General features: G+C 43.4%; 1 long non-coding RNA gene across 5 annotated transcripts; it reads right to left on the bottom strand.

Annotated features, from left to right (window-relative positions):
- Positions 1-58,625: 58,625 nt before the first annotated feature.
- On the bottom strand, positions 58,626-107,377 carry LOC132646389 (uncharacterized). 5 transcript variants are annotated; one of them, XR_009584628.1, is made up of 3 exons: positions 107,262-107,377; positions 71,110-71,267; positions 58,626-60,109 (listed from the first exon to the last, which is right to left on the bottom strand). It is a non-coding gene; the product is annotated as an uncharacterized LOC132646389 (long non-coding RNA). The 5 variants fall into 5 exon arrangements; XR_009584626.1 differs by lacking the exon at positions 107,262-107,377 and adding an exon at positions 97,623-97,892; XR_009584627.1 differs by lacking the exon at positions 107,262-107,377 and adding an exon at positions 97,474-97,576.
- Positions 107,378-144,179: the final 36,802 nt, after the last annotated feature.

A 144,179-nucleotide genomic window follows, 5' to 3' on the forward strand; every position in this document is an offset into this window, starting at 1 on the left:
GATACTATGAACAGAGAGCTCACAGGAAGAAGAAAGCACAGGTAGCAACATCCACCTAACATCTTGTGAAGCGGGTTTCATTAGAACCCAATGGTGCACATTTGCTTGAGCATCTGCTCTGGCTGCGCACGCTACAGTGGCGGTGTTGAATAATTGCATGGTTCTTGAAGCCTAAAATATTGCTGACACCTGATTCAATACGAAAAAAATTGTTTTCTAACTTCTGTAGACTTGCATTTTTATTATACACAACCATGTGTAACAAGATTTCAGCTCTGTGGGATACGTGGGGAAAAAAGGAAAAAGCTAGGGAAACACAGCCATTCACAATGGAGTGCTCCGGAAGTTTGTGGTTGGACAAGGGAGGCGAACGAGAAATTCAGCAAGAGCCAGCTGCTCACATTTCAAGCCTTTTAACTAGCACTTATTTATTTGTATATCTGTTGCCATTTTGTTTGCTTGTCATTAGTGGATAGATATGATATTAACATGCAGCTACTAGCTCATCAAATGGGTTCATGTTCACCTTGATTTCTTGATAAAAGACAAACAGCCATCAAAACCAAAGTCAGATTTCTGAAGTTATAGCGCAGTTATGAAGATACTAAGACACTGTTCTGCCCTGTATAGGCATGAATTGCTCAGCACCGGGCATCAGCAATTTCAGGAGAACAGAGGAAATACTGCGAGCCCACTACCACACAGAAACTGCCTAGGGCAGTGTTGGTTACATTGTCACTTGTTCATGGGTCAATAGAGTCTGGACAGAAATAGTTGCAAATATAATAAATTTATTAAGTCCACAGGGAAAATTGGGTTTGGAGGAAGAAAGGCAGCTTGTCTGTATCATGTTAAGACAACCATGTGCCAAGAAATGATGATGATGATGATGATGATGATGATGATGATGATGATGATGATGATGCAGACAAGTGGGGCTACTTTTAGATTTGTTTTTCTTTTGGGGGGTGTGCTCTTTTTTATTAATTTTTTATTTTTTATATTAATTACAGTTTATTTACTTTGTATCCCAGCTGTAGCCCCATCCCTCATTCCCTCCCAATCCCACACTCCTTCCCTCATCTCCTCCCTGCCTCTCTCTAAGTCCACTGATAGGGGAGGTCCTCCTCCCCTTCCACCTGACCCTAGCTTATCAGGTCTCACCAGGACTGGCTGCAATGTCCTCCTCTGTGGCCTAGCTAACTGCTCCTCTCACAGGGTGTGGGGAGGTCAAAGAGCCACAGAGTTCATGCCAGAGATAGTCCCTGTTCCCCTTACTAGGGAACCCACTTGGATACTGAGCTGCCATGGGCTATGTCCAAGCAGGGGTTCTAGGTTACATCTATGCATGGTCCTTGTTTGGAGAATCAGTCTCAGACAAGCCCCTGTGCCCAAACTTTCAAGGCAGGGTTTTCCTGTGTAGCCCTAGCTGTCCTGGAACTCTCACTGTTAGATCAGACTGGCCTCAAACTTGCAGATATCTGCCTGCTTTTCCTTCCCAAGTGCTGGGATTAAAGGCATGCACCACCACTGCCTGGGCTCCTTATTTATTTTTAATAATGTGTATATCTGTTTTTGTGTGTACAGTTGCCCATGGAGACCAGAAGTATAAGGTCCCCCTGGAACTGAAGTTATACAGTCTGGCCACCAGATATAGCTGCTTGGAACCACAGGTCCTCTGAAAAGGCATTATGTGGTCTTAACAACTGGGCCATCTCTCCAGCCTCTAGATTTTCTTTTATTTGATGCATAAAATGTCTTATACATAAAATCTATCGTGGTACATAATTAAAGGTATTCCTGTATTTCCTAATCTGGTATCAAACAGACTCAGCATGTCTGTGAAACAAAAGTGCTCCAGCCGGGACCTGAAGCCGGCATTGTTGGTTAATACCACGGTATGCTCAATATCCTCTTTGCTTGAGAAGCCATGCTGTCTCGGGACTCATGAGCTATGAAAGCAGAGGTCTGCATTCTTCTTCAGGCTCAGCTACCAAAAGTGGAACCTGGAAGAGTATCAAAATTATCCAGCCTCATAGCTGTCACAGTTAGGAACAGAACATGCCATATGTCTCACTTCTAGGAGGGTTCACTAAACAGCAGTGATTAAAACCAAGAGACAGACACTGAAGCCATCAGACTCCAAAAACAGGGACTTCAGTGACAAGGGAGAGGCATATAGCTTTCACTTGAGGCTGTTCTATTTTATTGAATAATAATGATTGACGCTTTGATCTCAGCCAGCCCTATGATTTTCTAATTACCCATACATGACTTCCTGCCCATATATGAACTAGTAGTAGGACGAAGCATGCATGTCAATCACTGGACTCTTTGGACTTCACGCTGGGGGATAGCTTCTTCTTCTCAGTGAAAGGATCAGTCACAAAGACAAGTAGAATAAGGAGGCCATGAAATATCACAAAGTACCCAATTTCCAGATTAATTAAATGGCTTTCATCTATATCTTTATAGAAATTTCAGAATCTTTTTTCACTAGGACGTAATAAAAACATTAATCACTGATGACAGCTGTTTTCTTAGTTGGCCCTGAGGCCAATAACCTATTATAAAGAGCTTAGGATTCTAAGAGCACATATATTGACTTAAAGGGTACATGACACAGGAATGAATTTGAACAGGGCCCCAAGATAATTCCGTCCAAAGCCCATCCTCCCAGCACCTCATGGAACTATAGCCGTTGTGCCATTCCCAAGGTTTCTTAGTGCTTTGTTGTAACTCACAGATCTTACTATCCTCACCTGATAGGTTTTAACCTGTGTTCTGTATGTTTTTGTTTTCTCACTACACAAATTTGAAGCCTATGAGAAGCCAGACGTTATTCATTACTAAATCCTTGCATTCTTCATGTGTAGGAGCATTGTACATATTGACTGAATAGATGCAAGTAAACCGAATTTCTTGTCTTTTTCTCCTTTCTCCTAAGAACGGACAAAGAAGCACCTGTTCAAAATACTGTGCAGTTTAACTGGCTGGTAATTTACACACACTTTCCAAAGGCTATAAGGGGAGAAAGGGGAAAGAACATACGAGCTACAACAGACCTTGAAGTTACCCATATAATTCACTGTCCTTAATGAATGGGTCAACAAACAGTTGTGGCCAATGTCCTAAAACAAAGTCTGTCCTGTCACATCCATCAGCAGGGCTCAGTGCAAGTCAGGAAACAAGCCACCACCACCAAACATGTGATCTCTAGGAAACAAGAATATTAATACCTCTGTTCTCTGTCCCCTCACACCAGCCTAAGAAGACAGAACCCAATCTTAAAAGGGGGGAGTAAAAAAAAAAAATCAATGGACAAGAAGGATCTGTTTACCCCAGCCCCTTCAGACTCCTTGATAGCATGAAGACTGCTTGTTCAGCATGCAGAAAGTCTTAGATTTGGTCGCTACAAAAACCAACTGAATTACATTTAAAATGAAAGAAAACCTCTTCAGTTTCCTTTTGTCTAGTTGTCCCCATACTTCAATGCACTTGGCCAGCGCAGACCTCAAAGTCAAATGACAATATTCAGTGCAGCCTGGGAAAGCCAGCATTATCTACTCCCTGACAACTGTAAATGACATCGTGGGAGTAGCTTTTTAAATATTCAAAGTGTTGGTCACCATATTCCTTTTAAGAATTGTGTTTAATTACCATAATTTATTGTAAGGTATTTAATGTTGCTCATTACAGGCCATGAATGTAGAATTGTAGTCAAGACCTGTTAAGAGTTTTATAATCCTCTTAGCTGCTCAGGATTCACAAATTCCACCCCCATGTATGTTTATAGATATATTTTATATATGCAACAACTTATTTCAGGTAAAATAGTGTCCTTGGATTTAATCCATGCTGTTCTGACATATGACATATATCATATTGAGTATATATGATATGCTTTATAGTACATGTATACATATGTTATCATGTGCTATGCAGTATATATTATATACTTTGTATAATAATATATAATATGTCATTTTTAAGGGTGGTGAAATGGCTTAATATGAGATCTTCCCTCGCAATCAAACAGAGTGCATAAACAACATTATTAAATATAGATGTTATATTTTAAAATAATACATACACTTTATTCATCTTATATATTTTCCACCCACCCACCCCCAATTACCCTTGGTAACCATCTACCTTCTGTCTCCGCGAGTCACCTTTATTTTCTGTATTGTTTGTGTGGGATGTGTGGGGTGCTTGCCATGGGGCATACAGAAATCAGAGGGGAGCTATGTGAAGTTAGTCCTCTCATTCTACCTTTACATGGGCTCCAGTGCTGTGCTCAGGACATCAGAATGGCATCATCAGGTAGCATCTTTACTCACTGAGCAAGCCCAGACCCTCTATAAGTCTATCTTAGATGCTGCATACAAGTGCAATCATATAATATTTATCCTTCTGTGATGGGTACAATTTCCAACAGGTCCTACCATATTGCCCCTTTTTGCAGGGTTTCCTTCTTTTCAAGGCTGAGTAATTACCGCTGTGTATAAAATATTCTCACCATTTGTTCACAAGCTAGTGAACTTTTAAGTTGTTCCAGTATCTTAAAAATCATAACTAGTGCTAAATAAGCCTGAGAATACAGAAACACCTCAAAACCCTCACTTTGGCTCTTAGGAATATGTTCTCCAAGTGAAATCACCTGACCATATGGTGTTCTTTTCCAGGTTATTGTTGTTATGGTGTTTCTTTTTTTGAGACTCCTTCTTTCTGTTTGTCACAGTGATAATATCATTGTACATCATCACTCTTGCTGCCTTTTGGGTTTTGATAATAGGTAACCTATGTGGTTAGAAGTGGTACTTCTTTGAGGTTTTCACTTACATTTCTTGGATGTGTAGTAACCTTGAGCATCTTTTTATAGATCTGTTTGTCCTCTGTATGTCATCTTTGAGAAAGTGTTCAAGTTCTTTACTCATTTTTAACTAGCTCTTTGGGAGTCTCTTGATTTTGCTATTTATTCTCCTCTTATTCATAATGTGTTCCCTTGGGTCTGAATCAATATTATGTCGTAATGCCCCACAGCTGTATCAATTTTACTATCCCAAAGTCCTTTCTAGTCTTCTTTCATGGGTGATGTTTTTGGTATCATCTGCAAAGTCATCTCCAAACCCAGATCACCTTGATTCCTGTTTTCCCCTAGGAGCCTGGCAATTTCACTTCACATGCTTCTATGCTCTGTTTTGAGTTAATTTCTATAAAAGGTGTCCTGTTTGTTTGTTTGTTTGTTTGTTTGTTTTTTGCCATTTCCATGTGTCCTCCAGTGAATATATTCATGTTAGTCAAAGATCAGTCTAAACCTTGGGTAAGGCTACATCTGGACTCCCTAGTTTGTTCTCCTGTATTTGTCTATTATTTCGCTGTCCTAATTACAAGGATTGTATGAAAGCATCCGTGATAAGAGTCCTAGGTAATATGGATTGATTTCCACAGTCAGCCTGCAACAGGCTTTCTATGAGACTTTGTAAGAGTGCTCAGTCGTTTGTTATAGAGTCCAAATGGTAATGAAAAAGAGAATGGGAGCTAAACTCAATCAACCTGAGCCCAGAGATGGTTTTCCTAATGGCTTGAACTGTTTAATTAAAAAAAAAAAAACACTCCCTAGTCTATATTTTTTTTCCTGAAAATGATAATAAATTTTGTCTCATGGAGTTATCTTGGAGAACAAAATAATAATAATAAAAATAATAATAATAATCACGGACAGCAGGATGCCTTCAACTGATTCTTCAACTAATGTTTTTATGTTTATTATCTATCAAATATGGAATACTATTTTAAGGCTCTGCATTTGATGTGTTCATCAGCATACAAACAATGGTTATAATTGAGAAAATAAATGCCTTTAAGTTAATATCAGAATTTTTTAACAGTAACAGGTTCATGGTTTAATAATAGCTAGATATTGGTATCACATTCAATCAAAAGAGGCATCTATGTATACTTAAACTTGAGTGGGTACCTATAATTTACAAACTTAATCTATATGTTAATGAAAAAAAATATATTTATTCTAATAAATTGATGATGGCTTTATGATAGAAGTGTTATTTTAAGAAACAAATACATAGTGTGTGATCTACTTATTTAGTGATATTAAAATAATTTTAATTATTTTACATGAGCAGTTTATGCCTATTGGTTATAGAAAATGATTTAAAAACAGCCAGGTAAAAAAATGGAGTTAAAGTCATCTGCAATGTTATCTCTCAAAGATAATCATTCCCAGAATATTTCTGTGCTTGAGCTATAACTCAATGGTAGAACCCTTGCTTAGAATGTGTGAAGCCCTAGATTCAGTTTCTCAGTGCTACAAAAATGGACGTGTGGATACACGCCCAAAATGAGGCTACATCATATATTTTTGTTCCTTGGCCTGTTTTCTTTTTCACCTAAGACCAGTGTGTTCATATGTCAGGTCTGAAAATACACAACTTTCTATTGTAATGGTTACAGGGAACTCCGTTAAAAGCATTTAATGCAAGTTATTTCTCCCATGCTAATGGACATTTTGGTCATTCACACGGAGAAAAGTGTTACTAAGACTGCAGTGGACACTTCCACATATTTCTGAGCATTTATATAATCATTCTTTTGAGCAAACTCATGGAAGCACACAACTGCTGGGTGAAATAAATGATATCTCTTGCTTTGTGAATAAAAGAATTATTATGCTCCCAGAATTCACCTCAGTGAAAAGGAAGAATAAGTCTTAGATTGATTTTTTGTTGCATCTATGTATGTATGTATGTATATATATATATGTCTATCGTCTATCTATATGGGGATGGAGAACATACAGCACACACATGAAGATCAGAGGACAACTTGTGCAAGTTGGTTCAATTCTCCCACCTACGGATCCTAAAGCTCAAACTCGGATATCACCGGGCTTTACAGAAAATACTTTTTTGTCTGTTGAGCCATCTCACCAGCCCTGAGGTTGTTTTTTTATAAGGCAGCATAAAATCTATCATAAAAAAATGGTAGAAGTGACCATACTATGAGCACTGTCAGTGTTGCTGAAGGCTTGTTCATCCTGAGAGTGGCACAAAACCCCACGGATAGCACAGAGGCAACTCATACCACTTTTGTGTATCAGTTTCAGATTCCTGGCTTTCTGGTTCTTTGTCTATCCATCTCTCTGTGTGTCTCTGTGTGTGTGTGTTTCTCTGTGTCTCTATCTCTATCTCTCTGTCTTTCTCTCACACACAGAGAACAAGAAAGAGAAAGAAAAAGAGAGAAATATGTACAGCCTCTGTTAAGAGTCTTGCTGATACACACTGTCATGAGAGTTAACCAAATCACATCAGTGGAATCCACAGTGTGTCTGTGTGGTTTATTGAAAGTAACCGAAGCTGCAGTGAAATGTTGTCTCCATTTGCTCTTAACTCAGACCTTCCACAGAAGCAAAACTTAGTCACATGTGCCAAATTTTCTCCAGCCACCTTCTGTCTCTACCGTCCGTGGTCAATAGAGCCAGATTTCTTGTCTTCATGTCCCCGTTGCCTCCATTTATTTCATGAGTACTCATATAGCTTGACACCAGGTTATATGAATTAAAACAACCTATTCACATACAAAGCTTTACTCTTGAATGGGGAATTTGAAAGTATTCAAGAGTATACTTTCATTTAGCTTGGAATCAGCAAGTAAGGAAAAACAATTAATTTTCATAATAAAATCCTTACACTTAAATCTTCAACAACAAAAAGTAGTAGGTCATTTTTTTAACCTTTTACTGCCAACATTAGTATTTCAGAGCAGTGTATATAGAATCAAACAGAAAGTTACAGGATTTCTCCATTCCAAAGACCCACCCGAGGAAGCTTTCTTGCTGCCGTCCTGTAAAATACTCTATTTTTTTTTTCAACTGCACATGAGCTGAAGTTTTACAACGGGAAATTTCCACAGGTAGGTGTATGTCCAGGGAGATGACTTCCACACACAGAACTCAAAGATGGTGAAAATATTCCCGAGAGCCAGAGGGCTGGGTGGGGAGAAGGGAAAGATTAGGACGAAAGCAGTGACCGAGTTTAATCTCCCCGTGCTGGGAAGGGGTTACCCATCATTTACACACATCACTAGATCAGCTTAGGGTGAGTGAAAGAAAGTGACAGCAATCAGCCTAGAAGCCTGATCTATCCACTTCCTAGACGTACGAAATAGAAAGTAACAGGGTTAATGTAAAAAAGACTTGATGTGAAGTCATTCAATCAAACAGTTAAAACCAAGAAGATCTGTTCAACTGTAAAACCAAATGTGGTTTCAGGCCCCAGAACACCCAGGTTACGCTACTGTTTATTTAGTGATTTAGTGCTATGTCACTTATTTGTGGACTACCTGTCTCTAGGAGGTGGCCTGCTCTAGTGGCTAAGAGCCCAGGTTCCACTACAAGACGGTGATGTCCGTGTCTGGTTTGGTCATTTCATAGCTGCGTGGCCTTCCGTGAGTCACCTAGTGCCTTTAATCTCTGTGTCTCAGTTTCTCTCTGTGTGCCAGATACAACTGATAGTGCTAAATATACTACTGCAAGAATTAAGTGAGGTGGCACATACAAAACACTTAAAATAGGTCTTGGTGTGTATTCAGCCCTCAGTCTACACTGGTTCATGTTATTTTATAATTTTTATTTTATTTTACTTGTGGGGTCACATGTGCTTCTACCATGTGTGTTGAGGACAGAGGGCAACGTTCAGGAGTCAGTTGTCTCCTTCATACATGTGGGTCCCGGGAATCAAATTCAGGTTGTCAAGCAAGTGTCCTTATCTACCAAGCCATCCCTCCCTGGTGTTAGAATGATGCAAAATCATGACGTATCTGACAATGAAAGCTCTTGGAAAAAAAAAAAAAACTTTCTAGAAAGAACCATGCTATGTGAGGAAAATCACCAGCTTCACTCACCAAAGGGAGGCCAACACACTGCTTTTCTTAAATAGCTGAACAACATAGCAGTTCACCCTGATTTCCCAGCCTTCTTTCCTAGTGTTTGCTAGAATTAACATCAAAGTACAGAAACAAGCTAGACAAAGATACCCACCATTTCTCTCCCAACCATACAGATTCAAGGCAGATTTCATCAAGTGGCAGCTTCTTCCTAAAATTCTAAACTTACTGGAAATGAAAGCATGGTCTGGGACAGTTAGGATGAAGAATGGCTACTGTTCTTAGTCATTCTGATGGGTGTAAGGGGAAATCTCAGAGTCGTTTTGATTTGCATTTCCCTAATAGCTAAGGACATTGAACATTTCTTTAAGTGTTTCTCTGCCATCCGATATTCCTCTATTGAGAAATCTCTGTTTAGCTCTGTGCCCCATTTTTAAATTGGATTACTTGGTTTGTTGCTGTTTAACTTCTTGAGTTCTTTATATATTCTGGATATTAGTCCTCTGTAAGATATAGGGTTGGTGAAGATCCTTTCCCAATCTAGGCTGGCATTTTGTTCTGATGACAGTGTCCTTTGCTTTACAGAAGCTTTTCAGTTTCATTGTTGCTCTTAGAGCCTGTGCTGTTGGTATATAACTTTCTGTTCAGAAAGTTGTCTCCTGTGCCAATAAGTTCTAGACTCTTCTCCACTTTTTCTTCTGATGGGTTTAGTGTGTCTGGTTTTATGTTGAGGTCTTCGATCCACTTGGATTTTAGTTTTGTGCAGGGTGTTAAGTATGGATCTATTTGCATTTTTCTACATGTAGACTTCCAGTTAAACGATGCTATTTTATTTCCATTATATGGTTTTGGCTTCTTTGTCAAAAATCAAGTATCTGTAAGTGTGTGGATTTGTTTCTGGGTCTTCTATTCGAGTCCATTTATCTACCACTCTGTTTCTATGCTAGTACCATGCAGTTTTTATTACTATTGCTCTATAGTACAGCTTAAGATCAGGTATGGAGATGCCTCCAGAAAATCTGTTATTGTACATGATTGTTTTAGCAATTCTGGGTTTTTGGTTTTTCTATATGAAATTGAGAATTGTTATTTCAACTTCTATAAAGAATTGTATTGGTATTTTGATGGGAACTGCATTGGATCTGTAGATTGCTTTTGGTAGGATGGCTATTTTCACTATGTTAATCCTACTGATCCATGAGCATGGGAGATCTTTCCATCTTCTGATATCTCCCTCCTCCTGGGGGTGTGGGGGAGGGAGGTGGTGCAGCTTTGCCAGGTCACAGAGGAAGACAATGCAGCCAGCCCTGATGAGACCTGATAGGCTAGGGTCAGAGAGAAGGAGAGGAGGTCCTTCCCTATCAGTGGACTAGGGAAGAGGCATAGGGGGAGAAAAGGGAGGTACGGTGGGATTGGGAGGAGACAGGGGAGGGGTACAAATGAATAAATTATAATAAATAATAATAATTAAAATTTTTAAAAATTAAAAAAATGGCTACTGTGTGCTCTTTAGACATTGAGGCAGCTGTTGCTGGGGGATGGTGACATTCAGCATTGATAGACGAGTGCTCAGAGGTGGCTTTCTGAGAGTCATTCTCCAGACCTTCTGGCAATGCAGTGAATTATTCAAAAGAATTCTTTTCCTTCGTTATCCACAACTTCTTCCTTTCTTCTTTCCTCCTTCCTTTCCTTTTTTCCCTCTTTCTGTCCTTGAAGAGAACAGTTACCAAGCTGTTGTCCTTTGTACTAAAACAACTCATTTCCAAGCCATGCCTGCTATTCTGACTCTGTCCTTCCTGACGCTCTTGGCAAATCCCCCGCTATTGGAAGAAGTTCTAAGTAGAGCCTAATTTCTCCTGGATATGATGTGAAACAGTTTTGGTTTCCAAAGTACATCTGAGACCCCATGACACTCTTCTAGGCCATTCTGTTTGGGTGCAGTAACTGAAACATAATTGAATTTGTGCCGTATTGTAAATATGGGACCACCCAGCCCATTGAAACTTGAACATCTCATTTCTTCTTTCTCACATGTCTTTACCTTTGGGATGCCTCAAGAACACTCGTCCCTTAGATGGGCTATTCATGCCCCTACATGAATCTAAATATGCTCTAAACAGTCACAGAAAGCCAATGGAAAGCACTGAATAGTGCTTCCACTTTCAAATATAAAGGCATGGTAGGCTCCAGAACAGAAAACGAGCTATTCATAAATGTTTAGAAAAATGAGCTCTGATTAGTGTAAATAGATTGGATTCACTAAAAAATGTCACATCAACCTAATTATACACTTCAAAGAGTTTCACTATAATACATGAACATGGTTTTCAAAATGTCAACTAGCCCTCAAAAGCAAGAGTTTATAATGAAAATAGGAATGTTCGAGTGATCTATTTTTAAATATTTTTCATATCAAAATTCTTTATTATTTATTTATTTTTAATTAATTAATTATTACAATTTATTCACTTTGTATGCCCACTGCAGTCACTTTCCTCTCACCCTCCCTCTTCTCCCCCCATGCCCTTTCCCTAGTCCCCTGATAGGGGAGAACCTACTCCCCTTCTCTCTGACCCTACCTTATCTGGTCTCATCAGGACTGGCTGCATCATCTTCCTCTGTGGCCTGGCAAGGCTGCACCACCCAGGGGGAGGTGATCAAAGAGCCAGCCATTGAGTTCATATCAGAGACAGCCCCTGCCCCTCTTACTAGGGAACCTGCTTGGAAACTGAGCAGCCTATGGGCTTCCTCTGAATAGGGGTCTTGGTCTTCTCCATGAATGGTCCTTAGTTTGAGTATTAGTTTCTGCAGGCCCCCCTGGGTCCAGGTGTTTTGGCTCTGCTGTTCTCCTTGTGTAGCTTCTGTCCCTCCAGGTCTTTCTATCTCCCTCTTCTTCCATAAGGTTTACAGCACTCTGCCCAAAGTTCAGCTATGAGTCTCAGTATCTCCTTCGATACCCTAGTGGGTATATGGCATATATTCACTTATAAGTGGATATTAGCCACATAATATAGGATAAACATACTAAAATCTGTAGTCCTAAAGAAGCTAAACAACAAGGAGGACCCTAGGGAAGATGCTTAATCCTCATTCAGAAGGACAAACAGGATAGACACTGGAAGTAGGAGAAGACAAGGAACAATACAGGAGCCTTCCACAGAGGACCTCTGATTCATCTACTTTTTGTTGTTGTTACACTGTTATGTTGCTGGGATAAAACAACCTGACAAAAGGAATTTAAGGGGCAAAGTTTTCATTTTGTATCATAGTTTCAGGGTACAGTTTCTCCCTGGAGGGGCATCATGGCGGTAGCAGCTTGAAGAAGCAGCTGTCAGCACATCTACAGTCCAGAAGCAGAGAGAGCAATGAATGTACAGCTCACTTTATTCTGTTTAGACAGCCCAGGATCTGAGGGAATGCTGCCACCCACAGTGGACGGGTCTTCCCATTTCAGTTAATCTAGTCTCTCACAGGAAAGCCCAGAAGCCCGTCTTCCAGGTAATTCTAGATCTCATCAAGTTGAAAACTGAGAGCAATTATCATACTGGTCCCAGCTCCAAAGAAAGCACTGCATTCAACTCTCTGGGCTATTTATTCTGTCATTATAATTACCTCTCCTTTTCTTTCATGCTCTTATATTAATACTGTTGTTTACCAATTTTAACAAATTTAAACACATCTATTGGCTTGATTTATAATTTTCTTTCCTTTTATTTTTCCCCATAATTTTTCCACAGGTACTTCATCCTTTTATCACAGAAAGGCAGACTGATTTGATAATTGCTTATGTTATCATGAGTGTAAGCATTGTTAATGGAAAGAGAGTCAAGTAATGTTGCAGTTCTTTGGCTTTTATTTTGCTCATATTTGCCTTGTTAGATTGTATTTTTTGCTTTTGTTTTTCCTCTGGAGACAGCATCTCACTATGTAACCCCAGTTGTCCTTGAACTTGCAACCATCCTTCCTCAGCCTCCCAGATGCTAGGATAACAGATATGCACCCCCATACACAGCAACTCGGAGTGGCCTTTTGTCATTTGAGATATATCATTTGGCCTAAAACCTTATTATGCTTTTCTTTTTTATTAAGAATTTCACCATCATGTAAACTATCTTGACCCCACCATTCTGATTTCTCCCCTAACCCTCTGCCACTTCCCAACTTCAAGTGCTCTCTCAAAAAAAAAAAATTCAAGTCCACTTAGTGCTGCCTGTGCGCATGGGTGTAGAATCGCCTATTGGTGTTTCTAATTGAATTAGTTAATTAATTAAATAACTTGTGTGCGCCTTAATCCTTTACAGCAAATGTTCTACTTGGCAGGCATCTGCTGTGTGGAAGGTCCCTGAAGGCTTTACAGCTGGCAGGAAAAATGATCCAGCTGAGAGAAGAATGAAACTCAGTCAGCCCAAATTTGGTACCAGTGCTGGGCCAGGACTTCTAGAGCCAGACACCGATGATCTACTTTAGCCATATTTACGCACAAAACAATTTGGGGGTGGGGGGGGACAAACATTTTCTGATGACAATTAAGTCAGTGAGTACAGCAAAGCTTACGTCATGTTTACATTGAAACTCTTCATAAAGCGCACCTGGCTTCTTTCACGAAGGTGGCTACTGTTGACTCAGAGATGGTGCCCAAGATTTAGGCTCTGTGGAGATAGACTGAGGTAAACGTAATGCCAGTGAGAGTCAGGGTGGGCCTGGCTCTAAGATAACACGGAAGTGACATCGCTCTTCACTTTCCTGGCTTTCCAGTGCTTGTGTGTGTGCTCAAGGACTTTCTGTCCTCTGTGTACTGAATTGCTCTTATTCTGAGAGTCCTCTTCCTGGGTTATTTTAGGGTTTCTGCTGCTGTTGTCTAGAGTTAAACCCATTATTTCTTGGGGCCCACTTCTTCCTCTTTCTTAATTTATCTCCTTTTTTTGTTGGAACTTATCATCAAAAAGATCTGTAAGAAAAGATTCATGAGGAGGAGGATGAAAAAAGATGTGCAGTAGTTAATTCCGAGTTCTTTTCATAGAGCATCTCTGGACTAGTGATGTAATAATTACACAGTCGGTAGCCACGCTCTGTGTGAAAACAATGGGGAAAAATGTGAAGAGCTGTTTGTCCCTTAAACAATCTATTACCACAGGGCCACCATTCTAAGGTGCCTACTTCTCACAATTTTTAGCATTTCTAAAATTGGAGTCCGTTTTATATTCACACTGGATGGAGGGGCATATTTTATCTCTTAAAACATCCTATTAAATAGATGCCATGCCATCGGTTTTAGTTCAGAACAGAACAAAGGTGGTGTTTTAATCAAGCCTTTGGACACCTTGACATGTAAAAGGGCTCTGGGACTCTCTCTCCAGATCCTCCCATCACGCATGTTTCTCAAGCTGCCCAGAGTAATGCAAACGAAAACTGAGCTAGAAGTGAGGGGAGGGAGGGAAGAATGGAAGAAAGAAGGAAGAAAAGAAGTGAGGGAGGAAGAGAGGGAAGAAGGAAGGAAGAAAACAAAACAGTTTGCTGGGGGAGAAAAGCGGGCTGAGGGCAAGGGAGTCCACAGTCAACATTGATGAGGCAGCAGTAATGGAAAACCTTGTAGAACTTAAAAATACTGGATTTTCACTAGTGGATAATGTTTGCTCATCTACACCAGGCTTGAAGCAATTTAGTGAGTCAGGCATTTTCTCCCTTCATCATCCTTTCTCTTGCAGAAGAATTGCAGTGGCATCCCTCGCCTCACGAAGGAAGGACCACATAGTGTATCAGTTTCCATTTTCACCTACTGAAACCCTAGCCAGATTAGACATGAATTTCTTGGGTCCACTCAGAAGTTCCCAGGAGAGGGAAAGGGAGAGAGTCCCTAACCAAATGCCCATTTCTGAACTAATCTGCTGCTGCCCTCGGATGAAAATCCATCTCTTGAGTGTTTCTTTCCTGTGTCACCAGTGAAATGAGACTCTACTCAACTGCTTCTCTCCAGTTCTTTGCTACTATCAAATGTCCCTTATAATGACCAGTTCATTATTCCAAAGTTTGTGGCTCGCTACAAGAGGCAGCTGAGCATGCCTGCCATTTCTCTCATTCCTTACCAATAAAATAATATAATCATGATGGTGGTGGTGGTGGTGGTAATATAGTTCCTCTCAATTCCTCTTACTACCTAGCACCTGGGTTCTTTCTGGAGAAATAACCTAGTCCCTTTCTCTCATTTGGTGTTATTTTCAGAAGTTCTGGGTAACCACTAGTGGCAGGTTCAGAAGTAGAGGGCACACATTGCTTTCTACACTCAAAGATCCCCCAGCCAATCCTCCGGTATATTGAAGCCTCTGTCCCTCCATTCCATTCAGGTGCACGAGGAGCAGTGTGTTGCTTTCAGAGACCACATCCACCTCATCTCTTCTTCATGTTGGCCAGCGAAAGAGTAGAAAAAAGAGTTGAAGAGATGTGTTAAGAACCCTTGGCTGCTCTTCCAGAGGGCCTGGGTTCAATTTCCAGCACCCATATGGTGGCTTACAGTTGCCTGTAACCCCAGTCCCAGGGGATCCACGGGCATCAAGAACACCAATGCAGGCAAAATAGCCACATGCAATCGATAGATAGATAGATAGATAGATAGATAGATAGATAGATAGATAGATACATACATACATACATACATAGATACATAGATACATAGATACATAGATAGATAGATAGATACATACATACATACATAGATACATAGATAGATAGATACATACATACATACATACATAGATACATACATACATACATACATACATACATAGATACATAGATACATAGATACATAGATAGATAGATAGATAGATACATACATACATACATACATACATACATAGATACATAGATACATAGATAGATAGATAGATAGATAGATAGATAGATAGATACATACATACATACATACATACATAGATACATAGATACATAGATAGATTTTTAAAAGGTCAAAGCAGCACTTTTGTTGGTCTTTCTAGACTACGATTTCCTGAGGTGAACATTCAGCCTGACAGGAGGAATTGGTGACTCCCCCACTGTCAGTCAGAAGTGTTTGTGGTAGACCACCTTAAAGCTGAGGTTGGAGGCAGGGAGCAGGGTGGAAAGAGTTTCTATTTTGAGCAGAGGAGAGCTAAAAGAAGAAGGAGGAAAACTCTGACCTGCTCCTTGGCCCCCGAGTTTCTCAAGCCTCTACCGCTCACTGACTTAGCGTTACTCATTACACTTTCCATGGTGGACGGAAGGGTTCTCAAGACCCTGTGGAACTGGATGTTCCCCCCGGGGTGTGAGGTGACTGGCACAGTCACTTAACTCAAAGGCTGGGGACGGGACATCTGATTAGGGTGGGCTGTTGGAGAGAGACTAGGGGTCCCAGTGGAAAAGCTGATCTTTGTTCCACTCGCCTCCACACAGGGGTCACGACACAAACCTCCCTTCATAAAGCTTCGTGATGTTCTGGTGGGCTACAACGCCCTGATTCAATCTGTTTTCTAGGTATGTATTCTGTTGAGTGTGCAAAAAGAAACTCTTTCCTCTGCTACTCATATGACTTCCTGATAGCTACTTTTTTATTTTTATTATTTTTTATTATTTATTATTTTATTATTATTTCTATTATTTTTATTCTTTGAAATTAAAATATAATTTCATCATTTCCCCTTCCCTTTCCTCTCTCCAACCATATAACCCTTTCTTCTCTCCTTCTTCCTCCTTTCCTTTCTCTCTCTCTTTTATCTATGGCCTCTTATTTTAATTATATATGTTCATAAATATCCTAAATATATATTCATAAATAGATAAATATAACCTGCTTGCTCTGTGAAATCTTACTTGTATGCAGATGGTTTCAGGACTGGCCACTTGGTTTGGGATAACCAACGGGGTGGGGGCATGTTTCCTCTCTGGGAAAGGCTGTTTCTCCCACTCTCAGAATCCCTTAGTTGTCTCTAGTTATTTATTTAGGGTTGGGACTCCATGGGATCTCCCCCTCCCGTGTTAGCATGCCTATTGGCATCCTCTTGTTCAGGGCTTGTTTAGGCAGCCATGTTTTTGAGACTCCTCTGTCATTTCTAGATGACACATCTCACAGGAGCTTCCTGTTCCTCTGCCACTTAACATACCATCCTGTTTCCCTTCTGTGGTGTTCCCTGAGCCTTAGGTGCACCAGCTGTGTTGTGGATGGGTAGCAGTGGGGGCCTAATACCGCACCATCACTTATTCTCTGCATTTTGATCCTTTGTGGGGTTCTCTAATGGTCTCCATCTGTCACACTTACAAAGAAGAGTTTCTTTGATGAGGGGTGAGGGCTGCATTTGTCTGCATGTATAATGATAAATATTTAGAATGCAGTTAGGTATTGTGCTGGCTTGGTAAAGCTACAGTATAGCTTCTCCTCCAGAATCCATGCTTTCCAGAACCAGGCCTGATTTCCCCTTGATGAGCAGGCCTTAAGTCTAATTAGAGACCTGTGGATACCACAATAGCTGCTTCTATGTGTCCCTGAAACTGTTGTTAAAGCCCCATGGAGCTGCTCTCTGAGAATATTCTTGGCACTCTCTTGGCATCAGATATCCCTTAAACCATTCAAACCACCCTGTCCATCCCAAGTGCTCAAGGGCTTGCAGGCCAATGGGAGAGTTGGGGCTGTGTTTTTGAAGCTTCTGGGTAGTCTTTGTATGTTTAGTTCTACCTTTCACGCCCCAGACTGCATACACAATTAAAAGTGCCATGCCAACCACTGTCTCACACTACAATTCACTCAGTCCTTGGAATCAATGTTTCATTAACCATGTAACAATTTTAAGTCCTGAGATATCCCTCCCAACAATGGATGAATCAAACAGAACAATTCAGAAACAGCAAAAAGCAATGAGTTTGGAGTGCTGACAGTGAAGAGACATCACCCCTTGTGAGGATAGGATGGGGGGAAAAAAGATCTTGAAGGACTGATCACTCGGAATAGTCTCAAAGGGTGAGGCAGGATTATCCAGAAAAGGAATGAAAGGGCGTTCCAAGGCTCCAAAGATCCAATGGCATCGGGAGGATGGGGAGGTAACAGATGTGGATATTGGTAGAAACAAACTAAGAGAACAGAGGTGGGAAGGGCTTGGGTGGAAAAGTGCTTCACCTTTTAAAGGAAGGCACAGGAAGCCTGGACTGGTAATATCTTGACTATAATCCAAGAACTCAGTAAACTGAGGCAGAAACATCTTGAGTTGACAGCTAATCTGGGCTACACAGTAAGATCCTGACTCAAAGAAACAAAACAGAAAGGAAGAGAGGGAGGGAGGAAGATAAAAACTAACACATGTGTGTTTTGACCTCAGAGGGTTTAGAAGCCACAGCTGAAGCCTGTAAACAGTGGCAGTGAAAGCATTGTCCTAGGCAAGTGAAAGCGTCCCCCAAGGCAAGAGAATTCTGGTGACGCTGAAGGTCATCTTACTGAAGCCGGGGCTCGTTCTAGCTTTCTTGTAGTCCCCTGAGCACCAAGCACATGACAGAACCCTTGGGATGGCTTGCTGACTTAACTGATGCCTATCTGAAGGTTCAGCTTCTTGGGCTACACGCAAAGCTTGAGCATCTTGGTCACCTCACTGTGTTATAAGAGACTTTAGAAAGAGCCCAGACATCTCTGTGATTCTCGGCCTGCCCTCTAAAAGCTCAAAGAAGAATGCCAGTGCTGCCCCCCAAACGTGATTTCAAAGAGAGGTGCTGCTTGAGAAAGTGCTGCGTGTGCAATAAGAGATTATGAAAGGCAGATTATGACTGTAGCTGTTGGTCGCTCTGCATCTGTAGAGTTGATTAAAACTGTCCGTGCATGTTTAAATCATATTCTTCCCTCCACAGCTTCTTTCCGTCCCACCCCTCCAAGCAGTGGGTAAATACTCAAAACTGGCAAAAGCACAGAAACTGCTGTTAATACCACCAAAGCTCTTCTTCCTAGTGAAATTGTTTTCTCCCTGTCATGGTGTCAAAATGTATGCATCTACTGAATTTCACACAGGCTCCAACAATTTAGAGATATATGTGACTCGCTCCTTTAGCAGGAGACGCTGGAGACCAGAGAGGTTTTGTGACTAGCAGAGTCACACGGCTTGCTAAGTCAGAACTATTTATCACCAAGTCTATATTCAGTGACTAATGAAATGGCCATTTAGAAAATGGTTAAAATAGACAACTATGATTACTGCTGTTATTTATGACAATTGAAAACTCTGTGCGCTAAAGATTACAATGGTTCTGTGGCTATTGAAAGAACTCTGACCAGCTCTTGAGTGTGGCAAGCATGATTCTGACAGGCCTTGCCCTTCTCCCCAACTCCCTCTGCCTTGCTAAAAACTTCCTAAAACTAGCCACCAAAGTCTATTCCCTTATTTGGCCACTTCCTCCTCACGAGGCTGACTACCACGGTCCAGCTATCCAAGCAAGCAATGAAGTCTAGAAATTAAAAGTCCCCTTTGGCTCACCTAATTAACATGCCCAATTAAAATTAGACACCTCATGCTAACATGGGTTTCCCTCTTTAACTTTATAAACCACCATTTTTTCTACAGGCCATGTCTGTCTCCTGTCTATCCAGAGGTAGTCCTTTGTCCATCTAGGACAAATACGCCTGCCCCCTTTCCCTGTTCCCTTCCCCTTCTCTGCCATCCTCTATCTCCTGTCTTTGTCTTATTTCCTGCTATTAATGGCAAATTTTATTCACCTTAATAGAATAGAATGCCTGTAAATGTATATCTTTGGAAATAACAGGGTGGGCTAGAGTTCTCAGAAATGGTTTGTCTTTAGCTATAACTTAGTTCCATTCAGTTCCACCACAAATATTAATAGAGGCCTACACCATATCATCTGTTGTTTTTAAGAACAAAATGGCTACATATCCTAATTTTTAAAAAAAATGCTACTTTGCAGAGCAAGCATTCTAGTGGGAAGGAAAGAGAACAGGCAAACCTGCCTATTAAATACAGTGGATGCCATAAAATAGCTAAGTATTAAAGAGAAAACATGAAGAATGGAAGGGAGAACACAATATTGTGGAAGGAGTGAGTATTTAGGTGGGCTACCTTGGAAAATTAGCCTCTGCTGGAGAGAGGGCTCTGTGGTTCTTTGAAAGAACAGCCAGATTTGATTTCCAGTGCCCATATGGCAGCTCACAACTGTCACTAACTCCAGTTATGGGAGATCTGACACCCGCTTCTGGCTTCTGTGGGCACCTCAGACATATAAAGAAGAGAGGCCTCATGAAGAGTTTGACTTTTCAGGGAAAGACAACTGGAGAAATGGCAGCACTATGCAGGGAGACAGGCTGGAGAAGAACAGTCTAGGATGACAAAGGAAAAAAAAAAGTGCGAGGGCCCTCTAGCTGGAGTACACCCAGCACACTGAAGTCCTGAGTGTCTTGTTTGAGAAATCAAAGGAGAGAGCGGTAGAAAATAAACTCAGAGTGGTGACAAGGAACAAAACCTGCCTGGGTCTTAGAGACCAAGGGCAACACACTGGCCCCTCCTCTGAGAAAGAATCATGGTCAGATCATGGGAAGAATGTGACCTGATCCGACCTAGGCTTCAACAGGTCACTCTGGCTGCTCTGCAGCTCATGGATCGCAAGGTGACCAAAGTGACAGAGAAGACTACCAGCACAGGAGGCCACTGCAATAATCCATGCGGGAGACGACAACAGATTGGACCAGAATGGTACCGGCGCAGGGGTGGTAGGAAAGAATCAAGAGTTAGTTCTCTCTTAAACATAGAGCAGACAACGTGTGGGAAAACTGGGTGCAAAGTGACATATATGAGGAGAAGAGAGGATACCATCCATGCTCTGTTTAGAGACCCCAAAACAGTATTGCTGTTAACTGAGGTAGACAGGGAAATTGTCGGAGTTTCTGTCTGGGGAGGTGTTGGAAACTCAAGTTAGGACACGTTAAGTTTGAGGTGCTTAGTAGACACCCAAATGGGAGTGTCAGGTAGCTAGCTGCCTATAGATCAAGAGTCTGGGTTAGAAACACTCATCTCAGATTCTTTGGAATATGGACAGCACTTAAAGCCATGACATTGGGCAAAACACATAGGTAATGAGAGGTGATAGAAAAGAGAATCCCAAAGAGAGGTCTCGGGGTCCTCTGAGTCCTCGGGTTGGAAGATGAGGAAGTAGTGGCATGTGAACGGAGAAGTAGGAGGAGGGAGGAGAGAGACCAGACTGTGTGGTGCCCTGGAGCCTGAGCTAGGAAAAGCAGGACTAGAGAGAGCAACTCTATCATAGATGTGGGATGTCCGAAGGCAGGGACTAGGAGATGGCCGCTGACCTGAGCAAGGTGGGGCTCACAGATGACACAAGTGGAGAGGTCACAGAGGGTTACAGGGGGCAGAAAGCTTAGTAAAGGGGGTTCAGACAGGCCTGGGAGGCTTAGTGACAGCATGCACAACTCTTTGGAGAGAACATTCTAGATGATTCTCATCTCTTTAAAATTTATTTACTTTTTATCAATTACAGTTTATTCATTTTGAATCCCAACTGTAGCCCCCTCCCTCATCCCCTTCGAACCCCACCCTCCCTCCCCCTTCTTCTCCCATGCACCTCCCCAAGTCCACTGACAGGGGAGGTCCTCCTACCCTTCCCTCTGACCCCACTCTATCAGGTCTCATCAGGAGTGGCTGCATTGTCTTCCTCTGTGGCCTGGTAAGGCTGCTCCTCCCTCAGGAGGAGGTGTTCAAAGAGCAGGCCAATCAGTTCATGTCAGAGACAGTCCCTGTTCCCATTACTATGGAACACACTTGGACACTGAGTCTATGGGCTACATCTGAGCAGGGGTTCTAGGTTATCTCCATGCATGGTCCTTGGTTGGAGTATCAGTCTCAGAAAAGACCCCTGTGCCCAGATTTTTTGATTCTGTTGTTCTCCTTGTGGAGCTCCTTCCCCTCCAGGTCTTTCTATCTCGTCCTTCTTTCATAAGATTCCCTGCATTCTGCCCAAAGTTTGGCTATGAGTCTCAGCATCTGCTTTGATACCCTGCTGGGTAGAGTCTTTCAGAGGCCCTCTGTGGTAGGCTCCTGTCCTGTTCTCTGTTTTCTCCCTCTTCCGATGTCCATCCCATTTGCCTTTCTGAGTGAGGACTGAACATCTTACCTATTGTGTCACTGAAAGAGATAAAGGACTATAGCAGAAGGTGAAAATGGGGTCAAAGAGAGGTATTTCATGTGGATTTTTAGGTAGTGGAAGTAGCATCCAGTGTGTGCCCTTGTAGGATGGGTTCAGTGGGAAGTTTAACAGTGGCTCTCACACCCAGCCCATCACTCACACCCACTGATTTTCTTTCCGATTATCTGTACTCACAAATGAATGTCCCTCAGAAAACTGTTACGTGTTCCTGGCTCTTAATGTTCCCAATCACATTCCTTCCTCCTAACTACTCACGCCAGCAATGTGACTTATGATTGAATCATTTCCTTGTCTGAACAAGGAAAAGAAACGATAAATAATACCTTGGTAGCCTTCAAAACAGTTGCTACTTCTTCAGTTAGAGTGTGACTTCACTCAAGGTGCCTCACAAACAGACAATGACAAGAACTATCCACTCCTGTATTTTAACAACTAGAGAAACTTTTCATTGTTGATTCCCAAGCCAAAAGGAAACTCATCCCCGGGATCAGACTGAGTCTTCTCTACCCAGCTTCAGCAGCTTCTGGTTGGTATCTGAATTGTTCCTGGGTGGTGGAACTGAGTTCTCAAAGACACGTGCGGACTGCATCTCCTAATTGGAGAGGAGCTGGTGCTCTCTGAGGCGATTCGACCAGCAGTCACTTTCACCTGCGTTAGCAATGCTGCTTTCTCACCGCGCTTGCTCACCTTAACCGACTCCTGCAAGGAAACGCTGTCTTCAAAGTTGTGGTTTCCTGCCCCTTTGCAACACACACACAATAAACCACTCCTCAACTCTTTCTTGCTATTTCTTCTGCCTTTGCTCCAAGTCAAAAGTAGTCATAACTCTGCCAAGCGTTTGTTAACAAGTTTCTCTCCCAAGTCATGAGCCCTGCTTTTTCTCCAAGTGTCATTACGTAGGTCTCAAAGGTGATTCTCACTGAAAAGCTCCTGATTTCTTCTCTAACTAAGTACTTAACACCATGACAGTTTCATCTTCATTCCACTGCCTCAGTTGTATCCACTTATAGCCATTTATAGCCATTTCAGTTCCTTTTCCATGATTCTATCTACCCTCCTCTCATTTTTCTTTAAAAATATATATATAATTATGCATTTTGAACAGAAAGTAAAATGAATACTCTGAACTGCAGTTGCCTCAGAAGGATGAGGTGCTTTCTAACAAAGAAAAATTTCCTCTCTGCCTTTCACTTACAAGTATCTAAACTTGCATACTCATTTCTGTGAGTTAAACTATAACAAACACAGCTTAAAAGTATCCCTAACAGGAGCTCCTTTTCTGAGTGCTCACAGTGTGTCTGGCAGTCAGTTAGCATTTGATGGGAGTTGCCTTACTTAATTCCTCATCATATTACAGACAATCAGAATGCAGAGAGGTTAAGGCACCTGCCCAAGATTACACAGCTAAGAAAAGAGTGCCTGGGGGATCTGAACCCAAATGACTTGACTTCTGTGCTTCCAGAAATGACTACTCAGACAAGAGAGAGCCATCTCGGAGGAAAAACATGTAAGAGCAACACTCCCCAAACTTATCTAACCCAGCATCAAGGGCAAAGAAAGGCGAGATCTTGATGGGAGAGAGTTAGAATATGTCGGCGTGCAATTCTTTAAAGTCTCACAAATTACCTTAAAATTCATGACAATTTTGCATCTGTTCCATAATATATCCATATTGCTTTCTATAAACGGAATAGTTAACTCTCCCAAAGGATACAAAAGGCATTTACGAAACAGATGACTTACATTATAAGGAATCTACTTTCCTTCAAATGATTATAATTTCTACGAAAAATCTCCAAAGACTTTTCAGAGGAAATTTTCCACCTCTTTCCTCCTGCCAGGAATATGCACAGAAGCAGTATGATGAAGGGCAGTGGTGAACACTGGACTGTTTTAACTTTTGTTGTTAAAGAAAGCTTGTACAGTAAAGGAAGTGGTATGCAGGGGCTGATTTGTGGGACACGGTGAGGTGCATATGTCCGTTCTCCATCCTACACATCCACGCCCATCTCCACTAAGACCCCACCCAAAGGCTGAAGGACCAGAGAAGACTAAGGCAGAAAGCCCATCTCCTGTACACTTTGGTGGAGAGGCTCCTCCTTGCACATGCAGACATTAAGGGTTTTGCTCTAGTTCCCCCTTCCCACCCGGAGACAGAAAGCTAGCCCCTGTTGCTTTCCCATTTTATATTTATTTGTTTTTAATAGTGACCCTATGAGAGAGACATTAGCATTAAGAGGATAGTCTGAGTGCAGAGGTGTGGTGCTTGGGAGTGACATTCTTGCAGTATTAAAAACTGGCAGAAGACACAAAAAAGTGCCTCTCCAGCTGGCAGGAGCCCCTCAACCCTGTCCCTCTGTGCTACCCCCACTCTGGCCAGCTGTCTGGTGATGGCTTTACCATAGAGCCCTTTGCCACCACAACCCCTCCACTTATGTGATAATTCCCCAGGATCTTGTCATGGAGGATAAAGTGGATATGTGTCCATTTTGTTTATGAAGAGACTGGGATAGAACCAGGAGGAAGCAACTTGCCTGAATGAGTCACTCTGTGACTAAAGCTAGGCCTCCAGGCAGGCTAACCATCTCCCTGATCCCCCCACCGTGATCACCACCACCCAAAACAAAACAAAACCTAGGTCCTATCAGGTTGCCAGGAGTGCTTCTGTCCATGCTAGACTGAGCAACACTAAGAGGGTGGGTCACGCCTGGCTCATTAGCTTTGGAAGAACGGCAGCACCGCAGAGTTCTTCTAAACGCTGAAGGAATGAGAACATCAGGCCTGGTGCGGTTGATGTAACTCCTGACACATTTTATACCACTTAAATCCTATCAGAGGTCAGAGGTCAGAGTCTCACTTCACCACTAGCCACAAGGAAATCAATACAGCAAAACATAAAGGACAGGGATCTGAAGTCTGAAAACCTAGGAAGATATGTCAAAGCTAATGTCACCTCCCCGGGAGCTGCTATCTTCACCTACAAGATAAGGAAGGAAACCAGAATAATCTTGAGTTTTCCATGAAGATCTGAAATGCAAAGCCCTGTTTTACACATGGAAAATTAGATGGCTAAACATTGTGCTTTCTAAAATCCTTTCTTGTCTTAACATTTCAAAGTTTCATAAACATATTTTCTGAGTCACTTCTCTCTTAGGCTAAACATATGGTCCCTGGTTTTCCAGGAGGTCCTGTGCAGTAAACATAAGCCCTGTGGGTTGCACTGAATTGGGAGAGTGTTGGGGTCAGCAGTGCCATCTGCCAGTTTCTGTCACCTCCATGTAAAATGTAAGCAGCATCCCCTCTGGACAAATTGGAGAAAGATGCCATTCCAAAGTCCTGTAAATAGAGGGCCAAAATAGGAACTCTCAAATGCCAACTTCCATTTCCCTCCTCAGCTGGATGCAGCTATTGAGCACACAAGCTGACCTCTGAAACACAACAGCCCTGGAGAAGAAGAAGAAGAAGAAGAAGAAGAAGAAGAAGAAGAAGAAGAAGAAGAAGAAGAAGAAGAAGAAGAAGAAGAAAGAATTTGCTTTGAGTGAAAGCCACACTTTTCAAGGAAAATGCTTAAAGGTTGATTCTGATCACACAATTTCTAGGCTACCTGAGCTGGACAAAGATTATGCAAGGAACTGAAGGAATTCATGCTTCCAAAAAGTACCTGCTACTATGCACTAAAGGATAACACAACAACATCAGCCGCCAGTCTGCTCCGCACAGCTCTAAAATGCAATCTCCATGGTCCATGGTGCAAACAGTAATCTGGCTAATTGACCCACAGAGGAAATGTTGTCCAGGACAGTAAGTTCACCTTTAAAAGACTATGAACTCATCCAGAGAGCTGATGGACATCTTCATTTTTTGTGGCTCTAGAATTGACCACTGCTTGGTGCAAATGAGTGGAAAATCCTTGACTGAAGTTTATCTGATTCATACACCCCAAGGCATAGATAGCCTGGTGAAGTTAGAGCAGGATTAGGGAAAGTCATCCTACAGCCCTGGTTCTTGACCTGCAGCTCCACTTTTCAGACATTGATGGTTTGTCTCATCTCTCCCTAACCTACGCCTTATTGCTGTCACATGAGGCACTTCAAATGGTTGAAATTCTCTAAGCATTACTTCTGAAGGTCTTCCTTCAGCTTACACAAACCCACATGGTCCTCAACCGGACAGGGGAACCTGTCAGAATTGTGCCTCCACAACCACCACTACTCTGGTTGTGAATTTGGATTACAATTAGTAAGAACAAGACCCTGGGCGATTTGCATTCTGGCCAATGGCTATTTAGTACCATGTCTTCAGTTGAAAAAAATATCAAGTAAGTGGGAAAATTTTGTATTTCTTTATGTATCATTTCTCTAAAACTTAGGAAACATTTTCAATGTAAAGAAAAGCATGGAGGGGATAGGGAAAGGAGCAGGGCTGGGGATTAGGAGTAGGGAAAACAGAGAGAGGGGATCGTGAGAAAATGGAAATTAGAGGTGGGGAGCAGCTCTGGGACATGCCAGAGATCTGGAAGAGGGGGGGTCCCAAGAAGTCTACAGGGTTCACCTTAGCTGAGACTCCTAGCAGGGGGGATATGGAGCCTGAAGTGGCCCCCTCCTGTGGCCAAGCAGAACTTCCAGTGGAGGGATAAGGACACCAATCCACCCACAAAACCTTCAACCCAACATTTGCCCTGCCTACATAAGGTTCAGGGACAAAGATGGAGCAAAGATTGAAGGAAGGAATGGCCAACCAAAGACTGTCCCTACTTGAGACCCATCCCATGGGAGAGAACCAATCGCTGACACTATTAATATTACTCTGTTATGCTTGTAGACAGGAGCCTAGCATAACTCTTCCAAGAGGCTCCACCCAGCAGCTGATGGAAACAGATACAGAGACACACAGCCAAACATTAGGCAGAGCTCGAGGAGCCATATAGAAGAGTAGGGGGAATGACTGAGGGAGCTGGTCAAGGACTCCAGAAAAAGACCTACAGAGTCAACTAACCTGGGGGATCACAGAGACTGAACCACCAACCAAAGAGCATGCATAGACTGGTCCTAGGCCTCCTGCACATATGGAACAGGAGTGCAGCTTGGTCTTCATGTGGGTCCATCAGCAACTGGAGCGGGGGTCCTCTCTGACTCTGAGGCCTTTGGATCCCATTCCCCTAACTGGGCTGCCTGGCATGGTGGGAGAGGATACGCCTAGTCCTGTCATGACTTAATGTGGCAGGGTAGATCAGTACCCATGGGGACCCCCCCCCTCCTCTAAGGAGAAGAGGGCAGAATGGGGAGAGGGGTCTATGAGGGGGGACTGGAAGGACTGGGGATGTGATCAAGATATAAAGTGAATAAATAAAATTTTTAAAAGCATGGAGATTAAAGTAACCTAAGTGTGTTTACTACTCAGAATTTAAAGATAATACAGCTATATTTGATTTATTCAATAAGTAAAAGAAATACAGCAGTCAATTTTCCATCACTGTAACAAAATGCATGGTATAGGCTACTTATGAAGTGGAGAGTTTACTTACAAATTACTGTCAGTCTAAGATCATGGAACTTCATAACCTTGAACCTCTAGCATACTTGAACCCACTGACCATGGAAAGGAGATGTTGGAGCAAACTGCTTGATATCTTGGGCAAGGAAGCAGAAGAGACTGAGAGACTAGGCTCCCACAATCCCCTTAAAGAGCATACCTCCCAGGACCCAAAAACTTCTCAGTAGAACACACCTCTTAGTAGAACACACACATCACTTCCAAATGTCACTATTCTTGGTACCATGCCTTTAATAGACAGACCTTCAGAGGACATCGTCTTCATAAACTACATCAAGATGGTGATGAGTAGCGGCCTAACCCCGGGAGTTATGAAAAGGTCTGTATTTTCACAGAGAAAATGTCAAACATCTCCCAGCAACCATGTAACTCTCCTGATGTGGCCTTCAAGTCACTAGAGTATCATCTGGGCCTCTGAGGCCTCAAACGCCAGAGCTCTGTGATTTCAAAACCCTTACTGTATCGCTTAGAAGCTTTTTATTTTTTGTAGTGTCTCCTGCCTCTGGTTCCTGCCTGTACATACATGCCTTCTGTGTCAACTCCACACTAATGCTCACACGATGCTCAGCTCCTCAGATTTCAGGAAAGGTTCTCCCCTCAAGATTTTAATTGATCAGAGGCTAGGCTAATGGAACAGACCTGTAATCCCAGCTATTACCCCAAAGGAGACTAAAGCAAGATGATGACAAGATCAAGGCCTATCGGTGCCTCAGGATGAGTTCAAGTCCAGCCCGTGTAATTTAGGGACACCTTGCCTGTAAATTTAAAAGTTAAAGGAAAAAAAGAAGTCTGGGAATATAGATACGTCATAGATAACTTGCCTAGCAAGCTGAAGGCCCTGGGTTCAATTCTTCCCACGCCCCTCAAAATTATGAGATTAGTAACCTTACACCCCAACCCCACAGTCTACCATGAGTCACTCTTGCTCCCTTTTTTCTCTTCCTCATTCTATTCTTTATTGTGGAACCTAGAAATTAGGGAGAATATTTTATTGCTTGAGCATGTCCTAAAGCCATACCCTCCAATCCAGGCAACTGGTCAAAGTTGTATCTTTCAAATACAGCTCTCTCTAAAAGAAAATCTGATGAATGAAGTCTTTTTCTTCAGTTCTTTGTATCCATGTATATGATTGATGAGGAGACAGAGCCTGAATATCAGTGGGAGAGTCTCTGGTAGGTGATGAACTCAGCCACTAGTGCTCAGCTGGGTGATATTTCCTTCCCTTTCATATCAATATGAAAGATGGTAGAAAAGAGGGAGAATGCCTGCATAGTTATATATGGAAAATCACGAAGTAGAGTGCTTTGTGAAGAAGGGGATCAGGGTTTTGTTGTTGTTGTCGTTGTTGTTTTTCAAGACAGGGTTTCTCTGTGTAGCCTTGGCTGTCCTGGACTCACTTTGTAGACCAGGCTAGCTTCAAATTCACATCGATCCACCTTCTGGGATTAAAGGCGTGTGCCACCACACCTGGCTGAATGTGTTGGTTTTAAGCAAATCAACCTGGTTTCCAACCATACCAGCCCCCAGAGTGGAAGGGGTTCATTTCCTGCATCACTCTACCCCACTAAACAAAAGCCCTGCCCATAAGATGCCCTAGAAGGTGAACGGAAGAGAATGAGGGGGAGGCACGAGAGAGCCTGGTGACATTTACAAGTGGCCCAAAGGCTGGGACAGTGTAAAATTAGAAGAGGTTAGGTAGCGCGAGAGGGAAACCCACCACAGCGTTAGTGGTATGTCACTGTTCTCGCCCCCATTCCACTGAGATGGCACACCCCGACACAGGAGCACCCATTCACTTGGTCACACGCACAGCTGCATGTGAAGCCGCAGAGCCTTTCAGTGCAGCACGCCCGGACTTCTGACATGGGCCTCCTAGGTGACGAAAGACCAGCGGGAGCTGTGACGTGAGTCTGCTGCTAGGCCAGCACAGAGGGGGAGAGCACAGGAGACAGTGTGAGACGCCAGGGAAGGGTCACCATGCAAGACCATGTCTGTTGCCTGCCTTTCCCACAAGATTTTCATTTCTTTCGTTCCCCAGGCTTCCTGAATGGTCACCTGATCTGCTTTACCCAAGAAGCAGATAATGAAACTGTGCAGCCACAGGAAATTACACCTGTACAGCGTGTTCCTGTGTGACAGTTGCAGCCTGGAGGCCTGGAACTCATTTAACAGATAAGCTCAGATTTTACGTATGTCGAGATAACACACTCGAAGAAAGTTAAGCCTAACAAGTAAGTAGAAGGGTGGTAAATTAGGGACATTCGTTTGTCCCTTACTGTTTTCTTTCCTCTAGTACCCCTCCTATTCTTTGTGTCTTATGTGATTTTTCAGACCCTGTAAGACTAGGAGTCACTGGGGAAAGGGAGACGGGGCACATTTATCTTTGGTTGCATGGCCAGAAGTCGCTTAAAACACCTTTCTAATTAGAAACATAGCTAGTGAGCTAGAAATCTGAAGATGAGAAGGGTGTCCATAAACTAGAACACACGGCTAGCTCTTGGCTTCTGGGAATGTAAGATAATGTGGCTTTGAGGGAAAGGACAGAAGGGCCTAGAAACAGTGGGTGACCCTCCAACCAACAAGGTGCTGCTGACCAGCGGAGAAAGACAGCACACAATGCCGTGCATGATTCTGGCATGGCTCTTGCTACCCTGCCAAACCCTTCGGGCTCCAAAATAGGAGCTTATAACAGACAACCTTTTAAAAACTAAATCTCATTCCAAAAACACTGAGTGGGGGAGAGAGAAATACATGAAATGTTCACAATATCTTTACCTAAGGTTCTCATGAGTTTCATCTCAATGTCTGCATCATAGAATCAGAAAACAAAGGAGAACAGAACCCAAGTTTTTAATTTTGACTTAATGGATCTAAGAGTTACTTTGAGTTCTGACTTGTAGATTTTTGAATAAAGTTGATCCATATGATATTTGGTCAGCATGGACTGTATGATAAACTAAATTTTCAAAAACACTTCCAGGACTCTCACGAATATGGTTCATAGTTGAAATATTATTTCTAGTCACTAAAAGAAAGAAGCAAATGGAGGATCTAAAATGAGCATCGTTTCACAAGGCAGAGAGGCAACTTACTGGTATGTTATTAATCCTCACATAGATTAAGAATAGTTTTATCCCTGCACCTCACCTGGGCAGCACAGTAGAGCTTGACCCTAGGTATGGGGCCTTGAAGACTTGCATGCAAGAGAGCCTAGGCAATGCATCTTATCTGCTGAGGGAGAGATGGCCTCCTCCCCTTCCTCCTTTCTCGATACCTAGGGCTGGAGGGAGAACAGGCCTCAAAGGCTGGAGACTGGGACTCCAGAGCAGAGTGGTCCTGCACCTCAACTGGGCAGCAGGGGAGGCTGGCCCTGGGGCTTGTGGGGCTTGCAGAGTTTGGGGAGAACTTTGCTGGTGAGTGGCCCTGAAGGCATGTAAGTGGGAGATCCAGCAGGCTGACCAACTCAGATACCTCTCAGGCCCAGATCCAAGGCTTTGATTTGGCCCACCCCAACACCTACCCCATCAATGAGCTGCTGGAGTGCAAGAAGCGGCTGGTCCCACAGACCCAAAACTATAGGGTCTCCATGACACAGGGTAACAACAGGATATCCAAGAGGATTCCCAGTGAGGTTCTAGCATTGATAGTGTAGCAGAAGCCAGAGGCCTTGTACCAGACCAATAGTCACTGCAATGAACATTTGCAAGCAAAGAAGTGTGGACCAAAAGATATACTGTGGGATACACTGTGACACAATATGGTTTTCATAACTAAATTCTTTTCTCTGTTGTGAGTGGGGTAGGTGGCATGGGAGGAGGAGGGAGATGAGTGGGACTGGGATGCATGATGTGAAATCCACAAAGAACCAATAAAAAAAAATTAAGAAAAAAAGAATAATTTTATACATAGCCTATAACCCACTGTACTCAAAACTCCACTGTGTTCCATAATGTGTTAATTGTCATATAAAGACAAACACGGTGTTATAACACCCTCAACAGAATTGATTTGAAGTCAGGATAATCTTGCTGTAGGAACTTTGAAAGAGTATTCTTTGGCTGTGACTCCTCAGTCTCAGCCAGGTGACTTGAAACCCCGAAGCTCCTTATCCTTTTTCATTTATTGTTGGCTTTATATAGTAAGCGCTTTCCTATACTATTGAATATTCTTCAAAAATCACCTTTGTTACTGTAAATTCTCTGTGTCATGACTATAATATTCTCCATAGAAAGGTAGGTAGAAAGATAGAAAAAACAGGGGGACATTCAAAAGGTTTGGAGTCCATCACTTCCCTGGATCTGGCTTAGGTCTCTCAATGGCTGAAAATCTCACAAACAAAACTCTCATGAATCATGTTTAGTGTCAAATTATGTCTTGACTTTGTGGGACCTGTGCATAAAAATAATTCCTTTGTTCTATATTTTCCTGTGTTCTTATTTTATCAATTCTCCTTTCCTATCTGTACAATGACTATAATATTTTAAACTCAGATACATATTGCATCCTTTGAACAATATAACTTCAAAAGCTACAACATCATATACGTGTGTGTATGATACTTTAAGCACTCTCTCCATCTCCCTCTCCTTTTCCCTTCCCCTCTCCTCTCGCTCTCTTGAGAAGCTACACCCACTCTTTGAGTGTGAACCGGCTGTCCTTTACATAATACACCAACATTTCGCTTCACACTGACCTACCTTGAAGCTCTTTTCTGCAGCATAAGTCAGGGTCCTGGCTACACCTAAATACAGGTCCTTGGGAAGAATTCCTCAAGCTGTAAGCTAGCTGTCCGTTTGCCTCTCCTGCTGTGAGTGACTCAAATAGTGTGATTTAACAAACGTTGCTCCATGTGGAAACATTTTGATGGTTTTTTTTTTTTTCTGTCATCTTTCCATATCAAAGAAAGCCTTCATCATTTGTCTTTCTTTTATCTCTTGTGATTGATGATAGACATCAGGACATTTTAAAAATTACATCATTGACATAGCTGATAAGGCTAGCAATTAATTCACCAAATTCATTCACCAAATAACTAATATGTAACTATAATATAACTGTTTGGGTGTTAAAGATAAAGCCTTAAAGTAGATGAAACAGAAAACAAGGAGATATATGGTGTTAAAGAACAAAGAACAACAGACTCAGGTGAGCAAAGAGGGCTTATAAGGGCTAATAGCAGTGGTGGTGGTGGTGGTGGGCTTAGGAAAAGCTATCGGGAAATATCCTAAAGTGAAGTTTGAACAGAGATATCATAAAGTGACACCACAGGGAAACCCAAGAAAAGAAAATCCCAGGAGGGTATACCATATGCAAAGACACTGAAGTAGAACAGCAACCTCTACGGTGTACTTAGAAAACGAGCAGTCCACTGTGGCTAAGTGGCACCGAATGGCATGCTAGTCAATGACATGAGAGGAGAAACCAGACTGGGTCCTGGATGGCCCAACAGGCCATCACAAGAATAGCTGTGGCTGTTGCATAATCAATGTGAGGAGCAAGGTAGGAAGAGGAAGCCAAGCCAGGAGGTGGCCAAAATGGAGTGCATGAAGTCTTAGGGTATCACCTACTACAGAAATGTCAGAGAAGGTAGAACAGACAAAGTCACTGGGAGCACATCTGTAGAGAGGACTGCCACAGATCCGAGGCCTGGCTGAGCCTCACAGTGAGACTCTGCTGAAAAGAAATAAAAAGTCAAGACGAGAAAGTGATGGCATCTTTAGACCTGAAAATAAATAGCAACACTGAAGAGGTGAAAGAGAGATGAGAGAGAGAGAGAGAAGCTACCTCCCTCTCATTACGGGAAAGAAAATGGTGCCCCGGAGGCTGGAGAAGGCAGCAACACTAGATGAAGAGGGAGATTCACTGTACTGAATGTGCCTGATTAAGGGAAATAAAATTGAGAGTTGACCATAGGGTTTGGAACGCGGTAAGTGGTTGAGAGCGTGATGATGTTATTACCCAAATCAACAGATATTTTTAGTGAAGCCTAAAGCTCTTGATTAAAATATGGCAGAGTGATGGGTCCAAAAAAAGCTTTGACTAATCTGAGCAAAGAGAGAAAATCCTCACCCTAGTGACTTCTGACCTTGACAAAGGCAAGTCTACTTTTCTTTTTGTTTTGTTTTCTGAGTTATGAAGGGAAAAGAAACTCCGTAGCAATACATTCAGGAGACAGGGTGATAAAAGGAAGTAACGATAGTGAGAGATAAGACCTTTGAAGAACCTATTTGCAAAGGAGAGCAGAGAAGTGGAGCTACAGTTCCGGGAACATGGGAGTTCAAACAAGACTTCTTTCAGATAGGTTCATACTTAGAACCTAAATGCAGAAAATGCAGAAGAGGAAAAGATGCCCAGGAGGCAGAAACCAAGCTAGAATGGCATTCTTGGTGGTGTTAGGGATGAGTTGTTCTTTCTCCAAGTTCCTGCCCGTCACAGCCATGGTAGTCTTAGCTCCTGTGCTCTCAAAGGAGAAGAACTCGCATTAGGCCTGGTATGATGGGCCAGTAACCAAACTTCTTCAGCAGCCAAGAAAGCAAAAGCAGAAAGTACATTTACTCTCAGTGGTGGAAGGCACACAGCTCTGAACAGCAAAAATCAAGGGCTGCCTCTACTATCTGGACTTGTAAGTCTTGGACAACCATTCCTCTGACCTTTGCCTACTCCTGGGTGGTCTGTGGTGCTCTCCTTCCTGGAATTGGCAAAGGCTTTTCTAGAAGCTGTCCTTACCCACAATTAGATCTGTCACAATTAGATGCATTAGATACAAAACTTTGAGTGTACTAGGTAAGAAGACAGTGGTGTTTCCTGTGTGCTTGGGAGGGGCCCTTCTTATCTAGTAGCCTGGCCTTCTCATACATACTCAGCCACGAGCCCCTAATATTCTGGACCTGCCATTTTAGCTTTAACATTCATTTTAAGCCTAACACTCATAACATGATGGTGCAATGGGAAGCATGGGAATGAGAAGCTTGCTTGGTTAGGAGTAGGCTTTCGTCCATGAAGGGAGGGGTTGATGGAGAGAAGCAGCAGTGAAACAGCTGGACATTCTCCTTTGGTTGTTTTTATTTCCTTGATGGCTCCAGAAAGCCAAGTCAAGAACTCAGCCAAGTTGAAAGTATCCTGACTAGTGCAATACAGACTCAGGCAACCCAAGTTAAATTGCTTTTTCCACTCCAGCTGGTTCAACTCCTGCAGGGCAAGCACTCACATTACCTCATCACAACAGAAGTCATGAGACTGAAGGGTAGGGAGACCACTCTGAGTGGTCTCTCTTTCAACTGGATATGACTAAAGAAATTCACAGGAGATTAACGAAGCTCTCCCCCTTCCTCTCTCCCTCCCTCCCTCCCTCTCTATATGTGTATGGTATGTGTGTGTGTGTGTGTGTGTGTGTGTGTGTGTGTGTGTGATAATTTCCAGTGATAACTGGACCATAAGGGCTCTTACTTAATCAGTGGATTAATTCCTCTCAATGTATTTCACAGCATGAAGGCATTATTCACTATGAAGGGTTGGTAAGTGGTAGGCAGTAGGGTCTAGTTAGAGGAAGTATGTTCATTGAGAGCATGTTTTTTACAGACTGTTTACCTTGGCTCTTCTTGCATTCCCTTCTCTCTCTGCTTCCTGGTCCATCATGTTCTAAACTGTTCTGCCAAAATGGACTGACACCCTTTAAACTGTAAGCCAAATAACCCCCCCTCTTAAGTTGCTTATGTGAGGGTCTATGTCCCAGTCATAAATAAGTTACTAATTAACGGTCCCTCTAGTCAGGCCATTGTGAGAACAATAGAAGGCATTTGAGTGGCCCCTGTCATGACTCCTGAAAGGACAAACTCTGTAGACATGGTGTGATTTTTCTGTGTTGAAAAGAGAAGAAACAGTGGGGAGTGATACCTGTGACCTGACAAGAAGAAGCTGGATACAGAGTAGAGAAGAGCTCTCTACCCACAAGGCTTTCGAGAGTCCTGTGCTGTGTTGCATCTGGAAATGCCAAGGGAGAGACCCAGCCGCCCTGCTCTCCACGAGGAGAGAAACAGAAAGGAACTGGAGAGTCAACTATTTGGTGGAGATGAGGATGCAATCAGGTGAGATTTAGATAAATGTGAGTTGGGAGAAGAACTTCGAAGCAAAGGAAAAACCAGGCTGGGGTTGGGGTCCTGTGGCACCCTTTTACATTAAGGAGTGAATCCCACAACACCCTCTCCTTTCCCTGCTCACAGCACACTCAGCCTCTGTGCTGCACACCCTCAGTGCTCACGCCCTATCTAAACTCGCTAAGCCATGACCGGAAACAACTCCCCACAAGTACACTCCATTTTTGTGTGACTCTGGAGTCACAAAGCGTTTGACAGTACTTTAATTTTAAAGTAAGAACACAACCATCTGTTTGCATCAGCTACCACAAAAACCTGTTTCCCCTTGCCTGAGTGCCAGACCCACTTGGATGCCCATCCCATGGGCATTACCTGTGGTAGACAAACGCTGACCTCTGTGACTTGAATTTGGTGTGTAGCTCATGTTGAAATTTCTCATAATGAGGTATTAAGAGATGGGACCAGTGAAAGCCTTTAGAAGGTAATTAGGGCTCTGCTCTCGTGACTAAACCAATACACTCATCTGATAAATGGACAGAGGGGTTGATGGGTTATCTCAGGAGAAGCTGTGCATGACATAAAAGCCACTTTGGCTAGTCTATCATGTTCCAGGCTAGTTTCTTGCCATGGAGACCCTGAAAGCATGAAGACCCATCACTGGGTGAACCACACAGCCCTTTTTTATTTATAAATTAGCCAGCCTGTGGCACTGTGTTATTAGCAACAGAAGACATAGGAAAATGCCGCTGGCATTCAAATGTCACAGCTATTGTATGATACTGAAAATCCTTCAGCAGCTAGAGAGTGATTGATGGTGCTGGGAGCCTTTATCCCAGGGCTTTGACATTATTGTCACTGGTGCCTTTAGTTTTTTTTCCTTGACACTTAAGCTTTCATGAAAATTTCCTTTCCTATTCTTTTTGCTTTCTGGTGCTTCAATATACCACTTAAAAGCTTTCTTAAGAAATTTACCTTTCCTTCCTTTTTTCTTTCTGATACGATCTACCACACCTCAGACAGAAGAAGTGACTACTATAAGGAGCTGAGACAGGGGTGTGTTTGTGTTTACCCTAGTAAAATGCAAATCCATCAAATGGCATCCCTTCCTAGAAGCCCTCAGACAGTTCACTGCAAACAAAAGCCCAGAGGTCAACAACTCTGTCCGTGTAATATCTGACAGGAGGTGACTTTTTCACTAAGATGGCAACTGGAAGAACTGGCTAAACCTAAGGGTAAGTGGCAAGAGGGTTTGCAAGCGTCTGAGATAGTGACAGCATTTCCCACGCTTCTCTAAATCTCTAAACCAGATCAAGAAAACTCTCAGAAATAAAAATCATGCCGCAGCTTACCATACCCCAGGTAACTAAAACATGCTAACCTATGTCTCTCCCACTTCTTAACAGAGACCCTGCAGATTCACTTCATTAATATTTCCATGGCTCAGCCTGAGCTCTAGACTTATAGCTGGCTAAGACTGCCCACATGGGGTCCATCACTTATTAGTTTTTTGACATTGACCAATATTCTCAGCTCTTTCTACTTCTAGTTCCCCACCTATAACATGGAAATAAAAGCAGGACATACTCTATACAAGGGTGGAAAGAGCCTACACAGTGATATGTGCGCAGGCTGGGCCTGACTGGTTATAGCATGGGGTATATGTTAGCTGATGTTATCATTGCTCATATGTACAGACGATCACACTCAGTGTGCTAAGCTGACAAAAGTAGATTCACAACGGAATGAGTTGTCTCCACTCGGAGTGATATGTAAGCATTCCCTTGGCATTTTTTAAAAATATTTCGATTAAAATAAATAAATAAACAAATAAAAGTTTATTCAGGTCAACAGAATTCCTGATGTTAACTTCACAGTGTGACAGAAAAGCACCTCCCTGCCTTGCGATTCTAAATCACAGAACAAAAACCTCCAGTTCCTCGTCTGGCTTCTGTACTGTGATCCTTACCCTGTGTTTCCTGGCAATAGCTTTCAAGACCTCTGTGAAAGAGCTGGAAAGAACATAACAGAAAGCAGTAAAGAGCTGGTGCTTTAAATCATCAAAATCCCAGGATTAAACCCCACCTCATCCCATCAGACACAGTGTAAATTCAAATGAATTTCCTGCCCTTCAAAGGCTCACTTTCCCTGACTGCTGATAATCATAGAACCCATTTCATGGGGTGCTCTGTCATGGTGTTCTCAGAAACAGCATAGTCTAAGAAATCCCTCCAGCCTCAGTCAGCTGTATGGCTGCCAACATGGTAGCTATATCTCCAACAACCCCAGTGCTCTTATATATGAATATATACACTCAAGAATAAGATGGTCCACATTCTCTCTGGCCCTGATATACCCCAAACTGTGATCCCACTTTCTGGGGTGTTCAGTGGCTATGATTTTATTAACATCATTCTCTCCTCCTTACATGTTCTTCATTCCCTCCATCAGTTTCTGGCTCTTGATAGCCTCTCAGTCTGTAAGAGAAAGAAAGAATTCTCATTCTTCAAGATTTGTTCTGAAAGGATTTTTTAAAATCTATATTCTAGCAGGAAAGAATGACAATACCACTCTAAGTAGATCTCAGACCATCTCTGATATTGGTTTCCACTCCATAAACAAAAGAAAGAATAGCCTTCACTCACATGCTCCAGACTCCCTCCTGCTAAACTGATGAATTATTTCGTTTACAGTCCTTGTCACTGAGAGATGGAAACCAGGTCTACCATCACCACCTCTTGGTGAGCATCTTGGTTGCTCTACAGGCTCATTATGCATTGTGTCTTACTTTTTTCTACACTATTCTACTACTGCTGTAAGTCACTTTGAAGGAAGAGTCTGTGTATATCTTGCCACGCCATCCCTCTATTATTATCTCAGCCCCTGCTCAGTGTCAGGGAATATCTACCTTTTTTTCAAGGTAGGATCTCACTGTGTATACCTTGGCTGTTCTGGAATTAGCTCAGTAGACCAGGCTAGCCTTGAACTCAGAGATCCACCTGCTTCTGCCTCCAGCTGAGTGCTGGGATTAAAGGTGTGTATCAGCCTTTAAGCTTGGGGGATGTTTATTTAATATGTACGTTAATTCATTCAACAAAGACCTAGTAAGCCATGTCAGGTCATGAGATAGGACAGAGAATGGAACAGATACCATCCCTATCTTCGTGGAACACATTAGTGTAGATCAGTGAGACCAGTTAGACAAATGTAGAATGGGTTAACTATAGTAATACACACTAAGAAGGAAAGCCGCAGCTTGAGCAATGTCTGAGATACCTTATTTAATATGAAGGAAACTAAAACATAGAGGAAAATCTGAGTACATTCAATATGTCCCTCTGTGGCCCAAGTCAAATTCCGCATGTGTGGCTACTCTGCGACACTGCCCCCTCTCTCAGATCTTGACAATGATAAGCAACTCTGCAGCCACATATCAAATCACACAGCCCTGCTTTCTCCTCTGCCCATCACCCCTCAACAAACTGCACAGAGGTGAAGTCACCTCACTCCCAGAGATCCTATCACCACCAATGGGTCCTGTTTCCTCTGCCCACGTTTCCTTCCTTCCCTTTCTGCAACTATCTGCTCCAAGACCTCACACCTCACTCACCTCCTCCTTGATGGTGAGTTTGGATCCTTGTCCTCCTGCTCCTATTCAGCACTACCACCATTGTCCTTAATTTTATTCCCAACCCACATAGCCACCTGATAAGAGAAATGGCTTCACAGTAGCTTCCCTGTGTGACATGTGCTAATCAATGGGTAATTCCAAGACTCTGCCAACTCACTCTTATTTCATACAAATTTTAGAAATTTCCTTCCTCGTCTTCAGAATCCAAGGCAGGAGTGAGGTCAAGGACTCAGAAGGCTGTAAAAGTCAAACACACCTGGTGATGCTGTGGAGCCCTATTCTTTTATAGCTCTGCAGAGAACATGCAGACCCCTGAGATTCTAGTGCTTTCTGAAAGGGTTTGTGGCATTCACGCCTTTTGTAACCATAATAGCACCTGAGAAGTGGACTTTCCCTTGCAGTGACTCAACGCCACTGTACAATGCTTGGGGGAGGATGTGGGTTATCTTAAGGCGCCACTTTGTTCCACACTGGACTCTGCATAATTTGAAAACTAATAATGTAACTAATAGTGTAAAGACTACTGATATTGGGGATGAGTATCTGGAAACCCTGTATAGTATCACATAGCAGAAATGAATACTTAAGTTATACTGTCTTAAACCATGTGGTCCTGATTAGATAAGGTGTAAATGAGCGATAAAAAAAAAAGTGTCATTAAAACTTCAGTATTGGGGATGAATATAACTAGAGCAGCTAACATTTGCTTACAGAGATGTAGTAGATTCTCAATAAAGTCTATTCATTGGTGAGTTGAAGAAAAAAATTGTTATGGAAAAAAATACACACTCAGGAATACCTCTCTGAAAAAAGATAGACACAGGGAAATGTTGATTGACTGGCCTGTCTACGATGAGGAGCACACACATCTTCCTCAAATCCCTCTGCTACTATAGAGCCCAACAAAGGTCAGGTGATAGCATCAGGGGTCAGCATCGACATCACCTAAGTGAAAGTGAGAATGATGAAACAAGGGGTGGGGAGCTGCTGAGCTCCACTCTTGGGGATAAAAACAGAGAGAAGAATTTCAGAAGAGTTCCCTACCATTTCGCAGAGGAGTAAGCAGACATTGGCTGAAAAAGCAGAGAGAATGCAGAGGTCATGCAGAAACTACCCACTCCCACCATGAGTGAGCATACATACTCTTCGCTGATCACTGCCTCACTGCCTCACTCAGTGCCATTCGGGTTCTGTAGTTGATGGGTAAGGCGTTCGCACTATCTGAATGTCTGCTACCAAAGTCTGATTCAAAGTGGAATCGTCTGTAGGGAATCAAGAGTCAAGCAGATGAAACCTCAAAGGCATGAACAGTGAGAATAGATGAATCAAAAATTAAATAAACAGGAAGCAGAAAAAGATATTTCTGGACTGTCCAAAAGACCTTATTATACAGGAATGTTATAATGAATTTCAAGTTACTTTTATTTCTTGAAGTAAATCCTATACTTATTTTTTCACTGCTAGCCTTTGGTCCTTCAGTAATATCTGCTAGATCCTCAGGGAGTATGTATGTGCATATGTGTATGAGTGTGTGTGTGTGTGTGTGTGTGTGTGTGTGTGTGTGTGCATGTACATGCATGAAATCAAATAGGACTAACCACACTGGTCAGTATGGAATAGCAAATGAGTCTGAAGAATGATCTAGAAACTAAATTGTTTACAGAGAGCAGAAGCTCATTACTGGAGATTATTATGAAACATAAACCCCTTTATAAAATCACAGAAATCTTAAGAAAGGCCACATAGAATTGTTCTTAAGTGATTCAACTCTAAGCCAGCAAGGTGGTTTAGGCCTATAATCCCAGCACTTACAAAGCTGAGGCAGGAGGTTTGACACAAGTTGAGACCACTCTGAAAACACAATGAGTTCCAGAACAACCTGAGCTATTCTGTCAGACTTCTGTGTATGTTAAAACACACACACACACACACACACACACAGAAAGAGAGGGAGAGAAAAATAATCAAGCGGTCAGAGCAAACATTTGAGGCACATTGAAAAGGCACACATTCAAAACATTAGGACAGCCGCCTCAATTTGCTGAATCAAATGTAATCAAAGTTGAGAAGAGCCTCAGCCCGGACTTCCAGCTCTGACTGAAACACTAAGCCTTCCTCTGAACTCAAGTTGGCTTCTTTCTTGAGCCAAAAACACTGAATGGAAACAAAAAAAAAACCCTGCAGCTTTGAGTCTGGAAAGAATCTAAGCTAAGCTTATGAATCCTTTTGCTTTACAGATTAGGGATCTGGGGTAAAGAGCTCCTATTAGATGAAGTGCCCAGAGTTTTAGCCTAGTAAAGACAGAACCTGAGCTACTTGCCAGGTCTCTGGGTTCAAGACTAAAAACTTGAATTGGATCCACAACCTTAGACTCCAGCAACGCTGCAAAGCTGAGGACTCTCCACAATTCCAAACAACACATTTAACAAGAAACTGCGTTTCAAATGAACATGTGTTTCCTCAGCCTAGAAGAGAATTCCCTTGCCTGTGTGTCCATCAGTTACGGCCAGCTAACATCTGTGAGCACTTCTTCAATAAGCCAGGCATTTCACCTCCATCATTTCATTCAGCCCTTCTGATAGTCTGGTTAACTGGGTACCCAAATTACCACCCTCACTTTACTGAAAAGGAATCTGAGACATCAAAATATAATTTTCCCTTGACCTTGTAGCAAGAGAAATAATAAGATACAAACATAGGCCATCTACCTTCCTGACCCAGCACAGAGTCAGCGCTTTGCTGATAAAAGACTAACAAAAGGAGTCCAAATTTAACCCAGATGAATAAGGAGAGTGGACCTCTCCTTTCTTTATTCACAATTGCTTTGTTCCCCTGGGCTACTCAACATCTAAAATTCCAACCTCTAAACTATATCTGTCACCACAGGAGAAGGTTCTATGGTCTTCTCCTCCACTAGCAATCCTCTCAAGCCATGGAGTCAAGATTGGGAAATCCTAGTGTCTTGAAACCTCGGTCAAGGTGTGGCTTCTGCTTGGGACCCGGGGCACATCACGTCTCTAGGATGAAGTTAGCATGTGCTCTCCTCCCCGTACTCTGCTCTCCTATACTCTGCAAATGAGAGCTTCAGGACATGTAAGTAATCCTAAATATTCTCTTAAGAAGGGGGGTGGTGAACATAAATCAAGCCTGGCCAAGCCTCGGGATTGAAGGTACAAAGGTAATGTGTGTACATTGCTGGGATTAAAGCATATGGGTTTATATTAGTCTGTTATGGATATTATCTTCAAGATGCTGTATGTTGTAGGAGGACCTCTTGCAGCCAGTAATATAACTGCCCTTCTGGGGATCTCTGGTTCTGCCTTGGAAAGAATAAAACCTCTGTGGCCAGAAAATGAGTCTATGTTTCCCAATCATCTCCCATGTGTATTAACATGCAATGTGTGTTAATATATGTGTATTAGCGTGCATTGCGTGTTAACATACATGTGTTAATATATACATCAACTCTCTATGAGAAGAGACCTGTTAGTCCACCACTAAAAGATGATGCTTCTACTGCTGAGATCAACTCCTTTCCAAAAACAAACTTATCTGGGAGAAGGAGGAGGAGAAAGGCCCTTGAAGTGAGGATGGGGCAGGGGACCCAGAAAGACGCAGGAAGTGCTTCAGTAACGACTCTGTGTCATCTATGATGCTCTATCGTGTGAGCGAAAGAACCTGGAATAAGGAGAAGCGGGTGCTGGTGATAAAGCAAGAGGAAGAGTAGATGTGCAGTGTGAGTAGCGTGGTATTATTTTCATATCAGGCACAAAAGCAAATTGGGTTCTTCCCACACACCTCCCATAGAGCCTCACGCCAGCCCTGTCAAGAAGGGCGGCCTGGGATGATCTCTACAGGATGTGTATCTGAGGGAGCCAGTGGAGGTTCAAATCAAGCCGACGTTGAGCTTGCCAGACTACAATCCCATGGGCCAAAGGTATTAAGTTTCTAACTCACACACAAAAGTGCTGTATGAGCTAGCTAGCTGAAGCTCTGGATGTTGTGTTATTACTGATGGAAAACTAAGACTGTGTCTGGACAGCCATGTGCCCAGGGTTACCACCGTACATTTTCTGGTGACAAATCAAAGTCTATCTCTTCCCTTGTTTTGTTCTTTCTGCTGGAGTGTCTCCACGTTTGGTGAAATGGGAGAAAAGGAAAGTCAAGAAAGCTCCGAGCCGACGAGCCAAACGTCACTTTCAGTGTCTAGGGAAGTATCTCTGAAATAAACAGAAAGTTCTGAAACAACATTAATTACAAGAAAGCACAGTGGCAGGCAGACATGCACACTCCCTTCTGTGGTCATCTGTTACCATCAATCAGCCACGAAACAATCAAAGACCTTGGTCTTCAGCAACGACAGGAAGAAGGCTGCAGCCCCGAGCTCACAGAGCTTGTGACCAACTGCCACAACAGCCAGGTGAAAAACTGAAAATCAAGCAGCACAAAGTGAAGTCAATCAGATCTGTCTGTGTTAGCGAGGGACAGGGAAACTCCACAGAGATACCCTAGAACTTGAACTTGGCCTTTAGAGTTAAAAAAAACAAAACAAAACAAAACAAAAAAACTCTCTTTGTGGAATTTTCTTAAGAAGTACCTCCAGCCTTGGCCCTGTAAACGCCATCATTGTCTGAGCAGTGAAGTGAGCTGAGCAGAGATGACTGTGTCTCTCGCCTTGGTCTACGCTGGGCTTTCCAGCTGAAAAGACCCGGGTCACTGTCTTCGCCTATAATCTCTCTGCTGCTGAAGGTGTCGCAGGACAAACAGAAAGGAAAATGGATGTCGGGAGTTAAAATGTACTATGACTTAACACGTTGGATTTCCCAGGTACTGAGGCACCTTCTCTTTTTACTTTTTTCTGGAGCCAGGGTTTCTCTGCGTAGCCCTGGTTATCCTGGAATTCACTATGTAGACCAGGCTGGCCTCAAAATCAGAGATCTCCATTCCTTTGAAGTGACTTAGGCATAGCTGTGGTGCTGTGGTAAGGAGCCGGGGCCAGTTCTTTGCTGGGTACATTTGAGGAGGTCATTTCTGCTGGGGTCACTGTCTAGAAGATAATAATTGGATGGCACTCCTGAAGCTAACACTGGACCTCACAGGGACTGTGGCAAGCCTTCTAAAGTCCTCTCTTATCCTGTCCTGTGGTAAAGGGAGATCAGCAGCAAGCACAGTACAATACATACATTTCTCCTTCCATCCTTCTAGAACGATGTTCAGGAAGGATTTGCCTGACTTGCTTAAAAGAAAATAAATGGAAGCTCAGGCAGTTTACACTTCACCAAGGTCACATGAGCCCTAAGGAACAAAGCCAAAAGTTTAACCCAGCTGTCAAAGCTGATGTCCTTTCTGTTCAATAAGACAGCTTATGGAGTTGGTAAAGCACACAGAGGCAGGTGTCTGGATGCCAGGGTTTAAGGTCTGCTCCTTCTGGCTGAAATACTCTGAGAAGTTCTTTAAATAAATCATTACCTCGGTTTCTTCTAAAGGAATGTGCAGATACATGATAAATAGTAAGGATTATGTGTGTTACTGGAGACTTGTACCTGACATACAGAAAGTGTTATATGAAAAAAAAAATGTCTCCTATTTTAATCTGAAAACTGGGAAAGAAGAGAAAAGGGAGGCTGGGGGCTAGAGAGATGGATCAGTCAGTAAACTGCTGGCCATGCATGCATGAGGACCAGAGTTTGATCCCCATCACCCACAATGCCCTGGGTAGTTTTTGTTGTCGACACGGTGCAGCCTGGAGCCACCTGGGAAGAAGAGACCCTAAAGACCTCAGTCAAACCGACTGTGGACACGGCTGTGAGGTATCGTCTCAGCTGCTCATTGTTGGAGGAGAGCACAGCCCACTTTGGGTGCCATCAACACTAGACCTGGGTGATTCTGGGCTATATATGAAAGGTAGCTGAGCATATGACAGAGAGCAGTGTTCATCTGTATTTTCTGCTTCGGGTCTGTGACCTGGAAGTGTAAGCTCAATAAACCCTTTTCTCTCCTAAGCCACTTTTGACCAGTGTTTCATCACAGCAACAGAAAAGAAAGTGGAGCACAATGTTCTGCCCTCCACACATTCAAATACACGCATGCACATACAATAAACATATGCACACACATACATATTAAAAAAAATGATAAAAGAAGCCACACCAGAAAAAATCATTCACTTATCTTTCAGCCATGCCTAGACCATTGAACCTTACCTATATGAATGTCACTATAGGAAACAGGCCTCAGCCAACCCAGTCCTTGAAATAGCCAGAGGCTTCTCAGTGGATGATGGGCAAATAGCACACATGGGCAGATAAGATGGACTTATGAAGAAATGATATCAAGGTAAACAGACTTCTAAAAAATTGCTCTGATCCTGAGTAGAAATTCCCCTACTAACAAAAAAGCCGCTGAAGTTGGGCATTCATGCCTCCTTTTTTCTGCTCTTCCCTAGAGTTCAACAAATATGGCATCATCGGCTTGCAATTCACAGTCAAAGCCTGCAAAGATGTGAGTGCCTGTCATAGAATGGGAATCCTCCTCACTGGGCTGCCAGTTTCCGACTCAGCAACAAGCTCCTCCCCCAGGAGGAGGGGCAACTGACAGCCAGTAGGAAACAGTAAGTAGTCATGGTTCATGGTCACAGCGAGCTCCTAACTCAGCTACTGAGAGGCACTTAAAGGTTACAGTGACAGGGATGGCAGGACATTACCCTGCCTGTTGGGGATTCATCCTTGGGCACTGGAAAGAAATAGAAGCTAGAGGTCAGAGATCAGGGGCTGGAGCTCTGGAACATGTGACTTACACAACTCACTGCACCACCTTCAGTATCACCTACAAAATGAGGATAATACTTTTATTTCCCACCATTGTTTAAATATACAGTTTACCCGATCTCCGCCCACTGGTTGCTGGGAACAAGGCTAATAAACCCTTAGAACTGCCTACAGGCAGGCCAAGGTTTCCTAGTAGGCCCCTGAACCACACCCAAGCCCATGCTGAAGAGATGACTCAGGAGGGGAGCATTCGTACCAAAAAGGCCAACCACGTTATGAACTTTGAACTACTGTTATCATTTTGAACTTATGACCTCTAGAAGTCACATTCAGCCGTGTGGCCAACGAGTCAGCCATCCATCCCTATCCAGTGAAAGCTCAGTAAAAGCCTTAAACTGAGGCTCCTGATGAGAAGCGTTCACCGACTCCGTGGGGCGGAAACGCTGCAAGCCGTGTGTCTTGACCCCCACCCAAGACTAAGAAAGAAAGAAAAAAAAAAACAAAAAACAAAAAAACAAACCTCCAAGCTGAGGGAACAGTGACGCAAAGACACAAACGCAGATGCTCAGGGGCATCCGTGGAGGGAGCACGCATACAAACGTGCCTCACGGCCAGTCAGAAAGATGCCTCGGAGCCGAGTTACCCAGGTATCAAACTTGGAGTGATCCAATGTACAAGCTAACGAATACATGGTGCGTTAGCGTTCTAAGAAAGGAAGTCTGGTTGAAAGGTTGAGATCACTGCGCAGCTCCCCCATTTTAGAGATCCAAATAAAGACCCAGAGCCATGTGCCTCAGTTCACACAACGCCGACTCCATACGTCCCACAGACTCTTTCTCTCACTTGAAGCAACAGCTTCAAATCTGAGTGAGTAAGAAGTTAATGGCCTGTCTTTCGGACAAACCGGATGTCCCTAGTTTCTCCTCTGGTTATTTACAACAACAATATAGAAGACAACAGCCCGAGATGAGAAAGGACAAAAGAGGACTGGAGGGCCCTGCTCACGGAGAAGGGATCCATGCAAAGCGGTTCACCAAAACTGAGTCTCCTATACAGGCCCCACTGACACCAGCAGAGTTGAATAATGTCTGCAAAGAGATCCAGTGTCTGCACAGTGTCAACTGAAAATAGCAACAGGACTGTTCAACAAAAACACAGATCCTCCTGAAACAGCTGGATAGTGTGACAGGTGAAGCCAAACACTGCCTTCCTCTGTGGCTGAGGAGGGACTGAGGCTGAACTGTTTGAACTGTTTGCTAAAATATCCAAGGGTACACAGAACCGAAACCTCTTTCCCTCTGTGTGTGTGTGTGTGTCTGTTTGTCTCTGTGTATGTATGTGTGTCTCCCTCTCCCTCTCTCATTCCCTTACTCCTCCTTTCCTTTCCCCCTCCTTCCCCTCCTCTTCTCTTCCTCTCTCCCTCCCCCTACCCTCTGCTGGGCTGAACCTCAAACCCAAGCTTTCACTCCTGCTAAGCAAGCTCTTCACTATGAACTACAACCCAGGCCCTTCTCTGCATTGTCTCTATGCTGCATCTCTACTGCACTCTCTCCTAAATTTCTGTGGGCTTTCTACGGCACCTCAATTTATTAATCCTGTACCCTGGGAAATTCCTGAAGTGCCGTTGACTTATAAAGGACCCAGGGAGCCAAGAGCTCCTCACCACATCCTTTACCAACACACGAGACTCCCCAGATGAATGGGGAAAGCCATGCTGGCTGCAGTGAGATATTGGTGTGCTGATGTCTGCGTTTTACTACCGGCATCACATGACCCTTTAAAGTCCATAAATAACAGGCCAGTGCATAATTTCATGAAAATAAAGGACTGTGTTCAGAGTACAGCAATGCAGCCTCAGGATGCAGAGTCACTAAAGGATCCCCCTTGGTTTGGGAGAAAGGGTGTCTTGGCCTGTGGTGAATGTTACAAGCCAGTAAGGGCTGGGGAGCATTCAAGTTCACAGGTTTCAGATTCACGACTTGATACTTGGCCTAAAGGAGTCTCCCACAGTCCCCTCTCCACCACAACTTGTTTTGTAGTTTATTTTTATTTTTCTTACATAGTTCTAAACCTATATGGTCAGGTTGTCCGATCTACAGGGACACATCACTTAATAACAGGGATCACCAACATAACATGGGACACTGTTTTAGGGTAAAGTAGCTTTTCGGTGAGTAGAAGAAGCACCGTAAAATTAATGATAAAAGCAAATGCATGATCCAAAATCAAGTATCTCATACTGCACAATAATTGCCTGTATTATCCATAGGACTGCCAGCGCAGCATCGCCATGGATGATTGAGTGACAGGCTGCAAGCCCCCACCTGACTTTCTAATAAGATCATTACAGTCTTTGGAGCACCCTCCTGCGTGCAGTCATATCACTGACCAAATGTCACTGTGTGGCATGTTGCCAGGTCACAGCTAGCTATTGCAGATTAAGAGGAGTAGTGTCTTTCCTCGTGAGACTCTCATGGAGAAAACTAAATTGTCATTTGGAAGTGGTTATCGATTGGAGACAGCTTCCGGGTTAGAGAAGGGAGTATGTGTCTACTTCTCCTTTCAGCCCTAGGACGCTAACTGGTGTAGACGCAGGCAGGCTCTGCGCATGCTGCCTCGGTCTCTGCAAGTTCATATGCGCATCGGTCCTGCTGTATCTAGAAGACCTTGTTTCCGTGGTGTCCTGTATCCCCTCTGGCCCTTATACTTTTTCCACAAAGTTCCCTGAGCCCCCTAAGGATAGGGATTTGATGGAGACATTCCATTTAGGGCTGAGTATTCCCATGTCTCTCACTCTGTACATTTTCTGGCTGTGGGTTCCCATCTGATGCAGGAGGAAGCTTCTCTAATGATGGTTGAGCTAGGCACTGATCTATGAATGCGATTAGGTGGCAGAGGTGGCGGCTGTAGTATGGGCCTCCCAGGTCTGTGGTGGCAGCTAGCCAAAGCAGGATCCTCCTTGTTTGGTGACTGAGATGGCAGAGGCAGCTGCCCCAAGGACAGGCCTCCCTGCCCGGTGGCCAAACAGTGAACACCACTGAGCTGACAGATCTCCTACACTCTCATTTGCCACTATGGGCCCAAATCTGAGAATAGAGAATAGGAAGCACCCCATTCTTTCTGATTAGGCCTGCAAGCGAGCGAGTGCGCCTTCAAGTGAGTGCTTGCAGAGCCCCAGATCAGCATCCCTCTACTCCAGCAGCCAGACATCTGATCCCTCCCACCCACACCCCCCGGTGGGCAACACAGGGATCCTTGAGACAGTCTTCTCAACATTAAAGCACCTGTTCTGTGGGTCTACCACTGTAGGCCAGGCAAACCATTCCTGGAGCCCAGGCAGATCTGAGTACCAGGAGCACAGTATGACAGGCCTGTAGGCCACTGAGGTAGTCAGGGAACCTGCACATGTGCATTGCCCCCAAGAACAGTGCCAGCACCTGCACCCATCCTGCACTTAAGCTCCACCCTTCCAGGCATCTACACGCTCTAGCACCCTGTCCCTCAAGGCACGCTTCCACGCACACACCTGTGCTTGCGCACATGCATCTGCGGCCCTCCTCCCTTAGCTAAAGCTGAAACACCAACATACACTCTCAAACTGGTGGGCCTCTCCCATCTTCCTGAAGAATACTCCAGACACCAGAGACAGATGGACCAAGTCTGAAGAACAGACTCCAGGAACAAACAGCAAAAGTTTATGGATAAGCTGATGACTAGAGGTTGGCCTAAGAACACATTGAACAAAAATCAGGACATCATGGCTTCACCAGCAACCCCCAAAATTAGTGGATATGTTAATTCATCAGAAACACAGAAAAATGTCCTCAAATCTATGCTTATGCAGTTCTTAGAGGCACATAAACAAACAAAGATTTCAAAGAAATAGAGGCAAATAGAGCCAAAGATAGAGGCACAAGAAGAGGCATATACAGAGGAAACAAACAAAAATCTCAAAGAAATACAGGTAAATACAGCCAAACAAACAGAGGCACATGTAGAGGCACAAGTAATGGCTTATAGAGAGGAAATGAAGAAAAAAAATAGAGGCCATCAGGAATCCATCTTCAAACAGATGAAGGAAATGGTGCAAGACATGAAAATAGAATTAGAATCAATAAAGAAATCACAAACAGAGAAAACCCCACAGCTGGAGAACTTTGAGTAAAGATCAGAAACCACAAAGGTAAACATCACCAACAGAATATGAGAGATGAAAGAAAGAATCTCAGACACTGAAGATACAATTGCAGAAACTGACACAGATCTCAAATAAAAAGTAAAATTGGAAAAGTTCCAAACACAAAACATCCAAGAAATCAAGGATGCCATGAAAAGACAAAATCTAAGAATAATAGGAATAGCTGAAAAAAAGATTCCAGGCTCCATGGTCCAGAAAATATTTTCAAGAAAATCATAAAAGAAAATTTTCCCAACTTAAATTAAGAGATGTCCATAAACATACAAGAAACCTACAGAACACCAAATAGACTAGACCAGAAAAGAAACTCCTCAAGTCATATAATAGTTAAAACACCAAATCTGCAGAACAAAGAAAAAATATTAAAAGCAGCAAGGGAAAAAGGCAAAGTAACATATAAAGGTAGATCTATAAGAATCACACTGATTTCTCAACAGAAACTATGAAAGCCAGAAGGCCCTGGGCAGAGGTCATGCAGGGACCACAGATGCCAACCCAGACTACTATACCCAACAAAGCTTTCAGTCAACATAGACAGAGAAAACAAAATATTCCATGACAAAACTAAACTTAAACAATATCTACCCAACAACCCAGCCCTACAGAAGACACTAGAAGGAAAACTCCAATCCAATGAAATCAACTACACCCAAGAAAACACAGGATATAGATAACTTCACAACAAAAAATTAAAAGAAATAAAGCATAGAAATACAGTAACACCACCAATTCCACAATAAAAGGAAGTAATATTAATTGGTCACTATTGTCGATCAACATCAATGGACTCAACTCTCCAATAAAAAGGCACAGACTAACAAAATGGTTGCTGAAACAGTATCCAATATTCTGCTGCATCCAAAAACCACAACCCTGCAACAGAGATAAACACTACCCCAGAGTAAAGGGCTGAAAAAAATGTTTTTTTCAAGCAAACAGACCCAGAAAACAAGCTGAGGTAGCTATTCTAATATCTAATAAAATAGACTTTCAATCAAAATTAATTGAAAAAAGATGAGGAGGGGCACTGCATTCTCATCAAAGGAAAAATCCACCAGGAGAACATCACAATCCTGAACATTTATGGCCCAACTACAAGAGCACCTGCATTCCTAAATGAAGCATTATTAAAGCTTAAATCACACATCAATCCCAACACCTTAATAGTGGGAGACTTCAACATTCCACTCTCACCAAGAGACAGATCATCTAGACAGAAGCTAAATAGGGAACTAATGACATTTACAGAGGTCCTAAATCAAACTTTTCACCCAAACTCAACAGAGTATACCTTCTTTTCAGCACCTCATAGAACCTTCTCAAAAACTGACCATATAGTCAGGCACAAAACAAGCCTCAACAGATACAAGAAGATTGAAATAATACCTTGTATCCTATCAGAACACCATGACCTAAAACTAGACCTCAACCAAAAAGGAAAAAAAAAAAAAAAGCCTACTTACACACGGAAACTAAACAACTCTCTACTCAATGACAATTTGGTCAGGGAAGAAATGAAAAAAGAAATTAGAGACTTCCGAAAATTTAATGAAAATGAAGACACAACTTACCCAAACTTATGGGACACAATGAAAACAGTGCTAAGAGGAAAGTTCATAGCACTAAGTGCCTCCAGAAAGAAGTTTGAGACATCTCATACAAGCAACTTAACAGCACACCTAAAAGCCCTAGGAAGGAGGTGGGGGGAAGCAGACACACCCAAGAGGAGTAGATGACTGTAAATAATCAAACTCAGAGCTGAAATCAATGAATTAGAAACAAAGAAAACAATTCAAAGAATCAATGAGACCAAGAGCTGGTTCTTTGAGAAAATCAACAAGATAGACAACCTTTTGGCTAAACTAAAAGGCAGAGAGAAACTATCCAAATCAGCAAAACCATGAACAAAAAGGGGAATATAATGACAGACACTGAGGAAATCCAAACAATCATTAGGTCTTACTACAAAAGCCTATATGCCACAAAATTTGAAAATCTAAAAGAAATTAACAATTTTCTTGATAGATTCCATTTACCAAAATCAAATCAAGATTAGGTAAATAGATTAAATAGTCCTATATCAAAAGACTCCCTTCCAAAAACGCCCAGGACCAGATGGTTTCAGCGCAGAATTCTACCAGACCTTCAAAGAAGTGCTAATTCTAATTGTCTTCAAATGATTCTGCAAAATAGAAACAGAAAGCACATTACCAAACTCATTCTATGAAGCCACAGTTACCTTGATACCTAAACCACACAAAGACCCAACAAAAAAAGAACTTCAGATCTATCTCTCTTATTAACATTGATGCAAAAATACTCAATAAAATACTTGCAAACCAAATCCAAGAACACATAAAAGATATCATCCACCATGACCAAGTTGGCTTCATCCCAGGCATGCAGGGGTGGTTCAATATACGGAAATCCATCAATGTAATCCACCACATTAACAAAATGAAGGAGAAAAACCACATGATCATCTCCTTAGATGCTAAAAAAGTATTGGATTGACAAAATCCAATACCCATTCATGTTTAAAGCCTTGGAGAGATCAAGGATACAAGGCACATACCTAAACATAGTAAAGACAATATACAGCAAACCTATAGCCAACATCAAACTAAATGGAGAGAAACATAAATCAATTCCACTGAAATCAGGGACAAGGCAAGGTTGCCCACTCTCTCCATATCTCTTCAACATAGTACTTGAAGTCCTAGCTAGAGCAATAAGACAACTGAAGGAGATCAAGGGAATACAAATTAGAAAGGAAGAAATGAAAGTATCACCATTTGCAAGTGATATGATAGTATACATGAGTCACCCCAAAAATTCAATCTGAGAACTCCTTCAGCTGATAAACACCTTCAGCAAAGTGGCTGGATAAAAAATTAACTCAAAAAAATCAGTAGCTCTCCTGTATCCAAAAGACAAAAGGGCTGAGAAAGAAATTAGGGAAACAACATCCTTCACAATAGCCACAAATAACTGGTGTGACTCTAACCAAGCAAATAAAAGACCTGTTTGGAAAAAAAAAAAAAAAAAAACTTAAAGTCTCTGAGAAAGAAATTGAAGAAGGTATCAGAAGGTGGAAAGATCTCCCATGCTCATGGATCAGTAGGATTAACAGTAAAAATGGCCGTCCTACCAAAAGCAATCTACAGATTCAATGCAAGTCCCATCAAAGTACCAACACAATTCTTTACAGAACTTGAAAGAACAATTCACAATTTCATATGGAAAAACAAAAAACCCAGAATTGCTAAAAACAATACTGTACAACAACAGATCTTCTAGAGGTACCTCCACCCCTGATCTCAATCTGTACTACAGAGCCATAGTAATAAAAACTGCATGGTACTGGCATAGAAACACAGTGGTGGATCAATGGAGTCAAATAGAAGTAGCAGAAATAAACCCACACACCTACAGATACTTGATTTTTGACAAAGATGCCAAAACCTTACAATGGAAAAAAGACAGCATCTTCAACAAATGGTGCTGGTCTCACTGGAAGTCTACACGTAGAAAATGCAAGTAGATCCATATTTATCATCTGCAAAAACTGAAGTCCAAGTGGATCAAAGACCTCAACATAGAACCAGACACACTAAACCTGTTAAAAGAAAAAGTGAGGAAGAGCTTTGAACTCATTAGCACAGAAGACAACTTCCAGAACAGAACACCAACAGCACAGGCTCTAAGATCAACAATTAATAAATGGGACCTCATGAAACTGAAGAGCTTCTATAAAGCAAAGGACACTGTCATCAGAATAAAACAACAACCTACAGACTGGGAAAGGATCTTCACCAACCGGATATCTGACAGAGGGCTAATATCCAGAATATATAAAGAACTCAAGAATTAAACACCAACAAATCAAGTAATCCAATTTAAAAAATGGAGTACAGAGCTAAGCAGAGAATTCTCAATAGAGGATTATTGAATGATAGAGAAACACATAAAGAAATGCTCAATGCCCTTAGTCATCAGGGAAATGCAAATCAAAACGACCCTGAGATTTCACCTTACACCCATCAGAATGGCTAAGATCAAAAACTCAACTGACAACACATGGTGAAGAGGATGTGGAGAAAGTAAACCCTCCTCCATTGCTGGTTGGAATGTAAATTGTACAACCACTTTGGAAATTAATCTGATGCTTTCTCAGACAATTTGGAACAGTGCTACCTCAATATCCAGCTATACCACTTCTAGACATATATCCAAAATATGCTAGAGTATACAACAAGGACATTTGTTCAACCATGTTTGTAGCAGCTTTATTTGTAATAGCCAGAAGCTAGAAACAACCCAGATGTCCCTCAACTGAAGAATGGATGCAGAGATTGTGGTACATTTACACAATGGAATACTACTCAGCTATTAAAAACAAGGAAATCATGAAATTTGCAGGCAAATGGTGAGATCTAAAATAGATCATCCTGAGTGAGGTATCCCAGAAGCAGAAAGACACACATGGTATATACTTATATAAATATATAAAAGTAAATAACAAAAAAAAAGAATGTCATTAGGAGTCATTGTATTGCTATGTTCCTTTTGTAGAACAGGTATTTTGTATTCCCCTAAGTCCCCAGGATATCTAGTCTCAGGTTCTTGGTTACTCAGGTAGAGGTTCCATTTTGTAGAGTGGGCCTTGGGTCAAATCAGTTATTGGTTGGTTACTCCCATGAGCTCTGGGTACCATCTCACTAGCATGTCTTGCAGGCAGGACACTACTGTAGAGCAGAGAGTTTATAGCTGGGTATTTACTTTTCCCTTTTGGTGCTGTGCAGAATACCTACTGGTTCCAAGAACCCTAGCCAGGAGGGGTGAAGGCTCTACTCTTAAGGGTAGCCACATGCCCAGCAGCAGAGGCCAACAGAAAATGAACTCAGAGGCATCTTTGGAGACTCCTTGTCTCAATATGTTGCATCAGGGCTTTTTTACCCTTCCTTCTTTCCTTTCATGGGATTCCTGAGTGTGTAAATGAATGAGTCTCTTCCTCTATCTATTTCTTGTACCTTCTCTTAGGCTGTGTTCTTTTCATTTACTTGCTTTGTCCTATTGTGATGTGTTTGTTTTATCTTATTCTATTTTATTTTATGATTATCCCTTAGAAGACTATTTGCTTTCTAATGAGAGACAGAAAGGGGTGGATCAGATGGGAGGGGAGGGGAGGGGGATCTTGGAGGAGAAAAGGGAGAGGAAACTGCAATCAGGATATATTATGTGGAAATATAATAAAAGAAAACCTATAAAAGAAAAACAAAAGAATGTCTTTTTAGTCCTGCTGGTAGAGAATTTCCCATTTGTTATTAAAAATGTAGGCAAGAGGCCTTAACAAGGCTTTTCCTGAGGTTCTCCTCTCAGAATTCTTACTATTTATCTTATTTTACCTAATAAAAAGTAGGTGGTTCTCTGGCCTTGCACAACACACAGCATCCATTTATGTGCTCAGGGAACATTTATCGTGTCACCTACTCTTTCAGTCACCAGGGATCAAACAAGGAAATCAAGCCCTTTCTGTCCTCAAGCCTAAACATAGAAGATAAAGTCAGTAAAGAATTTTAGGGAGCGGCAAGCAGATGCCTCCTCAAGCATTGCTTCCCAGAGAGAGTGGAGAATGAACTCTGGTATTGTTCGACTTAGGCTCACTGCAGTCTCTCCTAAGGAATCAACTGAGCTATCATCAGATAAAGCAAGAGCACAAGCCCTTGATGGATAGGGCTGTTCCTGTCTACACAACCAGTATCTTCAAATAGACAGAGGACATTTTGAAAGGAGACCCATGTTTCTCATGGCGACATGATGAACCAACAGGGCATCCTGTAAGGACCCAATGAGTACTTATCTGCACAGAGCTACTGAGTTAAATACCTAGTAGTTTAGCTCTTCATTTTTGTCCTCACCAAATATCTCTAATCTCTTCACTACCACATCCCTCTAGGGAAACAAACACAGGGAAGCTAAGATTGAAAGATGCTATTGTCATAGTATCTCTCTGCAAACCTGAGCAAAGTTAATTGGACACATATGGTGCAGACAGCCCAGCTAACCAGGGAGGAGAGAATCTGTGTCAGAAAACACTGGCTTTTTTTTTTCTTTTATCTTATTTTTTATACATCTTGCTGGGAGAAAACACTACATCATGCCTTGCCACTTATTTGAAATCCAAAACTAATTACATTAGGAAGTGGACACAAGACTCTGGCAAGAGAGTGCAGCAGATATGAGCACTGGCTACAGAGCTGACAACCGGAGTTAGATCCACAGAAGCCGCATTGTGGGAAGAAACAATTCTAGAGAGTTGTTCTCTGACCTCCACATATATGCTATGGCACATGTTATGTAGACACACATACATACAAAAAAATACATACATACATACATATAGGTGAACAGATAGGCAGATGGATAAATGTTTCTTAAATTTAAAGAAGTAAATACATAGACAGATTTTTTTAAAGCAGTGTGCTCAATTTTCTTAGCTATTATTGTAGGTGATGAGAAAAAGCACCTTGGGGTGTGAGGCCACCTGAGCAGCCTGCTATTCCTTATAGCAGAGACTAGTGTTTCTAAAAGAAACTTTTTTTCCTGTTTTATTGAAGTAACCAAAAAACAAAAAAGTGTTTTCTAGATTTAGTTCTGGGCACATTATAAGCTCACCTTAGGTAGACATAAAATCTGCCGCTGTTGAAAATGCTGTCTGGCTTCCACAGTCCTTCCCTCCAGTGCCCTGAGCAAATATGTCTCCAACCCTGCAAAGCTGCTCACTTTTCCCAGAGCAGAAGTCTAACTCCTTTCTGGGACAACTTATCTGAAATTTGAAGAGTGAAGAGATTCCCTTAATTGAATGCAAAGGCGTACGCTCTGTGAGATTGGGTTCTTCTGTAACTGGGTTTGTAGCAGGAGGAAAAGGATTTATAGCTAATACATGACCAGTAAAATCATAAAGGAGACTGAATCTGCTGAAAATGCTGAACAAATGGTCTTTCTGATGCAAATGGTCATGGTCCCTCTGGTGCTTCTGAAATGGCCTTTCTCAGAAATATGAAGAACTGAAAGCTGCACTTAAGCATCTTTGCCTAAGCCAACGCACAAAATCTGAACTATTGTTGAAGAAGCCATGGCAAGAATAATAAACGTGTACTTCTAAGGGGCAGTGTTCGTGTTGTTTTCCTCCCCTTTTCAAGTCAATTAGAAAAATGTGGAGATTTGCAGTTGGCGGACATGATGATAGAAACTTGTCACTGATGTATGAATCACTTTTTTTAACCATGCTATGACAAAATACCTGACACGGTCGGGTATGGGAGGAACCAGAGATTTGCCCACAGCTTCAGCGATTTCAGTCCACACTCACTAACTGCTGACTGGCTGGGCCCTCATCTCCTGAGGAGCAGGAGGTGGAGGACAACGCAGGGATGTGCCAGGACAAGGCTCAACCCTCAAAGACCCCAAGAACACTTCCCAGTGCTTCCTCTAGCTAAGCCCATTTCCTTAAGTCTCCCCCTCTTTGTCCACCTCCCCCCAACACACACAGCACCTCCAGCGGGGTACCCAGCAGTTAATATATCAGCCCGTGGAGAGCACTGCATATTCAACCCTAACACCATACCCGTGGTCCTTGACACAACCCAGAGTGGAAACAAGAGGAGATAAATTGTTTTCTTTTCCCTGGGCTGTGGGAAATGAAGAGGCCACTGGCAACAGCTGGAGGCAACAGCGGGATGTTGACTATTTCCCTGTGAATGTTTCATTTCCCTTGGAAACCATGGAACCCAAAGTGATTAGTGTCTGACTTTCATGGACGGGGCTGTTTTCCAGAATCTAATCTCCAAGAGGCACTAAATCAAGAGAAGACCCACCTGGTTATAAAAAGCCTGAATGGCAAACGCTCTCTGAAACAAACACTTCAGTTACTTGCTCACGCATGGGAAAGAGTATGAGGCAGATAAATGTCATGTTCTAAGAGTCCTCAGGGAAACTGCTTTAATGAATAGAAATCGTTTCTAAGTAGAATTATTATCATACTCTATACTTGAAAACGTGTTTCTCTTAAAGCTGCCTTCGCTCCATTCTGCCTTTCTCCACTTTCATCTTAAATTATATAACAGTCTAACCAGTGTAATTCCTGATCCAAAGAGCTCACTACATCACCACTAACAGTTTGAATTTCTTTTTCCTGGTCATCAAAGACACACACACAAACACACACACACACACACACACACACACACACACACACGACAAAAATTATGCTGGAGAGAGGGATTTGGAAAGAGAAAGAAGGGGAAAATGGTATATTTTAATTTTTTTAAATGAAAAACAAAAGTCAGAAGTACACAAACTAATTGACCTCACTTGGCAAGTGATCAAATAAAGAACTTCCTCATCTATTAAATCAGATCAAAGAAAGAGCCTAATTAACATATAAATATCCTAAGTTATACTGCGGGTACAATGACAAAACAGTCATAATATCATTTTCCCTCCGGTTTTGTTTTGTTGTTGCTGTTGTTTAATTCCAGAAAGTTCTTGACCTCGTTTGAGCAATTTAACACTACAGGAACTTCAACATTCAGGACCCCAAAACTAAATTTCCACTGTCATTAGCCAAGGGATTTCTGTGATTTTTTTTTTCAACACTAAATATAGAAATTAGATTTATGTTACCATTTGGATTATTTTTCAATTTTTCATTTGTACTAAGCCTTAAAACCACTTTAAATGCCTCTTAATATTTTATGAGCAGCATTTAGTGCCTGAAAGTGCTGTCTTAGGTGTTCATGCAACTGATCTGACCCATATTTTAGAACTGTTCTAGCATGACTTTCCAAGGGTATTTTTGCAAATAACCACCTTGAGTGTTGTTTTAGACTTCTTCACTTCCTTTGGTTTCATAGAGATAGGTCAGTTCCAGGATAATTCTTTACCAAGGGAATGGATGAATGTTAAAGGGGAAGAACATCATTCCGAGAAGCCCCTTTGTCCTTCCCTTTTACAAAAATTCTTTATATGGTTGAATCAATTGAGACTTGGAAAAATGATTTAGGGTAATAATAAAATGTGTGGTTCAGAGACAGTACTGGCATTCTGCATGAGGCTCCTTGGGAGAAGTGTGTTTCATTTGCGTTAAGTCTAGAAATAGTGTTTGTTGTTGTTGTTGTTGTTGTTGGTGGTGGTGGTGGTGGTGGTGGTGGTGTGTGTGTGCTTTTAAAGGAAAATAATAATGCAGATAAGGAAGAGACCAGCCTTCCTGGGAGAGAAAAGCAACTGCCGAAATGGAAGAAAGCAAGCTGCGTGGGTTGGTACCCTGTGATGCCAAGGGCAGCCATCCTCTACCCACAGTGATGGGAAGGCTGAAACAGCCTCCTCTGGGGTGAATGGAGGGGCACTGTGTGTACCGGTGAAAGACAAATAACCCGCAAGACAGGGAACAGATTATCTAGGCTGCTGCCTCGGGAGCCTGACCACTCATACTCCTGTAAAATCACAAGTGTTTTGTGTCAGGAATAGGACCACAGCCAAGAGCCTGGGAAATGACCTCAGATTATTTAAGTGAATATGTTGTAACGTGGGTCCTTGAGGACATCAAGGTGGCTGGGGAGACACTTGTAAGGGACTGCTTCTCTTACGAGAACCCACATTTGATCTCCACATTTATAAAAAGCTGGGTGTGGCAGCAGAGACTTGTATTCCCACTGCTGGGAAGGCAGACACAGGCATATCTCTGGGCGTCACTGGTCAAACAGCCCAAGCTACATCATAGTCTTCAGGCCTGTGTGAGGAAAAAAAAAAAAAAAAAAAGTGAACAAGACCTGAGGAATGTACTAATCCAAGTATACATACACACACACACACATGCACACACACACACATGAGGTAAAGAAAGATTAACATGAACTCCAGACAAATAGATAACAAGAAAGATTAGGAAACTAGAGATTGCTGAGCCCAGACCCATTCACTCACTGTAAGTTTGTCATCAGGGTCGGTATGTTAGCCTACAGACAGTATCTGGGGTCCACTATAGTTGACCTTGTTAAAATGTAAGTGCACCTGTCCTCTGGAGACCTCTTGAGTATTGGGAAGATGCCAGATGGAAGAGCAAGGGTCACTTGAGACTTTCCAGACAGGCAGCTTGCAATGGCATGCGGGCCTGAGTTGAAGAAGTTTGTGTGTATGATTTATGAAAAGAAAAGGACACTTCAGTCTTTCTAAATCCAGGAAAATTGTCTTTGATTCCATGAGCAAGCCATTTAAATCTCAAGTGCCGGGTCAAGAAGGCAGCCATAGCCCAGCAAGTTATGTATATGAAGAGGTATAACAGCCCCAGTGAGTCTAGGTATCAATTCAACGTGATTGCATTTGATATATTTATTGACTATCTGCTCCTGTAGCTGCTGGGAATTCTATCATGAACACTTGTCATACCTCCTGATGCATAACTGATTCCTCCTAAATTAAAACATTCCATCCTTCCATCCTTCAGGACATTTCTTAAGCAGGAAGCTAAACAACTCAAAACAGCTTCAGGAAGTTCTTGAAAATGACTGGATTCACTAAGCCCCTCCCCGCAAGAATAAACAGTAAGAGCTTAGAGTCCCCCCCCCCTCAGGCAGAAGCAAGAAAGGTTAAAAAGAAGACCCGCAGACAAGCCACGCTGCAAAGAAGACTGAGACCAGGCCAGCTGCCTGGAGGAAGTAGAAACCAGCTGGGCTGCCCGGAAGAGGTTTAGACCAGCAGAGGCACCTGGAAAGGCCACTTTCCAACCTGTTGAGCTGCCTGAAGGCTATGCAGTGTGCTCCACGTTCCCAAGCATTTGTGGGTTGTCACTTATGCTGGGGTGGGCTTTGGTGGTGCCGCTGTCTTTGAGTCATTTCTGCTCCTGTAAGTAACCCCTCACCCACATTCCTGCAACCCCAGTAAAACTCATTGGTTGGGCGCATTGGACTTTGGTGTTATCTGTACTTCAGTCTGTCATTATTTCCCTATCTGGGGTGAGTAGACACGTGTGTCGCATCTCTGCAAGGAAAGTTTCATCACACAACACTCCTCTCCTGACTTTTCACTGTCTAGAGAGAGATACAAACAGATAACTTCAGTATGACAGGGTAAGTATCATCATGATGATAAAAATCAACACTAGTAGGATTTACACACAAATTTTTACCCTAAAAGCTGATTTAAAGACAGAGACTGCAGTAAAGTGAGATACAGGGCAATGAAAAAGCATAGAAGAAGGTTATAAAAGAACACCTACCTAAGAGGGAATCCAGGAATAATGGTGCATGCTTGTAATCCCAGCAGTTGGGATGTGGAAGCAGAAGGATTAGGAGTTCAAGATGATGCTTGGTATGTAGCAAGTTTGAGGCCAGTTTGAGCTATGTGAGACACTGTCTAAAGAAATGACGATAGACATAGATAGATAGATAGATAGATAGATAGATAGATAGATAGATAGATAGATAGATAGGATGGATAGATAAAATTTGAACACACAATAGGGCTTGTTGCAAGAGCATTTTGTTCATCTATTCATTATTAGCTATTAGATTTTATTAGATACCTAAAATTGTTGTCAATAACCATAAAAAAGACTAGACAACAAAACACAGAAGAGCTATGCAAGAAGAATCCAACCAGTAAGATTCTCTTGTCTTCTGATTGATGCTTATTTGACAACACACATTTCATTTAACTTGTCCCCAGATCTGATTTCCACATTAAACTTAGATCATTTCTGCCATGCAGAAATGTTAGGAAGGTTCTATGGGAAAAGAGAGAGAGTGTGTGTGTGTATGTCATGCTAAACAAATGAGAGGATAATAGAATCAATTCAGTAAACTCATACACAAAAATGTGTTGCATTGCAATCATTCTGAGCGAAATGAGATTTTGATGAAAATACCTGTCACCTGGCTTGTCTAGGGGATGCTCTGTAGCCCTGATGCTGGCGAGGCTGTATGGAGAAAGAAGCCGTTCAGAGGCTCATCCTGTCTTTACTAGCTTTTTGAAGACCTTCCCTAAAGATGTTCGCTATGAAACCTCACAGTTTCTGGATCACTTCTTATGCCAGGCTTCAGATTCACTGAGGCAAGGCAGGAAGCAACTATCTGTTTCATTACATCTCGAATTACTTCACTTCTGGTTAATAATCAAATTTCCCCCCCCCAGTTATATTCATTATTGTTTTAATTTTTGCCATATGTGATTGTTATCCATTTATTACATTTATTCCAATCATTCTTTAGAATTACAGCAAACCTCTCCTAGCCGGATCTTTTGAGAATGCTATTTAGCTAACAGAGCCTTTTGGTTTCCTAAATGGCATCCTACAGAACATGACCATTCTATGAGAGGTAAACAAATATTCTACCACAGGAGAAGGAAGGGGAGAGAGAAAGTAAGAGTGAAGGAAAGAAGGTTAAGTTGAAGGATATTTTCCTCACTCAGAATAAATCTAAAAGCATTTTGACTTTAGAACTTCACCAATGGGCTTCTTCAATACAAAAATATGCATGTAATTCTTTGAGAAAATAAAGTGTCATCTAAAAAAACTTAGATGGCTAAAATACTTTTTCCCAAAAGTCATCTAGTATCATAGATGATTATATTTGGTGGATAGTTTTAAGAAGTTGTAGTATAGGCTACCAGGAGCAGTGAACTTCTCTGTCATATAAATGAACAAATTTCACTGCACTGTGAAATTTTTCATAATTAATTTTGCCTGTGTTTCTCATAACTCCTCCTCCTGTGTTAATTTGCTTGAGCAACTGAAAGAACCTGGGGAAATGCGAACATTTACCAGCTGCTTATAAAGAACATTGCAGGGGACACGGATGGCGCCATACGAAGGGCAGTGTGCATGGGAAATGGTGCCGGGCCTCAGAGTCCTCCGGGACCCTGTCCAGCTGTCCAGAAGCTCTTTGTCTTTGGGGGTCCTTATAGACTTCCTGACCTAGACTGCTAGCAATAGAGACCCAGAGGATGTCTAATCAGACTCTTCTTGGTCTCTCTGTGTGACACGGCTCCATCAGGGTTTGGAGCAGGACCCGTTTAAAAAAAAAATGCAGAGGGTCTTATGACCAACTATCAGAACAGGTTAGTTCAAAGAATTCCTGTACAGCCAGGCTCAAAGCAGAAAAGTAAGGGGAAATTAAGGGTTTTGTAACCAGCTTTAGGGAGGGTGTTATAAGCCAGTAACTGTGAACAGAACCCAAAACACTATGTATGATACCCTCACTGGATGACAGAGTGCCTGTCTGACTTACTCCCAGTGGTGTTGGAGATCTCATTTGTAAAATATAAATAACAGTATGGATATTTTGTCTCCAGATAACTCATCACCAAAGTTTCGTGATTTGTAAGGTTTCCTATTACTGTTTTCAACAAAACATCTCCTCTAAGGGTCCAAGGTACTTTTCCATCATTCTCCCAGTTAATCATGTCTCCCTAGGAAAGAAATGGACGGAACACCCCAGTGTCCTAATTTCACAAAGATGGAAAAAAAGAATTGCAGGATCAAAGGGTTTTTTTTTTTTTTAAGGTTACCTAAGATCCTACTGTGCTCGTGGTTTGGGAAGAAAGAGATGCCTGGCTTCTAGGCAGTCAGCAGAGCCTGTTCTTTTCATCCAGAATACGAGACAGCGGGCAATTTAATATCTAGCATTGCCAATGCATCAAGCATGTGATATAAGGTTCAGCCACATTAATATGCAAATACATGAATACGAAATGACTTTCTTTACTAAGCACAGTGCCTCCCACTTCTCAGGAAAAAAAAAATTATGTCTATGTGAAAAGAGAAGAGCGCAAGCTACTCAATTTGTTCTCATTAGCATATGAGGGAGTACATACAGCTGTAACTCACTCTGGGGAATGACTCTCAGAGGTTGAAGAGGAAGAGACTCTGTGGGTGCTTTGTGCCAGTATGCTCTCTCCAGATATTAGCTCCCTAAAAGGATTTAAACATCCAAGAAGAAATCCAAATAAATGCCCGAAAGGTTGACCCCACAATACCTCAGTACCTGACCCTGCATCATTTTCCTGCGCTCACTCGCATGCACTGAAAGCGCTGTTAGAACTGAGCTGATGGGTCTATGTGGGAGCCAGGGCATAGAAACAGAGCCTGTGGTGCGCCGTGCTTAGTTGAAATCATGCACAGCTTTAGGCAGAGCCCCCTGTGTCCAGAGGGAAACTGAGTCCAGCCTGTTCTCCCCAGTGCTCCTGAAGACTTTGCTGTCCCCGTTCTGCACAGGAAAAGAAAGCACCATCAGAAAACAGCTTAGTGAAAGGCAGGGAGATTGACAAAAGAGCTGGCTTTATTTGATTGTTTGACGTGGTTAGCTTTAAAGTATAATTGCAAGCATACAGAATAGAGAGCACAGTGTTATGAATTTCACAATAAAGATTGCTGTAGATAGAAGTCTTTTTTTTTTTTTAACAAAAGCATTCTAACAAATGGCAAGCAACGCATCAATAACCCTTACTCAAAACAGCCAGTCTTGAGTATCAACTTGATGGTCTTTAAAATCATCATGGAAACACACCTGTGAGTGTATCTACAAGGACATTTCCATAAGATAAACGTGAAGAGGGAAGACTCCCCCACACACACCTGAATGTAGGTGGCACCATCCAATGAGCAGGGGTCATAAGCTGAATTGAGAAGAGAAAGCAGGGTGTGTGCTAGCACTCATCCCTCTCAGCTTCCTGGCTGTGCCTGTGACCAGCTGCCTTCTGCTCCTGCCACCATGCCTTCCCCGCCATGAGGTCATGGCCCCTTGAACTGTACGTCAGAATAAACCGTTCTTTTCTACGTTTGCTTCTTCTCAGGTACTTGATCGCAGAAATAAAAGTAAAGATATACATTACACCTAACAAAATCCACTTTTCTCCAAAATTATCTCATAATTTATAATTGTCATATAATTGTTACAAGTGTTCCCTGACAATCGGGTGATTATGACATTCTCGTTTTACAGATGTGATTTTTTTTATATATATATAAAGTGAATAAATAGGCTCAAAGATGCACAGATAATATAAAGAATGAATCCAAAAGCATCTTATTTCTGGTCCCAATCCTCTCTCTCTGAAACAGAGTTCATTAATAATACTAAATCAGAAGAAATATAAGAAACCCACTTAAGATTCTGTGACTTCTGAGCAGGGCATGATGGCTCATCTTCATTGTTGGCATGACTGGAGACTGTTGGCATTACCTAGGAGATACCTCTAGGTTTCCAGAGAAATTTAACCAAGGAGGAAAGACACATCCTAAATGTACATGACACCCTCCCAAATGACAGGACCCTGAAGTAAATAAAAATGGGGAAAAAAAGAGTGAGCAAGCTGAGTTCTGTCTTCCACCTTCCTGTACATCCTGACTGGAATGCAACTTGAGCAGCTGCCGCTATTGTGCCTTTCCTAACGTGACAGAATCCGTCCTTTCAATCCATGAGCCAAAATAGCCCTCTCCTTAAATCCCTTCTTGATGGGTATTTGGTCACAGCAATGAGTAAAGTAATCAGTATACCAAGAGTGTTCTGCACTCAAGGAGGCAGAGACAGGTGGATCTCTGTGAGTTCAAGGCCAACCTGCTCCACAAAGAGAGTCCAGGACAGCCAAGGCTATGCAAAGAAACCCATTCTGGAAAAACCAACTAACCAAAAAAGCAAACAAAAGAGTGTCCTCATAAAACATCAAATAAATATTTGATATAATTGGGATTAAATCACCAATAAGTCCTCCTCTTATACTGGGAACCCTTTGTTATCTTGTTTCTCTCTCCCTCTTTCCACACCTCTCTAGTTCATAGCAAACTCTAGTCAATACCACCTTTGTATTATGAATGAGGCTTGCCTAAGTATCTCACTCACATTAACCAGCCCCTTTGTCTCCATCCATAAAATTGATAGCAAAGATATATAGATGGAGAATACTGGGAAGATCCATGGGGCTCATCTCCTTAAGAGTAGCTACAGCCACCTGCACCATATCCCCATCTGAATGTCTCTGGGGAAACATAGAGATGGAAGCATTTTGCCTCATTGAATATTATGGCAAGTTGTACAGATGCAATGAAGCATCTGAGCACTCACAGTTTTTGCGTAATTCAAACATGTTCACTCAGGCCCTCTCCATCCACATGGACAAGCATTTCCTCCCTAAGCAAGCGCATTAAAATCTTCTCTCAAATTCAACCACTCCCTCTCCTTTCTCGGCTAGTACTCATGATCAGGGTGAACCCAGCTACTCTTCAGATTTCACTTCATACCCAGAAATGTTCACAGTTCTTCTTCTGAGTTCTGGGCATCTTTTGACAACACCTGCCAATGACTCCTGAAAATATTCCAGGTGGACATAAGTGTGCTCCAGATCTTGACAGCAAAAGCATCACATAGATCTACTCACTTAGCCTAAATGAGTTAGGCAAATCCTATGTATGTATGTATGTATGTATGTATGTACGTACGTACATTCAAATATACCTTGTGTGTCACTCACAGGAAAATAAGCAAAGCATACTAAGACAAACAACAACAACAACAAAGGTCTGATCACTCCAAACAGCTCTGAAAATGTAAGATGGCAAAACAATGTCTAGTTCTCCCATCATGCAGACCAAGAAAGGAGAGAGAGAGACTGCTGCAAGAGCAGATTTAATGCCAGACCCCAGCAAGTTAGAAAGGAATCCAAGCTGGTGTGTGTGTGTGTGTGTGTGTGTGTGTGTGTGTGTCCTGAACTCCCAATATCCTCTTCAAAGACACACACAGAGTGACCTAACTTCCTCTCACTAGGCCCTACCTCTTAAAGATTCTGCCATCCCAGAATAGTCCTATAAGATGGTAACCAAGCCTTTGACACATAAGTCTTTGTGGAACACTCACACAAACTTGTGTTATAAGATGAATAAGTTTTGACAGTCTAAGAGACAGCATGGGTGGTGATGGCTGCGGTAATTAATTTGATTTTGGCAATCATTACATAGTGAATGCATATCAATTCATCATACAGTACAACTTGAATGTAAACAATCTTTACTTGTCAAATATTTGTTTAAAAGAATAAAATAATATTACTTGGGAAGCAATTCGGAGGATCAATTGGAGGAAGACAAGATGAGATTTACTCCAGATACAAAATGAGAATAGGAACAGCAGTACCAAGGAAAAGAGAGAATCACCTTCCCACTGTAACTTCTGCCCCAGTGTCCCTCCTCCTGGGCTTGGATGTTGACAGTCATTAGGGAAGAGACTAGAACACAATTCATGAGCTACAGATGAGCATGATTTGGCCATTTATCAGACAGTAACTGTGAGAGAGTCAAAGCCATTCTCGGATGACCAGCCCGTTCAAGTGCGTGGGTGTGGGTGTCCCTGGCATCACACAGAAAATGAAGCAAGTTGGAGGGTCTAAGTTATCCCAGGGTAGACCTTCAGGAGCATCGGCAGTCTGGAGAAGATGCAGGCTTGACGGCTGCACCTTTAAGTTCTAGAGGGCAAAGCACAACTCGAGGCTGTCACCAAGGGATTATTGGAGGGACGCCTCAGGAACTGTCGCTCACTGGGCTCCAAATAGTTCAGGTTTCCGCTCTTTCAGTGATCATCAGCCTGGAGCTCCAGGAGACCAAAACATAACACACACACACACACACACACACACACACACACACACACATATAGTCATGTAGAAAAAGCTAACCTAGACCAAAGAGGCATCCTTCCTAGGTTGAAAAGGAAAACTTAGGAGGAGATGGCTCCATGGTGTAGGAGGCTGTGATATTTACTTTAAAATAAGACAACACATGAAACCTCAACTCAATTCTGCGTTTATATCAGGCAGGCAACCTTGAACCAGCCATACAATGCATAAACACATATAACATGATCACATTGAACACTTACCAAATAATCCAGGCATCTTTGTAAGTGCTCTGACATATTAACCTATTTCATCCCTACTACAACCCAATGGGGTGGTGGGGGGAGGTTACTATTGCCTCTCCCCACTGAACATGGGAAATCAGGAGAGTGAGGAGTCGGGTAGCTTGTGCAGTCAGTCTGGCTCCAAGCCTGGGCTCTGGACCCTTGCAGAGCACTGCCTCTCCATGGTGGGATGCTGCAGTCAGGTTTAGAGGGAGCCTGGAGTGACTCCTGCTAGCCCAGATCAGACTGCAGCTTGAAGGATGCTTCCTCCTCCCAACCAAGAGGAATGCCTGAACATTGCTTCTTGCTGGATCCTGGGGCATATCTGCCTAATACTCAGCAGCCCTTACGTCTTTTTTGGAATCAATATGTATTGTTTGAACTACTAATAGCTTGAGGAGGAAGTGCCATAACCTAATGACAGGCTGGGGGAGAAAATGTGTTAAAATACTCTCTCCCATTTGCTTTCCCAGAGAGTACATTCCAAATGCTGAGGTTTCTCTTTCTTTTCAACATAATAAAAATTTCTGGTGGCAGTATGTTTTGTAAGACACCACGCCACCCTTATTTTGAAAAGGGAGAAATACAAATTGGACCAACTTGGTTTTGTCAGAAGGAAATTGAGATCCCCTCTCCCCTAGCTTATGTGACTTAGCCCACAGAAAGCAGGAACCAAAGTTCATGAATCCGATTCTCCTGAACACGCGTCCCTTCTACAATGCCTTTGTTTCTGCGAAGGTTTCCCTATCTTCCCAGAGAGAAGCCAAACATGTACAGAATTCAATTCACTTGTTATAAAAAGAAATCTGTGACTCTAAACTTACAGCCCACAGTCATTCCGTTGTAATAGATTAGTCATAGTCAAGGCCAATCTGACTCTCTGACCTCTAAGACAGTATGGTGGAGTTAGATACCCTTATTTGAGATGTCTGGGATACCCTTCACAGCCTGGGAAAAAAGCCAGCAGGTATGTGTTTCCTCCACACAAAGCCAGCCCTGAGCAAATGCCTAAATCGAAGAAAGCCCACGACTGAGCACTCACCACCCAACTTCTCCACTGTAAAGTTTCTTCTGCTTTGATAACCCCTTCATTTCCCATATTTCATGTAACTAAAAACATTACACAGCGATTAGAAATCACATTGAAAGAAATATTAGGCAGAGTGAACAGATATTCAGGGATTCCCCCTTGAGCCCCTAATTCACAAAGTGTGAAAATTATCAAATATTTTACTCTGGTCACTGTTTCCTAAACTTGCAAAGCCACATTATTTCCTGCACCAAGTCAAGGTTTATGGTCATAGTTCTAAGAACTTGTTTGTAAGTAAAGAGGCAGACTATTTCCTGTCAGGGTAAATTAACAAGAAAGACCCATTATGCTGGTAAACATTGGCTACATGGGTATCTACCTGGCCTCAAAATGCAAACCTCTTGCTGACATTTCAAAGGCAGCCATTGGGACGGGACTACTAATTAAAGACTCTTGTTACAGGAGCAAGATGTGAGCTCTGGAGCATTGAGTTATTGGGGGGTGGGGAGTAGAGCCTGTGACCTCATTGTTTTCTGCATTCCTAACTGTGAGACCTCGGTGGTACTCACCTTTCGGCTTTCAATGAAAGACTCAGTGAAACTGCATGAAAGAACTGAGTGTGAGTATGAGAGCAGGTTCCTAATAGGTTTCTGTTACTGTTCCTTGTCCTGCCTCACTGTGGTTCTTTGGCTTGTACTTAATAAGGAATGCTGGAGAGAGGTGTTGGGAGGGTCTCATCCCTGTGTGTAAGAACCAGCACGTGTACCATCAGGGTTCCCAGCATCCCAAAGGGATGTCATCAATTAAAGACCAGTTCTTACACACCTGGTTCATTTCTTGTTGCGCTCTCTCTGGCTCTGGCTCTGGCTCTCTCTCTGTCTCTGTCTATCTCCCCCCTCTCTCTGTGTCTCTCTGTCTCTCTCTCATGACAACCAGAATGATGTCACCACTTTTCTTTGAAGAGGCATGGCCTTAAAAAGAGGCAAGAAAGCCAGCTGAGCCTAAAGAGCTGTGGCAACGGCATCAAGTCAGGGTGGTCTGGGGGTGGGGATGGGGAGGGCAAAGGGGAGCCAGAGACATGGACCTCACAGTAAGTGGTAGGAGACCTAAATATGATTCCCCATTGGGAAGCCAAAATTTTCCTTAGCCTTTATTTCTTTATCTTTGCCAAGATAAAAGCAATTTTAATTCAAGCAAATGGATCTATTTAGAGAGCTCTCAAAATGAGGTTGTCTGCGACTGTAAGTGAGCAAGAACCCCAACATGAGATGCACCCACAGCCGCTCTAGGATCTCAAGAAGAATAAGGCATTCTAGGGCATGGAGAAGGAAGCCCCAGGATGACGACCAAGAAATGTGAGCCTCAGCAAGAGACTTGTGCAGTAGAGGACGGGTGAGAATCAACATAGGACTTACAGCAAGAACATCATTCTGAGGCGGCTGTCACATCCTGGGCTTTCTGCCAGCTGACCATTTTGAACCACTGTGGTTTTGAAGGAAATTTTCCTCCCTCAGATTCAGGTCAACCTGGTCCTCTGCCCATTCAGTTCTGCCTTTCTTTCTGCTTTCCAAAATTTTATGTCCCTGGACTCAACTGAAGTGGGGATCATCTCTTTCTGACTGATTAGCAGGACCTTCCAGAGATGTCTGGGTGATGACAGCTCAGCAGATCCAGGGCATGCCGTGTTTACCTTCTGCTGAACCAAGCACGGTCCTGTAATCTGAAATGTGGCCCTCCCTGTAAGCAGATAAAGAATCTATTCACCTTCCTATGGTTTTCAAACCATATTTTTGAGGAAAAAAAAAACAAACAAACCTGCATTCCTTGAATTTCAGACTTCTTTGGGTTACAAAGGTAAGACACAGGTTCATCTGGGCTAGATTATGTATTTGTTCTGAGAATGAGCACAGTTTCTCATTGCCATTCTGAAGAAGGCTGGTTGAAGTCTATGTCAGTTCTCCCATGGTGGTGACCTGGGGAAAGAGATAACAGGCAGGTAAGCTTTGCTGAAGCAAGGAGTGGGTGAGTACTGGATTGCACATACCAGGATTCATTCATTCACCTAAATTGGTGGCAGTGGGATTTCTAATAACATGACGAAGAGTATACAGTCTGTAATGGAAGTTTTAGTTTCTTGATCAGCTCAGTTGCTATATAAATATATTTTTGTTTTAATCCCAAGTGTGGGATTTTAGTTTGGGCTTCAGTGTGTCCACAGCTGATAACTGTCTTGTGCCGGGCCATAACCTTTGCCTACTGGTAATGTCCTGCCAGGGGCCTGGCCTAGGACTCTGAAAAATATAAATATGGGAGCCTGGAGAGCCGAAGTGCAGTGTGCAGTGTTGGTGTATAGCAATTTGGAATGAGCAGAGATGGGTGGTGTGGTGGCTTGGAGGAGACTGCCTGCTGCGCTTTCGTTGACAGAGATTGGTATAACCCAGGGAAATCTATTGACCCTAAACAGCTGAGAAGTAAAGTCCGCAGCCCCTTCTGTCCACTAACCTTCTCTCTCCCACCTAGGGCAGAGTTTAAAAACAAATGCTACAAAGGTCTCTCTACCAGGCCAACCAGCCTGCAGCCAAAAGGGCATCATAATACAGTGTGGTCAGTTCCACAGTGGAAAAGCCATGGAGGAATAAAGTCAAAGATGGGACAGTGGAATAATTCTAAGTCACAGGGAACTTTCTGGAAAAGGGGAAAATCCATGCTTAAGACATAGCCAGCCCTTGCCACACAAAGCATCTTAGGTAAATCTTTGCTCATTTCAAACACATGAGAGGGGAGGTAAGAGAAAAGAGCAATCAGGACTGTGGACTAAGCCATTAATCAGGACTGTGGTCTCTAAGCCATTTCAGACAGTGAATTCTTGTGACCTAGCAAAGACAAGAAGTTGCTGGCAAGTACCCTATGCCTTGCAGACTTCAGAAAGCAAACTTAGGCTGGTGGACCAGAGATGAAATTTGCCAAAAGAGCTGCTTCTTACATATATCAAAGTCTCACCAGTAAGGGGCTGGAAATAATGTCAAAAGTAAGTAATGATGAATATGTGTCATATTAGTGGAACACACACACAAAAAAAGGGTATAATTCTCTAAATCCTAATTCCTGTTAGTAACCTCTTACAACATTGCTTTGTATGAAGGTGTCAATAGGAGTTCGTGAACATCTGTAAACAACTGGCCTAGATGTTGATGCTATCTTTGGGTCTTCCCTATACTCTTCTCTGGAACCAACATCCTTTGGCCTCATCATCTCCTTAGCTGCCATGTCAGCACATCAGACGGGACTTTCCCACTCTAATTCTTCTATGCTTGAGGATGCCTCAAACTGAAGAAGAGATGTCCATGCATGGTGGTGAGAAACCATGCTCCACACAACAAAAGAAAGAGGGAAAAGAAGGAAAGAAAAGCCAAAGAGAGCAACCTAGATCTAGAGTACCACAGACTCAACCCTAATTGTGGCCCTAGGAAGGGAACGGACCAAATCAAGGGGACAGCCTTCCATCAGGAGGTTGCAATGTTTCCCTTACCAGCCAGAGAGACAGGCTGTGGGTTCCACTGACTTGCAGGAGGAAATGAAAGGGAAAGGGGCCTTCCTGTCTGGCTCCTCATGGTATTCGCACTCCACTCTCAGTCTCATCACAATGCTCGCGATCTATCTGTCTTCGTGTCTTAGGCACACCCTCTCCTAAAGGATACTCCAAGTGCACACAAATGTGTCTTTCACTCATTGGGAAAAAAAAAAAGAAAAAAAAAAGAGCAAAAGTTGCAAGAGAAAGGGCAAAGACAGAGGGATGCTCATAGGCCATTAGCTTGGTCAACTGCTGTCATGCCATCACTGACACAATACAGAGAGGATACTGAAGCTCCAGCCATCCACCCGCCATCCCGAACCTCTTCCTCATGGACTACTTTATTACACCGTCTTAAACTCTTCTGTTGTCATATATATTTAAATAACGATTCCTTGCGATTTTATTTACCCCTTTTATGACATTTTCCAATCTCTGTCCTGACACGTTATCTTGACATGAGCTCCAGGGTATTATTTCTGGGGTATGAAACCCTCAATTGTGACTTTAAATTTTTGTTCCTGTAATAGTTACCTAATAAGCATACCTTTCTTACTTTGAAGACTATGCAATTCAGACACTTCCAATAACCGAGAACTTGCTGCTACTGGTAATTTATATCACTATCCCTAAACTGTTTTGATTATCCATCCCGTGAGTAAAAGTTCTGGTTATATGCCCCAAAATGTATTCACTTATAAATTTTATATGTAAATAGTTATTCATAAATTTGGTAAACATTTTTTGAGCTCAGTTTATTTATTATTCATAGAACTGGAAATTCCAATTTTTACTTCTATACCACAGCAGATTTTCTTCCATGAAGGATGTTTGTATCTATTTTGGAAGCTATAATTAAAAAATAATGGTGCTGCATTCACCCCCCCCCCTTTTTTTTAATTGATGTGAATGAATATCTTGTAAAAAGAAACGTAGGGAAAGAAAGAGTTGTTATGGCTCTTTGTTTGTGTCCACCGTGGTGGAGAGGACTTGGTAGCAGGTGGCCCCACAGCAAAGGGAGCTTGTTGCAGCTATATCACATCTCAGGGGCCTGAGGAGAGAGGGACGGGGGCTGAACCAGGTCCTAACCTTCAAAGCTCATCCCCCTCAACAAACTCACTTCCGCCAGCCAAGCCCACTTCCTGAAGCTCCACCCTCCCAAACAGCGTCACCCGCTGAGAACCAAGTGCTCAAACGCATGAGCCTAAATGCTAGTTGTTTATACCCAAACCAGAGCAGATGCCTTGATCATTCCTGCACGGACGATAGCAGCTTCCTTAGCCCACTCAATAGTCCAGCCCTAACAGATGCTTGCAACAAGGTCCTCTCGGCCCAAAGAGCAGAACTCTCCAGCTAGCTTAATGAGTACAAGTAAATTCAAGGGATTACCCTACCCACTCACTCCAGCCGCTCCTTCTCCCGGCACCTGCTTTTTGCACTACCTAGCGGCAGCAATGCTGACATATTTGCCGACTGCCTCCCTCCCTTGACTGATCCCTTTATGGAGAGACCAACGAGCAGGCTCACAGGGGAGAAATCTAAGTGCTCCCAAACCAGGTAGCTGGAGACAGGGGGAGTCACTGTTCTGTCAGACAACCTAAGAACGCACTCTGTGTCCCTCGGCATCCTGTCACGTAAAGTCTGATCTGTTCGTAAGGATGAGAAAAGGGTCTGTTTAGGTCAGAGAAGGAAAAGAGTCCATTTCCCAGCCCTGGATGGCTGGCCTTAAACTCGGAGATCTGCCTGCCTCTGCCTCTGGGGTGATAAGATCAAAGGTGGGGGCCGCCACGGCCTCACAGGGTCCCTCTGCAGTCTGGACGCCTAAGTAGCCTCTGAGGTAGGGTAAGAGGGCAGCAGCTGTGTGGATCTAACATAAGCTGTAGCAAGCAAGCGAGCCGCTTTTCACGTCGCTCTGACCTCCCTGTGCTTTTTATTATTGAACCGTGAAGATGACGATGCAAAATGCACACCACGGAGCCCTCACGTGAGTGAGGAGAAAAAGCAATGTCCCAAGGCTCTCAGAAATTAGGCTGCACAACTGCCATGTTAACTCTTTTATAGTCTGGCAAGTATGAAAATCTTGAAGACAAATGCCAACTACTGCCCAGCACCACCGAAAGCGCTGTCATTTATCGTGTGGATCTTGTTGTTTAACAGCTGCTGAAATGAGAACTTCTCAGGCTCTGGCATCACAAAAGGCTCAGAGGGACATCCTTCAGCTTCTTGCCCATAGCAGCTGTGGGACATCATGCATTCTGGTTCTCACACAACGATCCGTTCCAGTCGAACCTTGTTCTCCCCTGTCAACAGGGTTTAAGCTCTGAACAAGTATTTATCGAACGGAATTTCCCACTCTCCTTTGTCTTGGGGAATACAGACATGAGCAAAGCCAAGTCCCAGGTTGCACTGAGCCTAGTGCTCTGGGGAACAGTAACGTTCCAGCAGACAGAAAGAAGAGTTACGCCTTGAGGGTTTGCCGATCCCTACAGAGATCCTTATGAGGCCTGGGTCTAAGGCTGAGGGATGGCCCAGGGATCCTGGATGTCCTGACTCACATCAGCTGGATGGAGTCAGCTGTGGTGGCTTTAGAATTATAGTGACGTAAGTATGTTAGGGAAGAGGGAAGGAGAGAGTCTTCACAGAGGAACACACACTTGTGAGCCTCTTTCTCCTCATTCTCTGATAACTTATCTGCCTCAGAACACAGAAGTTTTACCCAGAAGACATGACAGAAACATGGCACAGCCGCTGTTCCCACTGTGGTAGATGAGGAAGGTGAGGCCAGGCTACCTATAACCATCAAAAGCCACTTGAGGAGGACACCCTAATCTACCTGCAGGCCCCACTTCCTGAAGTCTCCAGTCCCCCAAACCCCCCCCCTCCAAAAATAAGCCATCAGCTTGGAACTAATGCTTAAAATATGAGCCAAGGAGAGACACTTAAGATTTAAACTGAACCACTTTCTCTCACGTGTCTTTTACCATTTTACCCCTTCTCCTGTGCCCAACTCTGTTTCAATGCCCTGGGGGGACTGGGGGAGGCAAAATTTCACATGCAGAGAAAGCACACTAAAAATAAAACCCGGAGTCCTTTTCAATGCCGTCCTACCTTACTGACTCACATTTTATTTGGTCCCTCGCCCCCACTCCACTCCCTCGCCCCCACTCCACTCCCTCGCCTGCTGTTCCCCCTTAAAATTTCCCAGGGCTCCCATGAGTCCTTCCTTGTTCATTTCCACAGTGATCCCTGCCTGCTTTCTTTAAGGGGCCGAATGGAAGACAGCTGCTGTAACTATTGTGTTTAAATGTTAATTTATTGCTTCATTTTTTTTTTTCAAAGCACTGGCCGCCACTTGGTAGTCAATGACTTTGTCGTCTGACCACCGCCATAAGATATAAATCTTCCCTAAGGCAGGCTTTCTGTTGTGACCCTGCTGTACTCCAAGCCCACAGGGTCCAAGGCTGGCATACAAGAGAAATTTCCTCAATCCGCTTTCCCTTCCAAAAACAATGTAAAACATGTTTTCATAGCCTGTCAAAAAGCAATAACAAAAAAAGGAAATTTATAGACTTTTGAGTAAAAATTAGGTTCACAAAGAACCAGTAAATCCCTGGAAATTGCTAAGAAACCCTCTTCCGAGTTCTTTCTTATGTGTCTCTTATCCCTTTTTAATTAAAAGTGTTGTTCCTCAAAGGCTTCTATTCAAAATAAGCATAGTTTAATTTAATTTCTTTCTGTCTCCTTTTGTTTAATCTCTGGCCTCATACCCTTATGATCATAAAATATTTCAAACGCATCTTATTTTAGTTATATTTTGAATTATACTTCAGCTGGGTGCCCAATTTTTAATAAGCACACCATTTCTATGTGAAAATATTCCTGACAAGGTCCAAACACCCAGCTTGGAAAAAAAGTACATTTTTAACACTAATCCTTCTGAAAATTAGGAACACTGTTTAGATGTCATTTAAAAATCTTTAGAATCCCAAGTTAATTTTACTATTCCCTCTCTTTGGAGAAGCAAAAAATAAAACACCCACCACAAACACAGCAAGGAGAGACAGACATGGCCCAATCAAGCTATTAGTTCCGTGCACAACTGGTTTTAGATACATTGCCAACTCTCAGACTTCTGGACAGGCATAATCATGGAAGTGAGCTATTTCTGTTCAGAGTCCAGACAGAAGGACAAGAAGCCCTAGATGTCTACAACGAGGAACTGAGAGGCCACGCCACACCCCGTATGCAGCTTGCCCTATCTAAATCTTAATCTAAATTACACAAGGATTCCCGTCTATGTGGCCAGTGCTTTTCCTGTCAGCATGCACACACGATGTCACTCGCCAGTCAGAGAGAACAACGGTCCCCTTGCTACCTGTTCCCACACCAACTCTCACTAGCACTGCACAGCTCCTCTGAGGCCCGCAGGGACGGTTGATTACAGTCTGCACTATGGAGGCCTCAGTCCACAGCATGACCACCTACTAGTCGCCTCCATCACCAGGACCAAATTTCAGGACTCTTCTCACCCTGCCAATAGCAAGACACCCAGGGAAGCTGAACTAGAGGTCTCATGTGGAAGCCGCCCTTGCGGCTTCAGAAGTGACATCCCTGTTTGACCCAACCCTCGGGCTACTGGAACAGGATCTACCTGGAAGAGAGAGTGGGAATGATAGGGGCAGAGACAAGAAGAATGGAGGCCAAGACGGGTTTCTGATCAAAGCTCTGTTTACTAAACATACAAGCAGCACTTATAAAGCAAAGGCTCACAAGCAATTTTCTCACGGTAACAGTTCGTCTTGGCAAATCGTCCGAGGATTCACTCAAGGTTACACAAAGTTTGCTATCTGGTTCCCAGGGTTGCACGGAGTTTATTATCTAGTTCTCAGGGACAGAACACCCGCTGTAAAGACTGCCAAGGTCAGGCTTCCAGAAGTTGCGGAGGTCAGTCTCTGAGAAACTGAAATTTAGATTAGACCCATGTCTGCCAAGGCCAGGAGGCAAAACTCCATTTACCAGACTCCTTCACCTGTTGTAATGCTCTCCGCATTCCTTTCTTGGTGCCCCAGTAATGCTGAGTTCCAGGCGGCACAATGTGAAGCTGCTGGCTGGTGAGGTTCATTCGGGGGGAAGACAGAGTGGTGTGAGCCAGTAAACAGCTCTGGACCTCAGAGAGGCAGGCTCCGAAGACAGAGTAGTAATTGGACAGTCAGTCAAAGGAGGTAAAGGAAATACAAGTGAAAGGAAACACCATGCAAAGGCGGAGAGACACAGCAGATCTGGTACACTCAGCGGAAGAACTCAACTCTTGTAAGAGGTTGGACCTGTGGCCAGAGAACAAACGTCAGAGCATCGATGACTCTTGTTGCCTGGGAAGAAAGGGCAGTATCAGCACGTGTCTGAGAAAGATCCCTCTAGGACAGGAGGGGAAGAAGAAAAGAAGAGGAGAGAGGAGCAGGAGAGGAGAGAGGAGCAGGAGGGGAGAAAAAAAGAAGGCAGAGTTGCCATGGATTAACATAAAGAAGGACCATGTGGCCAGGAGGAGCTTGGTCTGAGGATCAGGAATGGAGAGAAACAGCTCAGATGAAAAACATGTGCAAGTATTTATGGGAATTACAGATGAGAAGTAGCACAGATAGGAATAATTAAAGCAGGTGGCATGGGATGCGGGGTAGTTTAGGGGGTTAGTGTCTTCGTAGTTGAAGTTGTGTAGGCCTATTAAAAATCAAGAAGAAAAAGGAGGAGAAGGAGAAAAGGTGAATGAAGAGGAGGAAGATCCCTCTGGCGTCAGTGCATACAGAGTGCAGAGGGTAAAGGCTGTGAGAAAAGAACAACGACAGTAGCTAATAATGCCAATTTTGTGCAGTGTATAAATTTACCCCTCACACAGCCCTGTGAGGTAGACATGAGTGTCCTCCTGTTATAAAAGAGGCTGAGAGAGGTTGGAAGGCCTCTCAGCCTCCATCTGCTACTTGAAAACTCCAGAACCCAAGCTGTTGCAATAATCCTGGAAAAGACAGTGGTGACTTCAGTTTTAGCTGAGCCACCAAGGATTGTGGGAGGCAGAATAGTACCGCCTCCCCCAAATATGGACACCACTCAATCCCTGGAAAATGTCATTATGTTGGGGCTTGTTGCAAAGGAAAACTTAGGTTGTAAATGAAACCCTTCAACTCACTTCAAAATAGGGAGTCCACCCTGGCCTATCAGGATGGATTAATGACATCACTGGGGGTCCTTAAAAATGGAAGAAAGATTCTGGCTATTATGAATAAAGCTGCTACGAACATTGTTGAGCAAATGTCCTTGGTGTATACTTGAATATATTTTGGATATATGCCTAGGAGTGGTATCTTGAGGAAGCACTATTCCTAATTGTATGAGAAAGCGCCAGATTGATTCCCAAAGTGGTTATACAAGTTTACATTCCCACCAGCAATGGAGGAGGATTCTCCTTTCTCTACATCCTCTCCAGCATGTGTTGTCACTTGAGTTTTTTATCTTAGCCATTCTGATGGGTGTAAGGTGAAATCTCAGGGTTGTTTTGATTTGCATTTCCATGATGACTAAGGACATCGATCATTTCTTTAAGTGTTTCTCTCCATTCAATATTCCTCTATTGAGAATTCACTGTTTAGCTCTGTACCTTATTTTTTAATTAGATTACTTGATTTGTTGGTGTTTAATTCTTGAGTTCTTTATATATTCTGGATATTAGCCCTCTGTCAGATATTGGGTTGGTGAAGATCTTTTCCCAACCTGTAGTCTGTTGTTTTGTTCTGACTACAATGTCCTTTGCTTTTCAGAAGCTTTTCAGTTTCATGAGGTCCTATTTATTGATTATTGATCTTAGAGACTGTGCTGTTCATGTTCTGTTCAGGAAGTTGTCTCCAATGCCAATGAATTCAAGGCTCTTCTCCACTTTTTCTTCTATCAGGTTTAGTGTGTCTGGTTGTATGTTGAGGTCTTTGATCCACTTGGACTTTAGTTTTGTGCAGGGTGATAAGTATGGATCTATTTGCATTTTTCTACATGTAGACATCCAGTTAGACCAGCACCATTTGTTGAAGATGCTATCTTTTTTTCATTGTATGGTTTTGGCATCTTTGTCAAAAATCAGGTGTCCATAGTGTGTGGGTTTATTTCTGGGACTTCTATTTGATTCCGCTGATCCACCACTGTGTTTCTATACCAGTACCATGCAGTTTTTATTATTGTTGCTCTATAGTACAGCTTGATATCAGGGATGGAGATACCTCCAGAAGATCTTTTATTGTAGAGGATTGTTTTAGCTATTCTGGGGTTCTTGTTAGTCCACATGAAGTTGAGACTTTTTTCTTTCAAGGTCTGTAAAGAATCGTGTTGGTAATTTCATGGGAATTGCATTGAATCTGTAGATTGCTTTGGTAAGATGGCCATTTTTACTATGTTAATCCTGCCAAGCCATGAGCATGGGAGATCTTTCCATCTTCTGTTATCTTCTTTTAATTCTTTCTTCAGAGACTTGAAGAAGGGCAAATCCTAACAGTGAGGTGTGACATAGTGGGGCTCCCTCCCTTATCTGTCTAAGGAGGAAGAAGAGGAGACCCCAGGAGAACACACTTCTGTGTTGATGACCTTGGAAGCAATTCCCTGTCACAGCTCTCTCAGCTTTTCTACCTTTTGACTTTGCAGGCAGCAAAACACCCAGCAGAGCAGCCGTGAACTGGTCCCAGGTGGAATGAATGGGGAAAGGACAGTCATCATCACAGCCCCTGAGAGGACCCCGAGAGCCCTGTTATTTACCCTGTCAAAGAAAAAGACATATGGGAAAGCTATTGGGCTGCTCATGTTTACATTTGATTTATAACAGAAATAAAAATTTCTCAGTTAATGAGAATAGACGATGGATTTAAAGCAATAAATATATTATGAGGGGGTTACTGTCTGTTCCTTTTATTTGGCTATATGTTTTCTATGTATAGAATGACCTTACTTACTGAGCTGACTACTGTGACTATAGCATGGGCCCTGGACACTTAGGACTTTTAATCTGCTTGGGCAAACAAAACACACAACCTAGGACACTGAGAAAGCAGCCACAATCATGTTTGTTTATTTGCTTACCAGTTCTCACCTTTGATTTCACCTGGAGATAAATTCCTAAGGGCATTGAGAGGTAGAAGGAGCCCAGAGCCAGCCTTGGAAGGATGGAAAAGCAAGGTTAGCTTAGGTTAGGAGAAGGGTTAGTTCACCCACGCTGTGAGGATGGATGTCAAAGTGGAAATGCATCTTAAATATAAGCAAAACCTAGTGACACAGGATATTTGCTGACTGATGTGGAGGGGACCTTCAGTAGACCCTTTTGGCCAAGGTGAACATTAACAGAGGAGATACCCACACTCCTGAAGAAGCAGCCTTGCCAGAAGCATGAGAAATCACACAGAACCACTTCTCAGGGCTCACAAGTAAAAAAAAAAAAAAAAAAAAAAAAATCGGCTTTCTCTGAAGCTTCTTTGGAATGTTAAATCTTTTAACAAGTTTTGCATAGTGTTGTCATAGGAATACATATGTCAGTGCATTGTCATGCAAAAGGTAAACATTTGCAAGCACTTTGAAGATGTGAGCACTTGAAAGGATGCTGTCCCTTGCTGCCAGTCCTCAAGCCTCACTTCCAACCCCAGTCAATTTCTAAACTCAGCCAAGTGTAACTACTATTATTTCCAGGCTGACTCCTATCTCTGCTCCCTGCCTCTGCCTCTGCCTCTGCTCAGGTTCCTAACTCGTCTCTGTTAGGTTATTGCTCAGCTCACCCCTGGCTTGTCCTGTTGCCTCTGGTCAATTCTTTTCACTCCTATTCTTCTACAACACGTCTCAGCTTATCTTTCTAAAGAGAAAATGGGACACCCCATCACTCATCCCTTCCAGGCTCCTTGGCTACACCACACCGCATGCTTACCCCATGAAAACCCCTGCTAGACACTCTGTCTTTTCCACCCAGCCAATCCTTTACCTTTTGAGAAAACAGTATGGACTCCTTAGACAATAATAAATTCTCCTGAAGCAACCTTGACTTTTTTTTTTTCCTATCAGGAAATAATTTATCCTCTATATTTTCCAACTCGTGCTCCTTGAGAATCACCGGGAATCTACCAACGTTTTATGATCTGAAAAAAATATTTTGTGAGGGTTAAAGTAGCTCAGTGGTTAAGAGCAGTCGCTGTTCCTCCAGAGGACCAGCATCAGGTCAGATAGCTCACAGCCATAGGTAGGCTTCAGCGCCAGGGGAGCAGGTACCCTCTTCTGACCTCTGTGTACAATGGTCATGTGTCATATTCTAAGTCGGAAACACACACATACACATTAATTAAAAAATTTTTTTTAATTATTTTGCTAGTACCCACACCTACAATCCCAGCAGGCTGATACAGTAGCACTGCCATGAATTTACTCTGGTATAGGAGTAAAAATTGGAATTTCTAGTTCTATGAATAATTAATAGACTGAGCTCTAAAAGCCTTTGCTATATGTATGAGGAACCATTTACATATAAAATTTATAAGTGCATACATTTTGGGGTATATAACCAGAACTTTGATTCATGGGATGGATGATCAAAACAGTTGGTCTACAAGGAATGGTGAACTTGGCTGATACTAGCTTTAGAGGTGGTTTTTAGCAGGACATGTCAAAATTTGAGATAATATTGGATATATATTTTTAATTCAATAAAAACTAATTCAGAGACAAGAACTAAGGTAGCATTTTTTTAGCTCTTATACTTTCAACATGCTCAACCACAAAGTATAAGTTGCTTTAAAATGGCTCAATAAACACACATTATTTACATCTGATGTCATAGGCATACTTTTAGGTGTCAAGAATGAAGAGGTGAATGAGACACAATCTTCTTTGGAGAAACCACAGGTTCATGAAGTATCCATTCCCAAAGCCAGTTCTTGGCTACTGGGAAAGAATATGGTTTCCACTCTGTCAGCAATTATACCAGGAAACAGACCTAATGGAACACCAAAGAGACAGCTGCTCAGAAAACTTTTTTGCACACAGGCAAGTCTCCACCATGAGAACAAGAGATGAGGTGATGACCCTCTGAGATTGCAGCACTGTGGACCCTCAGCCTTCTGTATAGTTTGCATCAGCCTGGCACACAAAGTCTGCAGAACAGACATAGGGAATTCATGCCCAACATTTCCTTTTCCGAACAGACTTTGGAATATAATAGAGACATATATGTGATCTATAGATATAAAATTTGATCGCTGTAATTCATCTTTCAGTATTTCCCTTAAACTGGCCCCCATTAATACGGCTGTGAGTTACCTCTAGAAAACCCTGCCTCTGCTCAGTTTTTACTTGACTCATTCTTTCTCATCCATAACCACCTCATTTATCCCCTTAATTTATTCCCATGGGCCTGAACCAGAGATATCTCTTGAAGGTGTGAGGTAGTTAGCATCTTTCTGCTCGGCTGTAGTTGATGCTACCTTCTCCATAGATACCTGAACCCCTGTGGAACTGTACCTCAGATTTTGTCCAGAAGGCTCTCTCTGTCCTTGTTAATTACTTTCCTGTCATTCTGATGAAGCAATTTTACCTAAGAACATATCCTCACCAATTCTTTCTTACTCATCTCTTTAGTCTACCCTATGGTTCTTAAGCATCTAACATCACCACCATCTAACCCCTTTCTATCCCAGCCACCTGATTGAAGTAAATAGGGTTCCTGGGAAGGATCCAAACCCTCCCTTTGCACAAAACAGGAGTAGAACTAGAGAATATCTGTCTGCACGGAGACACGCTGGAGAAAAGGAGACACTGTGAACTCGAAATTCACAGTGGCCTGAAAAGCGCAGGAAACCTTGGAAGCTGGGCCTGAAATCCTGAACATGTATATCCCCAGAAGCATCAAAACTACCAGCCTGGATGCAAAGAAATTTCACTGGCTGCATGGAGACATCCACACAGCTGCCCAAGCTCACCCACCAGCCCCGAATCCAGAGGGTCCCTGGTAGTTCTTCCCAGCCCTGCCACACACATGTGTCCAGGGGTTAAAAAACAATCCATACATTCCTTGACTCAAATGTAAATCACTCAGACTGGGTAGGGTCAACCCTCCTTACTCCTCCCAATCCCTCTTCTTCCCACTGTTCCAATAGCTCCCAGGTCCATCAACTGGCCCAGTAACCACAAGAGACTAACTTCAAAATGGCAAAACCATGTTTAACGATCTCTATTCTTTTCCCCCAGCAAAAAGAGCCATTCTAGGCATGCTGTGGCCTGAGACACAGACAGGTCACCTGAAACTGCTCCTACTCCATTACCCACAGCTCCACCTGCCAGCCTTACAAGGGCTCGGGTGGCACCCGAGCCTTCCCAACAAGCCCCTCCGAGGTCTCATTTCCGTATCTACTTAAGGAAGTCTGTGAGGACCTTTCAGCTAATGGGGACTGTGGGTGGATGGAGATTGGCTCCAAGTTCTTCATATTGTCGTCGCAGCAGGGTTCGACCCCTAGCCAGGCATCACCCTTTGTCACTTTCCGGTTGTTGTGGGCCCCTCCGTCAGCTCTGTTTCCTGAACACCAGAGCAGTGTGTGCTCAGGAGCCCTGACCCTGGACAGACGTGGATTCTATTCCTAGTTCCTCAACTTATATTAGAATGAAACTGAAATAGCCAGGCCTGGTCAGTACTGCTGTAAGACTTATACGTGCATTAGTACTCGGAATGTGAGGGGGTGAGGCTGAGCCATACTCCCCACCTGGACAATGGCCACCTTGCCCATCTCATTTTCCCTTATTACCCACACACATACAGGGGATTAATGCACACATGCTGACTGGTTCCCCCAAAGGGGTTGAACCCTCCTACACCTGTGTTTTGTTTTGAACGCCTGCCCCGACACGCTGACGCACAGCCTACTTAGAGCTGCTCGTTAGGATCACAGCTGAAAACATCACCTCTCTGCCCTCCTTCTGCCACCTCTTCTTTTTAAATAACGAAGGATTACCCCTCGCGGTTCCAGTTGACCATGGCAATAGAGATGTGTCAGCAGCTCACCTGCAGCCTGCAGCTCAGAACGGCCCCAGGCCCACAATGCTTGGCATGTCTTGAAGTGCCCATGCTTGTGCCCAGGGACCCTTGGCAGAATCCAGCTGAGGAGCTACAGCTGTCTCAGGCCCATGCTTCATTGCAGCTTGGAGCATTTGCAGCCTGACTCCTGCGCAGCTTGGAGCATTAGCGCCTTTACGCTTTTGCTCACATCTGATCCCTAAAGCCTTTGGTTCAGGAGTCAGAGTACATTTCTGCCAAATAGAATCCTCAACGGGGTGCCCTGGACACCGTGTGAATACCAGCGCTCAGCAAATGCATTCTTCAGTCTGAGAATCGTCCTTTTCATGACTGACTATGTCTAGCCAAACCTTAAGAAGCCAGGAGGATGGCTCAGCAGGTAAATGTCCTCCCTGGGATCCACACGGTAGAAGAAAGGAGCTGACTCCCACAAGTTGTCTTCTGACCTCTGCTTATGGCGTGATCTCAAACTCTCTCTCAAAAAAAATTTTTTTTTATTTAAAAAACTTATAAGTGCAGTGGAAGAAGATGACATCCCTGCTGCCTGTGTCTGCTTCTTTGAGCTGAAAGGAAGACAGACTTTGAGAGTCGTTCTTAGTAGACGACAAACCTGATAGCAAACTGTGGAATTCCACACCCCGCAACATCTGGCCTGTATACAGCAGGTGCTCATGACAGCTGATGATTGCTGCAATGGCTGCATCTTCTAGATGGAGATACAAAGTCACACACGCCGCCACCACTACCAACCCCTTCCTCTGAGCCACACCTCCTCTCTCTTCACGCTCTTAAACATTTCCAGTTGCTTCCAGGGGCAAAACACAAGCTACTGTGTCTCTCCACTAGACTTAGCTGCCTGACGCTGCCCCCAAAGCTAGACGATATGGACTTTGGTGGGGGACGGTTGGCTGCTTCCCCAGCTAAATAAAGATCACAGGTGCACACTTCTTGCCACACAATGAGCCTCAGCTCCCGTGGCCATTTCCAGTGGGCCGGGTCACCATGAGCATCAATGCTGAGCGCGGGAATCGAAGTCAAGAACTCTCACGGCTGTCTCTGCCCTGCCGGCCACAATTCTCTCCTCAGAGCAACTCAGTCTTGGTAGGCCCCTGCAGGTGCTCTCTCTCGCCCTCTCGAACACACTGGTAATTAATCATGATCAACTGAGGACCACTGATAAGTAACCCACCAAAAGCCAAGTGACCTTATCAGCACTATAATTTCCTACTTGAGATGCCCAACATCCCTCAATTAAAGCCCCATTCCTCTGGGCCAAAGGGTCTTCCAGGATCCTGCCTTCCTTACATCCCCAGGGAATATCAGCTCAGCCAACATGGCACCTCAAACCCCAAGCCTCTCACCTCTCCATATGAACTGTGATAAATATATTTGTTGTTGTTGCTGTTGTGTGTGTGTGATACGTACACGTATGTGTATATGTGTGCTTTCATGTATGTACAGGTATGTGTGTGTCTTCATGTATGTATAGGTATGTGTGTGTCTGTTTTCATGTAAGTACAGGTGTGTGTGTGTGTGTGTGTGTGTGTGTGTGTGTGTGTGTTTAGGCCAGAAGTTGATACTGAGTATCTTCCTTGATTACGCTCTACCTAAAACACTCGAGGCAAGCTTTCCCACTTGAACCCAGAACTCAGCAATTCAACTAGTCCAGCTAGCCCTCTTGCCTCAAGAATCCCCTGTCTCTGACTCCTCAGCAACACTGAGGTAGGAAGGCCTCCACTCCCACCCAGGGTCATGGATGCTGGGGATCCACACTCCTCCAGCTCTCATGTTTATTCAGAAGCACCTCACACACCGAGCCAGCTCCCCAGCTCACCGTCGCAGGAGACTTACCATACTGAGGGGCCGTGTGACTCTACTCCATCACCAGCTAAAGCCCAGAAGGATACAGGAGGTGTCTTAGCGAAATATTAATTACCCTTCACAAACACAGGCACTATGCTAGGGTCATGGGAGGGGGACTGTGCCTAGCCACCTCGTCAGGGCTGTAGCCCAGGCCCTGATAGTGCCCCTGGGTGTATTCAAGTCACAGGATGCTTACGTCTGACCAATAGTGATGAGAAGCTAATTTTTGCCCTGTTTCCCTTGAGCGTCTGAAGGCTGCCAACCTCAGAGTGTTCCCACTCATCCCCTGCTCAGTCTGCAAGGCGAGCTGCAGGCAGCCATCTGTTTCAGGAGAAGGAGTGCCACCTGCTGTCTCTGAACTTGCTCTGCCTGCAGCATATGTACGTGTGTGTGTGTGTGTGTGTGTGTGTGTGTATGTGTGTGTGTGTCAACTCAACTCTTTCTATTTGAAGGGTTTGATTTATCGCTTTTTTTTTTTTTTTTTTTCAGAAAAAGCCCTATGAACTGCTCAGGCTAACCTCAAACTCACCATCTTCCTGCCTCCATTTCCTGCTGCCTGGGATAACAGGCATACAGCATCACGCCCAGATAAGGGCTTTATTTCCAGTCACTTCTAATAAACAGAAGGGACAGAGAATAAGTGGTTTTGCAGCTGATGCGATTTCTCGGTGTTTCCCAGTGGTCATTTCTTGAAACACGAGAGAGAAGGTCCAGTTGTGGTCTCTCCTTGTCTATGCTGTTATCCTGCCCCTCATAGAGGACCGTGAGAGCAGAGAGGCAGCTGCATGAGGTGAGCAGGAAACTGTGTGGGGCCTCCGTTTCTGCCAAAGGAGGCATTCTAGCCACAGAGCCTCACAGAACCACTGTGTCTTACATTCCATGTCTGTAAAATGGGAATAATAAAAGGGTCTGCCTACAGGAAAATCTTCATGGCATTGAGGATTAAATGAGATAATCATGTGCTTCAATTTCACACGTGATAAGCACCCAGAGGAGGTTATCTATCTCAACAGTCATTCATTCTACAAGCCCCACCTCTACATCAGATCCACATTCCTTGCCTGGTCCCCAGTGTTGTAACAAGCTTAGGTCTACTGTGGATGGTGATTTCGTTAGGAAAATGATTTCATAAAGCAAGCTGTTGATGGCAACAGAAGGGAACATAAAGGACAAAAAAGAAAAAAAAAAACCCTCAAGGAAATCGACAGGTGCTCAGCTAAAATAACAGGAGTAATGATTTGGAGAAAGTGCCAGGGACTGAGTGCCAAGGAGGGAGGTTACATGTCAAAGCCTGGGAGGCAAGGGGAAGTCTACAAATCTCATCATTCCATTTCAACAGAGAGTGGTCCTGAGACAGAACTCAGGCTCTGTATTCTGCTCATGGGTCTTATCCATGGTGTTTGTCTGTGGACATCTGGGCCAATTCCCTCCTTGAAGAAGGAAAACAGAGCTACTGGCCTGGCAGAATGCCCGCACCCAGCACACCCCCCCTGCCTTCCTTGTGCTCCTTTCAAGCTCCACATGCTGAAGGCCACTTGCCATCTGCACTTTTCCAACTTGTATAAAGCCAACAAAGGGTCAAGACTTTCTGTGCAGGTCCTAGGCCAGCCATGAGAAAGTGACAGCTTTCTCCCCAACCCCCAGTGCAGGAAAAGGCCCCGTGAGAAGGCACATCAGCCATGGCATACATGCCTACCTTCACGGTTCGTCTTATTTATCTTCTGCCGATGAGCAAGCAAAGCCAACTAGACTCTCCGTGGGTGTGGGCTGTCATGCGCACTTGGCAGGGAGGGGCCTTTATGCGGACATTCTACATTTACTCTCATGCCCAGCCCACCCTGTACACTGGGGCACTGGAGCCTTCTTTGCCAGGCATCAAGGGCATCTGATACAGCTGGCAGTGAGCAGCGGGCTGAAAGGGCGTCTTTCTGAGAAGGGATCTAAGCATGTGAGCCATCTGGACACGCTTGGGGGTGAATCTACTTTGCCATATGCTGCAGTACCCACTCACACCCTAAATAAGCAAAGAAAGCCGCTCAGCAGAAAGCCCATGCCAACAAGGATATCATCTCATATGAAACCTGCAATGAAGCTTGCAAGTATTTTAAAGAAGGACTCTTGGTTCCTGAAGCCTTGGTCTACAACGTCACCCTCAGTTTTGCCAGAATCACAAAATGACTTCATGACAGGTCACAAGCAGACATCCATCAGCATGAGCCAGAGATGACGATGCGTAACTGTTAGGACAGCTAAAACCACTCTGAAAATATACATTATAAGGAACCACTTCTCTATCTCTGCCTTTTGATTGTTTTAACCAAGCTGCAACCCTCTTGGACTGGCTACTGTTTTAAAGTGTTGGTGCTGCCCACGGGTTACATGCGACAACCTAAAACGAATGCTACATCCATTTGTAGCAGCGCCTGCAGTAACACTCAGACCACAGTTGGACTTCTTCACGGAGCAGACACGTGCTGCTTGTTCAGCTTAAGCATGAGCCCAAATGTTCACGGTTCTCAAAATATGGGTGGATCCCTCAATTGCATAAGACTTTGTTAAAATTAGAGAAACCTTAGCTATATTGAATCTACTGCAGTAGAGAGGTTCCATCAGTTCCCAGCCATTCCCCGTGCACTCTGAGATTGAGAGCTGCTCTCTAAATGTGGACAGAGGATCAGAAGTACCTAGAAATACATTTGAAATTGTTGTCCAACAGTTTCCTTGAAGATTGCAACATTCCACCATACAGAAAAGCTCCTTAAGACAGGAAGTAGACAACTCACTGCTCAAAATAGTTCCAGGAAGTCCCTGAAACTGACCAGACTCATTAGATCCCTCCATTCCCAAGATATATAGCCAGAAAAGACTGCTGGGGTCTCTAGCTGGCAGTCCCAGTCACCTGGAAGAAGAAACTTATCCTGAAAGGAGAAATGCTTCAAAAGTACCTCGAAGAAACAATGACCAGCTGAGCCACCTGGAAAACACACTCTCAAAAACCTGAGCTGCTCCAGGTTCCCCGCATTTGTAAAATGTCGTCCATACTGGTGTGGACTTTGGTGACAGAACTGTTTTTTAGTCGTTTCCTCTCCTGTAAGTAGCAACAATAAAACTCAATTGCTTCACCATGCTGGGCTTTGGTGGTAACTGTTCTTTGGTCTGTTCTGAGCTCCTTATCTGTGCTGCAGCTTCCCAGGCCTGTCACACAACAGAAATGGAGAGTCTCTGTTCCTCTCCTCCAAGCCCACTGAACAGGTGTTTTCCCAGAAGTAGTCCACCTGAACGCTGCAATCTGGAAAACATGAGGTGAGCAAACCAGAAGTTCCCTCTGGTTATCGAGGGAAGCAGCCTCTGCCAATAAAGCGAGTCCCGGCCTTCCATGCAGGATGCTGGGGCTCAAAGCTAACACAGCAACTGCGACTGATAGAGCCCTCCAGCCAAGTCTTAGACTCCCTTCTCTGGTGTTTTGTCCATCAACATTGACATCAAAGATGCAGGGGTGGTGAAGACACTCCACCAGACATTACATCACTAGGTCAGTTCCCAGTCCCTCAATTCTTTTTTATATAATACTTTTAATTTAGTCTTTGAAAAATTCAAAGACATGCAATGTATTTTGACCATATCCATCCCCATACCTTGTTACCCCTGTGTCAAAACCCACTAACGTCTCCTCCTCCTGACCTCCATGCCTTCCTTTTATTATTCCTAGTATTAAGAGACTGCTGATAATAAATGATGAATGCATGGGAAATCTACTGAGGCAATCTTCCAGTGATCACATCCCAAAGAAAAGGGACTCTTACTCTCAACAGCCATTAACTTCCAATAGCTGTGGAGGAGGAGGGCTCAGGAGCCCCTCCCCAGTCCATGGTGGAATTTTTTTACTGGCTCGATCTTGCACAGGTCTCGTGCAGACAGCCTCAGCGGCTGTGAGTTGATTGTGTGTCAGCCACAGCATGCCCAGAAGACGGTATCTCACAGTTCACCTCCCCGTTCCCCAGTTCTCCCACTCACTTACTTTTCAAAAAGCCATGTTCCCTGAGCTTTGTGTGGGGGAGGGGGTTGATACAGGTGCCCCATATGTGCTGAGTACTCACAGCCATTGATTTCTCAGCACTTCTAAGCTGAGTTCAACACTGACAACATCACACTGCCAATATAGCTCTTGGGTGAAGTCATCCAAGAATGCATTCTAAGACAGATTAGCAGGCAGAGAGTATATGGGGGAGCACTCTCAAGAATAACCAAGGGACAGGAACAAGACCGAGCTCACAGGAAGCTCGGGAGTTGGAATGTCCTGAGATGCTGTCCTGAATCCAGACAAATGATATTCTATATCAGCCAGCCACTGGATGTGGGTTTTCCTTTGAAGAAAGCTATAATCTTGGGTTAACCCAAATGACAGTGAATCAAGGAGGCCCTCGGGTATGTCATTAGTAGCCAATCCTCTGAGCATAGGGAGGAAGTACTTTAGTCCTGCGTGAGAAGGCTGAGTAACATTCCAAATCCAGCACACAGTGTCAGCACTGGCCTCATACTATAATTTGCCCTTTCTCTCTAATTCTGCCTGCTTTATCCACCTGGAGAAAGGTTCTAATTAGTGGGAGTGGAACAAACCACCACTACTGTGTCTGACATTGAGGCATAAGCTGACTCTTTTCTAGATTGTAGACTCCTCCACTATCCATTTTAGATTCTTTTCACCCTTGAAAAACACTTCTGGCAGCCTAGTACCTAGTGAGTCTACACAAACCTTCATCTATGAAGCAAATGAGCCCCTGGTCACACCCGTCTCTAGCCTGTCTCTGCTATTATTGCCTGCTTGCTTTCAACTGGTCACTATCAAGAGAGGGCCTAGCGCCATCCACATTCCTTCCTGTATGTGATAAGGGCACTATAGCCTCCTCATTTGGGGCCCTTCACTGCTGTCAGCATAATGGATCTTTTTTCCTCCTACTGATCTCTTAGTACAAAGAGCTGGGGAGAGGAGGGGCGGTAGCAGCTCAGATTATAATAAGCCCTTATCACACACTGATGAAAGCTCTCATCTGGGACCTGCTCTTCTGAACTCAGACTTTACGTTGTCAGGGAGTGAGGTTACATACTCCACAGGGAGGGGCGGAGAGTGAGGCCACCCTTGTTTGTACTCCTCTGTTGGGTCCATGAATTCTACCTCTTGAGGCAACAACCCCCCACCCTGTTTGTCTATTTACAATGTGTGACATGGATCATCCCAATCCCAACCACCCTGGCCATTGCTACTGTAACTCACACATGAATTGCCAGATGCTGGGTGATGGCAGGCAGGGGCTAGTATCATTCTGTTGGGTTGCCCAGTGCTTATTCTAATGGCAGCTACCTTCAGGTGGTATTAATGCGCAATACAAAGATTTTAACCCTTTAGATTCTCTCCCATAGGCCCATCTGCATGTCTCTTAATAGACCCCTGACCTGCTCAAGCTATATGCTCTTTCTCGGGAACTCATGTATATTTCTACCTCAACCCATCTCTACAAGATGAATGAGGAAGTCTGCTGCCCAAAACATTGCCCATTTAGAGTATTTTGAAGATTCATTCACATCAGTTCATTTGCAAGCTTGCACCTACATGCAAAGTCAGCTGCTATGGATCCTTGTGGGTTGAGTGTGGTGATGTTGAAAGGTTGGGCCTAATATAAAGTAATTAATTCATTAGAAGTGCTATTCTCAAAAGGAATTAGCTCTCCTGGGACTTCAACTGGTTGTAAGTAAAAGAACAAGGACAACCTGGCTCCTTCCTGCACTCTGGCTTCCTGTCTTCCCATGATTTCTCCTGCTCACACATGCTCCTTCCACATGATGGCACTCACCAGGAAATAACACAGCCAGGAAGCCCAAGCTATTTGACCTTGCAGCTTCCAAAACTATGAGCCAAATAAACCCCTCCTCTATACAAAGCCTCAGCCTCATGTGTTTTATTATAGCAATGGAAAATGAACTAACATACCAACCCATCTGCAATGCAAACTTGACTTTTTCTTCTTCTATAAGATGTTCGTAAGGTGATGGCTGTCAAAACCCTTACATAAGTGTCTGCTGGTAGAGAGGAAAAAAAAATGGTGACATGGGGAAACTAAGCTACTTGCTCATATAGCCTCTTTGTAATCTCTGGCCGTGTTGTGATTCACAGCCAAAGAGTTACTTGTATCTTACAAATTCATCACCAAGAACCCTGCTCAGGATTGGTTATACCTTCACTTACAGGCAGTTCCTGAAGAATGACTCAGCTATACATTAAACCTTGGCAACTGGGGAAATGAGTAGCTTGACCTTAAGAGAAAAATCTGCAGAGGACAGTGCAGAATACACTGTAGCATTGAGGATTCTAAGGAGGTCATTAGCATCTTGATCTTGCAAATAAAGAATCTTAAGGAGGTGGAAAACTTCTCCAGTTAATGGAAAATAATCCAACTTTGGAACAGTCTCAAAACCAGAACCAGTACTATCTGACCACCATGGACTAAAACTGGACCTCAACAACAATGGAAATAGCAAAAACCCTACACGCACATGGAAACTTAACAACTTACTTCTCAATGACAGCTGGGTAAAGGATGAAATAAAGAAAGAAATTAAAGACTTCCTAGAATTCAATGAAAATGAAGGCACAACATACCCAAATTTATGGGACACAATGAAAGCAGTACTTAGAGGAAAACTCATAGCACTAAGTACCTTTAAGAAGAAATTTGTAACATCTCATACAAACATCTTAATGGCACAACTGAAAGCCCTAGAAAAAAAAAAGAAGCAGAAACACCCAAGAGGAGCAGAAGGCTGGAAATAATCAAACTCAGGGCTGAAATCAACCAATTAGAAACAAATAAAACAATTCAAAGAATCAATAAAACCAAGAGGTGGTTCTTTGAGAAAATTAACAAGATAGACAAACCCTTAGCCAAACTAACTAAAAGGCAGAGAGAAACTATCCAAATCAGCAAAATCAGAAATGAAAAGGGGGACATAACTACAGATAATGAGGAAATCCAATCATTAGGTTGTACTACAAAAGCCTATATGACACAAAGTTCGAAAATCTAAAAGAAATGGACAATTTTCTTGATAGATTCCATCTACCAAAATTAAGTCAAGACCAGGTAGAAATATTGAACAGCCCTATATCCCCCAAGAAAATTGAAGCAGCCATCAACAGCCTCCCTTCCAAAAAATGCCCAGGGCCAGATGGTTTCAAAGCAGAATTCTACCAGACCTTCAAAGGAGTGCTAACTCCAATTCTCTCCAAATTATTCCACAAAATAAAAACAGAAGGAACATTACCAAACCGAATAGAAGACCCAGAAATAAACCCACACACTTATGAATAGTTGAATTTTGACAAAGAAGCCAAAACCATTTAATGGAAAAAAGACAGCATCTTCAACAAATGGTGCTGGTCCAACTGGATGTCTACATGCAAAAAAAAAAAAAAAAAAAAAAAAGAAACTAGATCCATATTTATCACCTCATTCTATGAAGCCACAGTCACCTTAATACCTAAACCACACAAAGATCCAACAAAAAAAAAAGAACTTCAGACCTATCTCTCTTACGAACATTGATGCAAAGATACTCAATAAAATACTTACAAACCAAATCCAAGAACACATAAAAGATATCATCCACCATGACCAAGTTGACTTCATCCCAGGCATGCAAGGGTGGTTCAATATACGGAAATCCATCAATGTAATCCACCACATAAACAAACTGAAGGAGAAAAACCACATGGTCATCTCCCTAGATGCTGAAAAACCATTTGACAAAATCCAACACCCATTCATGTTTAAAGTCTTGGAGAGATCAGGGATACAAGGAACATACCTAAACATAGTAAAGGCGATATACAGCAAGCCTATAGCCAACATCAAACTAAATGGAGAGAAACTTAAATCAATCCCACTGAAATCAGGGACAAGGCAAGGCTGCCCGTTGTCTCCATATCTCTTCAACATAGTACTTGAAGTCCTAGCTAGAGCAATAAGACAAGTAAGGGAGATCAAGGGGATACAAATTGGAAAGGAAGAAGGCAAATTATCACTTTTTGCAGATGATATGATAGTATACCTGAATGACCCCAAGAACTCAACCAGAAAACTCCTTCAGCTGATAAACACCGTCAGCAAAGTGGCTGGATACAAAATTAACTCAAAAAAATAAGAAGCCCTCCTGTATACCCAAGACAAAAGGGCCGAGAAAGAAATCAGGGAAACAACACCCTTCACAATAGCCACTAACAACATAAAGTACCTTGGGGTGACTCTAACCAAGCAAGTGAAAGACCTGTTTGAAAAAAAAAAAAAAAAACTTCAAGTCTCTGAAGAAAGAAATCGAAGAAGACATCAGAAGATGGAAAGATCTCCCGTGCTCATGGATTGGTAGGATTAACATAGTGAAAATGGCCATTCTGCCAAAAGCAATCTACAGATTCAATGCAATTCCCATCAAAATACCAATACACTTCTTTACAGACCTTGAGAGAAAAATTCTCAACTTTATATGGAGAAACAAAAAACCCAGAATTTCCAAAACAATCCTGTACAACAATAGATCCTCTGGAGGTATCTCCATCCCTGATCTCAAGTTGTACTACAGAGCAATAATAATAAAAACTGCTTGGTACTGGCATAGAAACAGAAATGTGGATCAATGAAACCGAATAGAAGACCCAGAAATAAACCCACACACTTATGAATAGTTGAATTTTGACAAAGAAGCCAAAACCATTTAATGGAAAAAAGACAGCATCTTCAACAAATGGTGCTGGTCCAACTGGATGTCTACATGCAAAAAAAAAAAAAGAAAGAAACTAGATCCATATTTATCACCCTGCACAAAACTAAAGTCCAAGTGGATAAAAGACCTCAACATAAAACCAGATACTCTAAATCAGTTAGAAGAAAAGATGGGAACAGCCTAGAACTCATGGGCACAGGAGACAACTTCCTGAACAGAACACCATCAGCACAGGCCCTAAGAGCAACAATAATAAATGGGACCTCATGAAACTGAAGAGTTTCTGTAAAGCAAAAGACACTGTCGTTAGAACAAACGACTGCCTATAGATTGGGAAAATATCTTCACCAACCCAACATCTGACAGAGGGCTGATATCTGGAATATATAAAGAACAAAAGAAGTTAAAAGGCAATAATCCAAGTAACACAATTACAAAATGGGGTATGGAGCTAAACAGAGAATTCTCTGTAGAAGAATATAGAATGGCAGAGAAACACAAAAGGAGATGTTCAATATCGCTGGCCATCAGAGAGATGTAAATCAAAACGACCCTGAGACTTCACCTTAACCTCCCAGAATGGCTAAGATCAAAAACTCAAGAGATAACGCATGCTGGAAGGGATGTGGAGAAATGGGAAGTCTCCTCCATTGCTGGTGGGAATGTCAACTGGTACAACCACTATGGAAATCAGTCTGGCGCTTTCTCAGACAATTAGGAATAGTGCTACCTCAAGATCCAGCTATACCACTCCTAAGCATATATCCAAAAGATGCTCAAGTACACAACAAGGACATTTGCTCAACTATGTTTGTAGCAGCTTTATTTGTAATTGCCAGAACCCGGAAACAACCCAATTATCCATCAACGGAGGAATGATACAGAAATTGTGGTACTTTTACACAATGAAATACTACCCAGCAATTAAAAACAAGGAAATCATGAATTTTGCAGGAAAATGGTGGGATCAAGGAAAAAATCATCCTGAGTGAGGTATCCCAAAAGCAGAAAAACACACATGGTATATACTCACTTATATAGCCCTATAAGATAGGATAAACATACTAAAATATGTACAACTAAAGAAGATAAACAAGAAAGAGGTCCAGGGGTAAGATGATCAATCCTCATCTAGAAAGACAAAGGGGATGGACATTGGAAATAGGAGAAAACAAGTAACAAGACAGTAGCCTACCACAGAAGGCACCTGAAAGACTCTACCTAGCAATGTATCAAAGCAGATGCTAAGACCCATAACCCAACCTTTGGCAGATTGTAGGGAATCATATGAAGGAAAGAGGAATTAGTATATCCTGGAGGGGACAGGGAGCCCCACAAGGTCCAAATATATCTGAGCACAGGGGTCTTCTATGAGACTGTTTATCCCACCAAGGACCATGCATGGATATAACCTACAACCCCTGATCAGACATAGCTCATGGTAGCTCAGTATCCAAGTGGGTTCCTTAGTAAGGGGGACAGGAACTGTTTCTGACATGAACTCATGAGCTTCCCCTCCCCCCTGAGGGAGGAGCAGCCTTGCTAGTCCACAGATAAGGACATTGCAATCATCCTGAAGATACTTGATAAGCTAGGACCAGACAGAAGGAGAGGAGGACATCCCCTCTCAGTGGACTCGGAAGGGGGCAGGGAGGGGATGAGGGAGGGAGGGGAGGAATGGGAGGGAAAGAGGGAGAGGGCTACAGGTGGGATACAAGTGAATGTATAAAATTATTTTAAAATAAAAAATATTAATAAATAAAATAAAATACAGCCTAAAAAAAAATGAACCAGAACAGCCCATGTGTGAGCCACACATGGGATTTTAAATTACCTACTAACAGCATTACCAACAGTAAACAGAAATCGGTAGAATTGTTTCAATGTCATCGCTTACTTAACATACCCAAAATATTGTCATGTCAATGTGATGAATATTTCACTCGACATATCTTTCTTATCATGCTGTCTCTGAAATCCAGTATGAGGGTTTCGTAGGCACATCACATCTTAGCTTGAACAAGCCACCTACAAGTACTTAGTAGCCATGAATACCTAGTAGCAAATGCCTCAAAGGCAACACCTCCAAATTCTGCTGGGTTCTCTGTTCTCCTGATAGATTCCTTCCATGGAAGATCTGAGCGTCTAGGAGAAAGATGCTTGGGCAATAATCTTGTGACTCTGGCGGAAATCTGAGTCCTTGGAATTTTCAAAGCCTCAGCAGCCCTCATCTCATTCCCTTTGTGGCTGCTTGCTCTGCTGCCCCCATTCAGCTTCCCAGGCACTGCTGCCGCTTTCTGGGAAGGCTCAGCTTGAAAAGAAAAAGAAACGAGGCAGGTAGACAAATGTTTAACTGCATCTCTGTGTGTACCCTGTAATTTAATGCTAAATCCAGCTCAATTCCGTTTCTGTGGCAACCGAAAGAACCAGCTTCTACAGGTCTCAGCTCATCACTCCTTGTCAGATTCCTAAACACAGGGTGACTACAAAGCATCCAGCTTCCCGAATATCCTGGCTCTCATGTTCTCAAAACCCCAGATCCTGAGCTCAAGCTGCAAGTACAAAGGCCAAACATGGAAGCGCCCTAATCACCAAGCATATAGGAAAAGCAAGAGCAAGAGCTAGAGGGCTTTCTTCATAGCAGTGTTTAGAAATGAGACCAATTTTCTCTAGCCTGGGAAGACTTTCTTCAGATCAAGATTTAGCCAAGCACAGTAACTCACTCCTGCAGTCCCAGTACTCAGGAGGGGTGAAAGGAGGATTGTCAGTTCCCGGCTAGCCTGGGCTGCATAATAGACCCTGTCTAAAAAACTAGTAATAATTGATTTAAGTTAATTAAAAAAAAAATAAACAAAAAGAGCAGCACTCCACCCTAAAACCCCTTTGGTTCCTCTGGTGGCCTCCCATTGTTCTCAAGATACAAGCATTAATCTGTCAGAGAATACAGAAATTAGAGCAGGCCTCTGTAGCCTGGACTACAGAAGGCCAGCCTGGACTACAGAAAGAGTTCAAGGCCAGATCAAGTAACTCGGTAAGACATTGTCTCAAAACACAGAGCTATCATAGCAAGGGCTCAGTGGCATCACACTTGCCTAGCTTCTGTAAAGCCCTGGATTCAAACACCAATGCTTGCTTGTATGTTCTTTCCTCTCTTCTCTTCTCTCTTCTACTCCTCTCCTCCCTTCTCCCTCCACCTCAGGATGAGGCCATTTTTGTGAGCCACGACTCTCAATTCTGGACCCTTCTTGCAACCAGCAGCCTTACGAATACAGACATTAGTCTGCTCACAGTGTAGTACCGGGCCTGTTCTCAGTAGGAACATGTTAAGCTACACGCTTAAGAAAAACCACCTTGACCTCATCCACAGCACTAGTACATGTCAACTATCCCCCGACAGGAGCCAGGCATGATGGCACATGCTTTTAATCCCAACACTCAGGGAGGCAGAGGCAGGTGGATTGCTGTGAGTTCAAGGCCAGCCTGATCTACAAAGGGAGTCTAGGACAGCCAGGGCTACACAGAGAAACCCTGTCTCGAAAAACAAATATATATCCCCTGACATTCAAGCAGGTCTTTCTGGGGTTGTATTTTACTACCTCAAATCCCTGGGAAATCAATGATAAAAGCAACCAAGCCTCAACGTGATGGTCCAGGGATCAGCCAACAAGGGGGAGAATTAGATCTAAAATATCATGTGAATTCTTTCTCTTGACAGGTCTCTCTTTCTGATCTATTTCCAGTGAGGCATGAGTATGGGACCTCAAGACACAGGAGAGCACAGGAGCTGGATGGGTGTTACAGTGTGAATCCAAAATGCCCCCCCCCAACAAGTTCATGTTATAAATATTTGGTCTTCTGCTAGTTAGTCAGAGCGGCTCTAGAAGTTTATGGAGGTGAAGCTAGGTTGAAATATACAGGTTATTAAGGTGAGCCCTTGACTTATATGATCCCTGGCCACTTCCTGTTGTTCCCCTTTTTTCTCACGAAGTTTTATGCTCTGCCCCACCACACTCTCCATACCATGACGGACAAAGCCCTCTGAAACTGTGAGTTAAAAAAATAACTCTTCCTCCTTTTAAGTTGTCACACGAGGTCACTTTGTCATGGTGACACAAAAGCAGTGAAGGCAGTGGGGGAATATGTGATCTTTGCTCACTGCTTTCCATGTGGAAAAGCTGCCTGACCATGGCATAAATCAGCAGACTGGCCCAGGAGCTTCCCAGTGCAGCTCTATTTCCTCTCTCCTTCTACTCTATGATACTGTGGTTTGTACACACTTATCACTACCAGGGACTGGGCGGGATGGGGGAGTTTCTTGTTCTTAAAGTTATGCCAGAAAGTTCTTAGGGGACACACTCTGTTCTTGGAGCATTCTGTGGAAGGAGAAGACAACTGCCTAACGATGGCAGAGTGAATCAAGGAAATGTGGTATCTATAAACAATGGAACTTTTCAGTCATAAAGAATGAAGCCAGGTCACTTACAGGAAAGTAGGTACAACTGGAGATCATCACATTAAATGAATTAAGACAGTCTCAGAAAGACAAATATCACGTTTTCTCTCATTTGTGGTCCCTATATCTTGTATGGACATAAAACTGTGTATATATGGCATGAAAGCAGAAGTAATATTAACCTAGAGGGTTGAGGGGGAACACTAGAAGAGGGAGCAAGCAAAGGGAGGTTAGGAGGAAGTGGGGGTAGTTTGTTCAACCTACAACATATACTTGTACGAAGTTTAAAAATAAACTAAGTTAAAACAAAGCAAAGCCCTTTTTATGTGACCTTGGGATGTCTTACAGAGGACTCATCCTTTCAACTATAAATTGTAGCTCACGGGATCTACCACTGTCAGATTATACTAAATATTTCTGTGGTACGGTGCCTGGCACAAAATGATAAAAATAGTAGGCCCTTATCAACTCTCCTTTTTAATCTGGCATGGCATGTGTCTGTCAGAAAGACACAGCATCCCCTGTAGCTTTCATGCAGGTATAGAGTTCTGGTATCAGAACACCACGGTCCCACGTGGCCTCTGAACTACAGACCATGTATCTATTTATTTCTGAGCTTCAGAATTGATAGCCTTAATCTCTCAAGTGCCAACGTCCCTAGGTCTACTCTGCACCCAGGTTAGAAGGCCTGCAGGTATCCTGACAAAATGTTCTACATACATCATGCAGAGTCCCGGGCATGGCACTATGCGCAGGGCAAATGTGCCATAAAAGGCAAGTGGGTTTGGAGGTGGTTTTTCATAGAAGGCAACCCAACAGGCACTGGCTGCTCTGGCAAAGGCTGCAAAGCAGGCCAGCCAGCCGGTCAGTCTTCAGCTGTCTCGGGGCGCTCAGAGGCAAGCTGCTAATGGCACCTTAGGTGAGTCAGCCATTAATTACAAAGTCATACAAATCCCGCAGGAGCAAAAAGGCCCGAGTCCCGGCCCCAGGCAAAAAGAACAATGCTGAGCATCTTCTATTTACCCTCAATAGCTGTTTTCAAAGCTGCCCTAATTTTCTAGACAAGGAAATTTAGGCCTACATGAGCTCATCCAGGGTCACCTATCTGAGAGGCCAATCTCACTAGACAGACAGAGAGACACGGAGAGAGAAAGACGCCTGAAGAAGACAGAGGAGAAGGCAAGGGAAAGGGGTGGGTGAGGGAGAAGTGAGGAGGGAGAAAGGGAGAGAAGGAGGGAGGAGGGGAGGGAGGGAGTGTGTGTGCTCTCTAGCTGGCTTTCTGCAGTGCTCGGAGCATAGGGAGGACACTAATGCCCCTCCAGGGCAGTGAGGCCTTGCCTGCGCTGGGCAGGAACCTCCTTGAGTCACCCACCCTCCTATCTATCTGTTCTTTGTCCTCTCTTCCCTTCTGCAGGGCACCATGCTCCTGTTTGGCCTTGCTGCAATGCCCTTGCTCCCTGTCTGCTGAACAGCATTTGTCTTTGGCAAATCCTGGCTGCCAGCCTCCTCCCCTGCAGGCAGGCTGCAGTGGCTCCTTAGAAGGCATGCTGCCTGCCCTGGGACCTGTCAGAATGAAAGATTCCAGTAAGGCTAGCTCTCCCTGGTTTATCTCTCCTATCCGCCCCTGCTCTCATTCTTATGCTTGCCATCTATCCCCTCTCCCCTCCCCGCCCCCGTGTCCTTCCCTCCCTGCTTTTCATTTTCCTGCTATATAGCACACCAGCGTACCACTCCTGCATTCCAAAAGCAACCTTGGGCCGGGGCTTTTTTTCTTTGCCTGTCACAGGCCTTCCTAGGCTCTCAGTGTTCCAACAGCAGGGCATAACCCTTGGCTTACTGGATAAAATGTGGCTGGAGATGGGTACACTGCCCTTAAAAGTAAAACTTCAGGGATGACACCAGAATAAACATTAGTTAGTGTGATTATTTCTTTTATAAATAAATAAATAAAAATGCAAACGAACTTTAGGCACAGATCATGAGAGTAGAGACAGAGGCAGAGATGAGATCAATGGAGTTAAAAGCCCCCAGAAACCTCTAAGCCAACCTGTGACCTCTCCTGAATACTGCATTTGCATGCTTATGCCATTCTGTTGTCTTTTGCAGCTGCTGTTGTATGCGTTTTGGTTTGTTATATAGGGTCTCACTTTATAGTCCAGGTTGGCCTTGAACTCATTATGTCCTCTAGCTTGAGTCTGAGCTAACAGTGCCTGCCCCTGCCCTCCACCCCACCCCGTGCTGACATTACAGCACCAGCCACCACACTGGGCTCCAGAATGGCTCCTCCCTTTCTGTTCTCTGTCCTTCCCTGCAGCTGCTCAATTGCTGTCTCCTTTCTAATCACCCCGTTGTTTCTACATGAGCCCTCACCTTGAGTCCAAAGGCTTCCAGTGGCTTTCATTACCTACAAAATAAAGCCCAGCTCTACAGAAGGACATTTCAACCCAGCCTAGCGTGCACAGCAGCACCCCCCAAGGTGTTCCGGTTTTGCCTTTGCCTTGATCGTTTCCATGCCGGCCAGGTAAACCCTACCCAGGCTTCCAAATCTGCTCTCACACTTACCTGCTGTGGAAGCATCTTCTGGTTCCAGCTTTTGCCCTGACTGTCACACACCCGCACGCGCACACACATGCACATCGCCTTCCCCACCTCTGCTTCCCCATTACAGTTTTTTCCCCTGTAGCATTAAAAGTAAATCATACTGTTTCTACACATCCATCCATCTATCCATCCCCCCAGCGCTCTAATAATATGGACCCTGCCTTGTTTCTCCTCGGTTTAATCATTGACTCTTACACAAGTATTTGAACATAAATGCTCAACTGATACTTATTAAATTGATTTCAGCTACACACACACACACTCAACTACCAATGGATACATAACAAATTGCAAACAGTCTTTCCAACAATCGTTACAGAATTATAGAATTTCTTTCACACTGTCATAGGATCCAAACCCATGGCTTCTGCCTCCGGAGTGACTACTTCCTGTCTGATAGCTCTCTGAGGCTCTGATTGCTTACACAGCTGGAATCAAGCTATCTGAAAAGGCAGCTGTCACTTAACATTCCCCAGAACATTTCCACAAAAACCGTCCCAATTGCTAGATCTTTCACTTGGGGAAGAGCTGATTCATGAGATTTAAATTAGGAATTCTATGTAGCGAAATAATTCTGTGGAGGCAAACAGAAAGAAAAAAAGAAAGAATTGCCCTGCTTGGGTCCTTTCATTGAAGTCAAGTGTGGGCACAGAGCATCGTGGACACTGGATCGCCAGCTGAAAGAAGGGAATGTCGGAGGTGAACTTGCCACCTTCACACCCTTCTTGGTGCAGAAAGACTGCATAAATGCACAGCGCTTGCAAGCTCATTGAGCTATCTCCTCTCCAGGACAAGATGAAAGTCCAATGCAAATCACGCTGGCCTTCTGAACACTAAGATTCTGCACCTGCTGCTAACACCTGTCTTCTGACCCCAACTCAGCAAAATATTTTCATGCCGATGTCTTAGAACTGCTTTGGGATAGGATGTTGGAGCCCATCCCTGGCTGCCTTCCTAGTGCATTTAGCTCTCATCTTCTACAGGGCAACCCTTTCTGTCAGTGGGTATCTTCCAGTTGACTTTAGTAACTAAGTTCCTTTCATGAAAGAAGCGAGCTCCTTCAGCTCTCTCCTTCATGGCTTCTCCTTCTCCCCTGTGTTTTACATGCCAGGGTTCCTCAGGTCTCACTCCTGTTCTCTGGCTACCATAATCCTACCTCCCTTCCATCTCTGGAAAAACATAATTTCACTGCTTCCACTACCATCAACTCTTACATGACACAGCTTTCCATGTCTAGTCTAGGTCCTCCTCTCCATTCTGTGCCTATTGGCATGATGACCTCTAAATAATTCTGTTAGCGGTCTCAAAGCAACCCAGATTAATAGGACCAAATACAAGTTGCCTTTACTATATCTCAGTCCTCAGACAAAGAAACAAAGCAATAACTGTAAGTCTCCATTCTTTCAGCATCCCTGCCTTCCTCAATAATGCCACCCGCATATGGGATCAACTGGGTGAGTGAGCATAAACTATAAAATCATCTTTAGTGCTATCTTCTCCCTGATCTTTCACATTGCTATACTAGCACCAAATCATACCAATATGTAACCTAAATATCTCATGGACCCCTGAGATATCTCCTACCTAGATCAACGATCATTTACTCAAGAAAGGTGAAAAAATCCATCACTGCCAAACTGCCATAGGTCTGTGAACCTTTCCAGGTCTCTGTTGGTAGTGTGGGGATCTGATGAACATGCCTCTGCTAATTTGAAAGCTTCCATAGACACATTCTTGTATGGTTGTCCTCTGCAGACAGTAAAAAGCACATCTGTTTTGTGTCTCCACATCTTCAGCACCAGCCATGGCTCCTTTCACCCAGCCATTTGTCATATAAACATTGTTTAATGAGTGAATAAGCAAGTAAAGTGGCTGTAGTGATGGTGACTGTCACTGGGGAGGTTCTTCAGCACACTGTCCCCCACAGACATCTTAATCACCTGGCACTGACTCCATCAAAATCTCTTGTGGAGTCGAATTGAGGGTGCTGTTGTCTCTAAGATGCTCTGCCATTTGGAAAGTGGGGCCAGCAAGATACAAAGCTCAAAGGGCTTTGGAAATACATGTTAGAGACCTCGGCCATGAAGAGTCACAGAATTTGCATGTGTTAGGAGATGAGTCAGCAGAGGGCTGCTTGGCTTGAAACCCCCTATAAATAAATCCCTATGTCTCCCATGTTTACTGTACTGTAGGCAACAAAGTTTTAGGCGCAAGTGCCTCTGAGAAGTCCTCATCAATAGATGAGGAGGACCACGTAAGCTATGGGAGGTAAGCTGTTATAATGGCAGCATGCTTCCTCTGCGGTGTGGTTGTGATACTCAGCCAATAGCTATAATACCTAAAACAGCCATTAAAAGTTAGCCAAATTATTAGCACTTTTCATAAAAGAAAGCTAAGTGCTGGGTGTTTAGAGTTGATGAGGTAGCTTGGCAAGTCGAAGCACTTGCTGCACAAATCAAATGACCTGGACTGCACACTCAGAACCCACGGAAGAGTCAGTTCCTGAAGTTATCCTCTGCTCTACACACAGCTAGGTCACATGGGTGCCCACCACATACATGCACACACACATACACATACATCATACCACACCATACACATACACACATCACACATACACCACACCACATACACACCACACACACACATATATGCAAACACCACACACATACACACACCACACACATACACATATGCAAACACCACACCACATACACACCACACACACACACACACACACATATGCAAACATCACATACATACACACACCACACACACCACACACATACACATATGCAAACACCACACACATACACACACACAAATACACACAACACACACATTATACACACACTATGCACACACACACCACACCACACATAGACACAAATACACACACCACACACACATAAATACATATACCACACATACAATAATGATAGCAAAAATATATATATTTTTTTTTTAAAAAAACTTGGACTGTTTAGTGATTTTCCTCAGACCATGAAGCCACCAAAGTGGGACTGGGATTTGAACCCGGGTCTCTCCCCTTCCCTTCCAACCATGGTAAGTGTGAAGCCAGACACAGACAAGGAAATGGCAATTATCCCCATCCTGGACCAAAGCACTTCCAAATCTAACTTCCTTTCCACTTTCAGTCTCTCCCAGTCTTGAGTCTGTGCTCAAGTCCCTGGCTAAATTCTAGTCCTTGGTTTTCCTGGAGCATAAGAGCCACAGCCCTGGTGAGGGATTCTGACTTCTAATCTCTTCATCAAAGGGGGGTGTTCTCACTTTTAGCTTGCATGCTTAGATTGAAAATTTTTTCATACTCCATCTAATTCCTTCAGATTATATTCTGAAGAAAACATTGATTTTTCACAATCAAGATGTCTGTGCATAAGATCTACCTTTTATAGAAACACTGGATAGTCCTGAAAACAGGTGTGTGTGTGTGTGTGTGTGTGTGTGTGTGTGTGTGTGGCACAGACCACATATAAGGCACTATTCAGAGTGGTTCTTCTCCCAAAGATTGCACAATCAAATGAGGGCATGAATAAGACATGTCATGGTGATCAGGGAGACGAAGGGCTTTGTGCAGAGCACAGTTTGTACCTAAGGTCTCCGGGATATGCAATCCTCCCAGCTACATTCCTAAGAGCCTAGGATTCGTCACTTACATGGGCAATGGTGAGCAAGCTTAACCCCAGAGCCTGCTAATCCAGCTAGTCTAGCTAACCTGGGCATCCCCTGTCTCTGCTTCCCAAGTACTGGGATTACAGGCTGGCCACCATGCTACTGAGCATCACACAGGTTCTAGGGGATCTAAAGTACCATTCTCACACTTAGACAGCAAACGCTGAGTCATTTCCCCAGCCCATGACATGTTATCATATATGTATGTATGTATTTCTCTATGTGTGTGATATAGTATATGATGTATATATAGATATATGGGCTATAAAAATATGATAATCAAACTATTAGCAATTAGAAGATCTATCCCATAAGTCTTCATTCTTACCATCTGGGTGGGTGTGGAAAGGGGTGAGCAGATTTAAGCATATTTCTCATTGCTAAACACTGTCACCTTGTCATATAATGGGACATTAGAATTATCCCTCTTTTCTAACTGTAACCTTTTACCTGCTAATCAACATCTCACCTTTCCTCACCTCACCCAACCATCCCCCTAATTTTAATCTGACCTTTTTAGATTCTACATATTAAATGAAATCATATCGCATTTATCTCTTTGTGCCAGAATTATTTTATATAATATAATGCATTGTACTGGTAATTTCAAAACAGTTGAAAGGGAGAATTTCAAATGCTTTCTCTCTCTCTCTACCACACACACACACATGCACACAAATATAGATATTTGAGGTGGCTCGTATGCTAATAAATGTCAAACTATCACTTTGTACCCATTAGTAGATGCAATTATTAGCCAATTAAAAATAACACTGGAGTCTACCCACTCGGCAAACTATAAGGATCCAAAACAGTACTGTCAAATACGATCCTCACCCCATTCACTGGACTGCCAATACTTATCTTTCATAATGAGAGCGTTGAACTTTTTGACCGACATCATCCATTCTTCCCTCCTTCCAGTTCCTGGCAACTCCCATAATCACCTGCCTCTGTGATATGAGCTCTTCTAGAGTCCACACAAAAAGGAGGTGCTCATCCTCCCCTCTTTCCATAGCCCCAGGTCCACAATCACTGTATGTCTTTCTCTCCTTCAGACAGCTAAAACATTCTGTGGGTGTGTACTAAGAAACACTAAAATTACAACTCTCAGTGTTCGGCTAGTCCCTGACACGTGGGATATGTCCGTGGTCCTGAATAACTGACCTGATTCTGCTTGCATGCCAGGTGAGCTGAAAGCATGCTCCTGGGCTAACTTGCCTGGAAATTTTAAATCTGCTGACTGGCAGGATGAGGCTAGCTTCCCTAAGTGGCCAACAAGGAACTAGAGCTCCCCAGTGAAGGCTTGTATTTGCACCTTTTTTAAATGAGCCAGCTTGGAAAGATTGTTGGAAACCATGGGAAATTTTCCGTACAGAATAAGTATCAGCTGATAGTAGAAATTTGTTATTCCCTTTCTAGATTAAAATGGTAGTGAGCTTGGTGTAGCAGGACACGGCTATGATCCCAGCACCCGCATTGTGCCTCACGACCATCTGGAACTCCAGATCCAGGGCATCCTATGCCTCTTCGAACACCAAGCACACACATGGTACACAAACACGCAAGGGGACAAAGACACTCACACACAAAATGAAACAAGAAGTTTTCTAAAAGATACCTGCTTAGTAGAATTAAGATAAAACGTCTTCAGTGCTGAGAGCGTGGCTTAGCTGACAAGGTGTGTGCCAGGCAAGCAAGTATAAAGACCTAGGTTTAATCTCCAGTACCGCATAGCATAAACCAGGCATGTGGCACACACCTGTAAACTCAGCGTTCCAGAGCTAGGAGGCTCAGAAGTTCCAGCTATCCTCAAGTACATAGGAAGTTCGTAGCCAGCATGGGCTACCTAGGACCCTAACACACACTCACATACACACACACACACAAAAGCAGTAACAAAATATTATGTCTTTACTTCAAAGTCTTCAGCAAAGTAGGGCATGGTAACATTAGCTAAGGCCTGTAGTCCCAGTGCTGGGGTTAGGGGAAGCATAGAGGCAGGAGGATTACCACACACTCTAGTCCAGCCGAGACTACATAATGAAACTCTATTTCCAAAATAAATAAATAGATAACATCATCTTCAAGCAAAAATAAAACTGAAAAAGAGGTTCAAAATATTAACAATCATTATTATATGTAGATTATAATATATAGATGATAGTTAATTTCACTATTCTCTTTCTACTTTTCAAAATATTCAAAATATTAATAGTAATGGTATTTTAAGAGTTGTGGTATGTAGCAAGGACTAGAAAAGCAATCCAGTATTCATGTGCTTGGCCTTTTGTGGACCCCTCTCTCATATTACCTGATTTTGCTATGATGTTAAGAAGTGACTTGTCTAGGATTGTGAATCTCCACTTCACAGCATCCTAGGTGAAAGTTTAGAGCTTGGGTTAAGCGAATCTCAGCCTCTGCCTGGAAAGTCATCTCTGCAGCTAAGCACTTCACTTCCTGGGAGCAAGCCTGGACCATTCCAAAGGCATTCTGCCTATTGTAATCCTGTAATTCTGTCCTATAATCCAGCACTTGGAAGGCAGAGGCAGGAGGACAATCTTACAAACAACAGGTCAGCCTGGCCTTTCATACAGCAGGTTCCAAGCCAGCTAGTGCTGCACAGTGAGGATCTTGTCTCTGGAAACAAGGCCAAGGGAGATGGAAATACAGCTTGGAGGGAGAGCATGAAGCCTTGGGCTTAACCCCAGCACCATTAAATGTTAAATAACTAGGGCTTTTTTTTAATTGCCTGAAACAGCAATCCATGTCTGTAAGCCCATGAGGTCGAGGCAGAAGGATGAGGAATTCATGGTCATTCTTTGCTACACAGTGAGTTCAAGACAAAATGGGATAAGTGATGGCCTGTCCAAACAAAGAAAAAAAAAAGGGATGGAAGTGGTATCAAGGCAGTCTTCACTCCATAGTGCATTCTTGAGGACCACACACTCAGGCCTCCATCCTGGGCTCTCATTTCCTATACATGCTCTTCACATAAGTGCATGACGTCACAAGCACCTTTGGGTTTTTTTTAATTCACGACTGGCACCAATTCTGCAGGTTAGAAAACAATATGAAGACCGGCTTCCTGGTCTCCCTTATCCACCAAGCTTCCCAAACAAACACTGGGCAGGCTTTATGGTCTAGTACTCATGAGATTATGGGCCACGTCTCCTGAAAAATGTGGCAGTAGATTAAAAGAAACAAATTGAGGAAAACTGAAAGTGCAGCCAACCCATGTTGACCTATGATAGGGGTTGTGTTGTCATCAGAGCTAAGCCTCAGAGGCGCTGGGATTCCGCATCAGCCCATCCCATTAGAGCAGAAACCACAGGAGCGCAGGCACACATTTTTGTTTGTTTCCCAGTGCAAATAAAGTTTACATTTACGCTAGCTGGCAGATAATGAACACAGCCTTATGCAACAGCAGCAAGTCTAAAAAAAAAAAAAAGTGCATATCTTACTTTAAGAATACTTTATTGCCAAATACAAATACTAAGAAGGATCATCTGACTATTTGTAAAACAAAAACAAAAAATGCTTATGAACTCATGTCAAGGTGATTCTCTACAAACCTTCTGTTTGTAAAAGTACAGAATTTGTGATTCATAATGAAACAAATCACGATGAAACAATGTACATATGTTTCTTCAACATATGGGAGCAAAAATAAGAATTCTTTTGCAAAAATACCTGCCTCAGGAGTTGTGTGGTATTTATAATGAAGTCCCCTATCTGCTCTCTTGAGCTTCTGACATGACTGATATTGTGCAAAGGTGAGCCAGTCATTTCTGGATGGAGTGCCAGTCGCAGTTTTGAAAAGAGGGTCTTGATTGGTCCCTGCATCCCTTTAAAACTGCTGAGGATTTGGACATCTGGAAAAATGAAACAGAAAGCAGAAAGTCATTCTTGATATGGCTGTCAGACATAGAGAATGAATAAAATGTCCTACATCATTTATAAGGACACTAGTCCCATTCACAAAGGCTCCATCACCATGTGCCAACCGCTTCCTAAAGCCTTCTGCCCATCACATTGGAAGCTAGGATTTCAGTACACAAATATGAGGGCACACAGTCAGCATACAGCACTGTGAGGCTATAACAAGCAAGACCTGAGCTGACTGCATGGGAAGCATCCAAAAATGTGAAAATATCTAAACAGGTTACAGAAAACAGAAGACATGCATGTGTGCTTGAGAAATGAGAAGCCTCTGATGATTAGCTCGGTGGAGAAAGAGAGCCTGTGACTGCAGAAGAGAAAGGCATCAACAAACTCAGAGATTATGGCAGCACGCACAGGGCCTGCACCTGTTCAAGCTGGAAGGGCAGCACTGAGAGGGAGGCAGTGGACACAATCTCCCACCCCTAACCAAAAGCTATCTCCAATTGACAACTAAATTTGGTTTGTCCAATAGAGTCTCACTGGGCCCAGGCCGCATGTCCAACAGTTAAACACCAACACACAACAAACTCAATGGTAATTTTATAGATTTTTTTTTTTTTGGTCTCATATTGCTTTGTTTGGGCATTTTTTATCTTAATGGCCTTTTGCCTGTATATTATGGATTCTGATTTTGTGTTTTTATGGCTTTAGGGTTTTTTTTTTTTTGTGGGGGGGAGGTATTGTGGAGGTTTTTTGTGCTTCTTTGTTGGTTTTTTTATTATTGGGTTTGTTTTTAATTTGCCCATTTGTTTTCTAAATAAAAAAAAAAGGGCATAGAGTTGGATGGATAGGTAGGTATAGAGGATCTGGTAGGAGTTGGGGGAAGGAAAATCATGATCAAATATGAAAAAAATTCAAATTAAAAAAAAAAAAAGTTCATACTGTAAGGCCAAGGGTCAAAATGGTGCCCAACATGTGGTGGTCAATCCTCAGAGAAAGTTGGGAGGTTTTTTGTTTTGTTTTGTTTTTTTGTTTTTTGTTTTTTCAATCTTTAAATAGAAGCCAAGAGTAGGATTTTGGTCCTCTCACCCAAGGAGTCACAACCCAACCAAACCATAAGTGAGAGAGTGAAATAGCCCGGGCTCTTCTCAGTCCTCTGAGGCAAAGCATTTCATACAACTACTGAGATGTCTGCTAAGATCCGGGTTAGGAAAATATTCAGAGCAACAGCTCTGCAACTTTGTTCATATGACTGTAAAATCTAATGCTTGGTTTCCTGGACAAGGAACCACAGATGTTGACAACTGGAAACACAGAGAAGCTGATGTAAAGAGAGGACATGAAAAGGGGATAAAAATCCCTGTCCGTTATTTTGCAACCTGGGCTGCAGTGTTTGTTGTGTTGCTTGTACCCACTCAGGAGGAGAACAAACCAAAACAAGGAAGCCCCACACATCTCGGCAGTGAACTCTACAGTTGCTGCAGCTTCCTCGGCCCTTCTACCACCACAGATCCAGGCTCCCACAGGGCTTGCCCTCTCGAGCAATCTGACAGGAACTCGGGGCCTTCCCGCTGTCCCTCACCCTGTGGCCCTTTCAGCCCACTAGGGTCCAGCCAAGCACTGCCACGTGAGTGAGACGCTGGCGCCTCTACACCGGGGTTTGGCCGTGCCAGTAACCCCTTAGTTTTTAATTTCCCCTCGCAGTGGAATGACACAGTATTGATTGATTAGTGGTCCCTTCATGGTGAAAATTAACAGTCCCAATTTCTAGAGCAGGAACAACTGTAACCAGGACATATAGAACCTTCAGTCAGTCCTTGGAATTCCTCTATTTTTTCAATTCAAAAAAAGGCAAAGAGGAAATACAACTGTCACGTGCTTTCATGGTCATAAACAATGGGGGCCCTCCAGTCAGGGCCCCCAGCTCCTAGTATGATTCTTCAAGGACAGTCTGTTCTACCTGACCTAAAAGACTCCCTTTCCTCCATTCCTTTACATCCCGATAAGGAATGTTAGCATCCTCTACCACTACTTTAAGCAACCTGATATAAGTAGAAAGTTTTATCAAGGGGGATGAAAAACAGCCCTATGTGGGCACCAGCTTCAGGGGTCTCTACAGCCTTCACAGGCTTACAGAGAGATAAGGTGGTAAGAAAACAATTCAGTTCAATACAACTAAGTAGCAGGCGTTGGTTCAAATTTCAAGAGTCTGGCCCCAAGCGGTTTGCTTTAGGCATATTTTGAAGCACAGCACACTTTGGCGAGGACTTAATCTAGTGATAATTACCTCAGTGCCTCATATACAAAAAAGCATGCACACAAGTTCTCCTTGGGAAACAGAGCAAGCTAACTACAGATCAGACGTAACTACATCAAAATTCTTTTAAAGTCCATAAAAATAGGTTCCAAAGACTGACTGACTAAAACAACCTTATGATAAGGGCCTTATGGGGGGAGGATCCATTGTGGTCTCCAGCCACACAGATAGTGCAAAGGTCACCAGACCAGAAAGCACGTTAAGCTCCCACTCCTGCTTTCAGGGAAGATAAATGGAATTGCAGTCCTTCCTTTGAAGGAACAACAAAGAGTCTGTGCCCCTACAACATAATAGAATACAAATACTATTATTTAAAAAAAAAGACCTAAGCTAAAAAAAAAAAAAAAAGTAAAAAGACTTCAAAGGTGAACAGCATTTTTCTCTAAGTGGTGGGATTATAGTATTACATTCTTACTTTGTATCTCCATGCTTTCAAATCATCTACAATGCATATGTCATCTTCAAAGTCAAAAAACAATTTCAATTGGAGGAGCTGGTACTGAGAGAAAAAAATAAAATCAGTTTTTTGTCTCATACAAGACCAGGGAAGAAGTCTGCACCTGAAGACAGAAGGGCCTGGAGGAAGGAAGGAAGAAAGCAGGGCCTGTGAAGGAACCTGTGACACATAAACAATGCAAGTCAAATAAAGAACTCAACAGTTAGGAGGCTCTGGTGGATAATCTTGGCTGTCAACTTGACTACATCTAGAATCAACTAAAACCTGGGCAGCTGGGCAAGACTGAGAGTGACTTTCTTGACTGGATCATTTCAAGTGGGAAGACCCACCCTAAATCTAGGCCACACGTTCTGGTGTTAGATCACATAAAAAAACATGGAAGAAGGAAGCTTTTGGCATTTGCCTGCTCACCCTCACTCTTGCTAGCAAGTCCATCTGTCCTGTTGCTGAAGCATTTTTTCACTGGTTTTAGAACCTGTTGGTTTGAGATTCTAAGACAGACAGAAGATCGGGTAGAATATCCAGCCTGGTGGACTGAGAAACTACCAGATTGTTGGCCATTGTTGGACTAGCCTCCCTGGAACACAGACTATGAACCACTCTAAGAAGTCCCCTTTTAAAACATGAATATTCAGACTGGAGAGATGTCTCAGTAGTTAAGAGCACTGATGGCTCTTCCAGAGGACCTGAGTTCAATTCACAGCACCCATATGCTAGCTCACAACCATCTGTAACTCTAGTTCCAGGGGATCTGAGGCCTTCTTCTCTGCCTCTGTGGATACCAGAGGGTGTCCATCATAGGGTACACAGGCATGAATGTAGGCCAAACACTCAAACACACAAAATAGAATGAAATATTTTTAAAAAATAAAATATCCATAATTGTGGGACTCTTCTAGTAAGGTTGAAGTCTGATGTTTCTGGATAGCCTCTGAAACTTCCAATAGCTTCTGAGAAAGGGGACTCACTTTCTTAGAAGGGTTCTCTCTTTGGTTGATCTAGGGAACCCAGATCCTCTAAGGAGCTTCACATATTCCCCAGGGAAGGGTCCAACCCTGATAAGAAACCTGCTCAGCAAGTACCTGGGTATTCCTGGAAATACCCCACCCTGTACTAAGGAGCTCTTAGCTTTCAGCAAATGACCTTCAATTGTACCTGGAGATTATCCTCACCCATAGGATAATTAAGTACTATGTTCTCCTTCTTGTGATAGGACCGTGGTACTGCATGTAAATGAGGTACTATACCACCACATGTAAATCTAGTATCCCTACAGTCTCTAGCCCCATTGAATCAAGTATGTTCACCCTAGAAACACCTCTTACTACCCAAGGTTTATAAATCCCCAATTTCACATGAAATAAACATGCTGCATGATACCGTCACCTTTTCACCATGGCCATCTTGGATTTTTCATTTATTCTGGGGGAGGAAGGGCTTCCCTCCTCCCTGTAGATCCACCACTGAACTCCCAGGGCTTAGCTTTCAGGCAAGCTGACTGTAGCCCCAAGCTCAGTGTTGACCCCAGCATCCACTGGGCCTGGACCCCCCTTCCCACCCACCCGACCTGCACCTCACTGGACCTGCCTTCCGGCCTGCTGGGCCTGAACCTCACCAGTCCTGTGTTTTGGCTACAAGCCAACCAGGCACAGGCTTTCACCCACACCCCTGCCGTTAATATAGTGGCTTAGCCAAAATGCTGTAACAGTTCAGCATCATCACGGGCACTGCCATCTGATACTGACAATCTCATTTAAAAGAGCTAACTGTAACACTCAGGGAAAAACTCTTTCTACACCCTGGCCTCGCTTACGGGCTTCACCCCAAGTGCTCTAAGATGCTTCTGGAAGAGAAGCAGGAACACATGTCCCCATCCTGAAGTGCCTGGACTGGTAGCAATGGCAGGGTCGACAGCCATGCCCTGGGACCCCCCAGGAAACTTTCAAAGAATGACATATAATTTATATATATATTAATTTTATACATTATTATATATTGATATATAATTATATACATGTAGTTCATTCTATTAGTTCTTTTTCATTAGGGAACCCTGACAAAATACAGAAGCTTTTCTACAAGAAGACAATCCTCTCCTTGGGTAAAACACTTTTTAACTTTTGCTCATTTTTGAATTTTAGCGCCTTTTGAATGAGAAGTATCTGGAAGAATGATGCTGAAATTAATCAGCAGTTCAACATTTTTCCAAATTTAACGAAAATCATTGGGAGTCGACAGCCTCTGCAGTGGCTGATTAACTTAATAAGCAAAGTGCAGTAGGCCTCTTGGTTTCCTGGTCATTATTCCCAGCCATCACCACAACAGCTGCCCATCATTGGCGATACATTTGCCTTGCAAATTAAGTAATCAAGAATAACTCAGAGTTCATCTCCAACCAATGGGCTTAGCACTCTCATCCAAAAACTGAAGACATGACTTGGACGCCTAAGAGCAGCCTTGTTCACACAACAGGAACAGAGAGGACACTTGCTTTTTAATTCTCCCCAACCCCAGCCACACCCCAGGAATTCAACAGTGTCAAGGGGGCAAGGGGAGACTCCTGCTTTTCTCAGTGGGCTTCCTGACTTTCTATTAAAATGGCCCAAGGTTGGGGAAATTGAATCCCAGAGAAGTGACCTGGCAGCCTCCGAAGTTTCACAGCTGGTTGGTGGTGCATTGAAGGAGAGATTCCAAGCCTACAACTGGATGGTGAGGCTCCCTCACCCATTTTTCATACTCATGAAAGGGGTATGAAAGGCAGAATGAGCAGCATCAGTACAATTACTGACGATGCCCCACCCCCAGGACTGGGCAAAACATCAAGAAAAAAATAAGAGGCACTACGTTTAAGAGAGCCTTGGTCCTCATATTCAGAGCAAAACTTCTTGGCAAAAGTTACCTAAATACTTTCTAAAACCCATTTCTGTCTTGAGGCTGTATTGCCTAAGAAGTGTCAGGTGCCGTATATTTATCGCCAGTCTTACAAAACCGCACAGTGCCTCAGCTTCCTGACAGCCTTGTCAACAGACAGTGTAATAAAAACAAAAAGGTCCCTGAGCATTCAAGTGTGACAGAGCACATCAAGCCTCACACACTAGGCTCGCATTTGCTTTGGCAAACTGATGAACAAAACACATAAAGAAGTAGACGTGAGGGCTCGGGAGGCAGAGCATCTGTAAGCTGAGCAGAGTGTTAGGAAGGTGGTGATTGTGCGGCTAAATAAAGGCATGTCCTTCCTCAGCTGACCCTCCGTTTCCTTGACTGAGAGACAGGAATAAGCCCCTCTTTGCTTACATGATTGTTCTTTCAAATTAAAAAAAAAAAATTATACTTATGTAAGCCAAGCAGCACAGAATTTAATATACAGTTAATCTTTTATAAAGTGAAGGCTAACATACTTCTAGAAAGCAATACTAAATTATGGCAGTAAAAAGAGAGGGATTTTTAAAAGTTTTTTCTATAATATAATTTAATTCTTTCCAGAGAGATTTTAGTTATAATAATAATAATAATAATGGTGATAATGGTGATAATTCTTTAATTCTTTCCAGAGAGATTTTAGTTATAATAATAATAATAATAATAATGATGGTGATAACCAGAATGACATTACTTGTTTAGAGAGATTTCTGTCATTGTTGGACCATAAACTGCAACCTCAAGGAATACCTAGCAGTCTGAAGTGTAGGAAGAATTCTGGTTTCTTTAGAAACACAGAAACGTTACGTAACTATGCTTTTGTTTTAATCCCAGGTGTGGGATACGGGGCTTCGTCAGATCGTTCACAGCCGCCATGATTTGTCTTGTGCTCTGACAGGAGTATGATTTTGCCAGCTGAAGATAGTTTATGTTTGGGATTCTGGAGACTCTTCAGAGGGTATATAAATGCCAGCCCCTCCCCCACCAGGCATGCTGGCTGCTCCTCCTTCTGCTGTTGCTGATTTCTGTTTGCTGGGTTGCTGGTTGCTGGTTGGAGCTATCCTGACAACAAATATCAATTAGCTGCCCCAAGCAGCTCATTGCCCCTAATCAACAGGAAGTAGTCTAATGAGATTAATGCCCCCTTTCCCCTCTGTCCTTCTTTCTCTCCTGCTTAGTGTTTGGGGGTTGGAAAGGATTGGGGTGGAGAAGTGAGGTAGGAAAAAGAACTCAATTAAGTAGCCAAAAGTCCGGTTCCACTGAAGTCACTAGTAAAGCTGAGCGCACCTTCCTTCACTTCCCATCTCTTCTCTGGGAATGGGAAGGTGTCTCAGAAGCTGTAACTGTAGGTGATACACACCTTGCCCCAAACCATAGAGATCCTCCAGACCTTGGAGAGGGCAGATCCCACACAGACACTGACAAAATTCTTTTCTTCATAATACTAAGGAGACCCTGGAGAAAGGCACTGACTTGCTCTTTAGGACTCTGTATTAGTTAGGGTTATTATTGCTGTGATGAAACACCACAACCAAAAAGCAAATTGGGGAGGAAAGGGTTTACTTGGCTTACACTTCCACAGCACTGTTCATCACTGAAGGAAGTCAGGAAAAGAACATGGAGGTAGGAGCCGAGGCAGATGCCATGGAGGAGTGCTGCTTACTGGCTTGCTCCCCACGGCTTTCTCAGCCTGCTTCCTTATGGACCACTAGCCCAGAGGCCGCACAACCCACCATGGCCTGGGCCCACCCCCACTGATCATTAAGAAAATGTCCTATATGCTAGCCTACTGCCTGATCTTATAGAAGCGATTTCTCAGTTGAGAATCCCTCCCCACTCCCCTCTGATGACCCTAGTTCTCATCAAGCTGACAGAACACCAGCCAGCCCAGAGGCCATTGGCATTATCAAGTTCCGAACAGGAAAAGCAATGAAGCTCCCGATGCCCTTCCCAGCAGACTCTATCACTATGCTGAGCGCAACCTCTCCCAGACACGCTGATGTCTGAGATTGTTCCTCAGCAGGCTGTCTGCAGACGCAGCAGTAAAGTAAATGCCCTTTAGAAAACACCCTGGGCTTCGCAGCAGGAAAACGATACATTTGCAGAGATGGTAAAACAGTGCAGGAAAACTGCAAGATGCATGCACACGCACCCTGAAATATTGTGTTTATGGGCTAACAGTTCGCCTGCTATGCACTTCCAGCAATGGAGGACACTGGAGCAAAGGGCAGAGCCTCGAACTAAGCATCCATCATGCACCTGAGCTTCTGAGGGGCACGTGACATGAGTTATCTCACCTAATTTTCACAGCAGCCTCACTATTTGGGAATTGGGGCGGGGGGGGTGTGTGCGGTTGATTTGGTTTGTTTTGATTTTTAGAAACAGGGTCTCACTATGTGGTCCTGGATGTCCTGGAACTCACTATGTAGACAAGGCTGGCCTTGAACTCACAGAGATCTGCCTGCCTCTGCTTCTCAAGTGCTGGGATTAAAGACACTCAAAAATTAATCTAAGCGTTAGGTGACAAAACTTTTCCTGGGCAATTGCAGCACACACATCTGCCCATTGCAAATACGGAGCCCATTACTGACCAAAGTACCGATACCACCAAAGTCCAACTTGGTGAAACGTGAATTTTATTGGGGTTACTTACAGAAGCAGAAATGACTCGAAGACAGTGGCATCACCAAAGGTCACCCCAGTATGAGTGACAGCTCACAAAGGCCAGGAACCTGGAGCACACCGCAGTCCACAGACAGCCTAACAAGTCGGAGAGTGTCCTTTCCAGATGCTTCAGTTGGTCTGTATCTCTTCCGGGCAATTTGACTGATTTCTGATTCTGGTAGAGGACTTTGGTCTGAGTCTTTTCTGCAGTGTTTCTCCTCTGAGAGATTTCTTGGCAGCTGAGTTTTGCTTTATCTGAGAGAGATGCGCCGCTTTTGTTTGCTTTCTCTTGGAAGGAGGAGCCCAGTGAATCCCGTTAGTTTCAGGGACTTCCCGAAGCTATTTTAGTGGTTTTTACCTTCCCGTGTCCCTGCTGGATGAAATGTTTCAATCTCAGAGAAAACTGCGAATAGTATGAGTAGGATTTGAACCCAGCCACAGCAAACTCATGCTTTCCTTAAGTCCCAGACACACTAGGCGGCTAAGCCACCGCTTCTGTAGCCAACCCCACCAGCATTACAGTATATTAGCTGTGTGCTTAGGGAAGGAACAAAGGTTAGAAGGGTGGACCTGCCCTGCAGAGATCCACAGTCTGGGTCTGGAGGCAGGAACACAGGTGAATGATTACAACCTGAGCTTTTCACAATGCAGTAGTTGAAAAGGGAAAAAAAAGGCAGGAAAATGTTAGCAACGTTTGAGGGTGTTTTATTTGCAACCCACTGTCATTTTGAAGCACAGGACATTACCAGAAAACAGTATTTTAGAGACAAGGGGAGATTGTTTTGCTGGTCTCTTGTTTTTTGTTTTTCTTTTCCATCTGTATTAGTTACTTTTCCCATTGCTGTGACAAAATACCTTCAAGAAACAACACAAGGGAAGAAGGACTTGTTATGCTGTTACAGGAGGGAAGATGTGGGGCAGGAGCGTTAGGTGCCTCACTAAAGAGCCTCTGAGACACCCTAAGACCAACCTCTTAGCAGGAAAGAGATGTATTTGCCCCAGAGACACAACGACGGGCAGGGAACAAGAGACAAAGACAGGAGATAGAGGACAAGGGAAAAGGGGAAAGGAACAAGAGATGGGGGAACGGGTATTTGCCCTGGAAGGGGACAAAGGACTACCTTTAGATAGAGAGGAGACAAACATGACCCATAGGCAAATGGCAGTTTATAAAGGGGAAAAGGGAAACCCCGTGTTAGGATGACGTGTTTAATTTTGATTGGCTATGTTAATTAGGGCAGCCAATAAGGAGGTGGCTTGCTGGACTTCAATACTTTGATGGCTGGACCTTAGCACTCATCCTCAGGAGGAGGAAGTGGCCAAATAAGGCAATAGACTTTAGTGGCTAGCTTTAGGGCTGTAATCTAACAGTTTTTAGCAAGACAGAGGGAATGGGGGAAGGGCAAGGCTTGCAAGAGCCCTTCATCTCAGTCAAGAAACAGATTGATGTGGTACCCTATTTCTTTTCTCTTCTTATTCAGCCTGGGACCCTAGCCCACTGGGAATGCTAGCAACATTCAATGTGGTTCCTCCCTTCTTAATTAAACCTCTCTTTAAACCCCTTCACACCCTTCTGGCTGTGTCTCCTAGGTGATTCTAAAGCCTATCAAATTTACAAGCAAGGTTAACCATCACACCCACACAGTCCTACCCACTTCCCCCAAGGAAAAAAAAGTATACAGGCTAGCCTTTGGAGGCATGACATACAAGTGTCTTCCATGAAGATAAAATACTTGCAATTACAGGAAGAATGATAGTTGAAGATGGCTGGTGGCACTAAGGTCATTCGCTGTTCACAGTCAAATGGGAGACTCTCCTGAGGCCTCTTCCCTGTGTTTCTCTTCCTTCCTTCCTGACGTTTGAGATGTCTCCGTAGCTTGACATTTTCCCCACCTGTGTGCAGTTGGTTTCTTCTTACAGCCCGTAGATGGTGCCTTATGGGATAAGCATTCACACTGCTTGGGGTCTCAGAAGGTCCTTCTTGAAGGCTATGTGGTAGCTGTGTCTATGTATAAAGGGACTCTATCCAGCCAAGCCTGGTACACATGGCTCTGGCAGGCCTTGCTCTTCTGCCCCATTCCCTCTGCCTTGGTAAAAACCTTTAGATTACATTCCTAAAGCTAGGTGCCAAGGTCTATTCCCTTATTTGGCCACTTGGTCCTGAGGATGACTGCCAAGGTCCAGCTATCAAAATAGGAGGTCCATCAATTAAAAGCCCACTTTGGCTCACCTAATTAATATGCCCAATTAAAAGTAAACACTTCATCCTAACACAGGGTTTCCCATTTTACCTTAATAAACTGCCATTTGCTTATGGGCCACACCTGTCTCCTCTCTATCCAGAGGTAGCTTTGTCCCCCAGACAAATATCCCTTCCCCTCTCCCTTGTTCCTTTCCCCCTTTTCCCGAATCCTTTATCTCCTATCCTTGTCTCTGATTCCCTGCCCGCTATCCCTCTGAAGCAAATAAATCTCCTCTGTGCTAAGAACTTGGTCTTGGGGTATCCTGAACCCTGTCCCTTCAATGTACTATGCAAACTTGTGACTAAAAGTAATGTAAAGATTAAGACCACCAAGACCTGTGGTCTAGTATCCATTGCCTTGTTTATTTCAAGACCAGATTATCCTTGGGACTTAAACAAAGGGATGCTGAGGTGTGGGCGGAGAGATGCCCACAGCAAAGTAAAGTTCACCAATACAAAACTCCTCAAACTATTCTACACAAATAACCATGAGTCACATTTTCATTATTATACAATTTGTCTTGTACATTGTAATTCTTGTTTGTCTTATCAGTAATGTAGATGTGTATGTTTTTAGTTTTCAGTTATAAACTAATATTTTTATCTTTTTACACTTACTTGTAGCAAAATTATATTGTGATCATACACTATATAAATATAGTTCCTTGGCATATCGGTTTTTCATTTCCTCCCTGTATAGGATGAACGTTTGTGAATATTCTATGTGCACTTGAGAATAAGCCCACTCCACCTTTGTAAGAATCTAGTCTGTGGCAGGACCTTTTAGGCAGGTTTGTGTGGTATATTCTTCTGCTCTTTGAATTATTAGTGATTTATGTCTAATTGATCTATCCGTTTCCAGTAGGCATGCCGTAAAGGTATCCAAAACATTGGTGAATTTGTCTACTGAGCCCTGAAGTTTTCATAATTTTCATGATGCACATTTTGACATCATATTTAGTATAAGCTTAGAAATGCCCTAGATTCCTGATTATGAATCCTTTTCTCATTATCTATATATTATCCACATTGATGTTTCTCATCGTAAAATCTGTTTTATCCAATATTGATATAGCTTTCTTAGCTTTCACTTTCAGCTTTAGCTTTTAAGGTATATTTTTCCTATCTTTTTTTCCCCCAGTCTTTCTAAGTCCTTATATAGAAACTGTATTTCATAAAAAGTATAAAGTTTTCTTTTTAGCATAGTCTGATCATTTCAACAATATCTATTTCACTTACACTGACATAATTTGACACATGCAAATCTAAGTCTGACATTTGACATGTGCTCATTTTATGCTTTTTGCTCTCTACTTTCTATACATTTAATTGCTTTTATTTTGCTTATTCACTTTTCCCTTATATTATATCTATTTGTGATTCCTTTAATAATTACCCTTGAAATTAAGATATTTATTAACCCATATCAAAATCCGGTGTTAGGTAATATTCTTATCCTAGATAATGCAATGACCTTAGAACTTTCAAATTCTACTCCATCTTTACTTGAATGCTCCTGAGTTTCTGTATTTAACTCTGCGCATACTTTTCACTGCTGGAAGGCATGATGATGATGAAGATGATGATTCTGAGCCATGGCTCATTGTTGTTCGCCTTCTGTATTTGGCCTCATTCTCCTGTCTGAACTTCACCCATTTACTATCTCCTCTGTTGCTGACCTGATGGTGACAAATTCTCTGTCTCGTTTGTCTGAAAATGTCTTTATTTTCCAAGTATGGGGAACTCTACCTTGCTTTTTTTTTTTTTTTTTCTTTCAAATTTTTGAGTCTTTTCTATTCGGACCACCATGACCGCTATTGAGAATTTAGCTGTTGTCTTAATGACTACGATTCTCGAGTCGATACTGGGGATTTGCTTGGTTTCTCTCAGTGTATGTTCATGGAGTTTCCAATATGTTCTGTTTGAAATGTGTTCACTTCCTAGAATTATAAATATTATCTCCATGTCATTTTCAAAAGTTCCCAGATACTCTCAAATGTCACTATTGTCTCATTAGAAACGTTTCGTGGATGTACTGCCTCCTTTCCTTTCTGAGAGTAAACCTGTGTCATTGCCCTCCCTGGGCTTCCTCTGCCTCTTACCTCCTCTTTAGTGGCTTTCATCCTTTTGTCTCACCAATTTTATTCTCGATAGGTTCTTCACTTAACCTTTAAAACAGCTGTTTTACGGCTTATGTCCGAGAGCTCCAGCATCTGTATCACCTATGTGTCTAGTTTCTGTTCTTTCTCAGTGTTCTATTTCCTCGTGTATTATATCATTTTTTTTATTGTGTACAATACGTTTTATCTGAACAAAAACATTTACTGGAACAATCTGAGGCTTAACATGGCAATATTTTCCCTGGGCATTTTGGAGACATGATCAGTAGAAGACATCAATCTTGATCAAAGGCTTTAGACTTCCAACACATCATATGACATGCAAAAAGTCCAGACTGAAGGAGAAAATGAGGACATTTTCCCCCTGATTTTAGAATTACCTTTAGTAAAGCTGACTGACCAAAATTGCCTCAAACTATTATTATCAAAACTGGAATGCCTTCATGTTTCCCAAATCTATGGAGTCAGATTATATGAAACCAAGAAATAAGTACTTACCTTAAAATTTACTGTTCCCTAAAGCAAAAATCTAATTCTAATGTAAGCATATTTATCACATCAAACACAGACAATCGACACTGTATAAATTGTATAAAAATAGGGGTATTGTTTATATCCCTATTTTATTTTCCCTTTTCCTTTTCCCTCCTTCCTTCTCCCTCATCTTTTCTCCTTCTCTCACTTCCTCCAGCTACAAGCAATCAGATGCCCCAATAGCTTTTAAACTCTTCTAAGAGAGAAAGCATTATGGCCATTCTAATCCTTACCAGAAGTTCTCCTGAAACATCTTCCTCCTGCTTTATGAGAAGGGAAGGGGAGATAAGGGAATTTTGTTTTTAATCACAAATGCTGACCTCAACAAAAATCTACTCTTTCCTCAGTTCCCTCATTTTTGTCCATGTAGTAAAATTCCCTTGAAAGCATGACTGGCTCCATGCAACTCGTTCTGGTTCCTGAACCTAGAACATGAGAGTTTTAGCTTCTTCTGGCTTCAGCTCCTGCCTTTATGATAATACAAGAAAACATACATTGTAGCTAATGCCATCCCACTGTATGCTATGAGGTGATATTTTCTCAATAAATACTAAAAATGTGCGCAAAACATGAATACAGTGGTTATGGAGAGCACTCCTACCATCACAGTATTTCCTTCCTGTGAAGATCACCCTTGTCAACATTAGCCACTTGATTTTTAGCGTGTGCTTTTTTCATTCTAATCCTTTATGCTGGACCAAAACAAAGCAATTGCTTCCACACACTTTAGGATTAGCATACCTTCCCAGCATTTGTTCCTACCATAGTTAGCCTTCTCCTCTACTCCTTAGCAAAGCACAGGGATGTTGCCTGCATCTCCCAGATCCCTGCACCCTCATCACACTCATGAGCTCCTTCTCCCCTCTATGTCCCTTAACAAAGGGCATAGGAAAGAAACCATAGCACAACTAGTTTAGAGATAAGGAAGGAGGAGATTTTTTTAAAGAGTGATACAGGGCTGCAAAGATGCCCTGCAAAGTGTTTGCTGTGCAAGCATGAGGGCCTGAGTTTGATCCCCAGCACCTACATAAAAAGCCAGTCGCAGTGAGGGCTGTTTGTAATCCCAGTGCTGAAGCAGTGAAAGTAGCTAGATCCCGGGACTCAGTGGTCAGCCCAATAACCTGAGGGTAAACCTCCAATTCCAGTGGAAGATCCTGTTTCAGTCATAAGCAAGGTAGATAGAGCCTGAACAACAACAGCCAACATTAACTTCTGGACTCCATATTTATGTACTTACACACATCTACACACTCACACAGCTCACAAGCACACCCGTCCATATACGTACACATACCCACACCAAGGAATAAATGTCAATTTGCTACATACAATTGAGGAAGTGGTGTTTTTTTGTACACTGTTGTGGTTGGTTGGTTGGTTGGTTGGTTGGTTGGTTGGTTGGTTGGTTGGTTTAGGAGGTCGCTGTGTGGCTTTTTGTTTTTATTTGGTTTGGTTTTTTTAAGACAGGGTCTCATTATGTATCCCTGTCTGGCCTAGAACTTGCTATGTTGATCTGGATGCCCTCAAACTCATGGAGATCTGCTTGCCTCTGCCTCCCCTAGGCTGGGGCTAAAAGTATTTTATGCTATCTTCAAAGTTCTATTTGGAAAACAAATCACTGACCTTTGAGGAGGGAGTTAACAATAATTTGTTAACTCAATAGAAGAACTGATTTCTCAGATTCAGGCATTAATTTGGGGCACATGATCAGAAAATGCTAGGTACCTGTGGTTAGGAGACAAAAAAGGCAAAAAGACAGGGTCAAGACTAGAAAAAAAATCAAGGCTGGAGACATAAAATACTGCTCTCTACCCTCTTGTCCAGTCCATGTTCCACTTCCTCAGTAGCAACACCTGTACCACTTCCCCTAAGGACCTTGACAATAGGCAACAATAAAAATGAAGACCATCAGATGCAAGGGCTCTTCAGTCCCCACACCTACCCTTTCTCTCTCTTCTGTGACACGAGGGGGGGGAAAAAGGTCTCTTTTCTCCAGTCTGGGCTGAGCCTCGAAGCCATGCTCTGAATCCACCTGCCATCTCCTCCTCGGACGTCTGTTCACTTTGTCACAGTCTCGGGATTGCACATTTATATGTTTGCATACCTTTAACAGAGGAGAACTTCCCTAAACACATCTCTGGTTTATTGAGTTTTCATTTGGGGTGTGGGCTTTCTTTTATGTAGCCAGAATCATTCAAGCCAGGACTCTAAACCTTCTGCTTTTCTCCCTCCCCAGTTATCTTCTTGCACCGTGGTCATGTTCACTAATCACTGTGGCCTGATAAGTTGTGAGACGCCCTTCCAGTTGGTAAGATGTCGGAACTGCCCCCTGATGCAGTGGTATTTGGAGATAGACCTCTGAGAGCCAATTAGTTTAGAAGAGTAGAACTTCGTAAGTGAGATTAGAGTTCTTATGAAAGAAGTCCAGATTAGTTCCTCAGCTTCCATCACATGAGGACATAGCTACACCTGGAAACCAGAAAATGAACCCCGCTGTAGACACCAAACCTGCCAGTGCCTTGATCTGAGCTTCCTTCCCTGTAAGAACCTTAAGAAGTAAGTTTTCTGCTGCTTTTAATCTGCCCAGTTTATGGTGTTTTGTTAAAACAAGTAGGTTAAGACATGTGCATGTGAACGGCGCCCTCCTGGGTCCAGACCCAAACAGCCTATCCCTACTACTCCTTGTTACTTGCCTTTCTCAGGGTACCGTAAACTCCAGATGTCCTGCTGGACTATCTTTCACCACTCTTCACATCCTAACCTCATAGCATCCTTCTGTTAAGGCTATCAAAATGTCTTCAGCAATTCAAAGCAGAAACTGACACCTACTTCTCCTTCAACCCTGGATCTGATCCATTTCCCTCACCCAGTCTACTCCCCGGACATCTTTCAAATCTGTTTCTATTTATCTTTCCACCACCCACCAACTGCTGACTGGACTGCCCACATATACCTTCCACCGTCCAATCCATTCTCTGCAGCAGTGAGCTCGCTCCTTAGAAAGATGCAAATCTGAATCCATCACACTCTTGCTAAAAAATGCTTGGATGATTTCTCAGTGGTCTTTGGGGAAAATACCTAAAAACCTTCTAATAGTGTAGTGACAGGAATCCTATTTTGGAACATATGCACACCCCACACACTTTTCTCTTTTGCTTTCCCTACAAAATAAATTTCTCTCTAGATGGCCAGAAGCAACCATCTGCTCAGAGAATGATCTGGGTTGTGAGAGAAGAAAAAAAAATGAGAGAAAATATGCATGTTCTGGGTTTATATTTTCAAAATGGTATTTTACAGCAAGCTACTAGCTAGGTAAGCACAATTTTCTGAATTCCCTTTACCCCCTTTTTTGGCTTAAGCCTGAATCAAGTCTGGATATCCAGACCATTGAATTCCCTAAAGTACAAAGAAGGCTCCCCTTCCATGTTCTATAGTAGAAAACAGAACACCCAGTCTCTACCTTCTGCAAGGTGTCAGTTACAATGAGCTGCTCATGCTGTCCAACAGCCTGTAGGACATACAGGAACCGTGTTCAGAAAACCATCCTTCTCAAGCTTCCGGTAGACTCTCAGGCCAAGTTGAGTTGGACGACACACAGAAATGTAGCAAAAGCTAAGGCAGAGTTGGCACTGGGCTCTGACCAACTTGATGAAGAGATGAAGAGAATCCACCAACTAGCACACAAGCAGTAGGCCACAGCCTCCAGCAACAGCAGAGACCTCCATGCAGGAGGACGAGAGACACTACCGCGGGAGTCGAAGCAGGCAGAGGCTATTCTGGGTCACTGCATGACTCCAAGGCCTTTCTTCTCTCTGTTGTTACAAATGGCCAGAGCAGCAAAACCCATGGTGATTCTCTCTGACGCCATCTGTAAGCGTTCTGAAAGGTGATCAGAATCTGAGCATGCTCAGTCAGAATTCGCTGCGTGGACTTTGACCTCCCTCTCAGCTTTGAAGAGACCAAGCTATTTGCCTAATGTCATTGTTAAGAACAAGGGGAAACTGCGGTGTCCGGTGTGATATATATGTGTGCGTTCGTATTTGTATGCAGTTCTAATTATAAAATGAATGTTATTGGCTTGGCTGACACCACTGTAGACCGGTGTTTCTGTAGTCCATCAACAGCAATCTGCATGTTGGAAAGTCAGAGAATCCAACAGCTGCTCAGCCTCAGAGGTTGGAGACCTCAGGACTCGGTCAGTAAACTCTCCAGAAATCATTGGTATAGAGCCACAGCAAAAGGCCGAAGAAGCAGGGGTCCTGATAGTATGAAGGACCAAGACAAGAGCAAACTCACCCATGAAGAATGGAGCCTGCCCACCCCAGTGGCCATTCTTTGCATCCTTTTTACTCCCTCCTGGCTCCCATCCTATTACATGATGTTACCCACCCACATCCCCTATAAGACGAGGGCATTTTCCAAAAGGATGAGGTTGTACCTTAAAGCAGAAATAGTTACCTCCTAAAATCCCCTTGTTCCCTAAGAAATAAGGACTCCTTTCAGATCACCTTGCTGGACCAAGGCTGAGACACTAATCAAGACCACAGCTAGACTAGGACTGCTTACTTATACATACAGGTACCCTTTGCAATGTCTTATAGACTTAGGCTCTCTGGCCTCTTTATCTGTTCTTCCCCATGTGGGCACGATGTAGAAGTCTCCTTTCTCTACTTTTAGCTATTACCTGTCTCTTTAGTTGGTGCACTGAGAGTGGATGGGCAAGCCTACCATGTCTGTCTGAACGCAGGCTTTTACCCTGAAATCTCCAGTTACACGATCAGTTTAAGTTAAAAGGCAGAGGGTAGCCCATGGTCTTAGCATCCAAGGAGAGCCTGCCGACATCCCAGACTTACTGTGTTCAGCATGTGGTAGGTGCTTGCCAGCCATCCAATAGGAAAGGTCAGTGGACTAACAAGAAATAGGAGCTTTTTTCAGACCACAGCCACTGAGGGAGGATTAATTGTTTTCCCATTCATGGCTAGTATTGTGGTGTGGGTATGTGTCTGTGTGTGTGTGTGTAGTGCATGTTTTTACATGCATATGTGTGGGTCAAGTGCATATACAGAGACAAGAGTTGGACACAAAATTGAGACACCAGCTGATGTCCAATATAAATTTTCTAAATCAACCTAAGTCCTACAGAAAGACTGGAAGGAACATGCCCTCTCTCAACATGGCTGCTACCCAAGTCCCTCTCCTTAAACCTGTATCCAAAAGGCTAATTAGAATAGTTTTTCCTTTGGGTCTTTAAATAATTTGCCTCGGCAAAGCCTTTATTAAAATTTAAATGCCTTAGGAAAGGGAAGGAAATACTTAAGCTTCTGTCACTGTATTTGAAGAGGATTAGGATACATAATTAAGAAGGGCCTGGAAAAGAAGACTACTCTGGATGGGTGGGGGGAAAAGATAGGGCAGGAGGAGCAGAAACTGCACAGAGAGGAAGTCTGTGTCAAAGGCGAGCTCTAAACATCATTCCCAATTCTGTACAGAGTCCTAGGGGGCGACTGCCTCTCAAGAAACATGCTGCAGATCACTGAGTCAAATGAATGATCTCGGACTAGAAAAGATGAGAAGCAACGAAGCTAGCCTGGTTGGAGGTTTTTCTGATTAAGAATAAACCAACAGTGGTTGGCCTGGAGAGATGGCACAGCCGTATAAAGGCTAGGCTCACCAAAACACCAAGAACTAACAGTGGCTGCTTAGGAGCTTTATGCCCTCAAACTGTTTGCAGCCTGGCCACTGCTAGATGCCACTAGTGATGCATCAAGCCAGAGACTGGGACATGAAAAGGGACTTGCAATATCTGTAAAGGGACAGGGACCAGGCTGGGCAGCCTCCAGCGTGAAGACAGCCTTGGGGAGAAGGTGTGGAGAAAGCAAAGAAGGAGAAGAGAGAGAGCAGAGGAGTGGGGAGGGAAGATTAAGCGTCTGGAAAATTACTGCAGTCTCAGGGCTTTAGCCGCCTCAAAGCCCAATGAGTCATCAGCTGGTTGCCTAGGCAACGGCTATTTTCCTTCTGCTGCTGATCAATTTCATCTGCACAAATGTCCCGTAAAACTGTGAGCGGCCAAGATAACAGACCCGAGTCACAGAAATCCCTGCCAAACGAGGTCTGCATTTTAAATGTTCAGAGACGGACTTGATGAATATATCCAGCCATCCACAACCATGCAGTCTCCACCCTAAACCACAGCGAGACAGCCAAGGAGGGGCAGGAACAGGCAAGAGGGGACTGTCACCTCTGCTATCCTAGTCAGGAGCTCAGGGACGACAGCTACTCTACCTCACCATCTCCAGTTTGACACCAGAGATAGACAGCCATCTTTGCTTCATTTCTCTGAACAGAAACGGATGCCTAAATGGAGAAGCAGCCATAGAGGTCAGTCTGCTGCTTTTCAGCCTGTGCTCCTGGATTCAGAGCAGAAGACAGCAGTCAATACTCCACACTTCATTCTCATGCCTGCTTCATTTTCTCTCCTGGCATGTGTCACCGTGTTCAGTATATGAATGTGTAAAAACTTTTGTGTTTTCCCCATTAAAGCAAGTGAGGACAGTCATTTTTTTCCTCCTCACCATGCATCCTTATCTTCTGGATTTCCTCATCATCCTGCACATATTAAACAGATAGAGGTAGTTTGTTGAGTAACAAGTAAATAGATGATAATGGATTTTGATCATCTGTTAAAACAACTCTGTGAAATTGAATCAATCCTTAAACCTCCCTCTGAATGGGATTAATCCATTTCTAGGGTCATTTCTACACTACAGCATGGCAGTAGCTATAATATGACAAAGTCAAAAATTGTTGCAACTTTTGCATTTTCTCCCATTCAGTCTTGCACTCCCCCCCAAAAAAAAATATAGATCTGAATTTCATATATGCTTAGTCAGCTGATGGCACAAAAATGAAAGACATGTCATGCCCTTCCTATGTCATCATCATTCTGACAAGCACTTCCCATACATGTTCTCACCACATAGAGTATCTCATAATTCCCATTTTACAAAGTCACACAACACATGGACAGTAGCCTCAGCCTCCATCTCCGGCCTGAACTCTCCTCCACGTCCTGATATGACCTCTCTGCTTGCAGACTGTATCCCCGTAGGTGGCATTTCTAAGAGCAGATAGTTCCTCCTTCAAACAGCCTGGATAGCATGTCAGCCTGAAGTGTTTTTCATGTGCACTGTGTTGCCTTGTGTTCCAAGCACCTTCCTGTAATCACGTGAGCGTCCACAGAGTCTGGTTTGATGACTGGGCAGATATCACCTGCCATGTATTCTAGATGTAGAAAATGGAAACTAAAAAGGCTAAGGACTTACTTGCCATCACTAAGCTGAATGCTCCCAAGAGTCACAGATTGGTGCTCAAATGCTTGGACGCTAGCCCAGGTGCTCTCTGGACAAACAAATCCCCGATGGTCAGAGTGATGACCTCAACCCCGGAACCACATATCACCAGGATTTTGAGTTCCTGATCTTCAGAGCTGTCCCTAGGAAGCTTCAGGGTAGCAAAGCACCCATGCGTTTTGCCAGCTGACTGCAGGAACCCTCTCCTAGAAGCCATAATAACAGTAAAGCAACCTAAGACTGCAGAGAAAAGCTGACTCTCCAAAGGAGAAATCAAAGCTCATAGCTCAGTTTAGAAAAATGGTACCAGTTACTGCAGCTAATTTTAACTTTCTCTCCCTTGCCCTGATTCCCCAAGCCCCAGTCCACTCCCACTCATCCTCACTCCCTTCTGAAAAGAAATGACGCTGCATTACACAGGCTAGAATAAAAAGGCTTCAAATCATACCATTATGAATGTGATTCTGGGAAAGCAGATCTTAAAAGGCCCCTACCCGTTGGCCTGCAGGCTAGAGAGGAGTGAGGAATGAGAAAATACAGAATGATACAGTCTCATGGAAACTATTTAGGATAGGTCATGGCTAGCCAGAAGAAATTCAAGCACACAAAATGAATCTTTTCATGAACGATGACTCAAAATGGCAAATTTTGCCCTTTTGCTATTAAGTAGTTTCTTGAACCATCTTACTTGAGAGAATATATATATATATATATATATATATATATATATATATATTCAAAATTAAACCTGAAGGTAGTCCTCTGTTTGCTTGTGCCATTCCTTTTGTCAGCGTAGCTTCGTCTGTCTGTGCCCTTATGGCTTTTCCCTCCATGTTTGGGCCCATGTGTTTTATGCATGAGTCTGCACATTGACATGAGCAAGCACTGGGTTAAGAGAAAGACATGCTGTGCTTGCTTTCCATACACAAAGCCATTTGCACCTGCAGCAGGCTCCTCATGAGGGCGTAATAGCAACGGCAGTCCTGTTCTCCACTCAGAGATGAAGAATCTGATGCCTAAACAGGCCCCAGAACTTACCTAGTGACTTGTGAGAGCTAATACAAGTAACCCCACAAGCAGACCGGAGGCAGTAACTACACCGCAGCACTGACATCACAGAGGAGTTCATTCAACACCATGTCTAGTGCCTTTTCAGGGAAAGGGTGCTAACACGGAGCAAACAGAGAGGAAAACGCATAGTGCTGCCTCTTAAGGGACCAGTAGTAATGACGTTTCTCTTTAACTTTAGTTTGGCCACAATTTCTTCCCTGTATTTATATGTGGTTTTAAACCCCTCAAAAATTCACTGTGTTAAAAAAAATCTAAGTTACTTCAAACCCAGTCAGGGATGGTTCAGGTTTTTCTAGCCAACTCTGACCTTTAACTCTGAATTCTCTTTCAAGAAGCAGAATATTCTCAAGTTATTATAGTTTTTCAATATTAAAATTTTTGGTAAATTTGTTTGCCTCCATTAAAGCTGTACATTTTGTTTTAGTCTATGATTATACTTATAAAGTTGAGTATAAAAAAATCACATTTTAAAACACAAGTCATATTTCCTATTTAGTGGTGTGTGTGTTCCCAGTTATTTACAGTACTGATTTATATGACTATTTTCTTAAATTAACTTTTATTCAATATAAATGACTTAAACTCTTGGTTCTAAAAATGTCAGGCTTTTAAATCTTAAGAAGATCTGGGAAAACCCAGAGATAGAGCAAAAAGGAAAAACATAACTACTAAATATGGGCTCATGACTGGGGAGTATTATCTAAGCAAAGGCCTTATGTGACAAAGAGGTGAGGTTGGAGAAAGGAGCCAAAGCCAGCTCCTGCTCAGGAGAGTCTGCTGGAGGGTGGTCACGTGATAAACTCAAATCCTGAATCTGAGGGTGAAGACTGTCAGCAGTATGAAAGACGTCCTGGAGGTCAGGAAGAATGGTTACAGCAAGCCACAGGAGATGCAGCGAAGGTGGGAACTGGGACATGGTGACAGATGTGCCAGGGGTTTTGTAAAGGGGCCATAGAACCTGTCAACTGGGAAAGAGAGGAGGCACAGGAGGTGAAAAGCACAATCCTTGAAAGGGGTCAGCTGAAGAAGCAGCCTTGGAGAGCATCTCCAACCTTCGACACCCTGAGCCTGAACCTCTGTGTCCGGTCTAGACAGCTCAGCGGATATCTGGTCCTCCTGCCTGGAGTGCAAAGCAGATTTAATGAGGCACTCACTGCCCAATTTTGGCAACCAGGAGAAACAGTGGCCTTTAGGCAGGCAAAAGAAGCTGCTGTGCAGGCAACGAGGCTGAAAAGAAACCTGAAGATGGTGATGCCTTAGAGGTCAAAAGCAAGCAAGGCCAGGGACTGTGATGCCTACTTGCGGTCCCATCACTCGGAAGCTGAGGCCGGGGGACTGAGCGCTGCCCGTGGGGGAGAGGGGAGCGGGAGCAGGGATGCGGGCAGTAAAACGTTATTTCATAAGTATTTTTTTAAGAGAAATGCAGGAAGAAAATGCTTCACACAGACCATCACAGAAGCTAAGACAGTCCCTGCAAGAGCTTTGGACACTGTTTTCAGCTGATCCCGAGTGCAGAGAAGTCAGAACGTAAGTTCAGAAACTGAAGGGAAAACCACAAATAGAACCATATTAAATTAGCCTTATTATTTCCTAGCAAGTGAGCTCCCAATGCTCTACCTGAAATTATAAAACAATATCTTCATATTATGTAAAGAAAACAAGAAATTCACCTGAGCTCTAGGCATCACAACAAAGCTGTTGTGCTGGGATTTTTCTCTTGGTCTAAAACAGGGAATGCATGCTTCACTTCCAAGAGTTAACCCTTCAAGTGCATCAACAGGTAGTTCTTTAAAATGTTCCAGCACGCTGTAAAATTTATCTATAGTTTCCCCTCAATATTTGACTTCATTCAAAGCATTCTTTCTAGAGAGTCAGCAACAAAATAACCCTCCTTCCATCTGTTTGAGAAGCTTCATTGCAACCTGGTGTTGACGCTGGAAATTCATCCAGGGGTCTCTCTCCTCCTTCCGGCTCCTCTAGCTTTCGCCCAGAACATGGCAGGTCCTGTGGATTCCGCACTTGGGGAAAATGGAACGAGAGTAGGAACTGGCCGCTATGGGCAGCTTCCTTCCAGACTCCACAGCCCACACTAGGCATTCTCTCTTCAAACTCTCAAGCCCTTATGGCTGCCTGAGCTTGCTGAGGGAACCCTCGCCTTCAGAGCAGCCTGAGTGACGCTGCAAAGGCTGTGTCGCTCCACTGACCATGCCCCTGCTTCTCTGGTCTTCCTAGCAGCAAATCACCTCCCACCACCGTTTGCCCTGGAGTGATGAAAGGAGGGTTAAATGGATAAGGGTGTTTCCAGTACCAGCAGCCAAGCTTTCATACGGAATTTGCCAGGGAAAAGAAACATGTAAGTTGGTGGCAAGGATGGGTGATGATTTGAAATTTTCAGATGTCTAGAATCCTAGTTACAAAGGTATCCAGGGTGTAGCCATACAGGAAGGAGGGTCACTTACATATTTGCAGCAGCTGTTAGAGCCACAGGCCCTAACCCAAACATGGCTCCTAGTGTGAACACCCGGATGCACCGGCTCTGTAGTAGCCCGGCTATAGTGGATCTAGCTGTAGGTCTAAACCCAGTTGCTCCAGTTAGCGCTTATTTCTTTTACACAGACTCGTGAACATGCCTTTAGCTACAACGTGGTATTCCAGACTGATGAAAAGAGAGACCTCCACTCTTCCAATCAGACCAGGACATGTGAAAACTGCTGAGATGATCCAGTTCCCAGTCAGACAGGAGAGGAGACCGACCAGAGCCCAAAGGAGGAACATAAGGGCTCAGGTCACACGGCTAACACAAAGCAAAGATCTCTGAAGGTCCAGTGCCTTCCCAAATGCTATGTCAGAGCTGCCAGGTCGCCCCTGGGGACCATGAAGCCGTCTGTCCTGATGTTGGATCTGCGTGGTGCTGTGTATCACCACAGCACTGAGAACAGCGCACACCGAGAGCACCAGGAGCACCGCAGATGCATTTTTCTGGATGCAGCATCTCTGCCTCTTTTCCCCGTGGAGACTTAGAATTTAGCATTCAAATTTTAAGTGGCCCAAAAGAGCTGAGTCAGCACTCATTAATAAACAATGAAGTTCAATTGCATTAATTCTCTGCTGGTCCCTCCTGAACGCTCAAGGAAAAGTGCTCGTAACTACTTCACCGCTGGGAACAAGACGAGCAGAGGGGTTGTGGGCAAGCCCACTTTTCTGTGGGTGCTCCTCAACCACAGGTCCTTCAGGGGCATGGTTGAGTGCCTTCTGAGTGGCAGGCATGTGTCTTGCACAGAGTGCAAAAGCTGTTTGTCACCAATACTGGTCCTTCCAGCACCATTCTGCCCTCTCTGATCATATCCGAATAAACTTAAATAAAAATCAAGTTTTACTTAGACACCCTAATTCTGATCATTTCAACAACCCCAAACAGATAAGAGTTAAGAGAATAGGGGGATGGGGATAAGAGGAGATGGTGAAAAATATGTGAATTCAATGACTATAAAACAGTAAGCCAAGCCTTGGCTAGAACTTGGCATTTATCCTTCCAATTTTTCTCTCCCTCCCAAGACATCTACTCAACATCCCATACCCAATATCCACACTTTCCAGCTATACTCTCTCACTTTGGTTCTATCAAAGATAGACGTATGCTTGAGTCCCTGTGCTTCTCTGAACCCTCATGTCCATGTGTGGAGTGATATTGACTCAAACTGAATAAGATGATGAGTAAAAGGGTCCCAGCATGGTGCCAGATATTAAATAGTTCCCCATGGTTATTAAACAATTATTATTATTTTATCCTATGGCTGTTACCCCTTAATACTTTCTTTCTCTGGGGTACTTGTAGTCAGTGGAAGACGAAAGGCTGCTAAATTGAAGTGAGTAGCTTCCTAGTGGTGGGCCTTCAGACCAAAAGAGCAATAGTCAGGCAAAGTCTTTCATGGTCTCCTCAAATCCCCTGCTTCTCTGTGAGTAACACCCACTTAGGGTTTGCAGAAGCTTGTCCCCATGTCTGAACTCCTTCCCAATTCGGATCACGTCTGTAGCTCAGCACCAGGGGCCCACGTAGCTCTGCCACCGTGAGCAGGTAGTCAATCATCAGGCAATTTAGTGCAGAGACAAAACAGGCCAAGGAGCAGTGAGGCGGGCAGATTCTTGGGTGTGGCTTCTGTCACCCAGAGCCTGTCTTCTTCGGCTGACAGTTAATTCCAGTTCTGCTGGCTTTCCTTGGGAGATGGCCCAAGGTCAAGTTGCCCAGGGCCTCATCTGAAATTCATAAGGAAAACAGCAGAGCAGGCTCGGCCCAGCAAATGTCAGCATAAAACCCACTTTCAGCTCCAGGGAAGCAACATGATTCAGCATCTGTGTATGCCAGGGCTGTCTTTTCCATTCCCTCCTCTCTAGCACCACAGCTGCCTCCTCCTCGGGCAGGGTTTGCAAAATCAGCTCCCAAGTGAACAGTGAACAACTAATATTTACTAGGTGCTTATTGCATGCCCATACGGTACACACTTACTTCCCCCCCTCCATGGGATTCTTACATAAAACCTCATGAAAGAGAAAGTTTTTCCATTTCTCAGATTAAAGGCTGCTCAACGAAATGAACTTGAACCTGAATTTTTGTCCTCCTGTCTTTCTGAAGCCTCCTTCACCCACTGTCCTCCACTGTGTCTGTCAACTAGCCAGTCTCTGCTTTGAGCCTCCTCTAAGCCACTCAGGAAGCCCTTGAAAGTATTCCTTTCTGCACTGTGAGTTCTAGAAAAGTCTTCAAAGACTCCACTAGATCCAAATGAAGTCAAGGCTGCCTAACGTGGTACCCTGGACCGCTCTCAGCTTTACTCCATCCATCCTCCCAGCCCCGTCCCCTGCTTCCCCCAGCATTCTCTATGGCAGGAAGCTATTCAGCATAGATCTCTGTTCCCACCACCTTCATCCTCACATCCACCAACCCTCTCTGCTGAATGGGGTTTCCCCTTCGGTTTCTTGGCAATTCCTCTGAGACCCTCCTTCAGCGGTTAATCTTGTCAATTTGAATAAATTGAAAAGTGCCTTAGAGAGTAACCAAATCATGTCACTAGGAATGTTAGGGAGGGATTTTCCAGGGACCGTTAACCAGTAGTCTGGAGGTCCAGATGGAACAAAATGGAGGAGGAAGGAATCCTGAGAGCAGGAGCGTGCTTTCTCGTGCCTGTGTGAACTGAACCCCTTTTGCTGTGCCATACCTTCCCTCCATGAGGCCCTGTGTCTCCACAGCCCAGAAACAGCGAGGCCTCTGGAACTGCGAGCCCTAGTAAACTGTCCTTCCTTTAAGGTGTTTTGATCAGGGATCTGTCCTTCCTCCTGGGTCCTGTAGTTGTCACTGACTGGTCTGTTACTATACAAAATTGTGCCTTGGTGAACAGCCACCCTGTTAGGCTGGAAACAGTCTCTGGGTACAAGCTGTAGCCTTCTCCTCATCTTCTGGTTCCAGTATCTACCACAGGGTCTGGACTAGGACAGTCCGTTGAAAACGCTGTACACACGTGGATGCAGGAAGCATTCACCTGGTCACCCGCAAGGCTGGTTAAGTATCTCCTCTGTGCCAGGCCCTCTGCGAAAGCGCTGGGAAGGCAAACATGAGTAAGAATGAGGCTTCCCAGCAGAGTCCTTGCCTTGGTCTAACACTTACATAATCAAGGGCTTTCGTTGCTTCTCTCTTGACTTCCTTCCCAGAAAACAAACTGAACTGCAGAGCCTGCAAATACCACCCAATTTCATCCTGTTTAACCTAGACACAAGTGCCATCCATTTAACTGCCACGCTGTTTACAAAAGAAGTAAGAAGGAAAAAAGAATAATTAAAAAAAAAAAAAAAAAAAACCTCCATTGTCAGGTCAAAATCCACAGCTTGTGTAAACATCCAGACTTATTAAGTTCTGTAAATTGAATCAACTTTCCTGATTAATCACAGATTAATTAACGACTGTGCTAAAAAGAAAGCACTGAGGCTCAACACTGTTATTTTGCTAGAGACAAGAATGCATAGCATTCAGCTGTGTCATTGCATGAAATCCCTGTTGAAATCTTGGTTTTCTGCCTGCTCGGAATTGTCTCATCATTTGATAATAGTCAGCTTTTATATTATTATCTGTCTAGGTATTATTATATTAGGTATTATTATAGTCAGATAATAAGGGGCTTTCTCAGACCTCCACAGAACCAGTCGGCATTGTGTTCTGAACACAGAGGCAGCATTTGGAGATGACAAGAGCTGGAAAGCCTGGAGACCCTCCCCCCTGAAGCCTTCCTCATACAGAGGACAAGTGGTTAGGGAGGGGCAACCACACACCCACTGCTGTTATCCACCCTAATAAAGTCTACTAATGCCAACAGCAACACACTGGCTAGCCTTTACTTTAGTTATTACATATGTGTCTGCTGATTTGCAAGCAGGCTGAGGCCAGAGGCTGAGACAGTGGTAACTGACAGCAGAGAGCCATATATTAGAACCTACAGCTTAAAAAAAAAAAAAGCAGCCCAGGGAGAAAGGGAAAAGGTCCCTATGAGAAAAGAGGTGAAGCAAGAGAATGCTGAATTCTTGTTCTCCAGGAAGTTGCTGATTTGTTAGGAACAGTCAGGAGCTCAGGGTCAAGACATTGGATACAAAGCAAGGCAAGGATCCAGAAGCCTTCTGTTGCCATGGAGACAGAGTGGTGTTCAGGATTCACCAGGAAGATCATTTAAGAAGCACTCAAGACTTTCAGCTGGGATCTAAATAAAATCACTAAATATCAGGGGAGACACATCCCCAACTGGACACCTCTCATCACCAAAAGAAGCTTCCAGTATCAGAAATAGGTTACATCTAACCAAGTTCTTGGCCAAAGGGGTCCCATGGAACCCCCAAACAACCAGGCTATTTCCAAAGCTGCCCGCAGCTCTCCACAAACTGAGGGTAAGGTCCCACTGCTGAAGACACCACCTACATAACTCATTGAACAAGGAGAAGTCGAGCTGGTGCCTACATAGGGCCTTCCCTCATGTTAGTGCTCATGGAACTACAAGGTACTCTGCATGGTACCAAAGGAGAAAGGTAACCACTAACCTAGCCACAAACTTTTCAGTCTACAGGAGTGACCCGCTTGCAAGAAATGCTGGTACAATAGTGGCACAAAGCTTATAGGAGGAACCAACCAATGCCTAATCTGATTTAAGGCCCACTCCATGAAAGGGAACCCATACCCAACGCTGTTTGGGTGGCCAAGAACCTGAGACTGGATCGCCCAGGGACCTAGAGGAAAACCTGCTAAAGGGATATCGCAATAACGTGATTCCTAACAACATTCTGCTATACGCATAGGCCCATGCCTTGCTCAGCCATCATAAGAAAAGTCTCTTCCTGCAGCAAATGGGAACAAAATAGAGACCCCACAGCCAGATATTATATAGAGCGTGAGACACCTTGGAGCACTCAGCCCTAAATGGGATGTCCCTATCAAATCCCTCACCTCAGAGATGAGGGAACTCTATAGAAAAGGAGGCAGAAAGGATATAAGCCCCAGAGGGGACGACAACCATCAAAGAATCAAGGCCTCCTAGACAGTCTAGGGCTGGTGCACAAATGAACTCACAGAGACTGAGGCAGCGTGCACAGCTCAGCACCAATTACCTAAATGAAATTTTTGGAAGTTCTTTGTCCCATAGTGCTAGGTCGGGGAATTTTTTTTTCACCTTAAAGATCCCTTGAATATATATACATGTATACATGGCTTCTGGTTTAGGGTTTTTATGGGGTTCCTGTGCGTGCAAGCATGTGTGTCTCTGTGCCTGTGTGTGCATCTTGTGCTTTTTCTTTAGCTTGCTCTCCTGATTCCTTGCTTTGTCATAGTCCAGTGTTTGTTTCTATTCATCTTCTTGTGTTTTCTTTCATTTCATTGTTACTCCTTAGACACCTGCTTGCTTTCTAAGGCGAGACAGAAAGGGTGTAGATCCAGATAGGAGGGGATATGGGCAGGAACTAGAAGGAGTAGGAGGAGGGGGGACTGCAACCAGACTACACTGTATTAAAAAAAATCCATTTGCAACAAAAAGAAAGAATATTTTCACCCAGAATCCCTTGCATTAGCCCCCTATTGCAAGAAGTGACCACTGACTTAATGGCTGAAACCACACACACCTGGTGTCACACTGTCCTGTAGGTGAGAAGCCTGACATGAGTCCCACTGAGCTCAAACTTGAGTGACTACAGGGCTTCGTGTCTTCTGGGGGCTCCAGGGAACAAGTGTCTGTGTGTCTTTTCCAGACTGTAGAAACAGGGGGCACTCCCTGGCTAAGGCACCTTTCTTCCATCTTTCAAGCCAGCAGTAGCAGGTTGAAGTCCTCTCACAGTACATCTTGACCTCTTCTGCTGCCTCCTTCTGCCACTGGGACGGGCCCTGTGATTAGATTGGGATGACCCAGAAAACCCATTAAATTTTCCCATTTAGGATCAGCTGATGTGAAACTTTAATGCCATCTGTAACTCCAGTTTCCCTTTGCCATGTAATCTAACACATTCCCATTCTGGGCATCTCAGCATGGTGGACATCTTTGGAAAGCCATTGTTTGGAAAGAAAAAAAAAAGAAAGAAAAGAAGAAAATCTGAGGGGCTGTCTCCAAGGAGTTAAAAAATAATGAGTAAGAACTGCACAGCTTCCCACAACCCTTAAAAATAGCTCTGAATCATCTCACTATCAAATAAGAGGAAGGTGATATGTCACCAGTTAACGCCTGCCAGAAACAAACACAAAGTCCCCACAGGCAACTTTTGTCTGATCCAGAGCTTGTACATAAAATGCACAGCATTTAAAGATGGCTCGACGCATACAAGAGCAGGTGACGTGTGGCTTTCTACTTCTTTCACTAGGACATAATCCCCCTGAAAAGATAAAGCACATCCCGTGGGGTCTGTATCCCAGAGTCATCCGTTCTGCGGTTCCTGATGCGATCTGTGGTTCTGCAAATTAGTATTAGAGAATGACTGTCCTATTAAACTCACCTTTTCCTTCCCAGGAAAACTGTGGGGGAACTAGGAAGTGGGATGCATGGAGGCAAAGGGAATTTCACTGCCCCCTGACCCGCCCATCACTGCTCACTGGGATAAACTGACAGTGGGTAATGTTAACAGAAGAAAAGGCGTTCATGTTTATTACAGGACCAACACATCAGCAGAAAGTGAGCTCCCAGTAACCTGACGGGATTTCAACACTTCTTTGCAGAGGGGAGGCACAGGGTCACGTTGGGATGACGAAAAAAACCTCCTGTCATTTTCTCTGCCAATGTAAGCGCTTGGTTTGTTTTTGTTTTTGTTTTCTGATTTGTTCAAAGCCTCAGTGTATGGTAATTTTCAGCTCTGAACCAGGAACGTTTTAAGAATTGTTCCAAATGGGAAAAATAGCTTTCCTGAGTCTGAGGACCCGTCATCCGCTAAGCGTAACACGAGCTTTATGTCAGGGTCTCCTTAAAGTTCTGTGGAGCAGACTTGAGGTTTCCTGGGTCAAGATCGCTCAGTCAGGAAGCAGCAGAGCTTGTGTCATGGAACAGCCTGTGGGTGCCAGTGCTCGCTTCTCACGTAGGACCCAAACTGTAATCTTTTCTGCATCTCACAGACTCATTTAAGTCATTAATGGGGTGCACACTCATTTAAGGTGAAGAGATGAGGAATCTTAGGCCGCAAGGACAGCTTTCCGGGGCGTCTGCCACGCTGGCTTCTCAAGACTCCCAAGCTCTGTGATGTTTCCGGAGCCACCGGCCCTAGAGCAGGACTCCAGGGTAGTACTCCACGGAAGTCAATAGGAAACGTCCCGAGAAACGGTGGAAATGAAGAGTGTTGTTAGGGATGAACGTGAGTGTTGTTAGAGGGTGAACCCACGCTTTCCTTTTTTCTAGGACTCTGAGAGTTCCCGTGAGAGAGATCACATCCCCTACAAGTCCTTCGGGTCATCCAGGCATCACCCACTCCCCTGGCTGCCTCCACCCACGGGCGCCTAGGACCCAGTAGTAACGCCTTGTGATTGCCATGCTTTTTATGGGATAGTGAGAGTCATTTTTAGCTCTTCCTCATTAAAGGAGAGAGCCTTGAAATCAGCACATCCACCCACAGCGCTGGGTCAGGTGAAGTTACCAGGGCAACCGCATCCGCCTCTGACGTCACTGAGGGAGAACACCTCCGCAAGGAAGCTGCCGCCTTCCCCACAGCAACCCCCACCCCAACCCCCACAGAGCTCCTCTGGCTTTCGGATTTATTGATTCCTGAGCTGCTGAGCTCCCTATGAGCTGCCTCCCCTAATCCCTCACTCCAGGCAGGAGGGGAGGATGCTGTCTTTAATGCAAGTACTTGGAGTCCTGGCAACTCTCTGGCCAAACTCCTCAGCGAGCAACCCTTTCAGAAGGAAGTGAGGGAGGGGTCCTGAATTGTTCCCCATGCCCATTTATCTGTGACTTTGGTTTGAGAGTCCAAGAAAGAGGAAATGAAGGGACACTAGGGGGACGGCGTATGGTCACACAGAGCATAAACGGGCAAACCTGACCAGAGAGAACCAAAAGCCTCTCTTTCTCCTCAGCCATCCCACCTTAGGCTTCAATTAACACAATCTCTAAGCACAGTCTTGCTCTGTAACAGTCACGTGACACAAAACGGACCCCTCAGTCACCAATGAGGGGTCATACGCAGCTGGTGGCCCCATGACCCTTCCTCCTAAGGACGCCAGAGTCCTGTTAATGCCAGTGCACCCGGTGTCCACACGACCACGAAACAGCCTGGGAATGTGTCTCTCGTAGGAGCCCCTCCCCATTGTTCAGTGGAACGTGACAGGATGTCTTCATGCAGAACAAAGGGGTAACTGTGTTACAGCTCTGGAGGGAAAGGTTCCCCAAACGACAGAGCTGCAGTTCTGAAGACAAAGGTATCCTGGCAGCCGGTAGCCAAGAAATGCCAAGGAATGCCACAAAGTCACACTGCACAACAAACCTCACACAAGAGATGTATTGGAAAAGACACAGGTGCAGCCCAGAATGGGGTGGGAGGTGGGCTTTATATAGACTAGGAGGAGGAGGGGAGAGTTTTCAAGGATGGAGGGTTCTAACGTAGGGATTGGTCGGATTTTTGAGCTCAGGGATTGGTGGGTCTTCGTGCTCAGGTATTGGTGGGTTTCAAACCCAGAAGTGGGCTCGGATCTTGTACCATAGGGTAACCAACGATGCCATTCTCTCCTCAGTCCCTGTGGCAGATGAGAAAAACAGTCTTGGGTCCCAGCAGTGGTTAACTGCTTGTTCCTTTCTATCCTGTGAACCTGTTTCAGAAGAGGCGCTCCCTCGGCTAAAGCCATTAACTACATTCCCAGCAACCCTCAGGCATTACTCTTCTATCACTGTTACAAAGCCTTTGAGGCAACTGGTTTTGTTGTTGTTTTAACATGCTTGTTTAGCTCACGGTTTGGGAAGGTCAAGTCTGAGGTTAAGCAGTCCCCCTGCTTTAGGCCACTGGTAAGGACAACACATGGCAAAAAACTAGTAGCACGTGTCCCGTGCCATCTCTAGAAAATAGGAAGAGAGCCACAATCCCCCAGCGACCTAAGGACCCCCTCTAAAAATATACAGCACCTGCAAATAGCACCACCTTAGATATGAAGCCTTTAATATATGCGCCTTTGGGGTAAAGGACCCATATTCCAACCACAGTTCCTGGCCTCTAGGCCCATGTGGCTAGTATCTGCTACAAAAGAAGGACTCAAAGGTGACCGGCTCCTTTGCAGATCAGAAGGAGGCCATCTCTACCCTTCCCTTTCTCTTCTCTTTCCTACAGTTTAGATGGCAGAAGAGAAAAACGGGAGTTTTAGGTTCCTGTATCACTGCATTGAACATAGTTCTTGACTGTTTTGTGAATCAAAGCTGAACGTCATTGTGTTGGGCAGCTGTGGTTTCACTGCTCTCTTGCAGCAGAGAGCACGAACCCACACATCCTTGTCTCCAGCAGGGGTAGGTAGGCCAATGAGACTATACATTACATTGAGGACTCTCTTAAGGGCCAGCACACCTGATCCAGAACAAAAGCAACCCTCCAAATCTGAACACAAAACTTGCTCAGTCTCAAGCAAAATAATAAGGCACAGTAAAACTTGTCAGGCCAGGCATGGTGACTCATGCCTTTAATCCCAGCACTTGGGATCTCTGCGTTCAAGGCCAGCTTCATCTACAGAGCAAGTTCCAGGACAGACAAGGCTACACAGAGAAACCCTGTCTCTGGAAGAAAACAAACAAACTTGTCAGTGAGGCTGTATTTGTCTCCAGAGCACAAGAGAAAT

Source organism: Meriones unguiculatus, chromosome 11 (assembly GCF_030254825.1).
Source record: "Meriones unguiculatus strain TT.TT164.6M chromosome 11, Bangor_MerUng_6.1, whole genome shotgun sequence".
NCBI lineage: Eukaryota > Metazoa > Chordata > Mammalia > Rodentia > Muridae > Meriones > Meriones unguiculatus.